Below are 142,842 nucleotides of genomic sequence, written 5' to 3'. Positions count from 1 at the left end.
GCACTAAAATGAGTATATGCAGCTGCAGCCCACAAGAGGTCGTCCTTTATGCCAGATTTACCTATAAGCAGGAAGTTGGTGCAGTCTATGTTTCCTGTGAATCAACGTTTATAGTCAGCCTATGTTCAAAAATGTGCTTTGCTTATTGTTTCTTCTCTCAAGTGTTTGAGCTGCACTGTGCAGAATTATGCACGTGCAGTGATTGACATTAGGAGGTCAAATTCATCTGCTCTGAGTTTACCTTCATTTTTGTGACAGATTTTGTGGGGTTGTGAAGTTTGGAGGTTGAAGTGGTCCAATATGCAATTTGAGCAGGTGTAATCTTCAAGCCTTCAGCTAACAAACACTCTGGGTGGACTTTCCGATGAAGTAGGAGGAATATTCATATAATCTTGATTTTTTCTTTCAAAGAAGAAGAATGAGTATAAGTCAATTGTTTGAGTTTATAGGTTAATTTACTTAAAAAAGTTAAAAAAAAACAAACAGTTACTTTATACTTTAAACTTGCAGTTCTTGATAATACCATCAGTCAATAAATGAAAGAAATATCCCAGAACCATTTTGCCGATCTTAATTAAAACATTATTAGGTATCACTTAAAAAAATTGCCCCAGGATTTTCCACACCCAGGAATGTGGTGAGAGTGCAGCGCCCAAGATCAACAGGTTCACTATATGGCAACTGTTTTGTAGTATTTGGTTTCCACTTAAGTATGCACTGGCGTTAGATTGGGCCCTGCCCCGATCTTGAGGCTGTCTTGAGGAAGAGGGTCCCACCTGCGTGTGATTATTGGGATTTCTCACAAGATAAGTGTCATGACACTTATGACACACTGACAGGTTTTGATGCCAACTGATATTACAGCTGTGCATAACTACTCTGAGGCAGTGACAGACGGAGACAGAGACACTTAGAGTCAAGACATGTCATTCTGGACTCTGGAGGGCATAAATCTGCCTCAAACTCCTTGTGATTTGTAGATTTTGGAGCTTCTGATGATATCACATCTTCAGCAGAGGCAATTTCCATTTTTCATGCACAATTTTCTAAGCCAACACGAACAAAATGGACATTTTAAAGACTTCATAACAACTGAGCAAACTCCATCTGCTGATGAATCTCATGCAAAAAGTCCTCTTTACACAACATTTGCCAGATTCTCTTGAACATAAAGTAGGCTACATATCCATGGAGAATAAAAAAAAGTGACATTTTTCCTATATGAATCTCCATCAGAGGGCAGTGTTGCTCTTTCCAAACAGTGGTGTTTGACAGAGCTGCATGCAGACTTAAATGTCTTTGACCCACATTGGCTAAAATTGGACAGAATATTAATAACCATCTATGTATGACCTTTACAACTTTCCCTGCCCCATTTATCTTAAAATCTGATGTTAGTTTTGGCCTCTCCTCCCCAACATACCTATTGTATCCAGTGTGTAGACCAAGTGTGTAATGTGCAGTGTGTAGACAAAGGGCTGTCACTCTTGTTGCTGGAGTGGACATGAACAATACCTCAAGCCCCTTGGGCCACATTACACCGCAGAGACTCACATAAAGGGACGAGAGAGGGAGCACCGACAGCCTCTGACTAATGGAGAGAGAAATGAAAGGGACACGCAGGAGCTCATATCTACTGTTTGATCTCATATAAAATTATAAAAGCTTTCTTGTGGCTATGTGCAGAGCCAGGGCAGTGTATCATAACACTGAGAAAGATCTTAAATGTCTAATTTAAACTGAGTAAAATTACAAAAAAAAAGTCAATTGTGCTGCTTTCCAGACATGCTGATGTAGGCAAACATTGAACAGCGTGAGAAAATGTGGTGGTGGGATTGTTTTTATCAAAATGACTGTTCAAAATCTAGATCAAATCATGTAGACATTGATCCCAAATCACTTAGACAAAACGTATAACTTATTACTTTCTTTTAAAAAAGAAATTCTATTCTATCTATAAACATAGCTAGCATAGCATAAACAGTGTTGGAAAATATTCTAAATTGTGTATTTGCCCCACTCTTACTGCCACTTTCTCCTACAGTGTAAGTTAATCACTGCTTAATAGACTGGCTGTTAGTACTATCTGTTTTTTGGGGATATGTCTTGTATGCAATCACATAACTGTCTCATTTATATGGATAAACATTTGTGTGTGTCCCCAGAGAAGAAGCAGACGGATGGCTGTAATATGGTTGTTTTGCTTCATCTGGAGAAACACCTGCTCCATCAAGACGGAGAGAAACCCCAAGACCCCATCATGTGGTAGAGGAGCAGCTTGTGTTCTAGCTTCCCTACATGAAGTCTCAAATACGTGTGAAAACTTTCAGATAAGACCCATTTTAAGATATGGACTATATAAATGAACCAACATGGATGGTTTACTTAAGAGGCCTACTGGGCACAGGCCCAGGGGCCCAAAGGGCCAGGGGCCCTTAGTCACAAAATGTTGCTGAAAAAAAACACAAAACAATCACAAATAGATTCTAAATGACTACAAACACACCTAAAACAACTACAAACAACCCCACATCACTACAGAGTGATTGATACAATGCAAATGGACCAGAAGCATGAAAAATGACTGAAATAGATGCAAAACAATCACAGAGATGCAAAAACAACTATAAAAAAAACACACAAAATAACCACAAAAAGGTGACAAAAAGACAAAAACAGAAAATGACCATAAGGAGGCGCAAAAGGACTAAAAGTAGACTTTGAGTTTGGGTTTCTAGTTCAGGATGGGGGCCCTCTTATGCATCTGTGCCCAGGGGCCCATTATCTCACAATCTGCCCATGTATATCAATGTCTTACAAATTTCACCTTCAGAAATATATTATATAACTGGGATCAAAACAAGCAAACATGTATTAGCTTCCACTGTTTATTTCCAACATATGGATTTCCTTTTTAGCTGCAACACATCCCAAATAGTGAAAGCACACAAAAGTCCAGCAGACTATTTTTTGTGAAATTGAATTAAATATATTTACAAATTGGTGCAAAGGGGAAGTCAAAACTAAAGACAAAGCAGCAAATTTAAAGTCAAGTGTAGCAATGTTTGCAAAGTGTAACTCCGGCGCAAAATCATCCCATTGTCTTTTTCGGCACATACATCAAATAAGCCATTGAGACAGTTTTTTTTTCGTGTAACAACTATTAATGGAGAAATCCGGGAGAGTCGCTAACAGATGTGGCTAACAATGATTAGCTTGGGGCAGTACGGTGAAGGCATTTAAACGGCTTTCATAACCACTAATACTACTCAAAATAACACCAAACCTCTACAGCAGCATTATAAGAGTCCATACATAACGAAGCACCAATTGGCTCCTTCCTTTTGGATTGACTTTGGTAATGACTTGAATGGACTTTACTATGAGAGGAGCTGGTACCAGGGCCAGTTGGTAAGTCTTTCAAAACACTCTTTTAATAAACTCTGGGTTCGCTAACTACGTTGTTGGTGCTTCGTTTTATGTGTAGGGACTCTTATCATGCTGCTGCAGAGGTTTGGTGTTATTTTGATCAGTATTAGTGGGTTAAATAATCCCTTTCAATGCCTTCACCATAATGACTCAAGCTAATCAGTGTTAGCCACGTCCAGCTGTTAGCGACTCTACTGGATTTCTCTGTTAATAGTTTATGGAAAGAATTAAAAAAAACTCTCTCGATGGCTTATGTGATTTATTTGCCGAAAAAGACCGTGGGGTGATTTTGTGCCAGAATTTTCCTTTAATCTAATTTACAGCAGCTTTCAGCATATTTCCACTCTGTTCACCCTTTTGATGACAGGGAGCCTGTAGTCCTGCAACTGTTGTTGAAAAACCAATCAGTCATCAATTTAACACAACCCCACACATACATGGGCATACTTCAAACCCTCTGGTATCCATATCCAGAAATCATTCAGCTGTCGTGGCTGCAAACAGTCCAGCCTCTGTCCATCCTCCTCCTGCTCCTCACAGCCTACACATCCAGCACGTGGTTGAGGTAGGAGATGTAACAAATCGCGAGTCGCAGTATCTCAATCTTGGACAACTTCTTGTCTGGTGGGAGTGTTGGAAGCAGTTTTCTCAGCTCTGCAAAGGCAAAGTTGAAGGCCACCACGCGAACACGCTCCCTGGTGGCGTGCGCGGATCGATATTTAGATGTGGCGCGCCTCCGCCGCCTCTTCTCCTCCCTGCTGAGGGATGGCACGTGCACGTAGCGCGTCTTGCCCTGTCCATCCTCGGGTCCATCTGGTACGGACCCACACTGCGCGTTGAAAGTGTCGAGAAGGGTGCCCGAGTCCGTTTGTCCCCAGGGCAGGTCGGACTCGGCCTGGTCTGGACTGAGCATCATGCTTGTCTCCTCAGATTGGAAAGATCTGGAAGAAAATAGTAGAAATCAGTGAAAGGATTCTGTTTTAACTGTATGGCTGTGTGACAGGCATCGGGGCGAAGGCAATAACTTCATTTTAGGCAAGGGGATTTCATGCACGAAAACTGCATGTGTATATTCAATTCAATTCAATTTATTTACAGCCAATTCACAAGTACAGTTATCCCAGGACACTTTAGATAAAGAGTAGGTAAAGACAGTACTCTATGACTTAGTTGTGGTTTACATATGTATATGAAAAGCATCCAGTGGTGCAGAGTAAAGTATATTTACTACAGTTCTACATGCAACTTGAGGATCTCAAACTTGAAACAGATTTTGAACTAAGAAAGTTGCTTTACTTTTAAATATGGCACAATCTTAAATGTTTGGTCTACAGTTTATTATTGTAGGATTAAGTCACTTATTGATGTGATGGGTTATTTCTAAAAAATACAGTTTTAGGGTTAGGGTTAGTTTTAGTTGTTGTATGCCGTTATAACAGGCGGACTGTGTGCTTGGCTTCATTACATCTCTGGTTGTCGCTCTTTTGACTGTCACATTGAGTTTTGTTTTGTGGTCAAATTGTAAACCTGCGGGACAAAGGATCGTGGAATAAGAGGGACTCGTGCTGCCCCACAGTGGCGGAACTGCACACTTGCTGCTCGCAGAGATCGATGCTGTCCGAGGTGCTGAAATAATATCAAGACTACAACGAAATGCTAATTATTACATTTAGTAAACATAACGAATAATTAAAGCCCATTCTTGTCATCTTGAAATAATTGAATTAACAAGCATAGGTGAGTGGAACATCATATTGTGCCACGTGCAGTCTACTTGTCCTTTAGGAATGGTTGGGATTGTAACACTTTTTTCTTTTTAAGAAAATGCATTTTTTTCATTACACATCGTCATAATATATTTCTTTTTCTCGCCGAACTTCTTATTTAGCAGAAGATGTTTCGAACGAGTTGCTTGACGGTTAGGATTCATTTTCTATTCATTATTTTGTCATCATTTCATTATGTTTTAAGTTTTAATAACTTGCTCGTTTAAGTTGTGAACAGTGGCGTGCAGGATCAGTAAAACGTAACATCTCGACTTACCTTGCACATTCAAAACAAAAGAGCCAGCGGATTCAAGGGTCGCACATACTAAAGCTGCATCCCGTCTTCAATAAACAGCCAGTGCAGGTACACGCGGAGTTACCTCCGCCTCAGCCTCCACGCTGTCTTGGTTTTTATGTAGTTTAGTGGAATTAAAGTGCTGAAAACAGGAAGTGGGTGAAAAATCTCTGCAGCCCTTCTCGTCCTTCTCCATGTCCGGACGCATCACATCCTTCAGTATGTGTCTTGTTGCTCTGCCTCTTTCTTCTATCCAACCTCGCCTGTTTGTGCGCAAGGTAACACCCCGTCCGTCCATAAACTGGAGAGAAGTGACGACACGGCGGGATAATGAGCGTCTGTTGTCCAAATCTCTTTCACTCTCCCAGCAGGTGAAACGTGAGCGCAGAGCTTTATTGGTTAGATCTGTCTGAGGTGCAGACGCTTCATTCTAAAGGTTACAAACCCAGTGAACTTATTGCCAGCCTTGTTGTCGATGAGTGTACATTGATTATAGTCTGCTAGACGTGAAACTACTTCCAATGATTTCCTTGGATCCTGTTAGTTTAAGGTCAAGTGAGCACCTGTGTCTAAAGAACATCGAGGGAAATGTGTCTTATGGTCTCAAATTGCCTCCACCTGTTCTACCCATTAAAATGTACAAAATGAAAAAAAGAAAAACAGCTCATTGCATCCTTTGTCTGAAGAAATATTTGTTTCTGTAAAGCCTGAGCTGGAGATGAGAGTTTTATAGATAGCTGTAAACCACAGTGCACAACAATTCAGTTTGGTCATAAGCTGTTAATTTCAGCAGAGCACATGCTTTAACATTTGGAGCATTTTAATGGACCCAGTGCTGATGAAGGTATAGTGTTAGGAGAAGGGGGGTGAGGGAATGAGGTCTTTGCATCAAAACAGTTCGTTTATCCAAGCAAGAATAAAGACATGGACACCTTAATAAAGGCAACTCATAGTGCCTTCCATTACAGCATATGTGTTGTATCTATCTACAGCATAAACACTTTATGATCTACAGGAGAATAAAGCTTGTCATTCTGTTTGTGTTACTAGGCTGTTGTGGTACTTGTGATATGGGGGTTCTGGCATTCTATTAAAGATGTGCTCATCTCTTAGAGGGAAATGTCAAGTCTAATCATTACCAGCATAATCATTGTGAGTGAATCACCAAAGGGGCCTTCACCTCTGTGCCAGTGGTGAAAAAATGTTTCCTCTGACACTGTCAGGAATGGCACTGTAAATGCTCAGTGGGGAGCATGCAGGGTTTATTGAGAGGGCCTTGGCATATGGCTAACATCATTATCACTCTCTCCAAGATGTGGCAGTTGTCGCAATGTCACCCTGGAAACGCCGCCCATCACAGGAAGAGAGACACGTCATGCGGTGAAGATGATTGCTTAGAATTGTTGTTAGTAAACACAAGTGTTAATACACACCCTTCTCACTGAGGACCTGAGTGATTTGAGAGCGTTAAGTGCATGCTTTAATTTATTTCATCAGTCAGGTTAGAATTCATTTGGCTGCTTCATTGATTTGGGTATGTGTCCTATATTAAGGTATTGGGGATGGAAATGGCCTCAAAAACTGAATGTAACATCAGACCAGGCTCTTAAACTACGAACATCATATGTGTGTACATTTAAATTAAGCAAAAGTGAAAGAAGCAATGGTGATAAATGGACACTTACTTATTTAGAGATGTACGATATTCAGGGGAGTGCCATTTTGGGAAGATTGGTTTTAAAATCATACAATATCTGTTGATGCAGTATGTCATACTCAGTAAGTTTACATGATGTCGAAGAAATTTAATTCAACAATGTTAAGATAAACGGTATCATTTCATGGGTTTGAACGGATACATTTTATTTGTTGTAATCGATGATCAATTCTCCCTCTTTTCTTCTGTATTTTGGCAAACTGCTACAAGTGCTATTAGGACTGAATATGTTCCTTTCTGTTGATCAAAACAGTTAACAGCCAAACCATATTTCTCTCTCTCTCTCTCTCTCTCTCTCTCGTTCCCTCTCTCACATTATAAAGAAAACGGCCATTTATTACCACTCTAACATCAGTAGTGTAGAGGATGGTGGACAGCTCCTGGTGCTGAAATGAAGACCAAATGTATAGATTATCAATGAAAGCAAACAACCACACCAATAAACCTTTATTCAAAGCAGCAAACAATGCTATTAGTCTTTCATTTAAACACATTTTTGTCTCATTAGTCCTAATCTTTTCATTCGATTAGTCCTGACATTAACATTTTGTGGATGTAAACAAGCCAATCTTGGCTCACTCTGGCATTTCCGTTTTATTCCATATTGATTAATGTGTACTGTTTCTAATGAATGCAAATACAAAAAATAATTAATATCATGGTTTATTTGAGAAAAACATCTTTCATCTTAAGGCTCCAGCTTTGAATGCAGCTGCTCACACTTTTTATATTCATTAGACTCAAATGAATATATAAAGCAAGATCCCTCCACATCTGTCAGAACTTGAACTCTTGCAGATTCAGGATGAAAACAGACACCTGGCCAAGACTAATGATGCAGTTCCATGAAGTATCAAAACCCCACGCAGAATTTGAAATTATCTATTTTATTAACAAATGCACTATGGATATTCAAGTCAAACAACAAAAATGTCTTGTGTCTGTACTGCACTTGGACCTCGAATGAACAACACTCAAAAAGCAACAGTTTATTTCAGTTGAATCACCTGTGTACATATATTATAGCTGTGCCCTTTGCTACACTCCACCTCTCTTGTGTCCTCTCCTCCCCCTTCCCAACACCAGTTCTCCTGGGCTTATCTCCTCGTCTGTCTCAGTCTGGACACCATCTGTTTAAAGGCCAGAGTTACTTTTTCATCTCCTCCTCCTCATCTGCTCATGCATGCACGTGTGTTAATTGAGATGCATGTGCAAAACTCTTTGCTCACACCCAAAGTAAAGCCAATTAGCATGTTACCTAACTTAATATCAAGACATTTGCAATATTTTTATATCAGTGGTGAAAACGTTGGTGTTGATTGTCAATGTTTGCATATATTACTGCAAGTTTCAGTCCAACTTTATGTTCCTTCTTACTTTTTCTTACTTACTATCACTTTTCTGTAATTCTCATGTGTAACCAACAAATCACAAACTCAGTGCAAATGAGCAGAAGTAGTTTAATCCATATTTGGTCCCTATTTTTCCTCTCTCTCTCCCTCCCTCCCTCAGCTCTTCTCTTTCTGGTTACCATCTGTTGTCATATATTGTTTCTTCTGATGTAGAATCAGTTTACTGCTAACCAAACAGCTTTGTTACCATGGCCAAATCAATAAGGAAGAGGAGGTGAGACATTACAACTCTGCTGTAGGTATCAAAGTTTTCGGCACACCTTCCCAAAAGCACTTTATCTTTTATAAGTGGTAGGAGGAAACACAATCAACAATAATGTCAATGAGTAAAAGCTCTCATTACAAATTACACAGACACAATTAACCGATAAATAAAAATGGAAAAGAAGTATTTTCATTGCTGATTATTGTGGTGATCAAATAATAAATCAAAGATTTATGTATTTGTATTTTGAGTCTTTGGCATAAAAGAAAAATACAAAAAAAAAAAAGGACCCTAAGGCAATGTCCTTCAAATAATTTGTTCCAATCAAGGACAAAAAGGCACTCAAGGAACTGAGAAGCTGAAAACAGGAAATCATAATCACATTTGCTTTATGTACCACATCAATGATTAATCGGCTATCAAAATAAATAGTGATTCATTTCTGTTCATCGACAAATCAACTTATTTAGCAATTACAGCCCTAGACTGTGTCACCTTGGAAGATGGGATTAATTTAAAGGCATCTGATCTGAATAAGTAAATAACAACGTAAAACAGAATTACTGGGGCATCAGTTGGATGGGAGAGTCATGGTCTTTGCCATAAAACTAACCTTTCATAACCTGAGTTGTTTCCATAAACAGCACAACAGCATCCTGTTAAAACCTTCCATTTGCATCAGTTTGTATAAAGGGAAATAGATATAGGATCCTGTTACACATTTAGACATTTCCTCAAAATACTGTATTCTATTCAACTCAACTTCAAGTGGAAACACTTATTTTATGGGTCCATAATTACGTTTTCAGCTGTTAATTATTAGCAAAGGTGAATTTATTTCTAAGCTAAGGTAACCCATGTTCTCATTAGGTCAACTATGCAAATATGCAATTTGTTGAAATGAAGTTAACTAATGATTCAGTTAATAATACACAGTTATTGGTTTAAATGAAGCTGTTATTTCAAGGGACATAAAATGGAGTGGTAGCAAGTTTGTGCCACACACTTTGAAAAAGTAAAGTGAAGAGTTCTGCTGTAATATAATTCGGTGTTATTGTCTTATGGTCTTTTGTTTATTGGCAAAACAAAAATATTTGTCAGTCTGGTACTTAGTTTTGTTTTGCTTCAGTTCTTGCCATACAATTCCCAAACTGTGAAGAAGGAGAAAGAGCATCCCAGAAGAGCAGAATGAGGCAGTAAACTAGACAACTTACGAAATATAATTGAAGAGAAGCTTAAATGGAAAAGCAAAGTAGATGGCTTTGCTGCACACCTGAGAACAACGCTGGGGAATTACCTGTACACGGTTTTATGCAAGTTAAAATTCAAGTGTTTTCTCCACCAGCCAATTCAGACAGACATTATAGAGGACACCTGTTTCTACCTCCTTAGGGGCAGTTAATGGACAGTGGAGCCGCACAGGACAGAGAAGAGAAAGATTCACTTCAGTCAGAGAATTTACTCAGGAAGCAATAACTCTTGCATGCCTGTGCTGCAACATTAAATAAATATGCACATGGTTTGTCTGTAATCCACTCTCTTAACAATGTAAGCACAGCGTTTTGCTGCTAGATGCTGTCACAGTTCAGTGAACATCACTTCACCACGTTGCCTTCAGGGGCTTTGACTCAGGAAAACCCTTCTTGGCTGATAAAATATAATAAGTGACCTATTATCCCAGTGAGGACAGAAGAGAAGAAAAGAAGCGTAGACTGAGATTATTATATGATGCATTTACTGGTCCATTCAAATACAGCAATTAGCATATAGTATATTAAATGCTGACCTTGACAAAACAAGAAAACTAATATGGCAGGGAAGATTTCAAATTACATTTCCATTAAAAGGCAAAAAAAAAAAAGAAAGCCGTGCATCTCCTTATTTTGTGACCGTCCGTTGACAGGAAACTCTGTATCAGAACTTTATTGCCCCTTTATAGCTGAACTGAGGACAGTTTATCGGCCTGGTTTAAGATTATCCAAGTCACGTCAAAAGCAATATATACAGTCACGTCAAAAGCAATATATACAGTAATAGCATTTTGCAGCTGGCCTGGAAGAGTCCACATGAATAAGGAAAATATTGTGAGATGTTAACATGGGTCAAGGACAGGTGTGTGAGGAACTGAAGGTGACAGAAAGATAAGAATGCAGTTAGCACTGGGTTATGAAGTGTCATGAAGTGCCTCGTTAGCAAATATTTTGAAGATATTTTAGAGGCCTCTGCATGACCTTTATGTCCTTCAGCTGAATCTACTTGAAGGATTTTTTTATTTGTAACCCCTGATAGGCAGCAGTGCTAAAAATGTTCCGAAAGTATCACAGTAAATCCTGGAGCTCTGTTTACTTATGGTCATTTGAGTGATTAGATTGGTGACATTAACCCACTAAAGGTTGCAGTTTGCATGCTTTAATGATTCTGTTCTGCCAATATACAGACACAATTCATGACTCACCATCTGGATGGCTGTTACTCACTTTGGCTTTAAGCTCCTCAAGCTCTGGCAGTTTTTCACAATCTGTAATCAAACCATGAATGGCATCAAATAAATCTCTTTACTGGAAGAGAATCTGGGCACTGTCACCATCTAGGTTAAAAGTAGGAGTTACACGTCTGCATGGACTACTGGGGCACAGACGCAGGAAAAGGCAGTCAGCACCCAACCCATCACCACCTTGCCTCTGTTTAGTGACATTTTGCAGATTAACCGAACACTGCACCGCAATTCTTAGATGAATATAAAGAGATGAAGATAAAGAGTCCAAAGCCACAGTGACATTCATTCCCACCATTATTTTACAACTAACTATAGGATACAAACTTTTGGAATCATCAAAGGAATATTTGCTTCCAAATATATTAAATGTCTTTACTAATATTAATGTAGGTCTTCTGCAGCTGTAGGGAAAAAATAAATATATTGATTATACGTAAAATAAAAACTGGAGCGTATGGGGAGATTGGTTGACTTTGCTATGTCTCTAGGACACACACACACACACACACACACACACACACACACACACACACACACACATACACACACACACACACACACACACACACACACACACACACACACACACACACACACACACACACACACACACACACACACACACACACACACACACACACACACTTTTAGCCTTGAAGAAAATATATATTCTTGTTTCATTTTTGTAGGATATGAATATTGTAAAAAAAGTTCCCTTAGATGCAGTAAGTATAAGCATTTTATTTCACATAAAAATAACCAAAAGGCTGTGTTTTCCCACGTTGGCCATATGATGGCACTGTGGGTTACATTTTCACATTATTATCCATTATCTATCATGATGTCAAACAAGCGAAAAGCCTCTGCACTATGCACCTTTTAAGCCCCTTATGTAGTCTGTATAACAGCATACCATACCTGGTTGGGATTTTGTTTAAAGGAGCTCCTAAAGGTGGGCTGCAGATGTTCTGTCCAGCCTTGAGCAGGAGCACACAAGCAACACCAAACACCTGATTCAAGTAAAAGTGTAAAACACTTGTGAGACCTTCATGCATCAATCTGGGATCGAGCAGCTCAGTACATCACAAATCATGAAAATGTAGCCTACCTCCCGGCAAAACACATGATCCCTACCCATCACAACAAAGGAAATGCAGGAGAGGCTGAATATGAAAGACTGAGGGCTAATATACTAGCCACGGTGTACAAAAAAACAGAAAAACCGCAGAGATAAAAAGATTTGGCCTCATAAACACCAGAATGTCATAGTTTGAAATTTGAACAATGCATGGAGAGATTTGACAAATACCTACCAACCCTTGAAACTCAAATCAATTTTAATCAGTGAGAAAAAGGAGACAATGTGGAGAAAAGATGCTGACAAAGTGTATCCATATGTTGCACTGATGCGGCATTCTTGCATGCTTGCACGCCTATGTGCTAATATGTAGCAGTTGCTTATTAACCCCTCCTCACAGTGGCTCGATAGATGGGACTTAGGGCTGATTTTGGTCCCAGATGTTTGCCAGCTCATGTCTCACGCCTTTGATGTCCATTGCTAGGTCTATATAATTTTTTTTTAAAGGGCAACATTCGTGAGTGGGTTCGACCGCAGGCAACTGTTTCTTTTGAGTGAAGTAATTTAAAGGAAAACAGAGCTGGAGAACCAGGAACAGTAGTGTAAGCGGATCACCAAGCCACATCTGTTTCATGTGGTTCAAAGACATCAGGAGTGGCACACAATTTTTAACCATTTTGTACACAGAAAGACAAAGACAGACACGCATGCTCTCAAATATCCACACGGTTACTGTATAAAAGACAAAAACCCGAGACAAATCTACATCTGTTCCTTTTTGGGCGGGCTATAATAAAAATGGGAACATTGCTGTGAATTAGAAGAGTATTATTGTAGGTTTATCCTGTAATTAACGCTGCTCTACTAGAAATACTGAGTGGGCTGGGAGTGCCTCCTCACGGCTCTCACCCCAATACGTGAAATAACAACCTGTTTTCACAGCCACATGCCGTGCAGCCGGACCGTCTATCAAAACAAACAATAGAGAAACTCGGATTACAACACACAGACGAAGACTGACTTCATTCTCTGCTCATCTTTACATAGAAAATATTATGCTGTTATATTAATGCTTTGAATGTTGAGTATAGTCCCTTTAATACAGCAAAATCTGCAGCTGATTTCACTGATTAAAACATTCATATTCTTGCCTTTTAGAAGTGCATGAATTCCACGCCCCATTTGAAAATGCAGCCCAGGTTCAGTAAGAGATGTACAGATATGCTGGTGAGAGTCCTGAGAGATGCCAGCTGATTGATTGATGACCTTGAGTGCTGATTGACAGCACCTGTGAGAGTGCAAGCCACTGGGTTGTGTGTTGGGTGTGTGGTGTATAAAAACCACACAACTCCAGGTTGAGGAGCACTTTCCATCGACACCAGCTATTTGCATCGCTTGTTATCTTCATTTGTTCCAGAATGGGTGAGTTTTCAGCTCTGATTTATTGTATTTGCTAAGGATTTTGGCAGTATGTTAATCTTGCTCTCGTCTCCTTGTGCCAGTGTTTATTTTTCGAAATGTCTGATATGATGTGGCCTCACACTTATCTTTTGTTTAACAGCACAGAAAGTGTTGATTGTGTATGCCCACCAGAGTGCTAACTCATTCAGTGCGGCAGCCAAAGATGCAGCAGTGGAAGTCTTGGCTGCTCAAGGCTGCACTGTGGAAGTATCTGACCTGTATGCCATGAAGTTTAAAGCCACTGCTACTGCTGAGGATATCACTGGTATATAAACATCTCACTGGCATTTTCTGCTCTTGATTAGTTTTTTCTGGAAACTAAAGGACATGTCTTATCTTTGCAGGAGAAGTTAAGAATGCAGATCACTTCCGTTATGCAGAGGAGACTAAACTTGCATGGGAGGAAGGGAAACTGTGTGCAGACATCACTGAGGAACAACGCAAACTCACTGAGGCAGACCTAATCATATTCCAGGTAGAGCTTGTGACAGTACTGTTGGGATTTTAAGCCCTCTATGTTGAATTAACTTTAAGCCCTACTTCTCAGTTCCCCATGTACTGGTTCACTGTTCCTGCAATCATGAAGGGCTGGATGGACCGGGTGCTCACACTGGGCTATGCCTATTCACAAGAGAAGCGATACAGCCAGGGAATCTTCAAGGTAAAGGATCAAATCTGGATGTTTGCAATGCTAGTCTAAAGGTGTCTCCCACCTTTTATAACTTGTGGCTTTCTACACAGGACAAGAAAGCCATGCTGTCCTTCACCACTGGCTCTCAGGAGTCAATGTTCAGTGCAAATGGCATCAATGGAGACATGAATGTCACGCTGTGGCCACTACAGGTATTGCATCAGGATACACTGACTCAACCAAGCATTAAATGAGCTGTTAATAGTGGGACATAAATTCCATGTGACTAATGGCAACACTGTTTCTTGCTCCAGAATGGCATCCTGCACTACTGTGGCTTCCAGGTTCTGCCTCCTCAGATCTTCTGGGCTCCATCCCATGTTGCCTCTGAGGCACGCAGCACCATGTTGGAGGGTTGGCGTACAAGACTGCAAGGCCTCCTGGGAGAAAAACCAATTTCCTTCACTTCCTTGGACTGCTTTGATCGGGAGAAGGGTTATCAGCTGAAGCCCGAGATCCATGAGAAACATGCCACCAAAGAGTTTGGACTGACTGTGGGGATCCACCTTGGAAAGGCACTGCCACCCAACAACCAGATGAAAGCTGGAGTCTGAAAACAGTGGGACTTGAGTGTCAGGCCTGTCTCTTGAAATGTTTGATGGAAAAATAATAAAAATTCAACTGAAATATTCTGATTTTCTATTTGACTACTTGCTGCATATACAAAATGCTGAACTGCAGGGATGAGGTAGTGGGTTCTGCATGCAAGGGGTAGAGCCAAGAAATCAATGAATGACTCGTATAGTAAAGTGGTCAGACTTTTTCTAAGTGATTCACCACAGGTTGTCTGACTCATTCAGCCTCAATGGTGCTGTACAGTAAATGTTACTATGGTGACCAGGCACCTTTTCTGTCAAAAGTACTGTATTTGACAGCATGGTAGCTGAACTCCTGAGTCTTCAGTTTAGAATACTGCAGTGATGAAACACAAAGTGAAAGCAAAATGTATTCTGAGACTTCAAAGTGTTTTATAATGGTCAACTCTTGTTCAGTGTATCAGTAGGCCTTATTTAGCACATGTTCATGATTTCCCTCCCCAGTCTCGCTGCTCAACCCCATGTGGTTTAGAACAAACTATCACCTTGTGCAAATTCCCCTTTTCACCAAACTATGCCGCAGAGCTTTTAAAGCCTTATTGGTCTAAATTGCATGTAATTCACTTGAATATTTTAGTGCCTTGTAGCTTGCTTGGTGCACTTGCAAGTGCAATAAAGCTTAGTTTCCTGCTGACTCTTGTGAAAGTTTTGATCAACCCAAATGTTTGGGTGAGCCAAATTTTTGCACTTTTTGGACTGCTTATGTGAACAAATCAGTCGCCTCGCATGGCATCTGGTTGAAGCTGAAGTGCTCTGTATCTTGTATACAGACATGCTGACGGCCAAAGAGTCTGCTTGCAAACAGGTTTGGGCTCTACACAGAAACATAAGTGGCTGAGCACTTTTCCCAGAGAAGTAGCTTTTGTTTGGGTATGGAGGAAATGAAATGGGGGCTGGGGGTGGGGGGCACACTTAAGGAAATGGCCTTGCGCTCTGATGTCCAGACTACAGCCTGTGACATGAAGGAACTCAACAGTGAGCACATTTCACAGCTGAGGTTCCACAAGGTCACTGGGTGTTTGTTTGTGTTCAGTCAGGTCCAGTTTCATCATCACCTGTCTCTGCCACCAGAACATGTTCAGTTCATTTCCTTATTTTGCTGTCAAAACAGAAGAAATTCACTGATCCTGAGTTAACCAGTTACCAAAATAAGACATTTTATTTCTGTTTAATTTTGTGCTGTAGCCTCTCAGCCAAACACTCTCCCCCATGAGAAGAGTCGTAGATGAGTGCAGTTAAAAAATGTCTTGAGTGTGAAGTGTTTGAAATGTGTGAATCATTATGGACTAATTAGCTTATAAACAAACCCTGCATCAGATCTGCACAGAGATATGGACAAATCCTACTATTGTCCATTTGAAGATTTGGGAGTTTGCTGTTTCTATCGTATTATTGTCCCAGGCAGAAAACCTTGGAGTTGGTGTTTGAATTGCTGGGTTTGGGTGCATTGAGTGTTTATATATGTAAGGTTTATACCACGGTCTCTGATCTGGTCCATCCGGCTTTCCCATTGTCCATCCCAGTTCTCCCACCCTGGCTACAGGGAAGGTCATTTTTGGCTGGTTGAATGGGAGGAAGTGGGCACCATTTATACCAGATATGGAACAGAGTCACAGGAAAAGCAGTCCCGCTTTACTGAAAGATAAAATACACACAATCATTTAGATTTTTTATTTTTTTAAAAAGAAGCAGTACAATTTTTTTTACAATTAAGTGATACTTATTGAAGCCTGATGATTTAGTGGATCTGAATTTAATGTTGACTTAATCAAACTTCAAAGCTGAGTTTCTCCAAGAAGAAAGATGAAAAGATTAACATTATTCTCATTTCTGTAAGCTTAACACAAATACTGTGTTAAGCTTTTTTAAGTATTTGTTAGAGCAGATTTTGTTAGTCTGCTCTAACAAAATCTAAGCTAACTGCTGCTAGCAGTAACTTAAAGTCCCCTTACACTCAAAAATGTGTCCCCTAGCATGTTGTGTCCTTGACCACACTGACCTATATCTGTTCAAAGTTTTTTCACTAGAGAGGTGTTTTCACATACAGTGAAACTTTGGGCACAGTCCTAAAATTTGAGATGTAAAATATCCACTGGGCAAGCTTGTGTGGAATGGTACTGATCTTCTCATCTAACTTTTTGCAAGTAAACAAATAAGTGATTTTCACTAAATGTCAAACTATTTCTTTAAAGGACTGTAAAAAAAATAAATTCAAAGTGTAAATATGAAAAGCATATACGTAACAACATGATGTCTTAAAACTGCTGTCTGCAGTGCTGAGCCAGATGTGAGTGATTGTTCTTCATTGACTTTTGGGTGTTTTGATTAGGCCGTAAATGGGTCCCTGTGTTTGCACCAGATGTCATAGGGTTAACAACAGGCCAACCGTTAAACACCATGACCCAAAACAGACAGGAGAGAGAGAGAGAGATAGAGAGAGAGAGAGAGAGAGAGAGATAGAGAGAGAGAGAGAGAGAGAGAGAGAGAGAGAGAGAGGGGGGGGGGGTACAGTCCATGAGTAAAAAGGCAAATTATTTATACAAACCACCCTTTGATTCTTTCAGGGGTTACATTAAAATCCAATCAATTATCTCAATGAAAACCACAGCTTTGCCCTGTGTGAGTGTGTGTGAGAGAATGAGAGAGAGAGAGTGTGAGAGAGTGAGACCATGTGTGCATATACATGAGAGAAGTGAGGCACAGTTCAAGGTAGTCATATTAAGATTGGCAGCAGGAAAGGTTTGTAATGAAGAACTCCACCGGTATTTCCCTCTGCTTTAAATGAAGTCCTAACTTCTCCCTTTACCTTTATATCACAGTGTCCATTGTGTGTTCCCCATCATTATAATACTGAGGAATTCACTCTGACATCTGAGCACAATCATCCCCCAAACTACACTAATCACAGTAGCCTCTTAAATCAAGTTATTCTTGCAGCACTAGATCAATTCCCACAGCCCTTGTTACAGAAGAAAATTAAGAGATTGATAGACCAATAAAACACTTCTTTACATTTTTAAAATAGTTTTACTACAGGAAGTAACTTACCATACCTGAGACACTAGACAACATATTTCAGGTTGATCAGCCTTTGGCAGCAGATTAATTATTTTTATGGTTTTCACATAAATTAAAGGTCTAAACTACTTGTGTGAGTATCTAAAATGTGTGTGTATGTGCGTGTTTGCATCAAAGATAAATCTCTCAGGGCTTGATGCTTGTGATAGCAGCCAGAACAGCTGCTGAGATAAAATGATTTTTTTTTAAAAGTAGGTTAAAACAGCTGTGGAGGAACATGACCACAAATAAAGCCTAGGAGCTCTTTATACAAGGTCCAAAAAAGGACCGAAAAACAGGGTTGAAAAAATAATAACAATCACTGCCTCCTTCCTCTTTTCATGAACTTCTGCAGGATGTGTCTTTCATGCCATGCTCTTATCATCCTCTTCTCCATCCTTCTTTTGTGTTAGTCTTCTCCTCTCACCAGTGTGAAAATGCACAGGAAACTTTTACCACAATGGGACTTTTCACACATCTTTTGCTCATTAGGGATTTGAACGCTCACTGGAGGCAAATTCCTCCGAGGGGAACTGACTGTATTTGACCACATATAAGCAAACACTTTCACAAATCAAGCTCCTGACATGCACTTCAGACAGCTCCCCTGGCAGTGACAGGGCCCAGGCAAGCCTGCACTGTGCAACTTTGAAACTCTTCCACGGAAGGCCTGCCATCATGGTTTAGATGAATGCATGGATATCAGGCTATTGGCCTCTGTTCAGGCTCTGATGTATGGAGTGCCTCGTACTGGGAAGCTGACATGATGCAGCAAATCTGTTTCGTATTTACGAGGTTCAAGTGTGGCTGGGAGGTTCGGGGAAGGCTCTTGGTGGTTTGGGGCTTCACAGTGACAGGGTTAAGACTGCAGTCAGCCATTATGCTCTTCTTCAAATCCTTTCCTCTATTGTAATGAGAAGCAGAACTCTGCTATCTCCACCACAGCATACAGATGGATAGTAGGCACATCCACTGGGTGAACACAGTACAGTACACAGTCCCTCAATTCTGTTTGATCCCCTGCTCTGATGTTGACTCCTCTTCCCTTTCATATCTCTCATCCAATCTTCTCCTGGATTTTGTTTCATGCCTCTCCCTTGGATATTTCTCCCACTGTCACACATCAGTATAAACAATGAAAGACTACAAATTAGTAATATATGTAGCTGAAGCCCAGGGTTACAGATGAGACTTTGAGGAAAGACTAGATGAATGGAAGTGCCAGTACCCCTCACTAGGAGCTTGAGGCGCACAGGACTCAACTCCAGATGCTGCCTGGGTTGCCACATCCTGGCCGTAATCCCCCTGCAGTGCCGCGTTCGCTATTGCGTGTATGCGATTGGTGGAGAGACCATGAATGAGAACCACCTGGGACAGAGCAAAATGGCTTGAGGTAATTTTCCAACACATGTTGCTCTGGTGATTTTGATAAGTTTGTGTTCCAGGGTCATTTTTAAAGGACACAATATTTACAGTGTATCACCATTTAGATCTTTCCCCATTAAAATGAGTCAGGCTTCATCCTGCATGCATGTTTGTCTACATTATTTATATCGTCATCTTGTTTGAGTGCTGTGGATTCGTGTTTATATCCAAGAGAGCCCACAGTGTTTGGTTTTCCGTCAGTGCTCACACGCTCTTATAAAACTTGACATTTCTTGTTTGCAAATCTGTCACTTCGGCTATGTTGAAGCGGCTTGTTTACCATTGATGCAAAGTTTCAAACTCAAGTTAAACCATGAACTTGATCCCAGTGACAGTGCGTCAACACTGAAGCTTGCATGCACAGCCATGGGCTAGCAAGGCAACACCTTCTCAGCTTCTCCAAAACACCAACGCATTCCAACATGGTCCATTTTTCATTTAGCGTGACAGGACAATAGGGGTGAAAGTTAGCCACCTTATCGGTGAACTCTGTGTCAGCAGCATGGAAAGGCAGCATGTTGTGAAGCATATATCAGGATTGTCAGGATAGGATTACTAGATTAGAGCTACTGGCCCCAGGGAACACAGTGAGACGGACACCTTGTCGTGCATCCTGTGGACAGATTCTGTCATTCCCTAATCCGTAGTGGGCACTCATTGTCCCCTGGAGCAAGGCTTTTCTTCAGCTTTTACCCATCTTCTCCATGATCCCAATGACCTGGCTCATATCATGGTGTGTGTGTGTGTGTGTGTGTGTGTGTGTGTGTGTGTGAAACCTGCAAGACATGGGGAAAGCCAAATATGCACTGCTTGAGTTACTGCTGCAAACAGAGATGATAGACAAAGTCAGTGGACTGTATGAATCATAGCCGGTAATGATCAACAACTAACCATGAATTTACTGACAGATTGAGTGAGGTCAGAAAAGGAGGAGCAAGAAGGAGGAAAGAAAAGAGCAAAGAGAGAACACCGTGAGGCAGCAAGAGAAAGACTATGTAAAAGGCAAGATTTTAAAGCTGGTGTATTCAGTGTTTTAGCCGTGCTGGGTGCATAGCTCTTGGGTCTGTCCACCATTTTTGGTCCAGCCTGGAATATCTCAACAACTATTGGATGGATTGCAATGTAATTTAATTTAATTCAAGGTCACCAATGAATTATTCCTACTGACTTTGAATATTTACCTATCTGACCATATCTGGACTGCAGGGTGAAATCATGGTACACACAATCTTTGTCCCTAGAGTATAAATGATGAAGTTTGATTCCCTGACTTGTCATCTGGTGCCTGCAAAACTTGCGGAACCAACACATTAGACATGGTAGCATTATATCCAACATCAACATGCTAACATTATAATTGTGAGCATATTAGCATACTGAAATTAGCATTTAGCTCAAGTAGCCTAAAGCGTCACAGAGCTGTTAGCATGGCTCTAGACTCTTATACCTCTTTTTCACCAAAATGTTTTTTTAATCTAAGTGGGGGAAAAAACACTAAAAATAGGCAACTGACATGCTTCAAAAAGCCAGCAGAGTAGCCTGGCGTGTTGGGATCAATGTGGTTACTTTGTTACTTAAAAAAAAGATCCGTCACTTATCGATCTCTCTTTTACAGTGTGTGCTGACTAATTTGGATTCATGCTCGAGCGCAGCTTGGGGCGAAGATGGACAGAATTTGTGGCTGAAATTTGAAAGAGTCACAATAGTTACAGATGTGTGCCACAGCATTGAGACGAAGAAGGGGAGACAGTTAGCCTGTCCACTTGGGTGCCATGTTTCCATCACTGCCGATTGGAGCTGGAGCCAATAAACAACCGTGACTAGTATAGAGTCATTTGTCCTAGGAATGAATGTCAATTGTAACCTTTTCCATTAAAAACAAAAGCCAGATGTTAATGTGTTAGTGTGTTTGTTGTTTTTGTGTGACGTTGCTAAGCTCTAAAAAGCCCACCATGCTACATACCCAGCACCAAATGGCAGACAGACACAGTTAGCAGCAAGCTGATGAACATAGTGCAGCATAGTAGAGTTAGATATTTCCTTCAGGTGTTGGTATAGAACAAACAATGCCGAACCAAAATGAAAGTGAATATTAGACTAATATCCGTTAGCTGGCCAGCAACCCAACTCCAAATTAATGCTAATGTTGGCTCTGTGGCTGCTGGATGTTCACGATCACTATATAAACTTAAAGGGTGATGATATGCCTGCATATCGTGTTTCTGTTATCGACAAGTGGCCAAAAAAAAAAAATCTAGTTTAGGAAATAGTTTATATTACATTTTAAAACAAAGCTTTTTTTTCCTCACTTTTTTTGCAAGTTTGACATTTGAGCATTTCTCAGGTTTCACTGAAATTAATGGGCTGGTGTGAGGGATGCTCTGTCAATGTAAGGAATGCCGTGGTTGCTACATCTCCCGACAGGGACGCACTCTTTCTGCCAAACACGCACCTGTGTGAACATATCCCTGAAAGACACAAAAGATCACCTCATCATAAGCTCGCAGAATATCAGCAGGGACAAAACACTGGCTCGAAAACCCAACACAAAGCCCAACTGAACAAATAGCGGCCAGTCTTTTGTCCTTTGAATTTTGAAAAGCTCCATTGCTTCCTGAACGTATTCACACACTCCTTCACAATGTCCATCCACTCCGTGTGAGCAATGTTTTCAGCTTCACTCACACAGGCTCTTATTCTGATATAAAATTGTTAATGAATAAGTAATTAAGTGAAAGATGAGTGAGGTTCGAAGAGCAGGGGATAAGGAGGAATGTGAGGGAGTAGAGAAATGCAAGAGGGAGCCTCAGAGTGGGAGGGAGGGAAACTGCTGATGGTAGAGATGTGATTGAGAATGAGTTTGAGAGGGACCCTCTGAATGGAGATTTGCACGAAAATAGATGGTGTCTGTCAGACCCCCCACCGTGACGCAGGGCAAGACTACAATAGAAACTTCATTAGGAATAACTCTCTCAATCTTTCTTCCTCTGTTTTTCTCAACTTTTTTTTCTCCCACAACCCCATCCCCCTCTCCTCATTCTTCTACATCATCAGCACTCTTGTTCCCCTCTCGCAGTTGCCGACCCTTTTCCAACTTCTTATCTCTTGATTGTTCTGTTTATCCTGTGTGTGAAAACGTGCACGACGAACTTGGCCTTCTTGAAAATACTGTAGGAATAGCTGAAAGGAACCACACTGTGTGGATGCAGTCTTCAAAAAATTAGGGACTCACACTTGTCTTTCAATAATTAACAAAAAAAACAAAACTGCATGTTGTTTCGAGTATGAACGCATGTATAGCAGAACTGTAAGCAGGGCTTTATTTGTGAACATGATCCTCCTTTGATGATCCTCAAATCTGTAAATACATTTTGTATAATATTTAATGTTCTTTTATTCTTTTATTGCAATTTGAGTTGACCCGCAGTGTGAGTGTGTGAGTTTTTGCATGTGAGCTTACGTTAATTTAAATAAGGATACATGTAGCGTAATATATATACACGTCATTTTTTTGGTGTATTACTGTAATCCCTTCAGCTAGTTGTTTGTTTGTGCTGTGCGTTGAAAATGAATATGGTCAGTTATAATTCCCATCATTTTAGGCATTAAGTGTTTACGAGGCTCCATTGTCATGTCAGAAGATTGGTGTGGTGCTCATAGCGTTGTTAATTATGACATTCTTGTTAAGTTTCAGCACAGAGCCACCCAGGTGTTTCTGTGTTCTCTGTGCACCAGACAGTGTGGTTTTGATACGTTCCATAAGTGTTTTTCTTGCCGGACCTCTTGAGCCAAGAGCTAACTTTGTCTGTCACTTGATACTGTACAGTAATGTCAGAGCTTTTGTCCTGAACACCACTGCCTGTTGCGTCTGGTGAGAGGGAGGGGGTAAAAATGCTGTAAAAACCAAAACAATAAGCTGAAAGAGGCCAAATCAAATTCTTTGTGGTTTGTTATTAGAAGCTTTAATAAAAAAAATAAAATAAAAATAAATAAGGAATGTAAGTAAGTATAAACTTTGAACAGATTCAGGCAAAGTGTGAAAGTGAATAATCAACTAGTAATTTTTATTAAATTTCACTTCTCTTAATTTAATTTTGCCTAAAGCATTACATGCTGTTTTCTTATTATTTCATGTTCATGTCCCATCCTATTCTAAATATACTGTACGGTTTTTCTAACAGAAGGTATAAGTCAGCCGGATGGCCTTTCCTCAAACAACACACACACACACACACACACACACACACACACACACACACACACACACACACACACACACACACACACACACACACACACACACACACACACACACACAACCACACACACACACACACACACACACACACACACAAACACACACACACACAAACACACACACACACACATCCCTACTGTTCCCAGTCTGACTTCCCTGTGAATGAGGACTGCAGAACAGAGGTTGGAAGCAGTCTGCAGGGCTACGGATGCTTATCAGAAAGGCTTACAAATCCCCCCTGATGCTCCTGATATGGAGGACAATGGGTATGCGTGTGTAGTGGGAGCCCTCTTTAAAGCCTCATTGAAACTGACTTCGCAACACTGCTCTTTAGTGAGTTCAGAGTCGCCTGCTGGAGGCTTTTCAGTACTGAATACACGCCATACAGTCATAATAAACTCCAGTGGGGTGACCTGTATAAGTCAACAATATCTTTTTCCTAAGAAAACACGCTGGATATAATGTACCTGGTTAACTCAATACTTCAATCACTGGACTTGACATCAAAGTAATTACTTTCACTTATGAGCTCCGTCAAATGATCATGATTTGACAGTTCAAAAGCATAATTCACGTGTATATATTTATAAATTCCTCAGTTTCTTCCTTCTTTTTGTGTCTGTCTTTGTGTTGAACTTGGGGTTAATTGCCCTGGTGGGAGCAGCTGTGAGGCCACCAGAGTTGCAGGTGAGCTTTCAACGGCTCTCAGTAAACACATGAGCCGCCCTCCCACAATGCTTTGTGCTGCTTCCAGAGGATGTGCCTGAAATGAGACTGAATCAACGACAATGAAACAACAAGGCTTCCGCAGCTGATGTTGTTGCTTAGATTCAAGACAATTATTTAATCGATTAAATAAATAAATAAAAAAATAAAAAAATCTGGTCTAAATTATTTTAAATGACAGACCCTTGTATTATTTTGAAATATGAACTAAATCATCGTTTTTGGTGTAGTTTGTTATTCATAGGGTGTTTGCAGTTACCTCAGTGGGACTGGGTGTTGGGTTTAACCCGTTGTTTTGGTTTTGGGTGGAAGCAGTAGACAGATGTGGTTTACTGACTGTCAACTCTGGTTTCATATTTAGGTCTCTGGGGTGGGGCACAAGGAGGTGCCCTTGTAATACGGTTTAATGTGGTTAATGTGTATTGTGCACTTTGTTTATTATACTGTATATGTGGTTAAAAGGTTGAAATTATTTTATAGCAGTCACTAAATCCTGTCACAATATATCATACTGTTTTTTTTTCTTACATGATTACAGCCCTCGATCATTGATGTCATACCTTAGGCTGTATGCTGGTAATGGTAATATAGAATATCATATGAACAATATAACTGAGGTCTATATCTATCTATCTATCTATCTATCTATCTATCTATCTATCTATCTATCTATCTATCTATCTATCTATCTATCTATCTATCTATCTATCTATCTATCTATCTATCTATCTATCCATCTATCTATCCATCTATCTATCTATCTATCTATCTATCTATCTATCTATCTATCTATCTATCTATCTATCTAGTCTATATATATAGACCATGCCATATAAAAAAATATAAAATAATGTTAAATGATGTATGAATGTATAATTAGTCTATGTATCATGTATTAGAATAAGCCTGTATATAGCAGTCATAAATCATATTTTAAAAAATCACTGTTGCATGTACTATGCTATGGTACTGCATGTCAGACAAAAGACAATACAGTTTAATGCTGTATGAAATCGTTTATTATGCATTTTGCAACAGCCAGTAAATCATAAAAAAATAATTTTAAAAGATCACTGTTGCAGAACGTATTCGCAGAATCTGAATTAGTAAGACATTTTAAAAGCTGGGAGAAATGTGAGTAAAATCCCTAATTTGCATTTGTTACACAATATTGGGCTATTATATTTTCCTACATGATAAATGTTCATCATTAAAAGATCCGTGTGATTAATGTTCCCTATACTTGCAGTCGATGCAACCTGCACAAAGTAACTCATATTATGTTCAGCAAAGTGAAAATGATGTCTTATGTATAATATACAGTATGTTGCGTCGTAAGCAGGAAATTCCACGTGCTCATTTTTTTTTTCCTTCTTGGCCGAAACCCGCCGAGCTGCTTGCTGTTTGAGGCGATGCCATGTCAATGCGCATAGCTGTTAGGACCAGCCTTGGAGGCGTAGCTCCTCTGAGTATCAGCAAGTGCAGAACAAGGAACAGGCTCAGATTCATTGAAGGAGGCGGAGAGTAAAGAGCACACAAGTTTACCGCAGTGGAGTTGAGAGTTCTCCTTCAGCACCAAAACTAAGCAAAAACAAATCTGTTCTTTGAAAGAGGAAACTTCAGCGAGGACGCAGGAATCAAAAACAGGTAAGCCGCTTTAAGCCGACTTTGGACACTAAGTGAACAGGTAGTTTATAGGCTTTCTAACTCTTAGTAACCACCAGAGATGCTCAATACCCATGTGGAAATATAAGATTCAAGGATGTATTATTGTCATTATACAATACAGGATTGCACTATGAAATGTAAATGCTACACACAGATAATGTAAAACAGATATTAATAACTTAATTTATTAACATTTAACTACATAAACTCGTACTATCCCAAACCTGGATAAAATAATATGCTATGTATTTTAACTGAAACAGAACCAGAGTTATTGTAGGACTATAAGGAACAGTAGTAGGTCTTCAGCTTCCCAGTCTCTGTTTATCTGCCTCCCCTCGCACGGATTGAGGCTACTGTATACCAAACTGACATCCGATAAGAGAAGTTTGTTTCAAGCCTGATACAAATCAACAATGACAACAATGACATTGTATGTGTTTGCCGTCAGCAGCAGTCTAGGCTCTCACCTCGGAACTTGTGCGTAATGACGCACAAGGCAACACTACTTAACAGTACTGGTAATTGCGCGGAAACCTGCTGTCCTGTCTTATAAATGGCAAAGATTGTATCCTCCTAAAGTGAATCCTGTAAATGGAGTCCGACAGGAGAAACTTCTGACAAACACACTGCACCTGCACCATTCTTGCCGGCAGCATTAGCACATGAAAATCGCCTTCAATCGCTTTTATTGTCTGTGTATTGAGTAACAAAAGACGGTTCCAGCTAATTTGTAACTGGATGCTGAAAGAGGGCTAACACACACACACAGGGAGGGAGAGAGGGAGGGAGAGAGAGAGAGAGAGAGAGAGAGAGAGAGAGAGAGAGATGGGCTACATGTGCAGCCAGTCTCTGTTATCTGATGGTGTGGGTGTAAAGAGGTTAATTAGCTTGAAACCTGTGGGGCTACCTGGCACCTAGAGGTATTTTCCATATAATATAAGGGAATTAGACAGAGACCATTGTGAGGGATTATCTCAGTGAAATCCCTCTATTAGGAGGAATAGCACTCTCCATTGTTTCAAGATAGTCGAAAGTAAAATGAAATGTCAGGTTTCTGACAGGTTTCTTGAAACTGCTTCAGTGGTGGAGGATTCATAGTAGAGGCAGCAATACTTATTCAGGTATGCAAAAATGTAGCATTATTAGCAAAATAATATATTACAAACAAAAGTCCTGCATTGAAAATTATTTATCAAATAGATGTTTTCAAAGTAAAGTTCCTCAGTGGCCCAAGTTGGGAGTAGGTGATAACTTAATCTTCTATCATTGTGTATGTCATTTTATATTGCAGTTAACGGTTAAAAGAAAGATTAATATTAATATAATGTGCTTTATGGAATCTAATATTTCCATAAAGCACATTTACATCCAGCTTATTAACATGTAAACAGCATTTTGATGTTACATCAGTTTAAGGTTGAGCTTATTTTAACAACTTTGCATACTTTTTGGGCAATTTAATGTGTGTGAAAATGTATCATATTTAAAAGCGGATCATATGTTTTGTTTTCATAAAATATAAACTTGTAAAGTAACCAATAAATGTAGCCGTCAAATAAATGATGTGGATTAAAAAGTACAATATTTGCCCCTGAAATGTGGTGGAAAAGTAGTATAAAATGGAAATGTGAAAGTAATTACAGACAGCAAATGCAGACATAACACACACTAGACTGCTGCACATCTTAACACATTCCAGGTGTCCTTATTTTCACTTTCCCTCCTCTGTGACTTTGTGCCAATTATCCTGTGTACAGCGCAAGTCTCCTTCTCAGACAGATGTCTGACACGGTCACATTTCACTGCTCTCCGGCGTGCTGTGTCACCCAGTGGTCGGTGACCCTCGTTTTAACCTTGGTCGGACCATTTTGCAGGCGTCAAGCTTCCTGCTGATCTCTGCACACAATTCACTCTGTGGGCGTACGAGTCAGCCAGGGGCAACAGCGGGGTTAAGCCACTTGTGTTCTGGTTTTGATCTATTACCTTTCACCTCTGATCTTTCACACTGTGGCTGGGTGCCAGTTAGGGGAGCTAAGAAAGACATCACTGCGAAATTAAGGGGGTGGGCTATTTAGGGTTTTAGTGGTGAAAAACAAATCATGCCAGGTTATTGGCGTGCCAATCTGCTTCGGACTACTATCTCTTTGATCTTGTATATTGCTTCAGTCGCCTTAATCATAGTGTTAATACACCCTGGATTTGAAATTGTGTATATGTTTTCCTGTGTTATTAGATGCAGATGTTGTAAAATGACGTATTTGAGGTTATGAGAAGCCTTTTCTTTGATCGTGTGCATGGTGACAGCTCCTCTTTCACCTTCTCCTTCAAGAGTTGAAGAACCACATGGGTTTTTTTTTTACTATAACAAGCATGTTAAAGGAAAATATTCTTCAAAATGGCATCAGGTTTCCTACCCTGACCAACACTTTATCTTGGAATGCCCAGAATGCTCCGGAAATACACCCTGTTTGGCTTTCTCCATCCCATTTCCTTATGTCTAATCTGCACTCTGGTGCTGGTGGAGCTAATGTAAACATTTATTGTACTGCCCCCTGACTGCACATCAATCACAGAGAACTCCTCCATTTGTGACACTGCAACAGAGAGCCTCTATTAACTCATGAAAGTATTGTTTTAACAAGTTAACCGCATTAAGATTCTTCAGGATCTGGTGGCATACCACAAATGGCTTCATGTTTTATTAGCTCATGCACTTTGAGTCCATATGGGTAAAATAAGCCATGCTTTATGTACAGAAAAAATTGCTTATTAAATATGATACCACAAGGTAGCATGTAGCTGTTTGATCTTTATCCAGATAAATATGCTACAAGGAATGATGAGTTGATGTCTTGTTTTTACAGGATTGATCCCAGTCAGAAGTGGTGCGTGTTACCTCCCAGTGGTCTGTGGTCCTTTCCCAGGGCTGAAAAATGAGTCTAAGCACCAGTGAGCTGGAGGACCTGTGGGAGTCGTTTGGGGACCTCAACTTCTCTGAAACATTTAGCAACATATCCAGTGTGGATGCAATGGTGTGCGTCACAGCTTTCAACCGCAACGCTCTGCTCTACTCGATGTGTGTCCTCTACACTTTTATCTTCATCGTCGGCCTTGCTGCTAACGCTCTGGTCCTCTGGGTAAACATCCGTGCTCCACGAGACTCCACCCCTCGCCATGAGACGCACATGTACATCGCCCATCTGGCAGTTGCAGACCTATGTGTGTGCGCCACCCTGCCTGTGTGGGTGAGCTCGCTCGCCCAGCATGGCCACTGGCCCTTAGGTGAGGTGGCGTGTAAACTCACGCACCTGATGTTCTCTGTCAACCTCTTCGGCAGCATCTACTTCCTGGCCTGCATGAGCGTCGACCGCTACCTGAGTGTGACAAAACACGGAGAAAATGAGGGAGGAAAGCGCAGGAAGCTAATCCGCCGCGGAGTGTGTGTAGGGGTGTGGCTTCTGGCTCTGGTCGCCTCCCTCCCAGACACCTACTTCCTGCGTACTGTGAAGTCAACACATGGGGACTCCATGCTGTGCAGGCCTGTGTATCCAGAGGGAAACCCCAGGGAGTGGATGGTGGGCGTGCAGCTGAGCTTCATCCTACTGGGCTTTGTTCTCCCCTTCCCTGTGATTGCAGTGTTTTACGCCCTGATAGCCAGGGCTTTCACCCGCTCATCTTCTTCTCCATCGTCCTCCACAGTGGAGCAGGAGCGTCGTGTGAGCCGCAGGGTGATCCTGGCATACATCGTAGTGTTTCTGGGCTGCTGGGGCCCCTACCATGGCGTTCTCCTGGTCGATGCCCTTTCCCAGCTGGGCCTGGTGAATCTGACCTGCGGCCTGGAGAATGTGATCTACGTGGCCTTGCACCTAACCCAGTGCCTGTCCTTGCTCCACTGCTGTTTCAACCCCATCCTTTATAACTTCATCAACAGAAACTACCGCTATGACCTCATGAAGGCCTTCATCTTTAAGTATTCAACGAGGACAGGCTTGGCTCGCCTCATCGAGGCTTCCAACATGTCTGAGGCTGAGTACTCGCCTGTAGATGTAGACAACCCGCCACAGATCTGAAATGAAAACGCTGTTTCTAGATCTGAATGACTATAATGCAATACAAGCATATGTTACAACTGATTTGTTCTTATCAGAATCTGTCGACACACAGCATCCTTTGTACAGAAATCAGCTTGAGTCATAGTAAAAAAAGCTTGAAGACAGGTTAATATCAACATTGATGGACTCATTTAAAGGCACTTAGAAAGCATTTTTTATTATAACAGCTGATACTGAAATCATATGAATATTGTTACTCATTTTGTAAAGCCAAAACAAAACAGTGGCCATAAATGTGTAAAAGCATTGCTTTTACTGTGTATGTAGGATTGTACTTTGTGTGTGTGTGTGTGTGTGTGTCTGTGTGTGTGTGTGTGTGTGTGTGTATGTATGTTTTTATGTGATGTGCATAATCTGACAGGCATTTAATATCGCTAGTATCAGCAAAGTAATAATTGCTAATCTTTTTTTATCAAGTTGTATTTATATACTGTACATTTGAACTGTTTTGCCTCGTTCGTGCTGTAAATCAGAGTCTGCTCAGTGCTCCACTTCATACAATGCTGCTTCATTGACGGGGTCAGTGTTTCAGTCCTGCTGTTTCATTGCTATTCATAGCCTCATGTCACATCAGTTGAATCCTTCAGACAAATAATTTAAACCAAATTTGAGTCTTTCTTGCAATTAAGGTTTGTAAACTATCTAAAAGGTGTGTTCTGTGTTGCATAGTTAAATTTAATGGAACATTTTACACAGAGATTTAAATACCGCTTTCATGCCTGTACACTCAATATGAAGCTACAGCCAGCTGTTGACTTTGTATAACACTGGAAACAAAGGCAAAACAATTCCAAAACTCATTAATGAACACATTATATTTGTTTGTTTAACATGTACAAACAACAGCTTTTAGGGAGGATTATGTGCTTGACTATTTCTTGGCTGCACTTTTGACTTTATGTCATCTTCCACTCTAGCACCAAGGTAAGATAAGATAATAGCATGCTGACTGAGGCATCAAATTTGGCGTACGGACATGACAATGTCACTGTGATTCTCTGCAAGAAAGAACAGAAGCGTATTTCCAAAAATGTCGAACTGTTCCTTTAAAGAAAGCCGAGGTTTGTGCTTACAAATGATTAACATTGTACAAATGGCTAATAATTAAATTCCCAGCTTTTTCATTGGTTCTAAATATTTCCAAACATTGTCTGGAGGCCTAAACTGGGACTACTGAGCATAAAGAGCCAATGGATGTAGCTCCTATTACGTAATATACTGTACTGTTGCTATATTTGTTATTAGTTCTAATAGTGAAAAGGGTGTCCATGTGGTATTAATCCAGCTGTGTCAGCCACAGATGGCTAAAACTTTTATGACCAAATCACATGAATGAATGAATGGCTTCACTACTTCAATGTAAGCAGCAGCTGTGGTGTGTAACGACAAAGTGTTTATAGGGACCAAATAACAAAAATGGCATTACTTCAAAGCTGTGTGTAAGTGAGTGTGAGTGTTTTTTCGTTTTGTGTGTGTGTGTGTGTGTGTGTGTGTGTGTGCCAAAGCTTGACACCAAGAGATGACATTTTTACGTGTCATAAACATTGAGTTGTACAGTTCACTCACTGTCTGTTGTAAGAAGCAACATATTCTTTTGATACTCTGACACAGATCACATTGTGTAAAGTGAGTGGTTACACATGTATGCTTTTACACTGAAAAGATTTCATGTTGCGATCAGAAAAGACTGGAGACACGGACATGTGTCTACAAGAACAGAGGCATTCCTTTGGTATTGTAATGTATAACATGTGTTTTATTATATGTATATTAAATACAGAGAAAATGCTTTGCCTCCTTTCCTCAGTTTCTTTGGCTCTTGTCAAAAATAATCTCACAACTTACTGTCCTCCGTGCCCCGAGATGCCTAAATAATGATGTGTTTTAACCGAGAAGCTGCAATGGAATGTGTTTTGGAAATGCTTTTACTGCTCCACTTGACGCATTGAATTCATACATAAAAAAACAGTCATCCAGCTGAAACATAACATCACTTTGTGTGGTTTGTCCCAGCTGCCATGTGATTTACTGTATGCACTGCACTCCAGGCAATTGTGGCTCACCTACGCTTTTGTTTTGACAGAAGATTCACATATTTCATTTATTGTCACTCCAACTTTTTTTCAGACGGCAGGAGAAGAAACAAATGTTCCTCCTGACAATTTCAAGGCCCAGTCATGTAAACATGTTCTAGTAGAAACCCAAAATAAAAATATGAACCTGAAAGAGCATAATATGAGACTTTGGCTCCATCAAAAGTGCTAAGATGCCCCCCAAGTCCCAGAGGGATATATAGGTGCTTGTTATACTCCAACTGTGCTTTTACTCTTTGCTCTTTTGTGGGAGGGGCAGCACTGTGCCACTGTTATCCTCAGGGTAAGTGACAACCCTCCAATCTGCCTCCTTCTGCAACAACTGCAATTTGTGAGTACTTCAGCCCCTTCAGGCAGCCTCTTCCCCCCCTCCTCTTATGGAAGGGTAAACTCAATGAGCAAGACTATCTTGGTGGCCAAGGACCACACCGCTATGTCTGGGCTGTATTAGGGATGTGGTGATCTCCCTGGGAGATCTCCCTGCGGAAGGTAAACCATCATTTTTGCCTGAAGAGAAGAGTGTTGATGCAGCTTCTTTGAGTGTCTTTTCTATCCTGAGGAAATGGATATCTTTTTTATTGTTTTTTTTTTTTTTTTTACTGAATAGTCACTGTTGTTTGTGTCCTCGCAATCAAAACTAGAAATACATTTGAGTCAGTGACACCTTTTTCTTGTATGAATAACTCTTTCTTACATCCGAAAATAGTTTGGGGCATGCACATCTCTTTCTAGTTTTTCACCTCTTGCCTGCATACATGAGTTTCCTGTGTTTTAGCCCCCCTTTTCAGTATCTGCACTCATTACCAGCTGTAGTGCCCTTGAGATACAGTAGTACGTCTGTCTTGCTGGCAAGACATGTTGAAGGTTTGCATTAGCCAGAGAAAGGCAGCTCACTGCTTCTCTTCACTGAATCACTGGTGCAGGCAGGCTGTGCGAAGGCTGTCCAGGGATTTTCAGAGGTCAACCAAGTGTTGGATCTTCTGATAAAACATTTGTTCTTCCCTGTGACACTGCCTTGATCTTGTGGTGCTCGTGGTTTCCAGCCTGGTTGTGGCAGAGGTGACCACCAGGCTCTCCCTCTCTTTTCTTGTTTAAATGATTTTCCCTGCACAAGACCGACTGACCTGAACCCTGTCAATCTCGTCCTGATGTTGCAGCATGCTGATGATGGCTTGCTCCAGGTCAGTGAACTTAGACCGGCAAACTCATGAAACAAGATGACATATAAACTAAACAGTTTTGTAGACAGTGGAACACAGATGGCTTTTGACAAAGTGAGGGCCAAATTAACTTAGCCCCAGACAAAAAGTGAGCTGTGCTTACCTCTGAGATACATTTAAGCCTAGCCCATGTTCCCAATTTAGTATGGTTATAAACTGATAAAATTGAAATGTAAGAATATTTGAGAATATGCATCATGTAAGCATAATATTAACCTAAATAGTTATGTTATTAAATGCTGAGATGGGCAAAATGAAGCCTGCTGTTGAAGCTTGCCACCTCTGACAACTCCCACATGTCATTTAAAGGTGCTAGGCCTTAATTATGGACAACTTTAGGCCTTAATCTTATTTAAACAGGTAAATTATATAAAGAAAATCACCCCCTGTATAGTAATCATGAATGTGTAAATTAGAGACCAAGACTGTTTTTTGTTCCAGGTTGTAAACATGTTTATTTCTGCTGTAAAGTTTAGGGCATTTTAACATGGGGGTCTATTAGGATTGACTCGCTCGGCAACCTAAAGTGTCCATTCGAGGAACTGCAGTTTTTGGCAATTCCATGTTGGCTTCTTTTTTCAGTCCAGGAGGTCGCAACTTGGTCAAAACCATGTTACATCCATTGCAACTCCGGCTAAGACTCGGTTGTGTTATGCTAGTAGCGGCTAATGTAGCCTTGGGTCGCTACTTTCAGGCAGAGATTAGTAGCAGGCTACAGTTAAGATCACTTCTACACCACCCGATTATTCTATTTTTTTGTTTTCAGACCCAACCACCGACTTCAATTCCTCATCTTTTGTTCATCTCTCTGGAGCCACAAAAGGCTTGATCTAAATATTCTCACATATGCAGTGGTACTCCAGAAGCCCTGAAAACAGACTTTTATGTGTAAAATCAATGAAGGTTCCCTTTAAAACCAACTCAATTCCATTTTATATTGATCAGTACATCTAAGCACCACAAACTCAGTGACCTGAAGGCTTTGGGGCCCTTGAGAGTCTGGGGCCCCGGGCAGTTGGTAATCCAGCCTCAGACAGAGCTTGTTTAATGTTTTATTCTCAAAGCTACAAGCTAAAAACTCTCTACAGCACTATTTATATACAGTAGCTGACTCTGAGTATGCCTGCCTGCAAGCAAACATGTTTCTCCAACTGTCTGATACACACACACACACACACACACACACACACACACACACACACACACACACACACACACACACACACACACACACACACACACACACACACACACACACACACACACACACACACACACTGAAGATAGACGTGTACATGGAAGTCAAGAGCAGTTTTAATTATAATTTTAGATCAGTCCAAATCTCATATCAGTATTAAAAACTATTCCACCCATAGAGCAGATGTTCAGGTGCTGCCGTCATGTCTGAATAGACGCAGGGTGAACAGAGTGTAACACAAACTTCTACTGCTCCACGACTGAACGATCTGTGTTTTATTTGGCAAGCACCTATGCTGTGAAGTGCTTTGCTTCCTTTTACAGTTTGTCAGTTATGATTCTCTTCTGTTACCATTGTAAGTTGCTTATACAGACGTGTCAAACATACTGTAATACTGAGCCAGTGTTCAATGCGAACCCAAACACTTTACTGTGTATGAAACATAAAACACACGCAACACAGGAGCTGTTTGCAGTTCTCTGTTGCCCCTATCTGGAAGAAATACAGTAAATCTGTCCTCTCCAAACCAAAGGAAAGATTTACAGTATAAATTTGCATAGACTAATTGTTATGAACATTTTGAAGTATTACTTTAGAAAAGCTGAATGGAAATTGATCTGATAAAAGTATTAAAACTCGCTTTGGTTTTTGACTTTCTCAAAAAATTGATGCACTGTGTAAGTGTCTTTGCCTAATAGGTTCTGACGAAACGCACATAATAACAAACATGACTGATCAGCTGTTCATGCTGTCAGCGTCTTCCCAGTTATTGCAGTAACATGTCTTCATCTCCAGACAGCATGAAACATGGCCAATACGTACGGCCATGAAGGCCAATAGAAACTTGCTCAATTCAACCAAATTACTGACATCTCTATTTTTCTCTCATTTGATTCTGGTTAGCAACAATGCGTAGCTTATAGTGCACATTTCTAACCAAACTACGCTATAGCCCAGATTAATTTCTCCAAAGCAGTTGATGGAAACACCTTTCAAAAGTTTGTTTAAAATTCGATTGATATATGATTGGAAACAGGGATAGTGATGTGTGTGAGATTTGAAAAGCTCAGTGGTCCAAAACGGGATACTAAAATCACCTGATATCCAGCTCAGAGCTGGATTTTCTGAGAGCTGGTTTGTGTATGAGTACACACTTAGTTTTTGCCAGTTGCCTGAACACGTTTGGCAAAACTTTGCTCATTGTGTCAAAACTTTACACACAAGCAAATAAGACACAACACTGGGAAATAAACCATTCACATCCATGTCAAATGAAAACTCTGCTATGAAAACAAAATCCTTTGTCAAAACGTCGCTCTGATGACGAAATGATACACACTTGCATCATATGAAAACACTTTCAGATCAGCAGCAACACATTAGTCTACTTTATATAAAACACTGCAGTCTTTAATTTTCACTGTGTTTATTCAGTTCCACAGAAGGCACATTTTCACAACAATGAAAAAAATCAAGTACTCAATGCAGTACATTGCAGTACTGTACTTCACAGTAGTGTAAATAAAGTTAAAACAAAAAATAAAACCCAAAATACACTTTACTGTAAACACAGAAAAGCACAGCTATTATTTGTCAGTGGGCTTATCGATCCTGCCGTCTCTTGGGGTCTGGCCACAGGATCTCATCCACATCGCAAGTAATGTCTTCTACCTTACACCTGTTTTCCAGTCGGAAAGTCCTTACTATGGATGAAAGTGTGAAACGGCTTAGATTAGGGTGGATTGTCTGTCCAGCTTCCCTCATAGCCAGGCCATGGTTTATCACATGGTCCATCAAAGTTGCTCTTACGTCATCAGACACATTCTCCTCTTCCTCTTCCTCTACCTCTGCCTCTTGCTCCCCCTGCATCCATGCTTGCAAAGATCTCAAAATGGCTAACTGAGGCTGGCTCAGTGTCGTTCAGTGATGTAAGTAAGTCTTTTCAGGTGTGTATCTTAGTGTGTTCAATTACTCGATGTGTTTTGTATTTTGAACCGATGTGTCTTCCCAATGGTACTCAGAGATTTCATTTTTGAACAAAGTGTCTTATGTATGAAATAGTGTGTAGTGTGCAGGAGCAAGTGTGTTACAGAATTTCAACTAAAGTGCAAAGCAGCACTTTTGTTTAAGGTATGGTCACATGTGTTTAAGGTATAGTTACAAAAACTTCAAGGTATGTTACTTTGGTCTAAGCATGGGTCTAAAGGGTTCAAGCAATGGGCAGAAACTGTAAAGGGGGTATCTGTTTAAATTTGATTTAAAAAGGAAAGGAAATGGGCTAGAGATTACGTTGATTAAAGGTTGCTTTACAGCACCATGATAATCCATACCTTATGCTGAGGAGAGATAACATTAATGAATGATCAGCGAGGAGGTGCAGAGGTGGAGAGTAATTTAAAACGACTAGACTTTTTTATGTTCTCCACTGGAGGAACACACTTTGAAAATGTAAGAAGCATAGTAGGCTATATTTACACATACTCATGCATGTGTGGTTGTAATTGTAACTTACATTAGTTCTGGCCCATTTCCAAGCGTTTTGAATAAGTTAAATTCCCAATCAAGTCTGTGCTTGCTTCGCTCAGGCTGGAATTTTGCATGAGGAATTATGGTGAATAACGGGTCTTGAATTATTAATGAAGGAGAAGGGGAAAGCAGCAGCTGCTTTTGCTCACAGAGAGTTTTTGGTGCGAATATTAAAAAAAATGTCAGAGGATAGGGTTAGTTTAGCACTCCATGACTCCACTCCCGTCAGGAGAGGAGGACAGGCACTTTGGCCAGATGTCGGACAGATGTTCAGTCAAAGGGAAAGAGAAATGGAAAATTAGAGTAAAAAGACCATCCTGAATTTGGATCAAACAACACCAATGGCCCACTTCAATTTACAAAGTCATGGCTTTTTTAACCTTTCAAGCTCAGACTTGATAACTTTAAATTGAGGGCAGATTCTTTCTGTGTGCTGGAATACATCAATAGAAAATGAGATCTAACCAACGCTGGGATTTATGTTGCTGTGTTCAGGGCTAATGATGGTATTGTAAGGGTCTTTGAGCGCAAATGGACCATGCACACTATATTTTCTGTTTTACACAAGGAGAAACAGAACAAAAAGTACAGTGGAAAGTCTCAAAAGGGGATTTAAAAAATGTTTTTAAAGGAGTAAAAAAGTAGATATTTGGGAGAATGACCCTTTATTGCTCAACATAGGTATTAGAAGAATCATATAGAAGAGAGCACTAGCACAGATAATCCCAATATAGAATATCTTTAAACCCGTAGTCATTAATTTATTGAAACTGTAAACACAACCCTGATATTATCACTTCATAAAGTTTATATGGCAAATGAGCTAGCAAACAGTTATAAAGAGCATCAATACTGTAGCACACACTCTCTTTTCAGCTCTATTTGTGGTCTCCACCGATTATCGAAGGAAATATCTGGCTCTTTAGCTGCTAAGTGTTCCACTGTGTTCATCAGCTTGTCGCTAACTTTGTCTTTCTGCTGTTTGGTGCTGGGAACAGCTTGATGGGAGCATTGAGACAATGAAACCGTGTGCTGTAAAACCAAAACAATTAGTTGAAATTCACTAAAAAGGAACTGCTAAGTTTGGTGATAATTGTTTGGCAGTTTTTATAGCCATTTCTATTAGATTGGACAGACAGGGAATGGAGTAAGAGAGAAAGAGGGGGAGACATGCAGCAAAGGGCCGCAGGTCAGAGTCAAACCCGCTGCCTCGTGGACCTTCAGCCTCTTTACATGGGGCAACTGCTCTAAACACTGTGCCAGCAGCCACCCCGATTAGTGCAGCTTTAAAGATATTATGGCTTTTATACAATGATCCCAAAAAACGTACAAGAGCAATTTCTCTTGTATAAGTGGCTAAAAAAACTATGGCTAAAAAAAACCCATAAAGACTTACTCCATGGTTATGGTTCTGCACCTCTTACTCTTATTTATGTTCTAAACACAGATTAGACACAGAGTTCTCCAAAATAAGCTTCACATGTACCATGAATAATGGGTTGTGATATTCTCTCCCGTTACCTACCACTCCATGCCTGATAAGGCTCAACCCCTCATAAAGCATCCCGCGGCTTATTGTTAGTGTGAAAGCTCTAATCTCTTCCAGATCCCCAAATGTAACTGTATAGGCAGACACACATGGCTGTGAAGGCTTGATATTTGGGGGGCCTGATTTATACCGCACTTCGTGCCCAAGCTACGGATCCAGTGTTTAGACATCACCTAATTCATCCACCATCTCCTCGGCTTTAAGAGCTCAGCCTGATGTGCAACTTTAAGTTCACCCTCCACTCCATCAGCTCAGCGGCACGCTCGTGTCAGAGCCGCTGAGGAAACTTCAGAGGCGTGTCAGAGAAGAGAAGGCTGCTGCTTAAGGCTTATGGAGGAGCACACATCTATACAGACTATTTGCCTGTGGTATTATTCAAGTATCTGTCATGCATTTTATAAGCAGCAAGTAATGTATTTGGAGCTAAGAGGAGATTATAACTGTCATAACAATGTATAGTTACAACACTTTACTAAAATTCAACTATTGTTTATTTAAATAATCAATCTTCTTATCTTTTCATATTAAGTATTTTATGTCTCTGGTATGTGGATAATAAGAATGGATTGAATGATGATAATAAGAATAGACATGACACCATTGCACAATGAACTTGTGCTACTATCCACCCAAAAAACTACAATATGCTTGGTCAAAAATGTTGCTTTGGTACCCTGTTAACATAATGTTTCACTCTGTTAAATCACGCCTTTCTCCTAGATGGATAATGAATGACCTACCCATAGCACTTTGAGACTGACTGCAGGTAATGAGAACTTATTTTGGCTCCTGGAAAAGAATGATAGAATGAAGGTGTTGACACACTTTTATCTCAGCTGACAGGGTGTCTGAACAGTGACTAAAATAAAAAGTAGATTTAGTGACAAAAAAAATACCAAGTTTTGGCAGCCTCTGATGTTTTGTCTGTGGTGGTGTTTGAGCAGATGAATGTCCTCCTTTGGTTCCTGTCTGGGGTCAAACTCTGGCATTTGGCTGAAAAAACACGCCTGTTTATTCCAACAAAAGCAGGGCGTCCAAGTCAAGTCAACATGACATCACTGCACCAGAACCCAGTTTAATAAGCTTCATAAACTTGCAGTTGCCTCCTTAGTCTTTTGTTCTTCTTCTGAAAAACAGGTTTTGTGAGACATAATACACCAACTATATAGAGATGAAAGTCTGTATTATATGCTGTTCTAAACTCAAATGATTTGAGTTTATATTGTCTTTGAAAAGTATATAAAACTAAGATCCAAGTTTTTTTCTTAAACAATATAAAACTCTACTAACTTCTAAAGCAAAAACTTGGAAATCCCCAAAAGTCACAAATGAATGCAGCACACACAATAGCAATTGTGTTTTTCTGCATTCTGATATTCTCATTATAATCACTGATCGTTTCTTACGCAAGATGAAATGAACTATTTGAACACTTGCCAACATGTACTTATTCACCAAAGAATACAAAACTACACTGAACATACTGCGTGTTGCCAAATATGTAATTCGTCTTATTTGAGTTTTGTCTGGAAATTATTAAATGTCATTAAAAGATCTGAATTCCTAAACATACTCCATGTAAAGCAATATCCCCCAGTCACAGGGGTAACAAAGGAAAAGAGATGGCATAAATTAGTAATTGTAATTTGACTGCATATGTTCATTCTCTTCACCTCGCTCCATTACAGGGTCATGTGGGTGAGTTAATACACTATTCTTGTATAATGCTTTGTGAAAGCCATTGAATGAGCTTTTCAGTTCATAGAAGAATAACAATGATTCAGACTGAAACCCTGGTCCAATGTTATATTTATATACTAATTATTTGTTTTTGCGATTTGCCGCTTTGTAAGGAAACTTCTGTCTGGACTATGTTTACAAGTTATATTTAGTGTGGGAAGTTGCAAGTACGATAGAATCACTTATCTTATGGCAAGGAAAAGACTGAGGTTAGTAGAGAAGGCTACACGTCGTGTCTCATCCTTCAGCCTACTTTTAACTATTCAAATATTTAACATTATCATTCCAGAACCTTAACCACAAGCTGAGTGTGCATATCCTCACTAAGGTTGTTTCATGCTTCACTTGCCTGGAATGGATTTTGCCTCGCAACACCAGATATTTTATTACTTTGCACGGCAGCTGGATTCTCGCAATGTCACAAGATCACTCGAGAATTGCGACATCACAAGATTGACCAAAAATCCATCTTGTCAGGCTTTGAGAAAAGGGTTTGCATCCTAACAGTTAGGTGAAACTTTCACTGCTTCACCTGAACTCACTCAACTCCTTCTCCATTATGTTATCGTGCTTGCAAGTTCACTTTAGCTCAACGAATCCACAATGCACGTCATGCACGCTTCTGCGGTTTGAAGGCATCAGCGTCCTGTGAGGAGCTATTGTCAGCTTTAGGTGTGGTTTAGGTGTGTGTGACAACAAGGAGAGGTGACTATCCATGCGCTGAAGGTGTCTCAGAAGTACTGAGCCAAACCACAACCATTTCTCTTTTCTTAACCAAGTTGTTTTATTGCCTAAATTTAATCGTCACCTTTTGTTGCCTAAAATGAATCGGTCATGCATTGGTTATTCTGATGTCTCGTTTTGTAAGATATCACACAAACCTGTTGATGAAAATAATAATCGAATCACTTTTTTTATAAGATCTTTTTCAAACTCCTTCCAACAATGGATTTTCCCAAGGTTCAGGCTTGTCAGGTTAGATATTATTGTGAAAACAAATTAAATTTGCCTTCACTAAACCACTACGATGCCTTCAGCTTTTCATGTTTCGACATTATTGTTGCAGGTCTGGTTACATTGCCTTTCTCCATCATTAGCCATCAACAATTCACCTTGTTTATCTCAGACCCTATTGCATACTTTGAATGTTAGTTCAATAATGATTGTCACCGATGATGTGTCAGTGTTTATATCTGTCTGTCAGTGAGAAGAAAAGAAAAACATATCTGTCTCTCTCCTCCTCTGCCTCCTTTCTCTTCTTTTCTGGATAGCAGGACAGATAGATCTTTGCATGGTATCGGTTTACAGGGAGTTTCTCTCATCGTGACACACACACAATTCACACCCTGAGGTGAAAATGAATGTCTGTATGTCATTCAGCAACCACCTCAGAGGTCCTCATCATTCGTTATATCACCCCAGTTACTCCCCCCGCAGGAATGAAACTTTCACTGCTCCCCTGGATCTCGCTCAACTCCTTCTCTATTATGTTATTGTGTTCGCAGGTTCACTGTAGCTCAAGCAACCCACGATGCACGCCATGCACCCTGCTGCGATTAAAAGGAACTCATAATGAGCTTGCATAATCCCACTCACGCAAACAAAGATGAACTACATTTCTTGTTTCCAATATAAACCAACTTTGATCCTGAAAGGGAAATTGCTGTGTTTCATCTTGGATGAGGTTTGCTAAAGTTGACTTCGATACAACAACCACCGAAACTGATCAAGGTTTCTGTAATCCTTCAGAAAGGAGAGAGTTTCCTTGCCACTGTTTTCCTAGGCTTGGTTTCACAGGGCTCAATAAACTTTTGTGTGGCTTGACAAATGAGTTTGTAAAACAGCTCCTGAGAAATAAAACAAAATCACAGTGAGATGAATGGGGGAGGAAGTTAGTTTCCGGGCGTGTATGAGGGTGTTTTGGGTGGGGAAACCGACAGCTGACACGCCCAATGTCTGTGTCTCTCTCTCTCTCTGTGTGTGTGTGTGTCTCTCTCTCTCTCTCTGTGTGTGTGTGTGTGTGTGTGTGTGTGTGTGTGTGTGTGTGTGTGTGTGTGTGTGACACCAAATCTCAGCATTCACCCACACAATTGACCAAATGAAAACATGTCAAGGATTGTATTTCCCTTCTGGCCTTTAGTTATGAATAGAAGACTTTCTGAGGGTTTTGTCGTCTTCTTTCCCCCCTTTCACCCGTGCAGTAGTTTTGAGTCACCCTCATGTATCAGTTTTATTTCAAGTCATCATCGTTACAGCTGGAGCTATTCCATTGTTCAAATATTTTGAAACACTGCGACATCAAATGCAGCAAATAGACATCAACTGGCACCAAGAAGGCCATTTATCAAAAATTATTGATTTTACAGTATGATTTTATTTTTCATCATGTCAGTTGAAGTTATTGAATTGTCCATAATTGAGGTGCAGTGGCTCAACAAATTGAATTTATATTTTAGTCGAAGAAGAAGAACGAAACCACTGTCGTCAGCAGTTGAGTACAGTATAGAGATTTATTTAACATGAAAACAACCCTGCAGCAGAGATGATATTGCAGAATCATTGAATTTTTTTTTAACTTGATCATTTGCAGCACTGTCCAATTAAGTTACCATAGTAACCTGGAACATTGAAGGGCTTTCAGCCAAAAAATACCAGAAAGATAACAGGAGAGATGAAGGGAGTGAGGAATAGATGAAATGAAGGTCTTTTGTGTCAGATTTTCTCATTTAAGTGGAAACTCCCTTAATTAAAATGAAGACCCTTTGAAAAAAAGATAAAAAGCAGAAACGTAATTTATTATGTTGCACTTTCATTTTGATTTCCTTTGATTTTCTTCCCAACACAGGCAGGGGGAATGGCAATCTTACTCTGGACCAAACTCCAAACTAGAAAGGCACTGCAAGGACAAGGCCATGCCCTATCCCTCAGTGTTAACAAAAGTGCAAAATAAAAGTCCAAGATTGAACGGGTTCTTCCATGCTAAACACATCCACCAAGTTTAATGGAAGTCGAGCTAGTAGTTTTTCTGTAAATCTGCTGATAAACAAACAAACCGAACCTCTTAGGTGGAGGTAATAAGGATCTACACTACAACTATTTACCATATTATATTATACCATATTATTTTCTTCATCTCATACTCACGTATCTGTTGTGTTCAAAATCAGTCTTAGCAGCATAATGTTAGCATTGTTATTGTGTGCATGTAAGCTTGCTGATGTTAGCATTTAGCTCAGAGCATCACTGTGCATCAGAGAGCTACAACCCCCACCACAGCGACTTCCTGGTTGATCCAATAAGGAAGTGCCAAGAACTGCAGTTTTCTGAGTGACCACTAGGGTAGTTTGCACAACAGAGCATTTTCTCATTGACCCCAATGTTAAACAGGCTGTTTTCTCAGCATAATTTAACCTACAGTATTTAAAGGAATGGTACAAAAAACATTCTAGTCTGTATATTTCGGTCATATCTCCATGAAAACACTGAAGGGGGCAGGATTTTTTTTGTACCTCTTGAGTGACAGCTAGCCGCTGGCCCTCACTTCTCCTCAGAGGTATACGTCAGCCAGATGGACGTATCTCCCTCCCCCCAACGTCACATACATGCCCTATTTTGGTAATAGGAAAGGAGGCAGAGTCAAAGTCTGACAAGATGGCGGCTCCCGTAGGCGAGTACGAATGGATCCAGTTGAGAGAACAGACCCCGACAGAGAGGCTACACCCATTTTTTATACAGTCTATGGCTACAACGCTAACAAGGCTGTAGACAGTGGCTTTTAACATCGATCTCTGGAGCCTTTACAGCTGAATACTTCTTAAAAGTTACCAAATAACAAAAAATCCTCATCCAGATGAAGCTGACAGAAGAAGAAAACAAAAAGAAAAAGAAGAAGAAGAAGAAGAAGAAGAAGAAGAAGAAGAAGAAGAAGAAGAAGAAGAAGAAGAAGAAGAAGAAGAAGTAGAAGAAGAAGAAGAAGAAGAAGAGGAATGATGAAGTCAAGATGCATGTTACAGCACCTATAATTACATAGAACAAAGGCTCATTGTAGAGCTTAATGCTGTGCTGTGTTCTCAATAGACATACTGGTTTTGTCAGGAATCACCTTCCTGCTGAGTTTTTTTTTTTTTTTTTTTTTTTTTTTAGTCCGGTCTGAAACCTCCTTGTAGATTGATGGATGAACATTTTCATTGAGGTTGATATGTCAAAAGTAAAGGCTGCAACCCAAACTGGGCTTTCCATCCTGGCCTTACACTTGGTATATGCGTTGTAATTCTATAGGAGAAGTGGGGGGTTTGAACAAACACAAGATTTAGGGAGGAGGCGTGCGTAGGTGTGTGTTTCACCACTCTCCGCTACAGTATTAAATGGCTGTCCTTCACATACCTGTCACCTTGCAATCAATAATGCTAGAATAACACCCGAAACACAACAGCCATCAGTGACCTGTCACTCATCCACACCCAAACTTATCCACACACGCACACAAACTCAAAAGCATATATCATCCATAACTGTCTGGTAGCTGGTACTCTCTCTCTCTCTCTCTCTCTCTCTCTCTCTCTCTCTCTCTCTCTCTCTCTCTCTCTCTCTCTCTCTCTCTCCCTCTCTCTGCAGCTCCAGAGCTTCCAGGCATCATCCATCACCACAGCCTACCAGAGGGGGGTCCATAGCAGGGACACACACAGGCAGCGAACCTGATCCACACCAGGCCACAGAATGGTCACACACAGACCTTCTCTTCTCCGAGGGGTGGACAAATACAAACACACATAAAACACAGGTCACCTACAAGCGCACACACAGGTGCCTTTTTCCACTGCTCCAAGCTTTAAAAACACTTCACCTACCCCCCTCTCTCATTACACTGTGTAATTATTTTCAGGCCTTAATCCTCATTATTAATTAGATCCTCATACATTTTTTCCACTACTTTCGACCCAGCCCCCCCCCTCTCTCACTTCTCCTGCTATGCGGATTATGTTTGCAATACGGTGTATAAATAGTCCTGAGTAGGTGGCCTCGTAATGGAAACACAGATATACAGATATCAAAGGCTCAGCCCCCCTTCTTTCAAATTCTACACACATTAATCAAGACTTGTGTTCCACAGATGCGTCTGTGCACATGTGTGCGCTGCCTTTTGCGTGTGAGCGGCTGCAAATGTGCATCCGTGCATGCCCGTCTGGAAATGTGTGTGTTCATGTCATGCCAGCGGGTGAGAACATATGGCAGCACAGTTTACACTTTCTCACGGGGGCAGGCTCAGTAAAAGTTTCAGGTAGGCTTTAAATGAATAGCTCAGCCAATTGGCAGATTTCTGCTTCTGTGCAACATTTTAAGCCTGCTTCATTCACATTGAAAGAAATGAGAATGTAACTCAGTACGGAGGTAAAGGTGTCCATGACATTCAGTCCTGGGAAACATTATCAACTCTGCTTTTCCATTAGCATCAGTCATGAGACGCTTAGTGTACTTTAGTGTACATTTGGGCACCCTTCCCTGATCTTATTCCCATGACCTGGTTCTTCTCAAATGGCAGAGTGCATGGTCTTATCTCGCTGCTAGAACAGACTTATTTACTCTCAGGATTGTCATAAAGTTTTTGCTTTAAGAATCAGGTTTGAACAGAAGCACAAACAGGAGTGTCTAGAATGCCTTATAGTTTTTATTCTCCCCAAATGTATTTAGTTTATGTACGTTTCTTTTGATTTTCTGTTTGTTTCATCAGCTTTAATAAATTATTTAATGTCTTTTCTTGTGAGTTCCTCGTGTTCTGTGTTCTGCTGTAAAGTAGTTATAGAGCATCCAAGGCTCTATTATTGCCCATAAAGCCCAAAGAGTCAGTCAATCAAATGCACCTTTGCTCACTTACCAACCAAGTCTTTTATACCACTGTGTTGTAGTGTCGTGTCTCCTACCTTACCTGGGTATATGCTCTTGTATTTTAGTGTATCCCTGTTGAGGAGAAACACTTAAATACAAGAACTAACTGATCAAGATTGGGTTGAAGGTTTGGCTTCAGGAATAAGGCACTGTTGTGGTAACAGTGATCTTCAGCATTACCTTTATTCATTCACCATCAGGGAGTGAGGAGGGTCCTGACACATCTCCCATACAGCCTGAAGAAAAACTCACTCCTCTGAGCAGGAGTATCACAATTCTACAAATAAGAAGTCATCCCATAAATGTCACTGTGATGTGTACATATTTGCCTGGTAACATCATGTTTTGTGATTTACTGTGTAACTTTCCAGCATGAGTCAGAGGTGAGCCAGGAAGTGACAGTTACAGCTATGAATGTCTTTTCTTGAACACTATGGTGATGGAGGAGCTGTCAGAGAGTTGAGGTACTGCAGATGGCTGGTCTGCTGGAACACAATACTGACTTGTGAAGTGTGGAAATAACCCAAATTGGCCTCTGGATGGAGCATGATAAAGTCAAAACGTTGGAAGCAAAAGGGCAACACTACAGTCCAAAAAGTTGAGAGTTGTTCACACACAGGTCTTACAGAGGATTTCATATATGACCGTATATTGATTGACTTGTGATATCTGACAGTACCTGGATGGCTGTATTAATATGTATTAAATCAAATATATAATATAATTTTGGCCGTTTGGGGGCAGCAGAAACAAGCTGTAAATCGACATTTTATCACCTTTAGGCTTACAAACAGTTGCCTATTTACAGAGTTGTGTTTCTGGACACCTAATGAATCTAAGTCTAATGGGACAAGTGGGGCTCAGTCGAAGAGCGTTGTCCTCCATCCTGAAGATCGGTTGGTCTCCACTGGTCTGCATGTCAAAGAGTCTTTGGGTAAGACTCTGAACCCCAAATAGCTCCCGGGGCTGTGCATGGGTGTGTTAATGTGGTTTGAATGATTAGATGATGGGCAGGTCGCCTCTGCCATGAATTATTGTTTCTGTGAATGGGTGAAGTGTGAAAGCGCCTTCAGGGGCCAGAAGACTAATGCCACTATTTACACACAGTGAGCACAGTGAACAGAAAAAGTAAAGTTGCAGGCAGGAGCTGGGGAGCTCAGACCGTTCACATTACACAATAAATCACATTTTATCTAAACAATATTAACTATAGCAGCTGAAATCTTTGTAAGCAGAATAAATCTTTGTTATAAAATTGGTCAATTTGTCTCCTCCAAGTTGTCGAGCACAGATAGCAGGACAGCTGTGGGGAATAAAGGGAGATATCACAGTGTCCACTTTAACCTGCAACAACATCTGGACATGATATTTACTGCTGCTGCTCAGGAATGACGCAGAAAGAAAACCAAGAGTCCCACCCTTGCAACCCAAGTCTCTATTCCCCTGATCTTTGCCATCAGAGAATATTTCAACCCCTTATGGAAAATTTCACACAACCTTATGCAGTGAGGGTGATATCGATTATAGTCTATGTTTACCCATAAATCACTCAGGGAACACAGCTTGGAGGCAGCTCTGGACAGAAAGATGAAAATTGGGCCCTGATGGTAATGAGCTGCGGCTAAAAAAAACTTCCAGCACAGAACAGTGAGATGTTGCCAAGGCAATGACATGAATCACTTCTTGTTTTTCTGGTATTATTTGAAAATGCTATTCATGGGTTTCTCTTATCCTTTGTCTGTGAGTAATGTGATTCTCCCGCCGGTCACTATCGTAATCATTGCAACAGTTACACTATTCCTTTATGCATTCATGGGTTTGTTGAAGATTATATTCCGCCTTTGTATGACACAAAGGATTCGATATGGATCTGAGTACAATGTAAAACAAACCCACACTAGCAGGCACACGCAAAAGCACACACATATTGTTTTTTACTTTCATTATGAATTCAGGATCCTGCCAAAAGTATGTGAATGTCATAGCGAAGTGGAATTTTTGCCCAGAACTGTGCAGAGAAACACTAAAAATAAAGATAAAGATGCTCTTTCAGATTCCAGATTTGGTGTGGTTGAACTTTCCCTCACCTCCCGAGGCAGGGCAGGGACACAGCAGAAAAAACAGACATTGGGCCAGGGGAAATTCCTGCCAGGGATCCATGAGTGCCTTAATACCACAGGAATGCACAAGTGAAATTTACATGACTGTCATGTCAACTAGATACGCAGCGAGATAACCCCAGGCCGTCTCAAGCAGCATTGTGGTCGTTATTCCTGCTGTTACTGTTTGTTCTTGTTTGCTGGTGAAAAGTTACAGAAAATGTTTTCAGCTGTATTACAATGTTGGACAAAGACTTGTAAAAGTTGTTTTTGTTTTTGTGTGTGGTCTTGGAACAAGATTTGTAATTACGTTGAGCATCAAAACAAAATTAAAATTATATCAATCGCATCATCTATTTTCTCATAAGACAGCAAACATGATATTTTTCTCCAAAACAAATGAAGATTTCTTTAGAAAACAAACTCCATTACATAAGGAATATTCCAGTAATTTAAATTGAACCAATTAGTTTAATTTAAAATGTTGGCCGATGTCCACCTTCAGATTTTTTTTAAAGCAAAGCAATTCTTCAACAGTTTGGAAAATATGATTATTCTTGCTGACAGCAATTTAGAAAAAAACAGAACATAATGTGCTAATTAGCGAGCTTGTTTAAAGTTATGCTAAGCTAAGTCAACAGGCTGCTGGCTGTAGCTTCATGTTTACATTTGATAACATTGTCTCAAGGGAGCAAAAAGACACATTTCCCTAAAATGTCAAACTATTCCTTTAAATAACAGTATCCATCTCATAAGGGAGATTCCAATCATTTCAGTTCAATCAAAGATACAATGTAATAATATTGAAGTGCAGCCTTTATGCATTTACGGTTTTAACAAATGCCGTAAACTAATTTTATGCAATATAATAAGGGTACATTGTTATCTTTATGACAATGTTATCATCTTTTTTTGCAGCTCACAAATTAAGACACTGCGTAGAAGAGCAGCTGGGAACATAAGCTGTCATTACAAATATAAAACTTAATCTTAGCGTAACATGGTTTGGTTACTGCCATTAATGAGTTACCCACAGGACTGGTTATGTACTCAAGGGAAACCACCCTGATGAACCACCAACAGTTTTTCAGTCGTCCCATGCGAGACCTTACATAACCCAATGAGGGAACACCCTGTCACAGCAAGCAAAACAACACTGATTTGTACAGTGCTGAACTGCTCTGCTGGGTGGATCTCCTCTGAACTTGCCAGTGTTTTTATTTGTCTCTCGGTTAGTTTCTGGGTTTGCGAGAGAAAGATTTGCCAAGACTCGTGTGGATTTGTGGTTCACTTTGTGCTGCGAAACTCCCTATCGTGCCTCCACTCCTGTTGATGGAATAGCTCGTGAAATCTGTTGGCAGACGGCCCATTGATCCTTGCTCCTCAATTGTGATACATATTTTCTTCTAGTATTATCTTCTCTCTCAATGCTGTGGGATGCTTCCTGGCAAAGAAGATAAAACATAAGTACCTTCCTCTATAGCGCTGCTCAGGCTTCAGGAATCTAACAGAGGCCAGGTTAAATGCTCTATTAATCTCTGAAATCTATTAAACCCTTTTATTTGCCTTCCATGGGTATCACTATGGATAATACCACAATTCCAATACATTTTAATGCAATGCTTTGCATATGCACTAACCTAAATCACAGCGGCTTGTACCAATATAGCTTCTTTCCACACACCCCCTACAGTCATCTGATGAGCAGAGCAGTACTATATAGCCATAGTCCATTATTAGCTGCTATACATGCTGGCTATCTTCCAGGCCCCTCTGGTAAGCCACTCAAAGAGGCCAGTGCCAGCCAAAGCCTGAAGCGTTCCCATGCCAAACAAAAACACATCACTAAAGTCAATATTAGTCTTTTATGCAGCCAACCAGCAGCAGGAAAAGCAGAATACCAGAAGCAAGAAATACCTCAAAGGATATCCAAAGGCTGAATGAAAACACTCAAATAATAGGAACGCTATCACCATAAAACCTGGAGTTTGGTGAAGTGCTCTCATAGGCCTGTGTCTCCGGGGGGCTGTATCCCATCACACTCCCGCTCTGCTTCCGTCCATTCTCTGTGTGAGGTTAATTGGACAGTGGGTAAACATTTTGTTGTTAGGATGTGTGTGTAATACTTTGGAGTTGTTCACACAGGCCTTTTGTTTTAATGGAATGAGCAATTTCCCCTGATAACGCACTCACATGTTCCACTGCCAAGACTGAAGTCTCAGATGGAGCGTAAAGTTAACTTAAATCCAAGCTGACACTCATAAAAGTTATTTTCTGACATTTAGAATTATTTCCCCTCTGTGCGCTAAAGGTAGAGAGAGCAATGGTGGTAATGGATTGGTCATTTTCACTTTACTTTACTTCACACAATACCTTGATGTGACATGTCACATGCAAGCTGTGGCTTTATTGCATAACATCAGATTGGGGCTTGAGTATTTCTGGAAAGATGTGCTTCTTTGCTTCATTTCAACCTGTGGGGCTCTCTTGCAAAATATGTCTTGATCTCAGTGAGATTAGCCGACTAAATTAAGATTAAATAAAAAGAACAGTCTAGTCTGGAGAGAAAACCACTACCCTTTTATTTTGAAAACCTGAAATTTGGTGTTGTAGACTAAAGTGCCTGAGCATTAGCTCCAACAGAAATACCCTGATATTAAATGACATTATCCTTGTTTGATGAATCCTTTGCTCGTCTAAGATAAGCAAATAAAACAATAAGATTAAGAAGAGTAAGGTACATTATCAGCTACTTTAACAGCTGATTTTCAGGGGATTTTTGTAGTTTCCTTTATAGTTTTGCCTTTTGGTTGAACTACCAATACATCTGCACTCACTCACATACTCAATCATTCACTCACTCCAATGAGCACCTTGTGTATATTCATGTCCTCTCCTAAAACTTTTCTAAAACAGTGTGATTTATTTAACTGCTTTGGATTATTTTCCCTTTAGTTAATTAGTTATTTGGTTTGTCACTTGTTTACACTCAGTCAGTCAGTCAGTCAGTCAGTCAGTCAGTGCTGTTCACTGAGAGTCATCCTGGTCAAATAGGGACTCTAGAGAGAGAGAGAGAGAGAGAGAGAGAGAGCAAGTTAATGTGTGTGTAACTCCTACATTGCTGCATCTGTGTGCATCCCAAATACCAGTTTCCTGCATTTAAAATCCCTGAATGACTTCACTGAGGACAAGAATTCCTTGATACCGCTGGATTCTTAAGCACTCACCACGGTTGGTCCCACAGCTGTTGGAATCACCAGCTGGGGTCAGGATTCATACTCCCACTTGGATCGTGTGATAGTGAAATTTCTCACTTTTTTTCACAATAAAGTTACATATTCCAAAGGCGGTGGATGCTCAATGCCAAAATAGTTGGGTTTTTTTCCACAGCTGAGTGATGCTCTGTAACGGATGCGTGTAGTCTTAGTCTTACCAATACGTTAAACTTTTCCCAGCAGAAAAAAAAATCCTCATGATTCACAGTTTAGACTGCACAAACTAGAAACAGACCAGGCTGCTCTCCGCAGAGATTGGACAAATGCTTTCAATTGTTCCCAGATTTGCTCAAGCTTCGCAAGACTTTAAGTCTGCATCTATATCACGTGTACGTGTTTTTGAATATATCAATGCAATATAGCATCAGAGATATTGGTTGATAGCTATTTAAAACATATCTGAAAGCACGAGATACCAAATACAGGATTACTCTATAAAATATAAGATCAATAAAAAGCTCTCTCTTATCCCAGAAAGCCATTTCATTAGAACTGGATTTTCTGTTTTCATAAACCAATCCCCTGCATTCTAAGAGCACATGTTGTGAGAAAATATTAAACCCTATATTCAGCAGCCTCCTTGCAGCCACAATCTTCAAATATTAAAGATTAAATCAAGTGGATTAGATTTTTTATGAAGTCGGGAGGTAAGCTTTGCTCACATAAACCTACTCTGTGGGCTACCGGTATTAAATCACGGAAAAATATTCAGAATAAATCTGTGTTTTTATTCTTTCCTCACCTCATACTGTCATTTTGAAATGTCACCAGTGCCCCTGTGGTCACATTTCTGGCCCTTTGAAGTGACACTAAATTATGACTGGTGGAAGGTTCATTTTACCCTAGAGAGGGAATTACTGTTATATGCTGGCCACTAGGACTCTGAAGTGTGCCGTGGTCAGGGCTCATAAAGTTGAGGTCATGACAGAAAATACACATCATCATGACATAAATTGATTTAATGCTGTTTAAATAATTGGAATAAAGCTTATTATTCTTATGACAAGTAGTGAGCCAATATGTAACCACATACACATGTTAATGTTAAAGGACGACTTCATTGATTTCAAATACTTAAGCAAAAAATATAGACACATTCCATTTTACAACAAAATAAGCACTCCTGGGCGGCCTGCTTGCACATAAACTAACACATAAATGTGTAAAGTAGCAGCTGGCATTCACCAAAGTGACACAATATCACAAACTAACCGATCAAAGCAGCAGGAGACCAGCAGCTCACGTGTTCTGTGTGGTAAATTTATAGAATTTTTAAAAAGAAGTCTGGTGGCTTTGAAGGGAGTAGATATCGGCTTCAGTTCCCTGTCGGAAAGGGCCGTCTTGTGCCAAGGGAAAGCAGTGAAAATATCTAAATTTAGCATACTGATTTATAATGTGTGATATACAACATATAAAAATACCCCAAATCCCGCAATTAGAGGCCAAGCAGCACAAATAAAGTTCCAAAAGTCTCAATTTAATGTAGTTAATGATTACAGGTTTGGGGGCCACAATGTGTCTTTGCAGCTGCGTTACCCGTGAGTGCATCATCCTAATGAAAAGCCCTTTGACAGCATCCAGTGAGCATTGTCTATAAATTGCAAGAATTACATACACGCCTGATTTGATCACCACTTTGTCAACCTATAAAATAGCAGCTTACAGGATGTACAGTCAGTCCTGCTGCGCTTGTTCCTTCTAATCAAACCGACATCATACGCATCCAATCAAAGTTTGGCAGGAAACAAACTTGATTTGGACCATTTATAGCGGAGGGAGGTAGCACCTTCTCCACCCTTCCTGTTCTACATATAAGAGAAGTCGAAGTCATATGGACCCCGACCACAACGACATAAAGCCCAGGAAGGGAGCGACTGTGAGGATGTTTCACACTCTCCTTCAGACCATCAATAGAAACTAGTTTATCGCTATCTGTTTGCTCAGGAGGCTAGAGTCAACTGCTGGCAGGAAGTGGGAGGAAGGTTTCAATCAAGATAATACATGAAAAGTTTGGAGTTGTACCAAGTCCTTAATAATCAAACACTACAGAGGAAAAAGGAAAAAAATAGCTGCACTGTCTCCATTCCTGCCTTCTAAAGCAGAGGTTAAAGGTCACATAAACCCAATTTATCTAAGGTTACAGCTCACGTACTGCTCAATGCAAATGTGTACATCTTGAAGAGCACTTAAAGCATGCATATAGGAATTCTTTGCTTTATGGAAATAACACAGCATTTCCCCTGCAAATTAGCGGTTGTCATTTTTTTTTCTAAATCTAAGCAGGGACACCTTTGAAAGTGCTGATGGAGCTATAAAGAAGGTGCTAATGCCTTGTGGGAACACACATATTAATTTAAAAGAATACTTTGACTGAAAAATAAAGAAAATAACATTAATTAGCAGTTCCACTACCAGAAACTCACAGAAAAAAGGGCAACATGAAAATCAACACGCACTAATTTAGTAGACCGGGACTGGGATTGATTAATCTTCAACTTTTCAACAAAATACATTTTTTAATTGTCTTCACAGATGACTGAGATGGAAGAACGCATGTGACAAGAAATCCTTCATCCACAAGCTCATTAGGACTGCAGACCATACTCACCGCATAGAAGAAGGATATGTGAAGTGCATAGACATACTTAAGGATTTGGTTCATCAGAATAAATTCTGAAAGTCTTAGCTGTTAAATCTGAAGGAGCCCACCCTATACCTCTAGTAAGATCGGATGGTATTACAGAGAGGAGAGACGAAGCTCAATCCACCAATTAAGGCTGGTGAATCAGCTTTACACCAGTAATGACTTCACGTATGTTATAAGTAATGAGCCTGTATATAAAAGGGATTCATACAATGCAGAACATTCAAGGTTTTGTTAACAATTCATATTTTCTTTAAAGAAATATTTTAAAATAAATGCAAATAAAACATTACCAAAGCTTTTCTAAAATGTTTTCTGATATTGCGTGCACATATTGTACATGCATTATGCTTTGTTCTTCTCTCTTTTTCTTTTCTTTTCTTCTTTTTTTAAATTGTTATTTGTATTGCCTTTTCACATCATGGCCAGGGGACTGTTTTATGAAATTGCACTGTCCCCTTTTAAATAAACTAATAAGAAAAATAAGAGAAGTGATAGTTCAATGCTGGTACAGTATCCTACTGGTTATTGTGGATGGTTTTCAAGATGAGAATAGGTCAACAATGAGGAATAGAGGACAGCTTGACAGCATCCTGAGAATGAGTGCACATTCCTGAGCTGCACTAAACCAAAAAAAGGTATCTTTAAAGGGCACCTCCAGTTAGCAGGGGCCTATGGTTGACTGAAATGATGTGCTTTGTGTTAGAGCTGTTTACAGTAAAGGTGAAGAATGTGTCTTTGTGTCAGCTGCCGGAGAAAGAATGACCCCTCTTAAAGACAAAACACTTATTCATCAACCAGGTTTGTTCAATGCATCAACCTCGAGTGCAACCTCTGTAAAAAATACTCTTTTTTTCCATTTTGCTCAAAATATTGTTTCAACAACCTTAGTTGCTAAGATAATTGTCGCTTAATGAGCTGTGATGAATCTTTCTTGGACACTCCTATCATCTCTGAAGGATCAGTGAGACACCATGAAGGACTTTTATATGGACAGACTTATAAAACTCTGCTTATTGCAGCTATGTCTGGTCCATTAAATGACTGTCAAAGCCTGAACCATTTTAACTACCTTCCTTTAGAGACCCTTGAGGCCGCAGTTCTTTGCAAAGCCAACTTACTTTGCCTCAACCCACACTCAGAAATCACATATATCATCTTCCTGTCTGCCGGAGTAGACCGTGTCACCAGCGCTTCCATCATTGCTGCAGTAAATGCAAAATGTGGGTAAACTCGTAAATGTCAGATTCTGTTTATCCAATCTGGGTATATGAGTGGGGCTCCTTGTGGGCTGGGCCTCAGCAGAGTGCTGCAGAGGCTTTTTAAACACCAGGGCCATCTGCTTCTTATAATTCACAACAACTTACAAACTCCTCTGAAAAATATTCATACCATCATACCATACCAATAACTATAAATAATGTGCAGTAAAGCAAACTTTATCTCTGAAGAGTTTTAACAACACCAAACAGAAGGCGATAAAATGCCATAAAGTATAGGATAATGTAGATATTATGAGACATCTGGGACTAATTAGAACTTGCATATTTGGTTATCTGAAAGCGGAACACACTCACACACACAATCATACCTTACACATCACATCATCAAACTGGTATAACGTCACAGTTACAACATCATTGAATGGATTGCAGGCGAGCAATGACTGGTGAAATAATAAATGTGGCAAGTTATATGGGGTTAAATTTTAAGTAATTGGATTATTTAGGACTAAAGTATTTTGTTGATAAGCATCACCATCATAAGGATTTTGATTTACTGGAAACGTACTTGCTTGTTTGTCTGCTTTGTCTTTTGTTCATTTCTCAGTTGCAGCATGTAACATGGCACATTAAAGGCTTTTCCAATAACAAGAGTCCTATTGATCTTTTTTTTTTCATTCCCGCAAGAGATTTTCATTCTTTTGAAAAAAATATTCATCACAGGTCTTTGGCAGACAATAGTAACCCTGCAGGCTAACCTGCTCTCCATCCAGCCAACTGCTTCAGTCCATAAAATCCATTTTTTTTAAAGTCTAGACAACTTTATATCATTAAATGTCTGTGTACACGTAGCACAAGTGGGGAAAAGATCTGCTTCTATGCAGCCATTATCTATCTGGTCATGCTGACACATTGCTTGTGGCCTATTTTCGGTGATGGCACAGAATGAGAGAGACAGATGGGGTACTGACCATAGACTGTATAATGGGGCTGACACGAAGTCTGTGAAATCTTAAAACATGAAGCCAGTGGACAAATACAGAGAGAAAATAGAAGCAGGGTTTGCTGGATCATATGAATTAAGAAAGGATTCAAAAGGTTTGGCAATTTCATACACTTTACACCATTTAGTAAACTGTGTCCCACATTACTTAACATGCCCTACATAACACAACACACTGATTACAAAACGGTGTCCCATTTTATCCAACAAAGTGTCCTATCACTAAAAACCGCCCAAAGAAAATATGTTTTGTTGTGTTTAAAGATTTGTTTTTGTTATGACTTATCTGACATTATGCCATTTAATGGTAAAGAAACACTATTTTAATTGCAGTCTTGCAGGAATTCAGATTCAGAAACAGAATGAGAAATACTTGAATAATCCCCAGGGGAAATTGTTTCCGTTGCAAACTCCAGCTAAACAAACAACGAATTTAAGTCCAATAACAAGTGTTGCCACTGTTTTTGCACCATGGAGAGGCAAGCTGAAATTAGCTTTTATAAGGCTACTTTAATATTTTCTTCAATCAACAGACAGTTTATTACCCACGAGTTTTGCGCCATCTAGTGTCTAGAAGTACGCAATGTCTCACAAGTTGGAGGCGGAAGTTTGAGGCCAGAGTTACAGCCATGGTTGTAACAAGTTACAAACTGAGGGTGAGACCGGATGTAAAGGAAGCTTGTCGTTTTAAGTTTAGCCTATTTGTTTGCAGAAAAACGAAGACATTTTGCTTGAAGTGTTTTCAAATGGTCTTATCAACAAATATTCAATGAAATTAGTAGTTTGACCTGGAAGATCGTAGATACTAATGTATAGACAAATTGACAAAGACAGCAGGAATAGACTTTTTTAAAATTTGATCTTTACATACTTGTTTTTATATAACTGTCAATAATAACAAAAATAATAATAATAATTATATCAATGTCAATAATGTATAGACAAATTGACAAAGAAATCAGGAATTGACTTTTTTCTTTTTATTGTTACATACTTTTATCGATTATGGATATTGTTTTACTATAACCGTCAATAATAATAATAATAATACTAATAATAATAATATAGGAATTAAAAAAATAAAGAAAGTCACATGTTTTTTTTAAATCTATTTATACTACAATATATGATCCCAATCATAACTAACCTTGCAAATAATACAAATGCCTTTAAAAAATATAAATATATTGTTTTATCCTAGATATTGTTTAAACTGCCACATGTAAACCTGTATGCATTATTCTTAATTGACTGCACATTTTGAGATATTCTGAGCCGTTTATGCCGCCTTTTATTTTGAAGGTTATCAGCTGAAAATGTGCTTCCTGTTGTGGTTAACTGGTGTTGACTGCAGTCACAGCAGGAGCAGTTGACAGCATGGCTTACAGTGCGAAGATCGGTCCGTCCATCCTGAGCAGCGACCTGTCCTGTCTGGGCAGCGAGTGCGTGCGGATGATGGAGTGCGGGGCGGACTACCTGCACCTCGACGTCATGGACGGGTCAGTTTATACGTACTAAATACTTAGTAAATACTTAAGGTAAGCTAGCATGCTAACAACTAGCAAGCCCATTGGAAGTTCAGTGCGTGAGAGCTAAACTTAAAGCTAAGCTAGCATGTTGCAAGCAAGGAGGCCAATGTGTTTGTTATTTGATTTATCTATTTAGACTTTGTCCATGAAGAGGCTTTCAAAACCGCAGGGTGTCAAACATTATAATGTTTCCAAAGTCAAAGGAAACTTCCTTCTTCTGCCTGCTAGTTCAGCCATTGTTTACCTTCCTCTAACGTTACACAAGGCGTTTGTTTGCAATGTTCATGCAAGACGACATCATTTCATCACAGCTGTTAAGTTGTTAAAATGTCTGTTTTTGTGTCTCTTTTAAGGCACTTTGTCCCCAACCTCACATTTGGACACCCCATGGTGAAGTGCCTAAGGGAGTCAGTAGGCCAAGACCCTTTCTTTGGTGAGAGAATACCCCAAACATATGCTACACATATGCCATCGTAATCCAATTATTCAATTGAATTGAATGTGACAGTGTTAATGTTGCAGACATGCACATGATGGTGTCCCGGCCGGAGCAATGGGTGAAGTCCATGGCTGCAGCAGGAGCCAACCAGTATACATTCCACATTGAGTCCACCACCAACCCTGGTAACCTCATTAAGGAAATAAAAGAAAGTGGCATGAAGGTGAGAAAATAGAATAGGATGAGGGCTTTAGTGTGCAACATATGAATCATTGGCACCAGCTAGAAGCATAGGAGCTGAGGCGATTGTGTTTTGTATGTCTTTATACTTACACTGTGAGTTTTGTAGGTGGGTTTGGCCATAAAGCCTGGTACGACTGTTGAAGAGCTAGCACCCTGGGCTAACCAGATCGACATGGCTCTGGTCATGACTGTTGAGCCTGGCTTTGGAGGGCAGAAGTTCATGGAGGACATGATGCCCAAGGTAAGGGCACACATCACAGGTAGAGGAACAAAAGAAAGGAAGAAAAAATAGGGACCTTAAACACAAACTGAGCCTCAAAGATTACCATACGTTATGTCAGCAACTCTTTGATATAGTGTTAAAGTTAGATAAATCACCAGTATGGCAATATATATAACCGTTTGCATATTGTGCTCCATCTTAGTTCCCCATGTAAACTGGGAACACAACAAGTATGCTATCACATCATGGAGAAAACATTAACAAGTTGACTTAAGTGCAAAATAAATTACTGGCCACTTCTCTTTAGGCCCCTGCAATTACAGATCCTGCTCCATGCACTGCATCTTAAACAGTCGTTGTTTAGTTATGGAGACTGAATAAGTGTTCAGTAGAAGTTCCATACAAGTTTTGCTAAACCACAGATGTACAAAACATTATATTACATAAGTACCAAATAAAGATGAGTTTCAGTTTCAGTGCTCTCTCTAAACAACCCAAATACTACTGTAGAGTTCAAATTTGTAACAGAGGAGGTTTTGGATTTAACCTGCAGCACTGTGTTTCTTTTTGCTGTCCTACTAATAACTGAAAAATGTGTTTATAGATATGAAGTTATGCAGATTTCAAGGTCTTTGTTTTATGTCTGCATGTGTCCAGGTGAGCTGGTTACGGAGTCAGTTCCCATCATTAGACATTGAAGTAGACGGAGGAGTCGGCCCTGACAGCATTCACAAGTGTGCCGAGGTAAGGAAGACAAACGCACGCATCATTCTAATAAAATAAACAGCTAAAAATTCAAATCCAGTTTTTTTACAGTAAGTGTATTAATGTTTGCTCCAGGCAGGAGCCAACATGATCGTGTCAGGCAGCGCTGTGATAAGCAGCGACGACCCTCGTTCCGTCATCTCTCTCCTGCGCACCGTGGTGGCCGAGGCAATCCAGAAACGTTCGCTGGACCGCTGAGATGTCTCCCTTTGTGACACCCTACCTGCAACAAAACACAGCAGCCAGTGGATCAGACTCAGTATGGACATTTCTGGGGTTGAGGTCAGGGGTCACGGTCAGAGCAGGGGGCTGACGGCCAAATCCAAATCACTTTGATGTGAGAGAAGCTGCACCGTGCCTCTACAAAACTTTTTCGAACTTCATCCTGTCCTTTCCACAATCTCCTCTCTGAACAGTTAAGTCAGAGTGAGTCTCACTTCAGCATGGGGACAACCATTTCAAGACTGCAGCTGAGCTTATGCTTATTTCACATCTGTAACATTCCTGAATATTGTTTGAAACTGTTTTATGTATAAATTAACCATGAAAATAAAATCACCCAGGAACATTGTGTTTGATATATCTTTGGTTTTGCAAGTCATTTTCTGTAATTCATCCAAAACCATAACCTCAAACAGTTTTGTCTCTCTTTGCTGTAAAAAAAAAAAAGAATCATTCACTACACTACCGAGCATAAATAATGTATATTTCTAATTCCATGAGATTTGTTTTTGCAGATGAAAAAGACTCCATTGAAGTGACATGTGGATTCTTTGCAGCTTTCCCTCAGTGCTTCACCCCCCCCCCCAAAAAAAAGAAGTGTTGGCAGACTTATTAAACTTACTGAATTAAGCCCATTGATCTTTTACATTTAACTATGCAGATACAGTACATGCCTCTGCAAATTCTCACTGATGCCGTGGTACCTACTGTGAAACATATCAGCATATGTTTCTTGTAATGATGTATTTAATAAGCAAGCCATGCGATATTTTGTGATGATGAAAGACAAGTCTGCATGATTTTTGGCAATTCAACGTTATCGAAAAGAAAAAAATCATCATTCAATTTCAAGACAGCACCTCAGGTGAAACCATGAGATATGTAAGAAAACAGTAAACATAAAATACAAGTGTATTGTAAAATGTTGCGGTGGAATGTAACTTAATATAGATACTCAAGTACACAACCTAAATATGTTGGCATACTTAGTATTTATGTTTTATAAAACGTTTCAAAGAGAATGTAATAGTTATTCTCCACTATATTTATTTGACAGTTATAATTACAAGCTACTTAGCAGATTAAGATTTAACATGGTAAATTAGTTTTTAGAAAAATATGCAGAGTTGTAGATTAAATTACCCAACAGGTGTTAAAACTATCTCCACTTTGAATACATCAGTAAAATGCATTTTTTTATTTGAATTTTAATGCTAAATACATTATGCTCTGAAGTCTTGAGACTGTGAACGTTGGACATGGAAAATATATATAACCCAAGCTGTGTTGCTGACTTTTTACGCCGTTTCCACACAGCAGATAGATAATCAGAACAAAAACCCTTTATAGTAAGGATTCCATGTCGTAAGAAATATAATTAAATTGTATGCATAAATTAATTTGTGAGCATGAACAAATGTGTTACACAGCTCTAGAAATACTGTGCTATGATCTATAATGCATTCAATCATGTGGTGTGAACAGCACCACTAACAGTGCAGCAGATAACTGACTACAGAATGAGTACTGTAGAGTGGTTTAGATAAATAACTTGAAATTTAGGTCTACTCTCCGTACACAGTGGGAGCCCAAGTTTGCGAGCAGGACGTGTTGAAATTGTTATGTAGTATTGCCCTTGTTGAGCCAGACTGAACCCTTTCCCAGAGGACACCCGAAAAGTCTGGAGACATGTCCACAGCATCTCTCATCTCTTTGTGTGCTGAAAGAATCCCTCCTGTCAACGAGAATCACCCATGACATACTTCCAACTGCAAGCAGCTCGCGCTTAATAATGCAGCATATGTCTCGGAGGCAATTCACAGACCAGTTGAAATATTGATGCCTGAAATCTGTATTTTCATTTAAACGTCACATATAATGGAAGATAATGTCATAATTTCTGTTCATCCGATCATTGCATGTGTTTGAGAGGTTCATGCAGGGCTTGTGCGTGTGACGAGGGAGTTTGCCTATAAAAAATACACAAGTTTGTACATCATGAGGGAATCTCCTGTAACCGATTTGTGCTCTAATAGATGATGACAGCCGTTTTGTATGCCAGTGTCACTGTCGACGGGGGGGCATGATTCAGTGTGAAGGAGCACCTACACATGCTCAGCACTACTTAAGCCATGTTGCGGTCTCATTATCAGTTAATTGACAGGCTTTTCTCTCCAGATTACCTTGCGCTGCGCACGCCATTTGGTGATGTATTATGCTACCATTAATGCAGAGAGGATATGAGCCCCAGTGATGGTGACGATAAAAGAGTCAGCGTATAGAGGATGATCACACAGTGAAGACACTGGGAAGACATGTATCTCAGATGCTGGGCACTAACTTATACATCAAAGTCACTTATGAGAGACATCCTGCTCTGGTGCCATGACAACCATAACCACAGGTACTGTCATCTGTGGTTAAAAGCAGTAATAGATGGTCGATCATGGCAGGAACAGAGAGTATGGTCAGATAACCATCAGCACTTGGCCTTTTCTCCTGATCACGTGTGAATAGCCTACATCTTTCACAGCATGTGCTGAGGAAAACTGAGAATGCACGCACACACACACACACACACACACACACACACACACACACACAGGGAAATATAGAAAGACAGAGAGAGAACTAGAGAGCGAGCAGATATTGAAAGTCCAGAAAAGATTTTACACAAAAATATGAGTCAGACACCCCTCATGTGGAGCTTGTGATCTTCAGAGCACAGCCGTGGGGGAATGTCTCAGTCTCTGGCAGAGGTTTGTGCCGACTTCAACAAAGTGCCACGGGTTGTACAACCATGCAGCGAAGGCAGTCAGATCACCTGAAAAAAGGTCCCTCCAGAAGTCTCTATCGACGCAGGGGTTAACCATTCAGTCACCACAGCAACACAAACACAATCCTGTTTAGGGAGATATACAATTTTACACCAGGTTCCACCAGTACTCTGACCACCAGTATCATTGCTCATGATCATGAGAGTTAAATCACTGAAGGAGGTATTATATAATTATTATTTCATATATCTGCAACATTATATTATTAATTTATTCATTGAAGTAGCTGTTTGTCCCAGGGGAACAGGGTTTTGACATGTCCTCCTGTTTTTTCTTTCTTCTCTTGCACTCTCTGCTGCCATACATTTTGTTCCATCTATTCCCTTCTGCATTTTCTCTGCCTCCCTGACCCCCCACCCCCCTCCCTTTCCTGAGATCATTATACAGTAGAATTATATATTTCCTCTTCTCTTCTCTTCTCATCTTCGGCACTAAAGGCACATTAGTGAACTCGCTTCTCCTGCTCATTCATAATTACTCGGCTTCCCACAGGAGAGCGAGATGCACATTGCTGATTAGCTCCGTGTTGTTCCCAACTTTACTTATGCATAAAGGCCTCATCTGATTGAGTGTGCAAAGTCTTATTAACAATTAAAACACAACTTGCTTAGAATAATATTACAAAAGATCTCTTTGCTTTGCCCTGCAGCAAGGCAGGCTACTGTACAGTATATATTGTATATGCGATGGGAAACTGAGCTCTGTTTCACAGAAGAGGGTACCGTGTCAAAGGGGCAGCTATCTGCCCTGCTACTTCTCAGCATCGGTTTACTATACTGCTGTGTGAAATGCCTAAAGGCAGTTAGGTTACTGTGGAGCCTATATTACAGATGGTACTTAATAATTTGCTTGTATGGACATGAAAGTCAGTATTGCGTCTTCTTAGATGAATGCAATTTGTACCAGGTTGTGCCAGGTTTTTAACAACGTGGCTGCAGGGATGGAAATGTTGGTCAGCCCGATACTTTAGTCCAGGCTGAAGTATCTCGACAACTATTGGGTGAATTGCAATAAATGTGTTTATTGCAATTTTATTGCAAGACATTAATGGTTTCCAGAGCATGGATATAATTTTAATGACTGTGATTCTCTGAAGCCTTATCTAGTGCCACCATGACTCAACAACTGTTGGATTGGATATGTCATTTTGAGCATGTAACCATACTAATTTTAACATTCAGTTTTAAGCACTGCTGTGCCCAAGTACAACCTCACAAAGTCTGTAGCATGGCTGTTGACTCAGTCTTGTCTAAAAATGCCTCAGGACTGGCATTTTCCATCCATCTGTGTCATCATATGTCCAGTGAAGCTACTTGTTAAACTACCTCTGGTAAACCAGCCTTGGATAGTGAAAAGTCTTACATGCATTAATCAGATGAGCTTTAGCAGAAAAGGTCAGGACAAAATGGCCCCAAAAATGAAATAAATTATACGTCATAGGTTATCCCACCTATTGGGTGTTTAAATGTTCATTTAATTTCTCACGAAAAACAAATAATACAACGAATGACTGGACTAGACTAAAGTTAATTAGCTCTACATCTGAATCTCCAGGCTTTCACAGGGCCTCAGAGAATAGAGAGACTAAATGCAGAGGTCCCAGGGGAGCGTTGCTGTAGAAGATGCTGTTGGAGTAAAGTATCAGTTTACTCCATCGTAGGCAGAGCCAGCGGAAGTACACACACAATTTTAGTGTCATCAATTTTAGATGAAGTGAGAATATTCCAATGTTTGTGTTTGTACATTTGTGCATGTTTTTATCCATAATGAATGATATGGGACCATAAGCGTTTTAGTTGTTTTTATGTCAGTAGGTGTCTTGTGTGTTTTGTTCTCCTCCTCCTCCTCATGTGATTCAGTTTCCTTGATCATCAACTGCAAACCCTTAACATTTTTTCCAACGAACATCCTTAACTTATAGGTCCATAATACATATCGATCCTTTGTCCTCTGCATAATTTACACAAATCGCATTGCCCTTGAGATTACCGACTGCTGCTAATACATCAAGAGGAAATTGCAGTGACATTTTCAGCAGTGCAGGTAGTACATCTGTTCTCCTACTCCTACTTCAATTTCTCCTTTCATTAAAGCATGTAGAAGCAAACCAGTACACTTTTTCGAAATGTGAATGTTAACAAGATTTCTCACTGTTCTTATTGACTCACACTTCCATCGCAGTGAGTCATACCACACAAAGCAATGTGGAATCATACAAAGGTGAGTGCAACAAGCTGTGCACAAGCCTCAAAAGACCAGTCACACTCTACAAGCTGTTAATTTTGTAGCTCTGCCTTCCCTATGTCTTCATCTCCGAGAACAGAACATGCTCATACAAAGATGCTGAGGATTGTGTGTTGGGAAGACAACGTGTTTTTGTACCAGTCTTCATGCATTTTTCTCTCAGTCCTCGTTACCAAGCACACTGTGAGAGCAGGAGAAGACATCCTGTCCTTGCATTTTCTTCAGCGCTTCCTCTCCTCACTGGCAATAAATCATAATCTATTTGCCTGACTGCTGCCCTGCTGCTCTGGATCGTTAAGTACTGTCTGCCCATGTGTGCCCTCTGGTGTCTGCATCTGCGTCAGCGGGACTATAGATTTGTGGCGTTCCTTACTTTTATGCAAAACAGATTTTTCCTCATCGGGTGTACGCTTGAGAAAAGGGAGGCAGAGAACAAAAAAATCAGGGGGAAAGTGGGACAGGAAGATAGTACTCAAATGGGGAAGAACTCAATGTTTTTGCATTCTGTGAAGTTGTGACAAATCTGGCTGACAATAACATCTGCAGTATCAGTGTGCCTGCTATCAGCGCGAGAAGCATCAATAGATCTTTAACGTGGGGGCTCTTTCAGTCACGACAGGTTGTTTTGTCAAGTCGACCAAAAGCTCTTTCATGGAGAAACGACATGCATCACAACCCAGAAAACATTCCAGCAACTCCAGAAGCAAACACCAAACTATGATTTTTCTTCCAGTGAATGCTGTTTTCACTTTGTGGCACCATGATTTATGGAACAGGGTGGCAGCATTCATTCTTGGCTTCATTGGTTATGCAGGCATCGATATGAGTTAATACGAATTCATATGAGTAGGAGTCGGAGAAAAGGTTATGAATGCTATGGAGTGGTGGAAGACTGCAGTTTACTCCTGGGGAGTTGTGTGTGGTATGTGTGTGTTTAAGAGAGAGTGAGTAAGAGTAAGCAAGTCCATCTGCATTGGATGAGTTATGAATGGCGAGATGGAATTTGCTGAGGCTGTCAAAAAACGCGTGGTTAACCAGGAGGCGCTGTTAGCATCATTTATCCTCTGACCCAATCCTTCTCTCTCCCCGTCTCAAAAAAACATACATACACACACACACACACACACACACACAGACCCAACTAAACAGGCAGAGTAAATAAACCCTGATATTGTTGAGGGGCCCAGAGGTCCATATCGAACGCCGGCTCAACCAGACCCTGCGGCCTGCAGGGCATTAACCTTGTGTTTACGGTTAGAGCAGAACTAGGTGCTTAGAAAGGGTGCTGGTCGTTTTTTTTAGTACATCATGGTTGTTGGGAGAAAATTGGATCGATATGTTGTTTCAATAACCTCTTCAAGTACTGCAAAATTTATAAAGTTGGAAGGAAAAAAAGGAAGATGCACTGCATGTATTTTATTGCAATAAACTGACAATAGCAAAGTGCCTTTTTAATGGTCACGATGGCAACGATTTCATAGAATGACAAATGAAAAAATAAACAAACCATTGTCATATAAAAATACATCACTGAAAATAAAGCAATCACTGGCTGAACTGAAAACATCACCACAAACTATCTTACACCTAAATCTGGAGCCAGCAAACAGCCAATACATGCAGCCCTCAAAACACAGCTACAACACTGTCAGAACATTTGTAGGACGCCTGGGAGTCAGCTATGGATGGAATTTAAAATTAATACTATGGAAAAAACACCATTCAGTGTTTGACCGTACAGTCCCAATGATGGCAAAAGCGCTGTGATGTCACACACCACACCCTGCGCTTTCTGACTTAAGTCTAGAAAGATGAATTCATTTGCATTGATTTAAGTGTAAGATTATGAGATTTACACACACAAGCTGAAGCAGCTGCTCGGTATTTACATAACCTGCATCACTGGGAATGTTCAAGAGTTATAAAAAGGCAATCATTCACCCAAAAGCACGCTTTTTTTCCTGCTTATGAAAAACTGAAATCAGCGTCCTATTAGCATTTACTGCCGATGCAAATGAAAGCCAATCAGATATGCAGCCATTACTGTCAAATCATACAGACCTTTCCAACGGCTCCATCAATTTCTCCTGATGTTACTCGAGTGGGAAAATGCACATAATGGCGTTCCTGCAGTTTGGATTTATATACTTTGTCTTGCACTAGCATCAAATCAAATAGCAACAGGAGGCTAAAGACTGTTTCTAATGGGAAAAGAGAGGTAGTCCACACACTGCAATCTACAGTAAGAAGGCAACATTTCGGTCACAAAGGTCTTTGTTAGGCAAACACCCATGTGTGGTGATATCTACAGTGAAAATGACAACTCCACCTCCAATGAGGAGATCACAAAACACAATCACAAACCAATTTTTCTCATGCACAATCACAATATTGTACATATTTGTGTTAACGTGTGTTGTATTGTGTATATACATGGGTTGTTAGCCAGGTTTAGCATAGTTGCCACGCCGGTTTCCGTTGCAGTGAATACTTTTGGACTTTTGGATGTTTGCCTTAAAAAAAGACTGGTGGTCTTAATGTTGCCTTATTAACAACGTGAGAGCCTGTAATATTCAGTTTGTGTCGTGTACTATTGGTCTTTTTCCACTGTGTGCCGCTTTAGCCCGACACCTTGTAGCTGACCCTTGGAAACACTTGTAAACACATGGTTAATGAGTCGACTGGCAGTTAATCGATGGGTCTCTCCTCATCAATGTAGAAATTTTGCTGCACATGCATCACATTTCTATGTCCCCTGATTAAATATCACCTTACTTACTCCATGTAAAACAGTGTGGGCGACTTGAATTGGACTGGTTACCTTGAAAAACAGTAAAGGAAGTTGGAAACCAAGAACTCGGTGGCTTGTGTCAGTATCAGCTGCATACTTTCGGCTTTTTGACATAAATCTGTTTAATGAAGTGCTGCATAAAAGCAAAGCATTAAAAAGACAAATATGAGCAATAATATCAAACACAATCTCCACAACATCCATCCTTGAAATAGATTACTCCCAAAGATTGTATTAAAGAAATGGACGAAGCCTCCGGGTCTGAAAAGTGAAGCAGATGCTTTAAACCTGCATTCTCTCTAAATAGCGGGGACTGACTCCACTGGTTGCATGAGAAGCCTGTGTCTATGAGAAAATAACCCTACTTTTAACTTGATTTATAAAGCAATCAAGTCAAAAATTCTTGCCTAAACATTTTCCTAATACATTTATCGTCTCAACTGCTAGTTTTAATACAACCTTTAATACAACACAATGTTCATTTAGTGAATCATGGTCACATTTAACGTAAAATAGATAATAAAAAAAGGTATGCATTATGACTAGTCACTACCACAACAACCTGCCTATCAGAATAGAGGCCTAGTAATGTGTATCCATGAAACGGGGTACATTTCAATAGCCGTGAACTTGGTTTTTGGTGTCGTCGTCTTAGAACTTTGTTCCCTTAACATGTGTTCTCACTTCATGAAAGTTAATTGTAACATTTTGGTCACTTTAAAATGTCCTTCTCAGTGTTAATATCACAGTTAACATTGATTACCAAGATAGTGCTAGCATTAGCTGATCTTAGCTACACCTTGTCATCCAAAAATTTTAACTATCTGGTTGAAATGCCAAACTCGAACGGTAGTCAACAAACCAGTGGGTGATGTCACAGTTAGCGGCTACGTCCACTTCTTTTATACAATCCATGATTACTCCACATTTTTCAAAGGGCATCAGGAATTGGCAGTCAAATATTGTAGATGATGAGAGACTGGGTTTTGTGTTGACTGTTGGCTCAGGAAGTCGTTGGCGGGTAGGGGTTGGGGGCACTGCTCTGTCACACAAACACAATGCTTAAAGATTTCAAAGTTTACAAAACATCAAAATTCCTCCTGCAGTATTGTCATGCAATATACATGTTGACACGATTGAGACAACAATGTCAAGTTTTTCAAGAGTTTTTTTTATGTCCAGTCTGGCAGTGAAAGGGTTAGGGCCCAGGTTGGGTAGAGGATTTCATGACTCTCCTGACTGTTGCACACCAGGGAAGGTGACACAGATTTTCAACCCTTCTGCCTTGCATCAGGGGGAGCTGAGGATGACGCCTTCAGCTAGAATCCATGATTAGAAGACGTTTTAACAGTTCGGTTTCAGCCGTCTTGATCAAACATCCTACCTAGGTGTTACATCACATTTCACTAAATAAACGCGACTCAAGCAAAAAGCATTAAGTGAATTCATTTTTGTGACTCGTCTGTTCAACTATTGTACATGGAAAGCCACAGTAATTTTCATTATAGGTATAGATATACAGTGTTTTGACACTGACTAAACGTGACAATCTGGTATGAAATGCTACAGACTGCAATGCGCAGGACAAATCTAGCATTTCTACATCTACCACATTGCCAACACACAGGCTATTGACATAATCTGCTTGGTGCAGTTGCCTGGCAACACAAGCAGCACAGTTCTTAGAGAATTCCAAAGCAAAAAGAAAATCTTACAAAGCTATGCAAAGTAGTAAAAAACAATAAATAGAAAAATCTTTAAAATAAACACAAAAGTCAAACATTTGCCCTCGCCCATCAACTTTTCTCATAATGTGCAGATAACATTTGTGTGAGTGTTTTACTACACATCGACACATTAGTAGCCCAAACTTTTTCGTGTGGCTCTCAACATTCAGTCTTTTTAAAATGAATATGCATCTTTTTATGTCTATTGAATTATGGAAAGAGTGGTCATAAAGGGCAACTCAAAGAAATGTGCTAGAATTTAATTTCAGTCAATAACCCCCACTGTGTAATTTAAGCAGCGCAATTCAACTGATTTTACATGAATGTAAAACTTGACCTTTTGCCCTCCATGCTCATAAAACCGACAGCAGGAGGTAAGCAGACATATTTACAATCTGCTCCAAAAACCAATCAGCTTTCCAACTCTCTTTAAAACTTCAAACATTAGCTGCGGAGTACAGCGTGGAAATAAGGAGGTCTTGGCACTGAAAAAAAAAAAACCCTTATGTCAAAATACGTAAATCCTCAGTAGGAGAGCGCTGTTCATTAACTCTCCATTTCCAACGTTCCTCCCTCTCTTTCTCTCGTTGTCTGTCTGAGGATCGGGGGAAGAGCGAGGCAGTCTCTCACTAAGGCCAGAGTGTCTGGCAGTGTTTAAGTGGTGCACGAGGATCTGTGTCTGTCTGCCAAGGCAAATTCATTGTGGAGGCAGGTGGGCCAACACACATACACACATCCTCACTTTAAGGACACAGACTTATGTGTCTTTGCCTTTGTCTCTATGCAGGCTGGCAACCAAGTCATCAGCAACGGAGTCAGTGGGCACAGAGAATCACTATGGCAACCAACATAGTGGGCCAGGCTGTGGCTGCTCTTGGATCAGTGCGGAGACTTTTTTTTGGCATCCGCTCAGTGCCGGAGTCGATTATAGAGTTCCATCTCTTAAATGTCCTTCCTGGATTGGCCAACGATCTCATGTGCACAGTTTTTCTTCTTTTTTGAAAAATAGACAGATATTCGCAGTAATAAAAAAACAAAAATGCAGCTATGAATTTTACAGGAAACAAAAATGCAGAGAGGCTCATGATACTCTCTTTTCCTTCAATTGAATCTCACACTATTAATCGTGCACACACACACACACACACACACACACACACACACACACACACACACACACACACACACACACACACACACACACACACACACACACACACACACACACACACACACACACACACACACACACACACACACACACACACACACACACACACACACACACACACACACACACACACACACACACACACACACACACACACACACACACACACACACACACACACATGTAAAACAGGCAGCCACCAGGGTAGGGATTTTAAAACTGACTAATTGATTGACTAATTCAACACAGCAGTGAACGACAGTAAGGTCTGAAAGTGGAGTCAGGATCTGCTCCCTGGCATTGTGTTGGCTGGATCCTCGATGGGTGCGAGGCAGGGCAAGGGGGGGACCCTCGCTTAGTCGACAGAACCAGGGTGCAGGCTGAGTGCAGGCGGGTCCAGACAGGTGGGAGAGTAACTGAGGTGGGGTTCTTTAATCCACAGGAGGGGGGCGCCGTTCTTTCCTTCTTGGCTCTTGCTGTTGTTGCGGCTCTTGTAGCGCACAAACAGCACGGCGATGAGGAGGATGCCAAAGATTGGGAAGGGGTAAAAGAAGACGAAGTAGAAGAGGGAGTCGTTGGAGCACACCACTGACTGGAGGGTGGACACTGTTGACAGAGAAATCAAGAAGTTTTTCACAGATGCAAAGGCGGTCCTAAGTAAAGTCCTGGAGAAACTAGTCACTGAAAATCAGACAAAACTACAGACTGAAATGAACATGATTCAGTGTGAAGTAACGCTTTATATGAAGGTCCTTGTAATAAGTGTTAGTTAATACGTAATAATTCCTTATAAGATAATGACCAACATTATTTTGTATTAATAAGAATATATAAGTGTTAAAAATAGCATCAATGACATGCTTATTGTTACATTATAAGACATTTCTAAGCATTATTATTATATCTCATCAATTTCTCAGGTAAACTTGTGTATACATGTATCAACATTGATAAAATGTGAATAAAATGACACAGATACAATATTTTAGTGGTGAAGCACAAACTTTTTTAACCCAGCACTTTTTAATGCCCAGTTAATTGCATATTAAATTATTTATTAACCCTAACAGGACATTGTTCTCACTCTCGATCTGGTAGTTGCAAAAAGCATAGTTAGGCTTATCACAAGGATCATAAAACAAAGCGTTACTGCATGGGGATTGCACTACTTACAGTGAAATTGAACTATTCTATAGCTGTTGACACTGGTGAAAGAACATCTCTGATATCTTTAGACTGTAATGCTGCTTTTGATATCATTATACACTGAGCTCTGATGCTCAACAGTGGGCTGTCTCTGGTGCTGCTTTTAACTGAGCCTGTTCTTCAAAATAAATGCTGCAAGAGCTTGGAAGGCCAGATCATCCATGGATGACATATAGAGTAGACTTAATTGGCCCATAATATTCTTTAGTCACACAAACTATAAACACACAGGATCTATTAGGATTGGGCAATATGACAATATGTAATGTGAGATGAAACGCAGCAGTTAATTACATCTTGTGCTATCTGTGAAGGAGCTCCCTGGTCTAAAATTGCCGGTATAATATAAGAAGACAGCCAATGATACAAGTAGTTTTTTCACAGTGTTCATTTTCACCTGCATTCAGAGAAGCTTAAAGGATTTAGTTTTTAATTAAGGACTTACCTTGTTGTATTACATTGACAATAGTGAACCCAGAGTTGTTGGTGGCCAGGCGGTACCACGCATTGCGAGGGTTGAGTAGCCACTCCTCTACATGGCAGAAGTACCGGCCTGCGTCGGATGGTCGCGATCCTTGAATGGTCAGGCTGTACTGGTCAGAGGCCATTCTCTCAAACTGCAGGCGCGAATTTGGCCCTGGCTCCTCTCTGGGACTGCAGTTTCCATTTCCGAAAACTGCATCGTGGCCGATGGAGAACACGCACTCTCTGTCTTCCTCTTCTGGCTGTTCCTCATCATCCTCGTCTTCGGGGTGCTCCACATACCAGGACACAGAGAAGCGGGAGTCCCGGGATGACTGGGAGGGAATGCTACAGCCCAGTCGAATGGAGGCAGACTCTTCGACTGTTATGTTGGACTCCGATTCCTCCACCTGCAGTCGAATGTCTGTGGAGATCCAAGAAAGAGAAAGGAAAACACACGAGGAAGGAAAAAGTGTAAATTTATTGAAATGAGTATTTATTTGGAGCCCCAGCAATAGTGCACCAAATCAAAGTGTTTAATCAAATGCACGTTAACTGTTTGAGAATCCTTTTGAACTGAACCACAGCTGAGATTATTAGTCGAATAATGGAAAAGGTGATCGGTGACAAATTATTTGGCATTTATTTCGATAATCGTTTCGTCATTTGAGTCATTTTTCAAGCAACAATGCCAAACATTTGCTCGTTTAAACTTCTAAAATGTGAAGATTTCCTGATTTTCATTTCATTTTTGGTTCAAAACAATTGATTTAAAGATGTCAACTTGTCACTTCCAACTTCTGACTTCAAATTAACATGACAAAACTGCGAATGGTTATGCAAACAGGGACACCAAACTTTCACAATAAGCAGACAAAAATAAATGAATCCCACAGTGCTGCCTGCAGCTATCACCGGTCTTTCAGCTTTCCAGCAAGGATAGATCCTACCCAAAGGCTAACGTGTCTGTCTGTCTGTATGGGTATGCTACAACCCTTCAGGGGTGGTACAATGACCTAGTTTCACTGCAGTTAAAAAAAAATGATGGCAGTGAAGACCTGGCTTGTTTGGGCTCCTCTCTCACAGTTTGGAATGGTCATGTTAAAGCAAAATGAAAAGCAGAAAGGACAGCGGGGGGCTGGGGGCATTTTTTTGGCACACATCTCCCCTCATCTTCCCTCCTGACAGGCAGTTTGGCTTCCTTGGTAAATGTATTTTTTAGCACCTTAATGAATATCCATGTTTATACAGGATATTCTATTAATCATATGTCGATCGTTATGCATCATTAAAAGTAAAAACCTATATGTATAATATACTTGAGCTCCCTCAGTAACTGTTAAATATTAACCAAGGCCCCTGATAAGCTCCCACATACAATCATGTGTTAGTTTGAGGGGAAACTAAAGTAAAGCATGAAAGAAACCAGTGCCTTACAAGAAGGAGAAGAGAACATCCCAATGTAAAAGGTGCACATATTTCCAGATCTGTGCATTCTGTATGGGTGCCGTAGCTCAATTAATTGTCTTAGAAAGTGTGAGCTTTTCCTCGCCCTACTGGCTTGTGACCGGACGGTTTCATCCTCACGTTCCAGTTGGACAGATGCCATATCAGGGATTTCACTCTGCATTATAAACAGGACACCTGGCAGATGAACAGCGCTCTCAGACACGTCTGAGAAAAGTCACCTTCAGGTGGTGTGTGGGATAGATTCATACAAAAAAACGTCAAGGATGGGCTGTAATTTATTTTCATTTCATGGGGAAGTTCGATTGCAAAAGAGGGGAAACAAGTTTGTGGTAAAAGACTAGGGGCTATGAGGAAATTCAGTCAAGGACAGAAAAACATATGTGTGTACCTAAAGGAGCTGTACTTGAAATACTGAAAAGACAGTGGTCTCCACATGGCTCCCACTGATATATTGTTCCCTGATATATGAATTACCAATGTTTTTTTTTCAGTACAGCTCCATTAAGATCACTGTCATGAGGTGAGATGTCAGGGGTTTGGGGGGCAGTAGGTACACCGTGGCTGTAAGCACACTGGAAGTTCTTTGAGTACTGGACTAGAGGATAAGGTTCTCCGTCTGAGCCAGGCTCTGCATTCTGGCACATGTCAGCTGGCATGACCGTGTCCCATGACCCGTGACCCATTTTTTGCCACCTGAGCTCTACCCAGGGCAGGTGTAAGGTCATCTGAGCTAGACGGCCTTGAACATGAGCATGCGGGAGATGGAGTTTAGGTTGGGGCAAAGCAATTTGGTCTGGGAGGATTTGTTTAGCAATGTTCAAAAGCAGGAGAGCATGTGGGGCTAAAGTGGCAGCAGCTGCTTCCCTGCAGTGGAAAAAAACAAGCAATTCGTTTAAGACAACAGCAGTTCTGACCAATTGCTCACCTGGCTGTCTGACCAGAACCTGCGTGAGCCCCGAGGACTCCCGGGAGAGTCGATACCAGGCTCCATCTGGGTCACTCAGCCACTCTTCTACCAGGCAGTAGTATGTCCCAGAATCACTGTTCTCCGCCCTGTTCAGTGTCAGCACATAGAGACGGGGTGATAGCCTCTCTGCCTGCACTCTGCGTCGTAGTCTCTCCTCGTCTGCATAGGCGCCATACTCAAAGGCCCCCGAGCGTTCAATTCTCAGCAGGAGCTCATCAGCTTCTGAACCGGTAGCACGCCTCACATACCACAGCACGGCATGCTGGGAGTCCTGGCTGGTCTGGGAGCTGATGGAGCAATTGATCCTGACGCGGCTGTCCTCCAGGTACACCTGAGACTGGTTGGTCTTTTGCACTCGCAGCTTGCTCTCTGCAAAGAATAGGTAGAGAGGGAGGGTTCAGAAGGGAAGGAAAAAGAGCAGACAGTCATTCCTTTGGGTGCAGGAGAATGTGCGAACCGGTGACAGGTACACAATGCAATTTCTGTTTTGTGACAGACGACCTGTAGCTGGGTATATTTCTGGTGGCAGCAGGGCAGGGAAAAAAAGGGTAGCGCGTGGGTAGGTGAAGCGGGTGACAAAGAAAAATAAAGAAATATGAGGGAAAGGAAGAGGAAACGTCAGGGTTATCAAAGCTGACAGGATTGAAGGTCTGTTGGTATCAAAGTCGAAATGTAAGATAAGAAGTAGAACAGCAGATAAAACAAGGGTGAAGGAAAGGGAGGTGGATCGCAAAGTTGAGCTACGGAAATTATTGGATAAGATACAAGACAAAAAGCAGGGCAAGGGGGGGTCTGATGGTCTGCCGAAAAGGAGAAGAAAAGAGAAGGAAGAAGGAACACATTTATATGAAGTCAGGGCAAGGATGGAAGAGAGCAGATATAGGGAGGAGAGGATAGAGAGGTGTGACTGAGATGTCAGGAAGGAACGGAGGCTGCCCTGCATGCTGTGAAGGGATTGGTTACAGTGACATCGGTTGTGGGATAGGATTAGCTGTAGGTACATCAGGTGTAACCGTGACCAGGGACCCGCTGTCAAACGCTTGGGGGGGAGGATTAGTTCAGCACAGAGTATGTAGAAAACACATAGTCACACACGCACGCACACAGCCCCAACATTATATGTATAAAAGCATAGGATCACAAAGCCAAAAGGAATTCACGCCACACAATTCTCAAGCATGAGATTAATATCTTATTAATGTCATAGTAAAGATTTGTCTCAAACAAGCATAATCTCATGGGTATTTACCTACATTCAGACTTGCTTGAATGAATTCCACACGTACGTTCAAGTCTAAAGTGCAACTCTATCAGCAGCTTTCTTTTGGTTGCACTTTCTAGTGTTGCCATACTGACAGCGAGCTAAGAGTTGTTTGTTGTCTGAGCCCAATTTGGGGAAACAAATTCCCCTAATTGATCTCATCTTTGCACAAGAAGCCCACCACATGCAGCTTTTAATACAATTAAATATAGCTGTAAGTGGTAAAAACAAACTTAATGTAGCAGTAAGTAATACGCTTTCAGTGTGCTTACTCAGGTTCATACTCTCATTCACATATCCTTTTTTTTATCAGATTGAATCAATTTTTACCAATTTGGAGATGTGATTGCATTGTATTTAGCAAGTGTCTTGTCCTGCTTGTGTTTAGACAGCGTTGGCTACTTTTGCCAAAAGAAAAGAGAGTTTTGTAGAAACGTGTTTATATTTTTCAAAGTAAGGTCTCATCTCATCTCATCTTCAACTGCTTATCCGGGGTCGGGTCGCGGGGGCAGTGCTTCAGCAGGGGACCCCAAACTTCCCTTTCCCGGGCCACATTAACCAGCTCTAACTGGGGGATCCCGATGCGTTCCCAGGCCAGTGTGGAGATATAATCTCTCCACCTAGTCCTGGGTCTTCCCCGAGGCCTCCTCCCAGCTGGATGTGCCTGGAACACCTCCCTAGGGAGGCGCTAGCCACCCTGTTAAGAAAAACTCATTTCGGCCGCTTGTACCTGCGACCTCGTTCTTTCAGTCATGACCCAGCTTTCATGACCAAAGGGTAGGAACGAAGATCGAGAGCTTTGCCTTCTGGCTCAGCTCTCTTTTCGTCACAACTGTGCGGTAGAGCGACTGCAACACCGCCTCCGCTGCTCCGATTCTCCGGCCAAACTCACGCTCCATCGTCCCCTCACTCGTGAACAAGATCAAAGTAAGGTATGAAATCTTTTTTTGTGAAAGGTAGAGAAACTCGGGTACTTTATTGGTGTGACAAACAATATCCAGCCTTGATGAGGAATATTCATTTGTAAAAAAAAATGTTTTCTGACTGATACTTACAGATATCTGACCCAATATAAAACATTTCGTTTTTCTCTCTACAGTTCTTCTGCATTCTTAAACAAGCCCCTGCATTTCCAATATCATGTCCCCCCCTATCTCACGTAAGCTTTGCTTTGACTCACTGACTTTTGACTGCCTAGGGTCATAGCCATATGCCCTGAAAGCCTCGACCTTACCCACAGATTGCTGTGCATGCTCAAATTATAGCTGTTTGTGATTTTGCATATTTATAGCCTACTATACATACAGTATAATATAGCAGCACACATTTGGTTGTATTGAAAAAATAAATGCATGGCTGCAAGGCATTGCCAGACCACCCTGTTGTGCAACGGTATTTGGAGCTATAGCATCTGAAATTATCATTGCGTCTGTACTCACTGGAGACTTGTTAGGAAGCCTGACAATCTCCCCATCCGGAATTACTGCCGAGCCCTACGGAATCCTGGCAATCCTTTTATTTTATTTATTTAGTGTTTTCCTTTTTTTTTTGAGGGAGAATTACCTCTGAACCTTCTGAAGTGGAACCATGCAGGATTGGATTGGCACAGGACAAAGCATTTCTCTTCCGTTCCCATTTGAAGTTCGAATCCGCAGCCAGGAGAAAAACTGGGGGCTGAAAGCCTGTTGCCATACATCAGTGTTTACAGAAATGCCTTTTCAAAGCCAAAATAGGCTAATTATTCAAGCCCTATTAGGCAGTATCATGAGTTACTACAAGTTATCATAACTTAGCACTCACCCAAGCAGAGACGGAGGGACAAATAAAACCGAAGAAAGGCAGAAGAGAAATAAAAGTAAGAGAAATACGGTCTTTTTATGTCCCAAAACAACATTAAAGTCTCCAGTCCCTCCTGGATCCTCTTACTGTGAAATGTCTCAGTAAGAGAAGAGTGACTTCACAAACCAGCCTGTCAAATCGTTTGACATGTGTTCATTCCCACTGAGAGCGAGGTTTCTTCCTTCAGCTACAGCACAACCATCGTCCACAGTTACATCAATGCATCTGCTGACGCAAGTAGCAGAAAACAGACTAAAGATTCTATATGATGTAATTTTGTATATGTGGCACTGATGAGTGCAGATGCACTATGATATGGAAAGAGTTGAAAGCCAAAGTTGAGGGCCAATTCAATCAAACATCACTCACAAGGCTGCTCATCATGTATGTGCATTCAATCAACAGCAAGTGTGTTCTTGTGCGTCCGCAAGGCTGTCAATACTTATTTTATGTGTGATCACATGTTCTTTGCTCCTCTGTTTATTTAATGAGCCTCAAGGGTGCATCATCAAAGTAAGATGAATCCGTAATTGGAAACACTTGTTCTCAGTGCTTTGCATTAGTTCATGTGCCAGTCAAACCTGGCCTCGGTGAGGATGAAATTGCACGCCGGTTTTATATGCAGCAGCCTTTGACTCCTCTTTTCAGTTTCGTTCAGTTTAAAACCATAGTCCCTGTATAATCATGTAGAAGACAAAACCTCATAATTTTGAAGTTAACCTTGAGCATAAATGTTGACAGCCTTTCATACACGGCACCTGGCTCTATGGTCTCCAGGGCAACCTTGTCTCTATGAATAACGTGGCATGGCTAAGGACCTCACTGATCTTATTTACCAGTAATAAAGGGCAGACTCAATTAAACAAGGCCAGAGCCGTTTGTTTACACCACCAGGCATGATTAAATGAATTGAATTAAAAGTCTGATTCTTGCACTGCAAAATGTGTGAAAATGTGTGTACCCAGACAGAGTGCCTCTTGCACTTGACTATCTCAGCTCCACTGGAGGTTTTTGTGTTTTTGCAGTTTGCTGGGCATGCAGTGTCATTACAGTACACACAAACACACAGATCCACACAGTACAGTCACTAATTGGCTCACGGAACCCTTGTCTCACCCGTTTCCCATGTGTGCCCAATTTGTCTCGTTTAATAGCTACAGAAATCTGCGGAGTTGAGGCAAAGCTGTCTATATTCATTTTATTTGTCAGTGGAGGTATGTACACAAAGGCTACAAACAGCAGCCCAGTTTTTGATAAAGAAGACAAATAAAGTGTTCCCCAAACCCCAAAACAGAAGCACACAACTGGTGTTCAAGAAGATGGCCAGATGAAAACAAGTTTGAGTCCGGGGGGAGAAGGAGTGTACAGCTAAGGATGCTACTGTAGCCTGTCAGCACAAACTAACCACAGCTACATGCACACACGCACACATGCACACACACATGCTTGTATTGGGATGACTTCATGGGAGCGGCAAACTGCTTGGCGGGGTGTTTAGGAGAATACAGGAGAATACAGCCCGAGATTGTAAATCAACGATTCTTATACTTTATTCTTTGTATAGAGAGGGAATTCAATTCATTTTAAATTTCTGTTTCATGCTGCCGCTCCAGGTGAAGTCTTTTAATACAAGACTGTCTTGAAACCTTAGGGTTGAAATGTCCACTATAGGCCTTCTCACTTTCCCTTCATCACTGTCTTTGTTTTGACCAATAATGACCTCTTTCCTCCCTTCTGCATTAGCATGATCTATGTCTCGCCTCTCCACATTCTGTCTAATTGCCTAACACTGACATGAATATTCAGCAGCCTCACCTGTGGGTTCATGAATATTGATGAGGCATCAATAAAGTGCAAACACAAGAGGTGCTGGTGGGGTCTCCGTCTAACATTTTGGCTCTTTTTAAATATGCTCTAATATGTACTTAATGACCACTGAGCTGACATTACATCCACTGCGCCACAGATGTAATGCTTCCACTTAGTTAAGGAGGCCAGAGTGGACAAGCGGCAGGGAGAAGGAGGCATAAAGAGATGAGAGGGATGAATAAAAGTAGACACAGAGAGAGGGATGGGATTTTTAAAGGAAGACGAGATGAGGGAAAATGTAGGAGAGTTAAGGGATATATCACCAAACTGAACGGATATTCACAAGTGCCTGCCGACAGAGAACTGGGGAGTGAGAGAGAGATAGAGATAGAGAGACAGAGACAGACAGAGAGAGAGAGTGTGAGAGAGGGAGAGAGAGAGAGAGAGTGCAGAGGGAGGGAAAGAGCGTGTAAAAGATGAGAGAGATGTAAAAGACAGAAAGTGAGAACATGCTCCTGGGGGGATTTCGGAAAGCAGCAGGAAGTCTCTCCAGCTCCACTCTAGAGGACTTATAGTCTTAATGGCTGCCTGCTCCGCCTTTAGCGTTAGCATTAGCACAGCCATGGGCTAATCCACGGCCAGGACCCCAAGCTTGTCAGGACTGAGGGCTTTAGACACGCCTTGATCCCCTGCAGAACAGCTTACTTTGGCTTGCTGCTCCTTGCAAAACCTCTGCAACTACACGCACAAACACAAAAACACACACACACACACACATGCACATACACAAAATGCTGAACACTCCGGCCTGTCTCGAATTCGGTCACAGGGGGCCTTGGATCAGAGCGGGCTGCTTGTGAAAGGCAATGAGGAATGGGGTTCCCCTGACTGAAAAGTGGCTACTCTGCCGAACTGGGAGCCTAATTTCTAGGCTAATGACTACAATATATCTATGATCCCATTGTGTCAGAGGGATATTACCAGTCCTCATTCCCCCCCTTTCCAACTTCCACTACAATATCATTAAGACTGGACTAATTATGGGGATCTGTGCACGTAATGGCAGCCTTGCCACACACACACACAAACGCAACCTCCAACCATACAATTCCTATTCTCTACCATCAGTGCGCACACACTGATACACTCACTGATGCACTCACTGCACTTTCCCTCTTCCTGCCTGCCTGTCTAAAAAAGTGATTGCTGGACGCAAGCTGGCCCAATGGGAAAACAGATGCACAAGAGAGGGGTGAGACAGGGGGTCATGGCAGGGGAACTCTGGGAGATTAATGGCCAAAAAGAAGCTGGCACGGAGGGGGAGAGCATAAAGACACATCAGATCGAGCCCTGTGCCTGTGTGTTTGAAAGCGGGGGTCTGCCAATAAGCATAAAACACATTATGCTCATTAAACCACAGAGAACAGTGGTCATTCAGTGCAGGCTAGAGGCAGCTGTGTGTGTGTATGTATTTAGGAGGCGGCACTGCTGAGCCTCTTCCTCTGCTCCTACTATTAGCCACTGATTTACATGGGGAGCAGCAGCACTGTAGCTAGCTCTGAGTTACGATTTCAATTACAGCAGCAGGACATACAAGTGAATGTGGACGGACACACACACACACACACACACACACACACACACACACACACACACACACACACACACACACACACACACACACACACACACACACACACACACACACACACACACACACACACACACACACACACACACACACACACACACACACACACACACACACACACACACACACACACACACACACACACACACACACACACACACACACACACACACACACACACACACTAGAATCTCACTGCATCTTCAGATTGGGCTGAAAAAGGAAACGAGGCCTAGATTGGATTGGATGTGACACAAATATGTGCCTGTGTTTTTGCACAAGAGATAATGTGAGGGTTTGCCCTTGTGAGGAAGAGGACACAGGGAAGAAGCCTGACCTTGACAGGCGTGATTAATCAAAAGTACTATGAAATGATTTTCTGTTTCAGTGCACCGCTCAAAGGCTCTTCAATTATCGCCCATAACAACCCTGCGCGTTCATGTGTGTGCGCAACAGAAAAACACAGCAAGTGCACTCTGATTATTTGTATATGCATGTACAAACTGTTCATAGGAGAGGTGAGTGCACTGCAAACGTACAGGCAGCCTGGGATTGCTGCCTCAGGTGCGCTTGTCTCCAAACCCAAACTATATCCGCTGCAGCTGAAAAACAGGGCGCAGAAAACATTTACAACCCTGACACAACCAATAACACTGTGATCAAGCTGCTATTGTGTGCAAACAAGCACAGCTGCCATGTCCTTATTATTTATGAAATACTGACAATGGCGAAGAAACTATTTGAAGAAAAATGTAAACATAATGGAGAGAATTATGAGGAGGGGGAAGATGGAAGTAGGGAATTATAAAATATTGAAAAATCTCAGGAGTGAGAAAGAAGCTGGGGGCGTGCGTGGAGGGAAACATGCAGCTAAGTGAGATTGAAGGGGAAAGAAGACATTAAAAGAGACTTATGGGGAGAGTGAGAATAAAATGTAGAAAGACAGAGATGAAGCGGGAGCGAGAAAGGAGGACATGAGGGTGATAGGAGACTTTAATGAAGACAGACAGCTCCCATGCCTTGATAAGCTGGAATCTCGAATCACTGCAGCAACGCCAATGCTATCAATAACGTCTGGGTGGCAAGTAGTTCACTGGCATAAAAAGGAGAGCGGCATCTGCTTGTGCCAGCCAATATTAAATGGGAAGATACCCTCAAGAACTATCAGAGCAAGAGAGACAAAGTTAGCATATGAGGCAGGACAGGATAAAGAAGTGAATTGCAGGGAATGAATGCATGTAATTCAAAGTGCAACTGTGAGAGAGCAAAACAAGAGAGGAGGATAATAATAAGCAAAAAAAAAAAAAAAAAAGCATCCGTCCCTGCATTGTGATGTTTGCTCATGTGAGTAAAAGGTAGCCAGGCAGGCGTAGGTGTGTGAGGAGGAGAGATGAGGACAAACTTTTAAGTGGGGCACCCCCTCCCACCACCATCATCATTCTAGCTCAACCAATAACCAGGCGGTCTTAATATCCCACTCCTCCTGCCAGACACACACGCACAAATGTGCACATGCACACACTCAAATGATGAGAAAAATGTCTTGAACTCCCCAAACCACCATTAATCTAAACTCCGGTTTCATTAGGGAAGATTCAGCATAATTAGTTTTGCGTGTTTTCTGTGCATGTTCCTGTGTGTGTGTGTGTGCGTGTGTGTGTGTCGGAGAAATGAAGAATGTGTTTTTCTGTGTGTGTGTGTGTGTGTGTGTGTGTGTGTAGTTTGAGTTATGAGTAGATGATATTAGATTGCGTCGTAGAGACTGAGGCTTCCCTGGTGATGCGCCATGCTGAACATGTGTTTGCCATTATTGCATTTCAGACAGAGACAAAGAGAAAACTCAATCAGGTGGAATCTAATATTACTGCCACTGTATGTGAAACTGTATACCACATGTTTTTGTGAATGTGTGTGTGTGTGTGTGTGTGTGTGTGTGTGTGTGTGTGTGTGTGTGCGCATTTGTGGAAATCCTCTGCTGTGAGGGCTAATATTGAATTGTGTTCTACCATAAGATAGTTATATTTTTGCTCTGGGAGGTATCCCCCCCAGTGTGTATGTACTGCATGTTTACGTGTACATGAGCATGATGGTGTTTGTTCTCCTGTGTATGCGGTGATTCTCTGCATTAAGACTGTGGTGGATGATTCGAGCACAAGGTTGCCCTCAAAATGAACATAAAAATAGTGTATATGTATGTGGGGGTGCAGATATGGTGGTGAACCCCTCCAATATGACTCATGGGATTTGGACACAGGCAGGTAGTGTGGTACTAATGCAATCTGGAACAGGAAGTTAGTGCAGTAAATAAGCCAGGCCCCTCACTAACTGACCTCCTGGCTGCTTCTGTGTGGTGTATGGTCCTGCTTTTATCTGCATCCAACAACTTTGCTTCTGCTAATCTAAGATGCATGGATGTTGGATCAAGGGCTCCTTTTCCTGATGCTAGTTTTCACTCTCCCCGCTTTTGAAGTTCTCCAATAATTTAATGAGGGGCGCCATTACGCATTAGGCGCACGCACACGCCTTTCTTCTGAATACAAGATGATGGTGTGATGGACCAACACACAAAAGCTGAGAGAAACAGTTCTATTCTTGTATCGCTGGGCATCAGGGGTGAAGGGTGGGCTTCTGTATATATGCAGGGTAAGCATACGGAGGCTCTCAGAAGAACATCAGAAGAAACACGGTTGCAGGGGCACTCATGCAAAAACTTAAGACGTGCACACAAGTATGTACAGTATGTGCACACATAATGCTGTAGAGGCAGCTCATACATATTGAGCAGGTACCTCTGGAAGCATGATTTAAAGTCTCTCAATTATGAATCTGGTCGGATGCCGTGTTTGCTCACACCTCATTACACACACTCCCCTTTATCCCACTTCTTTGAGGGAGGAACTGAAAAAGCCAGCCTCTTCGTTTGCCAGGAGTGGTTAACATTTAGGAAAACAAGAGAGGAAAAGCAGATGGGGAGGAGAGGCGTGAGGCAGAGAGAGACGTCCTACATGCTGACGAATGAATCATCAGTCTAAATGAAGGTCTGACTGTAGGACTAAAAAAAACACTACAGGAGGTTGAGGAGACGAACCCAGCATGACCAGGACTGAGCTGGCTCTCTGCAACCAATGAAATGAAGGCATTACTCACTCACCCTTCCCCTGTGAGATAGTGCCCTTACACACAGAATGATAGCACCGTTACGACTACTGAATGGCTTTCAGCTGGAAACTGATCACATCGCCACGGTTACTGATGGCATTACCAAGGTAACTGATCACTTTGTCATGGAGATGCTGGTAGAAAAGGGAGTGGGAGGGGGGACCTAGAATTTATTCCCCTTCAAAATGTGTGTGGCTTTTTTTTTTTTCGGGTTAGGATAAAGGATAAACAGTGTAAACTCAACGTGTGTGTGTGTGTGTGTGTGTGTGTGTGTGTGTGTGTGTGTGTGTGTGTGTGTGTGTGTATATGTGTGTGTGTGAGCGTGTGTGGGAGAAGGGCGGGAGGTGGGGGTAAATGAGCATTCAGGATGATAAGTTGATCTCCAAATTACTCCTGAAGGGCCCGGGGACACTGTGTGTTCTGCGTGAATGGTTTAAGGTCATGGCACAGTCAGTAAAAGCACCGTCTCTGAACTGAGGTGCTTCTGTACGAGTATGTGTTTACATCAGCTTGTGTTTGAGTTCTGAATCAATAGCCACAGAGGATGAGAGACTGTCTATACTGTACATGTGACTATATTCCACTGCCTCAATTTGAAAGTGTTATTGATTACTGCAGTCTGCATCTGAACTCAATACAGCCTCTTACTTATCCTCACCTGAACATGCGGCAGGCAAAAAGACACAAGCTGCATTGCTCATGGCCACAAATATAACATGATAGGAAAAAAAAAAACATTTGGCATCTCAGAAGTTGAAGACCTTCTTCTCATCCAGCCCACACACCATGCTCATATTGCTCCCACCATATCCAACAAATCTTGACCCCATTGGTACCATAATGCTTTGCTGGACTGCTTTGAACGCCAGAGTACAATGGTGTTTTTTGTTTTTTTAATCAGCAGGATGAGTATTTGCCTCAGGCCCATTCACCTGAATAAATTAAGTATCATACTGTTGAGGCACACCAGACTGGGCTAAATTGGGCCAGTGTGTGCTTGTGTGTCTGTGTTTGTTGTTTGTGTTCAGCCACTAATTGGGCTGTGTCTGAATGGGTTTCTCGCTCTGTATGTGTGGAGCACTGAAGGCCAGTGAGGTCGGCGTAGACAGTTTAATGCCTCCGAGGAAAAAGGTTCAAGGACAGATTACTCATTCTCTTTATCACACTTTCTCACTTTCTCTGTTGCCATCTTTTGCTTCCCTCTCTTCTAAACAACTGTCATGCAGTTTCCCCTCTCTTCCTGTGGGATATTTAGCAATCCATTCACTATGCTCCATTAGGAGACTCCACCCTGCCCTGCACAAACACACACACACACACACACACACGTACACACACTCCAATTAGAGGCTAAACCAGAGACTAAGAGCAATTAAAGCAGACAGACATCCTCCAAGCTCTGCTGAATTCACTTGCTGTGTGTGTGTGTGTGTGTGTGTGTGTGTGTGTGTGTGTGTGTGTGTGTGTGTGTGTGTGTGTGTGTGTGTGTGTGTGTGTGTGTGTGTGTGTATGTGTGTATGTGTGTGTTTGAATCTGTGTTTATCCCTGTTTGTGTGCTGGTCTGTGTCTATTCCAATTAGGTGTGTCTGTCTGGCAAGCAGCCATAGAGCTTTACCTGGCTGAAGGACACTGATGCCAAGCAGGTTGGAAGTGCGGTTGGCTACTCTGCTCCAGCTGTTGTTGTAGTTCCTCCTCCACAGGACGGCGGTGCACTGGTACTTGCCCGCCTCGCGACGCCCTGCCCGGGTCACCGACAACCGGAAGTTGGTGTTGGAGTGCGAGCGGTCCACTGTGGTGCGGGTACCCAGCCCTAGCAGTTGCTCCCCCCATTGCAGCGTGCCCTCGCGGGTGAATGTCACCAGGTCTTTGAACTCCCCCTGATCCTCTTCTCCGGCTTCTGCGCTGGCCGGCATGAAGCGCCAGGTGACGGAGGTGGGGACACGAGGGTTGTGACGAGGCTTCACCAGGCACAGGAGGTCAAAGGAGTCTCCAAAGGTGACGGACGGCGTCCGTGATGAGGCAGAAACCATAAAGGAGGACTCTATATGGTGGAAGAAGTGGAGGGAGAATGTTATAAAGTGTAAAAAAAATGTCCCTTTTATTTGACTAATGATAAACCCCTCAAACATAGATTACTGCTGATTGCATGTAATGGCACAACACAGCCTGGGTGAGTGATTGAGTCTGCTCGCTAAAAGCTTAAAGCTCAGTAAATGATGTGGGGGTTCATAATCGTTTGCAGAAAGGAACTTTGCTTTTAAGCATGGCTACCAAGAGGAACAAAGCTCCCTGCTGGAAGAAATACAGAGAGTGTTTACTTTAACTGACTTACTGGTAAAGCAGTTCCAAATCTCCACAAGCATTTTACTTTGTCATTAAGCGTCTAAAGCCATTTAGCTTATGGATGTGTATGTATGGTATGTATGTTTGAGTTGGAGTGCTTGATTGTGTGAGTGCGTCTCAAAATGAATGGGTGATGCAACAAAGAAAACCCAGGGGACGGATTTCTACTAAGCGCCGATGTTCGATCTACATCCTACACTTCTTGCCAAGTCTAAACTATCCTCATTAAACTAAAAACGTTCACCTAACTCCATATGATATTGCCAAGAATACATCTACACTGGAGAGCAAAGAGAGAGCGCTATAGCCTCTATGGTCCTTTAAAAACCAGGCCCCGCTGTGCCTATTTCAAGTCATTTGAATGAATTTGAATAAGCTCAAATATATTTAAAAAAAAAAAAGACAGGGAGGTGGAAAGAAGAGATGTTAATAAAGTCTGATTTTTCCACATCTGATCCTTCATTTCCTCTAGACTTTTCAGATTTTTCCATTATGCTCTTGTCAACAGCCACGTCCCTTTCTCTCCCTGTCCCTCACCCTCTCTCCCTGTCCCTCACCCTCTCTCCTCCTCCGACAGCCATCACCCCCGTTGTCCTTCAGGGTGTGTAATCAATGGCTTTCTGTCCAGACTTGGCTACTGCTGGGACAGCTGCCTGGGGACATAATTCTCTAATAGACAATAACTCTCCCCTCTCACTCTATCTCTCAACTCCCCGCACCCCTCTTCCATCCATCCATCCATTTCCCTCACTGTGTGCATGCCTCTGTAACAGAAAAGAGGATTTCACGCAGATCCATTTTTCCCATACAACTCTGTCTTTATGTTTGTGTGAATAAACATGAATGTGTCGTTCACTGTACAAAGTGCTTGTGGTTGAGTGGGAGACCCTATTCACAGGATTGTGCAAATGTATAAACGTTTCTGACTTGCACACATTTGTCCCCCCAGACACCCTGAATGTCCCTTACGCCAATCAGCAAGAAACAAGAGTCTCTCGAACAAGCATCATTGTCTTCACTGTGGCAACAAAAACACAAGACTCCCAGAAGACATCCCTCTCCAATAACCTCCAGGTCCGATCATCGAGCACAGAGAGTCAATAAAGGATGAGGCTATGATTTAAATTAAGGTATATCCCATATATAATATCTCGAGCTGCAGTGTGTAGAACAATGCACTGAGAGACAGGTCAGTGACAGGTCAGTGACAGGTCAGAGTGAAGCATAGTCTGAGCTCAGAAATTAACTGGAGCACAAGTTTTCCCTTTTTTTAATCATTATATGCAAGAACTAAAGAAGTAAGGAAAAATTTTTAGAGGAGAAGAGAGCCAAAACACATGAAAAAAAAGTTCTCTATCTGCATGGCAGGTTTAGGTCCAATAAAACTTGGAAGTTGGAAGCTAAAGTGAGAAAAACGAGGACCAAAATCTGAGATGAAGTAAAACACACACACACACACACACACTGACCGTCACACAACACATTTAGAAAATCCTTTGATCAACGAGCGTGGAGGAGAGGGGGAAGAGGAGTGTAACTGAAGAGAGACAAGCAGCTTCGGACTTCTATTCCCTGATTTGCATAATGCGTCCCTTGTTTCGCAGACTAATGTTTCTGTTGTTGCCCGGACTTAACAAATGGCCACTTAAAAACTGACATCTCTTCTCTGCAGCACCGCTGTGTGCTGCTGCAGGGAGCTAATCCGTCGGTTGTGAGTGTGCGTGTGCGTATGTGTGTATGTGTTTGTGTGTGTGTGAGTGAGTGTGTGTATTGAGCCTAGTGCTCCTGGTTTGCCAGCTCCTCCCTGCTCCGGTCCAGTGGCTTCCTCAGCCTGTACCGAGGATGTTCAGCTTAACTCTGCATTGACAGAGCAGACCCACAGACTGTGAAACACATTGCTGCTGCATTTCCATTCTAATAATTCTGGCTAATCCATATGGGTGTGTGTGAGTGAGTGTGAGCATCCATGATGGGTGTCAGGGAAGCACTGCTCTTGTGTGTGGCAGGTGTGAGTGTGTGTGTGTGTGTGTGTGTGTGTGTGTGTGTGTGTGTGTGTGTGTGTGTGTGTGTGTGTGTGTGTTATTATAGCTCTAACCCCTGAGAGGTGCATGAATAAACAATTGTGTATTCTATGTGGAATGCATGTTCTCCCTGCACCATTCATCAGCCTTCAGAAAATCACAAATCATATATCTTTGATTTGGAATCTATGCTAGACTGAAGTGCGGGACCCTACCAAACTTATTACCTGACTATACTATGCTTCAAGTCCTGCACGTTTATTCTGAACTTGGAAAATCTGCCCCTACCCCTGGACAATTCAAGACATTGATCTCGAACCACTTCTCCTCAGCATGAGTATTGTGCTCCTTTGTAACCGTTCTCGATGGCCTCATTGATTTAAGGTTTAAATAAACGACTGACTATTAATGTGGAGAACAATCAGCTGACAGATTAAGCAAGTTATCTGTGGTCAAATCTGAACTATGGGTGGAAAAAATATTAAAGCAGGATAAAGAGGATGGTCCGTGTGATCAAGGATATTTAAACCTGTAACAAGCTCAGCTGCTGCTCATCTTAAACATACAGGCTTAGCATGTACAAGCTGATTACCACTTAGTTGCGCAGCGTGCAAACTGGTGTGCCTGGGGATGTACAGATAACATATGCACCCTGATCACTGATGGATAATGTCTCCATTTTATCCTTATAGCCCATTTCTTTTTCTCAGTTTTGGACTAGCTCCTCTCAACTTTTAGCTGAGGGGAAGGCTCTGTGTCAGGATACTGTATATACTTTAAATATACCAGAATTATTCAGTATAATGAATCCACTAGAGCCTGAACTTTTATGTAAAAAGATAAGATGATTCACTCACTGGAATATACCGTATATTATATTGACGTTAGATTAGGTTGCAGTAACTTACCAACAGTCTTGACGGTGACTGTCTTGAAGGCTGACTTCTCTCCTATCTTCTCCCAGTTTAGCTCTGGTTCAGTACCGGTCTGAAGCCATTCAGTGGCCGTGCAGGTGTACTGGCCCTCGTCTCCGGGTAAGGCATTATACAAAGACAGAGAGGATGCGTCGGCTCGCCCCTTCTCAACACGTATCTCCCCGTAGCTGGAGCGCTCTCTGTACGATGAGCCGTGCCATACGGTGCCGTCCCGATCAACAGAGGCCACCTCCAGGGCCAGTCCGGATGCCTGCTTGTCTGTCCACTGCCAGACAACAGAAATGGGGCCTGTAGTGGAGTGGACCGAGCAGGTCAACTGGATCACATCTCCCTCTAAGACCTCTGAAGAGTTGACGGACAATGACACTGTTATGTTGCTCTCTGAGAAGGAACACAAAAGAAAGAGAAAGAGAGAGAGAGACAGAGAGAGAGAGAGACAGAGAGAGACGTGGAGGTCAGCATGAGTCACACAAAAGGAAAAAAATCCTCAAAATCTTAACTCCTTCTCACGCTCAATCCCAGAGACAACAAGAATCACACTTTCTGTGTTTCAAGATTCAGAGAGTACAGAAGGCCAGGGGCAGTAAAACAAATCACTGAGCCTGTTCCTGGGAGTACGGTATCACACGGGCCTGTGCGAGTCCTGTGCATGTGTGTTCGGATGTGTGTGTGTGTGTGTGTGGACCATAGTGCAGTTTTGTAACTGGCCTCGGGCACATTAGAGTGACAACCAGAGTGGAGGCCCTGGTGAGTTTGAGTTGTGATTCCCTCTCTGAACCCTGTATTACTTGTTGACCGAGTCCACCCGGGCACAGCAGAGAAGTCTCACATCACAGGGCTCAGCAGCACTTCAGAGGAGGTGGAGGAGGATAAAAGTCTTTACTGGCTGCTCTCCTCTGTTTTTGTGCTTTATCTTGACTCTCATCACTTCAACGTCTATCAAACATCACGGACTTCTGGCTGACCCAAAATCTCTCTTAGCCTACGGGGCCAGTGCTGCTGTCACTTGGGGATATTGCTTAAGGTTTCTCACTTCTTCTTTTTTTCTCCCCCCAGGCCAAACTCTGCTGCTGCTGCCCTCTCAGCTCGCCAGCCCTCCTAATAAGCATGAGCTCTCTGGGAATATGGAATAAACTGTCTTCTTACTTCTATCACGCTCAAATGAACAAAGGGAAAAGACTTCCTCGTTTTCCCTCTTCCTCTCTGTCTGTCATTGAAACAGCTTGCTAGCTTTTTTTCCACAGCTAAGAACATATTGTATTCTATCACTTTTTTTTACGCTGAGGCGTGAAGAGAGGATTGTTTGACAGTTATGCTAGTAGATACATACATCCTCGTTAATATAAAATTGGACAGCTTTGTCTTTCTCTAACTTTCCCCTTTCCATCTCTTTGAATTCTATTCTTTTAATTTGCACGTTTCCAACTCTTTCTTCTCTGTCTTTTGAACTGCAGAATGCATTTCCTCTCGATGACAGTACACCCCCTCTCTTTTTCCCTACCGTTGCCCTTGTCCTTCCTATCTGTACCGCAGAGATTCAGTGTAAGCGAAAGGTAAACTCATCCATCAACACTGATTTGTCAGAAGAGTTTACCTGTTTTTCTTTCGCTGTCACCTCTGCCTGCCTCTGACTCATCGGCTTTAACCCTTATCGCACCCTATTACCAACTGTCACCCGATTCCCCCAATTAAAGGGATTTAACGCATCTTGAAAGTGTGTCTGTGAGAAAGCAGGCACGAGAGGATGTCTGTGCATTAAATACATGCCTGCCTGACCACTTCTGCTGTATTTCACGGAAGTTCTCCTCCAATAACCGTGGCCATTATCCCGTGTAAACCCTATAAACATCCTTTATGGCGCATTAGGGTCTTTTGTTGGAAAAACAAAACCTCCCATACAGAGAGGTTCCCTGGAGACTGCTGCAGGCTCGGGGCCATTGTTTTGGGCTGATTTAGCAGGGGGTGCAGAGCGGCCAGGATAAGTTAGTGCTGGCTGCTTGAGAGGAGATACTACTCTGTGGTTGTTATGTTTTATTATGCTGGGAGCAGCTGACTCCACACACGTCCCAGTCCTATGAGACAGAGGGTATAGAGAGAAGAGGGGACAAAGCAAATGACCCAAACTGGTGGAGAGTTTGTCTTACCTCTTACCAACCTTACTTTCGTACTTTCTAAGTGGCGGGATTGTGAGAAGGATTTTGAAGGTTGGACTGTAAATTTGCTTTAATTCACTGCAAGCCTGAAACAACCCAACCGGCCAGCCCTTCTTAACCCTGCTGAAGAGGTCTGCCCCAGTAGAACACATTAATTTAGCCCGGGGAACCACTTAGAGGGCCCTGGAGAGCTGGGCGCCTTTCTCTGCTTCTTTTCTTTCTCCACGCTCTAATTTCATGGCTGTAAGCTCAGCCTCCTTGAGCCCAGACTCTTCTGCTTCCCATTATCCTACTATAGTGTTACCCCCCCACCCCCAGCCACCACCACCCCAACAACCCCCACCACCACCTCCCAGCTAAGCCAAGGAAATGAGAAGGACCATAATGTTGCATTATCATCCCTTAGCAATTCACTCAAACAGAAAATACACCAGGAATAAGAGTAGCATTATTCCTTCCCCTCTTACTCTCAGTTAACAATAGAGGCTGAGCTGCTATCTGTTATAGGCCACCTTGGAGAAAGGGAGAGGGGAAAACAGAGAGAGAAATATGTAGAGAGAGAGAGGCTGGAGAGGAGCACAGCATGACATGCCATATTGCCTACATGAAGATAAAACTGTTATTATGAGAAGCTCATCGTTCTTCCTGTAACTGACAACTAAGGACAGGACAACTAAGCCAGTGGCCTTGAGAACAGATTATTACTCACTGAGCGACTGGACTGTGATCTGGACATTGCGGGACCTCTTGCTGCGGTCAATGAAGTCTCCCGTGGGCGTCTTTTCCCGCTCTGTCACGCGGCATATGTATTTCCCAGCATCCTCAGGGCGCAGGTGCTGCAGCTTGAGCAAGTGCACATTGGCACTCTCTTTACGCACCGTCATGTGGCCAGCTGCCTCGCGGTCGACATAATCGGGACCCAGGACTGGTACGGCACTGGGGCCCACCACGGCCACCGGTGAGCTGCTGAAGACCCACGACACCGAGAAGAAGCGCTCTGGGACATTCTGGGCCTCAATGGTGCAGCGGAGCTCCAGCGGCTCACCGGCCGTGAAGGACCGTCGCTCCGTGTTCACCTGGATGCTGAAGTCCCGATCTGAATGACGAAGATGAGGGAAAAAAGGGGGAAACATCAAGGTTAAAGGGATGTTTAGTAAAACAATGAGAAATGTGGTGAGGTGGCTACAAAAAAGTCAAAACTCAGTAATAAATGAAACAAAAAAAGAAAACCTGTTTTGAATGTTGCACATCTTTGTAACAAATTATATCAAATACCAGTAAATGTACAGCCTTGAATACAGCACTAGATTTTAAATAAAGCAGCAGAATGGAAAAGGCGTAGGTGTGGTGGAAATCTCTTCAAGAAGGTGATAGTTATTACATTCCCAAACAACTTTTTTGTCTAAATGTTGGCTACACAACACCGCTGCTGCCTTTTCTTAATATGCAGTGTGCTGAACCTGCATGCTGAAAGAGAAAGTAAGAAGATGGATGGCGTGGGTGGTAGAGGTGGTCAGAGAAAGGTGGGTGCAATAAAATAACATCAGCTGGAGAGAGAGAGAGGGAACTAGAGAAGCTTGAGGTCACACAGTGCATCACTCTGGTAAAACGCTGATCTTTAAGAGAGCTCTGCCCCCCCCCCCCCGGTTTCATCCCAGCTATAAAAAAACACATCTAATTAAAATTCTCTTCAGCAGTCTAAAAAAGAGTCAGATGCTTCCCCTCCTCCTGCAAGACAGTAGACGTAGTAAAAGTGCACGCTGCTGGTAGGCTACAAGCTCTTCCACTTGGCCACATTGTGCGTGCGTGGCTGTAAATTCAGTTTTATTTGCTGTATTAATATCCCGATGATGAGTACGGCGTGTATCCGACTGCTGCTTTGCCTCAGCTATATACCTCAGTGAGGTGGCAGCCCCGAGCTGTAATTACAAAGACTTTAAACAGACTTCCTGAGAAACACACTCGTTTGGAAAAGGTGGAAAGGTTCAAAGCCTACCGTGGGTATAGAGCTTGTTATGCAGAAAAACAGTATAGTGGGAGGGAGATACTGTTTGCAAAAATGCATGAATGCACGCACAGACTAATTATTAACATACGTACAGATATAGCAACATACAGACTTGCAAACTGGAAAGCTCACTATTATTTATAAGCAAACAGCATAAATCACAGTAGTTTAGCTACAAATGTGTACCTTGCGCTGAAACAATCAATTAATAAACAATAAAGTAATGAATGTATTATCTTTTTTATATTATCATTATCACATTTACATCACTGTACATTATGTGAATCATTACTCGCAGCAGTAAAGCACAAATACATGCATACGATGGCATAGGAGTGAAGAAAGAAGCCCCCAGAGACATTGTATTATGATATTTGAATGGGATTCATTGGGAAGGAATGGGAGCAGAGCTAAAAAGGGTCGTGACATGCGTTTGACAAGAATCGGTCACCACTCAGCATGCAGCTCTATTAAGACCATTTTAACACGTGAGGGGATGCAGAGGGATCAAATAAAAAGCCCCACAGGTCAAGCATGTGTTAGTGTTTAGAGTTCATTAGGAAAAAAAACGAGAGTAGCAGAGGGAGGAAGTGGGTGATGAAGAAAGTGCAGTGATGAGACCTGACTGCAGAAAATGAGAGGTGATCTGAGAGTGCGGAGCAAGGGAGGAGGTGAGGGGAAAAAGAGAAAGATGGTGTAAACCAGAGAGCAAGAGGTACATTAGGATTCTGTCCGTTGCTCCTCTCGCTGATGCTGCTGGCTGTGGGTGATTAGCTAGGGACGGGGCTGTCTTGAGATCCACTCCATCTTTTATAATAGTAGCCTAATGGAGGAGCTGCTCACTTCTCCTTTCTATATTTCCCACTCTGTCTGTCAAATATGCACACGGACAGGTGGGATATCAAATACACAAGTTCGGCCAAAAGCTATGCAACTTGTGTCCGCATCGTGCAATAAGTGAGTGAACAAGAATAAATCAAAATGAATAGGCATACACACAAGTTGGAGCACTTACGCTCAGAGCGGCACAACTCTGCTGTATTCTCTTTGTCACGTAACAACACCTCCATCCATTATAGATCACAGAGATGACAGAGAGTGATGAAGGGTTCTGAGAGGGGAGCTCTTTGTGCCTTTTGTCTCCTCCCTGAAGTAGCAGGAACTCAAACCTGCTTTACATCTGAGTTTCCACTCTCTCTTTGTCATCCACCCGGCACTATCTGGGGCACCATCAAGTTGTATTGGTCCAGAGCGGATCTGATGCTTAATGGAGAAAGGCAAAACGATTCCACTTTGAAGTGATTTACTGGCATGAGACACTCGCCACTGCGTGCTGCCTTGGTAATTGAGCAAATGTCAAAGCGGTTTATCACCCTTCTCCTTGGTCCTTTCTTGGAAGCACACAAAGAGATTCTTTATGTACTGTATGCGGAATACAGAGCAGTGGGTGTGATGGGGTCAAGTCAGGCAGGATGTTATAAGTACATGTGAGGAGTCGTAAAGCCGTCTTTGTTTCTGGTCCATCAAGTCTTGAGGTTGACAGCTCAGTAGATCATTATCATATGAGGCCTACTCCTCCATCCGCCACCCCAACAACCCCTTTCTTTTCTCCCACTTACTTTCATCGTGCATCCCTTGTTACTTACTCAACCCCATGACTTCCCACCACCCCTCCCTCTCCCTTCCACTCTCGGTTGGTAATTCCCTTCCTCCCTTCCATTAAACAATCTCCTCCTTCAGAGTTGGCAACCGCAGTAAACCAGCACGGTTTCTCCCACTAATGCACTCGAGCACAAAACTAGAATGGTGTAATTGTTGGCGATGAGGAGTGATGGAAAAAAAACATCTCTGGCTTTTGATCTCTAGGCCTCTCGTTGCCTGAGAAATTTGATATGTGGAAGCCATAGGTCTCCCTCTGTCAAACACCCACGCTGTTTGGAGCTGGTTAAATTATGCTTGGATGTGCTTGTAATGTTGCCCATCAAGCAGACACAAATACAACAGTGGGGAGTCTGTGGAGGTTTAGTTAAGCCCTTTTTAGTAAGCTAATGAGCTTAGTGTGAGATACTGATCAGCAATCAGAGGAAGCCGGCCCACATGCTTGCGTATGCGTCTGTCATTAGGACAGGGGGGACCTAAGAGTAGAGCAGCATCTTTACCCTCTCTCCCCCCTCCCTCCTATTTTCCACAGAATTTCTTCCCTTTACTCACCAGTGGGCTGAATGCGGAGCTGCGTCTTGTCGCTCTGCTTGCGGGTCATGGCGAACCAGCCGCCGTCTGCGTCCTGAATCCACTCAGCAGCCTGGCAGTAGAGCAGGCCCTGGTCAACTGGCTGCAGCTTGTGAATGGTCAGCCTGTAGGCCGTGGCACTGGTTTTATCCAGCCTGAGGTCCCCTGCCGCCATCCTCTGCCGATAAGGTCCCCCAGAGCGCAGGACAAAATCCCTCGACAAGGTGACCAGCTCCTGAGGCGCCGCAGCTGCATCCTCTGGGGACCGCAGATACCAACCCACTGATAAGTGAGTGTGCTGCAGTGTGGTCCGAGACACCTCGCAGGTAAGCTGCAGTGTGTCGCCTTCAACCTTGGACAGAGTCTGGGCTGGAGCCATTACTGTCAACGAGTCAGGGATGACTGCAAAAATAAAGAAAAAAGGAGGGAGAGAATTAGCATTTATAGGAAGTCAGGGCATTTGATAAAAGTGTTAACTGCTCCCTTAAATACCATATGAACTCTCTACCTATCTATAAAAGCATCTTAAATACCAAATGTTGTTGGGAGGACTGGCCATAACAAAGAAGACTATTTTTGTTTAACCCCCCAATTATGGGAGTTAAAATAAACTGGTATTCTGCTGTAAATGGTTCCAACTTTCATTCACTCTATAGTGTGAAGAAAAAGGTATTAATGCAACCACGCTTTTGTTGTGAGATCACTGCCCTCCATTTCCTCGTCCATACATGACTTTCACATGTCATCGAGCATTGATGGCATTTTTTCTATCTTACAAAGGCAGATACCTCCCGAGACCCTTCCGGCACTTCATTCATTATATCCCATTTGGTTTTGCTATAGCAAACATAACAGCTCCACACTGGCATCACACAGACGCATTCCCTCTCATAAAACTTTTCAAACATCTTTCTTTTTTGATCACACATACTAGATATAGAAGCAGCGAGTTAAAATTGTTGTAATATATTCATCCCAGCCCTTCTATCTACAATGCAGCCGAGAACAGAGGACGGACTTCAAGCCAGATGGTTAGGAACAGAAGAGATGAGAGAGGGGGACAGTCAAGTGCAGGGAAGCAACAAAGACATCATGATGTGATAATTTCAGAAAAAAGCAGGCTGGAAATGCTCCACACATCGCCGGAAATAAACACGTATAGCTTTTAAAAAGGAGCTAAGGGAGTATTTTTGGATATGTACTAGAGTGTGCAGAAGAGAGAAACTGATAAATAGCACTGGACTTCTAAAACTTCATGCATTCATTTTGACAACCAAAAGGAAGAAGGCCGTAATGTTGTAATAAAATAAAAAAATAAAAAAGGGATCCATGTTGAGCGTTAGCTCTCTCAGCTGTGTGTGGTTGTATTTATGCAATGTGTGACCTCTCTGGCTGAGGGTGTATTTACTTGCTTACAATTCAATTCAGTTCAATTTTATTTATAGTTCCAAATCAAAACAAAAGTTATCTCAGGTCACTTTACAGACTAGGTATAGACCACACTCTATGACTTATTTATGATGTACATAGACCCAACAATTCCCCTGTAGAGTACGATGGCAACGAAAACCTTCCACATAACAGGCAGAAAGTCAGACAGACCCAGCTCTGTGCAGGACGAACATCTGTCTGCACCGGTTAGGGAGGAAGAAAAGGAGAGAGAAAGACAGAAAAGACGGACAGATGGACAGAGAGAGACAAAGACAGACACAAAGACAGAGACAGACACACTTTCACTAACTACAATAATATCAATAGTAATGTGAATATGACTTATATGTTATGGCGGTTAATACAGCAGAATAGTAGAAACAAGCAGGGTACACACAAACACGAGTACGTGCTAGGGATGAACAATTGTATATTGGTACCAATAAATGATCGTCTGATAATGGGAAATTTATATTATCATATATTATTCCGATAATACAATTATATATAATTAATTAAATGATAATACAAAGCCAAATTGTTTTCACTGACTTAACAAGTGCAGCATAAACACCCTCCAGTACAGCGGGTGGCATACTGAGAATATATATGTCTGATTTGACAGGTTATGACAAAGCCTTTAAGCAAAATGCCCTATAAAAGCCAAAGTTTGTTTTTTGATGTACTTTATTACAGAACAAACAAATAAATTAACATTGAAGTGTTAGAACAGATTTATTGAATATTAAATCATTCATCTTTGCTTACTACATCCTAACCTTTCTTAATAAAAGCTATTAAGTGTATTTTTTTTCAGATGCTTCACACACACATATCTTAAACCCAGCAGCACAGAAGATCTATACAGTCACCACAGTTTCAAGAACATTGTGATGTCACAGTCACATCGTCATTTATCCTATTAGACATTTACGTGAAATGATCAATAAAGTTGGCGGTGGACTTCTACAGGTGCAAACACTCTCCGTCTGCACTTACATCCAGGGGACGACATTGAGATGGTGAAATCTTACAAGTACCTGGATGTTCACCTTAAAAATAAACTGGATTGGACAGACAAGCCCTCTTGTGGACCCTTTTTTAACTCTGTGGTGGCATCAGCCATCCTCTATGGTCTGCTGTGGCAGCCGCATCTTGACTGCTGACAGGCAGAGACTAAACAGACTGGTTAAGAAGGCCAGCTCTGTCCTGTGATGCCACCTCTGTCCGGTCAAGGTGGTGTGAGAAAGGAGAATGATGGCTGAGCTCTGGTCCCTGATGAACAGCCTGTCTCACTGCATGCAGGACCGGTTGCCGCATCCACTTTGTGTGTAGGAGAGATACCACAGGTTCTTGCTCCCTGCTGCAGTCAGACTTTCTAATCAACACTGCTCAAACTAGACTGTCATACCACAACTGACAATTCACTCATGCAATACCATTGTAGACCCAACTGTGCAATACCAAAATATCTTCTGTGCAATACCAAAATATCTTCTGTGCAATACTGTGTGTTTAAGCTGTCAGTCTATGTTTTATATTTAGTTTTTACAGTTTTTACTGTAGTGTCTTTTTAGTGGTTTGCTTCTTACTGTTTTCATATTAATTATATCTTGCTGTTTTACTGATGCTTTTATTTGCATTATACTCATTGCTGCTGTAAAACTGAAAATGTCCTCAATATGAGACCGATAAAGGATGATCTTATCTTATCTTAATCAGTATAGGAATTCTTGAGCTATGCACCAAATTTTGTTTTATCAGGTCACAGTGACCTTGGCATTGGACAGTTCATCCTTGAGTTCGAGAAAAGTGCTAGTGGTTGTGCCACATTTCAAGAAATTCCCTTCAGGAGTTCCTGAGATATCACAATCACAAGAATGGGACAGACAACTAAAAAAAACTTGATAGTTTCACATTTTTATGCCTCGCAGCGGTCAGGAGAACCTGGTAAGTAGCGGCTATCAGCTGGGGAAAAAAACCCTATATTGTGAATCCCTAGTACATGCACATATATACAATACCTAAGAATCAGAGAATATAATGTCAGTGTTTACAATGGACTGTAGTCAACTGTTTAAGCTGAGCTGGGATAAAATGAAGTGAGTGAATAATGCCGAGAGAAGCTTTCTTGCTTTGCAATGTGGAGACTGTGAGCCCTTCCTAGAAGCCAGAAAATGGAAGTGCATTGTGTGGGTTTATGCTACTGGAGTGCTTTGTCAAGATTGGCTATTCAAGCTCTTAAGGGATTGTCATTGTGAGGACTACAAATCAGAATGTTTGAGGTTTTTGCTTCTCCTCAAGACACCTGCTATGACTTAGCGTAGATGCAGGAAAGAAGCTTTATTACTGCAATCATTTGACGCAAGTACATACAGTACTACATACATCTATGTGTGTTTGAGTGCATGTGTGGATGTGTGAAAAGAAAAACTGAGATATGGGGATTGCAAGAACATAAAAACAGATACCACTAATGAAACAAACAGGGGAGAACAAAGACAGAAAGATCAGAGAAAAAAAGATAGAGGAGGCGGAGAGAAGAGGCTTGACATTTGGTTATTGGAGTTTAACAAGACACTCAAAGAAAGAAACAACAATAAAACAGAAGTGGCAGGAAAAAGAAAGTGAGTAATCAGGGTGGGTCAGACACAGCGGCGCTCTAATGAGATGCTGCTTTGTGGAAGTACATACAGTAAGTTCAGACACAATAAACAGTTTCTTGCAATAGTTTGAAGCAATCTTGAAAATACTGACAAGGTCTAACTGAATGTGCCCTCTAATCCACCATTACCTTGAGAGCTTGATAAACAGTCTAGCGGCAAGGGAGGCAAAAACGGTAGTCAGGGGAAGCAATAAAACTATCCGGCTGCTTTTTTTTTGTTTGTTGGTTGTATGATAAAATGACTAACATGGGAGTCTTAGTAGGCCTGTGTACAGGTGCTTTATTTATTTCAGGTTTAGGCTGAGCAGTTAGCCCCTGCTAATGGTTGTAACTGCTGGGTGATGATTCCTCAATGTTATAATACACTAACTGTCAGTGGAATCATATTTCGAGGATATGATTATTATTATTATCGTTTCACAAGCTGTAAAAACGAACCTGCCCACCAGCAGATTAGAAGTAACGGTAGACCAAAAACCTTTTTTTAGCCAAAGTGTTTAACAGAAGAACTGTAAGGCCAAAATATATGTATGAGGCTTCATCTGACGGATAACATCTTCTATTTTTCTGAAAATGTGCATGTTAAGCATATGACTGAAACAAAATCAAACTGAACCCATCCAAACACGGCACAGAAAGCTTAAGTTTGACCCTAAATACCCCAACCCGGGCGGTGGGTTATAAAAGGGGAAATAAATGTTTCTAATCACTTTAAACAAGATAAGTGAGTGAAGATTTAAAGATATAAAGAGGTAGGAGTATTTTTATGATTTATTGTCACTGAAATCAAGGTAATTAATCAGTTTGACCATTCTGCCATGTTGTGATATACAGTATATCCATATCAGAAAATATCCTTATTAATTGTATCTCAATAAAGATGTTAACCATACTTCCAAGCCCTTTGTCGAAGGGTCAATATCTCTAATAATAATAATAAGAATAAAGTTCAAATAAATTATCATTTTCATTACAAAAACATCACAAAAGTCTGATGCTCTTGAAAGACCTGGTGTTGCCAAGTTATCTCACTCTGAGTGAACAGCAGCCTCGCGTTGACATACTGTTACCACAACAACACACCTACGCTATGACCTGCCATTGCCATAGCAACAATCTCACATGATTCTGGGGGCCTCTGAGAACAGCCGGGAGTTACTAAAACAACTACACCCCCCCCCCCCCCCCCGACACTTCATCTTAAGTCCTTTGGGCCAATCAGATCCCTTCACATGGAGATATATCTGGGTGACAGGACCAATGAGATAGCACCAGCAAATGCAATCTCATCTCTCTTCCAAGGGTCAGACTGAGGTTGTAAACACACTGAGATCCTCCAATAGCATGACTGACCTCAATCTGGGAAGGATTAAGAACGGGATGAGATGGCATTCTCTGGCACACACACAAACACACACTCATATTTGTCGCTTGTAAGACATTGTATTGGCTTATTCTTTCCTTAAATATAACTGCTGTGGGCCTAATTAAAACCATTATGATACCCTTACAAGATGCATCTGGGGAAATTCTGCATTTTTCTTGCAGTAAATAAATCGTACAAAAAGACCATCCTGCTGCAGTAAATACTTACAAGCACATCAAATGTGTATCAACCCTCACTGAAAATAGCACTAACAAAAGCTCTTGTTTTAGTAGAATACACAAAAAAAACAGACACCAGTCAGCTGTTTAAGAGAAATAACTTAGCCTTTATAAATGACATAAAAGTACACATTTGTGATGATTTAAAAAATATATAGTTCCGGCTAAAGTAAGAATGAATAAAGTTGGGCTCTGTAGTTGTGCATAGCCACATTGTTGTGTGAACCCATGTCATTGTGGCATAGGGGAACCTAGAATTACCCTCTTGTGGTTATATGCCTGCGCCAACCAGTCAAGTTCCACCATCCACCATCCAAACTGTCCAGACATACATAATTTACAGTATGTCGTGAATACTTTGAAGGAATATAATAAAACCATATTAAGTGTATCTTTTGGAAGAACATAAGATTCTTTCAATCCCCACAGTTTCAAGATTAGTGTCACCAACTCAGTACCCAACCAAATGTCTCCCCTTCTGTTCCTCACTTATGGTGATGATTAATGGCCAGAAAAGCATTTTTGCTGAACATTATGATGGCACAGTGAAGTTAATCTTTGACCTGTGGGATATAAAATGTCAGACAGATAGGGGACAGCATTTCTGAGAGCAAATACCTGATATATTGTATATCTTTCGAGATGTATGTGTTCAATTTCCCTTACTAAACCCAGAAAACTGCCAGAGAAAGTGTATTGACATTGATGGGAATGCCTCCTCAGTGCAAATATATTCAAAACATTTAGCAGTGCATTTTAAAATATTTAAAACATTTAGCTCGGCCATTTTAATCAATTCCCATTGCAAAAAGCTGTGCATGTGTTTAATTCGAGTCAATGAACCAATCTTTATTACCATGACATAAATAAATGCATTTGATTTAAGGACTTTGAGGAACTTAAAGTAATTTTCCTCACTTGTATCAATTCATAGAGATTGAAACCTTGAAAATAGTAGTGATTAAAACATTTCTCACTGGTGAATAAGGTAATTTTTTGCATTTTGAAATGGAGGTTCTCGTTTGTGGTTGTGAAGAAAACATGTCTGTGTTATTCTGCTTCTTTGACTGACACAGAAGCTGTCTATCCTTTATAAATCTTTAAAACTACTCTCTTCCCGCTCTACCTCATCTGCAATTTTCACTTTCATCTCCCTCCATTCCTGATCTTCCACTACTCTCTCAGCCCTCTGAAATGAGCGACGGTTGTCATCCCTCAAGCTGGCCTTTTAAGTCCGGCCACACAGGGATAGAAGTACGGGGGACACAAGAACACAAAAAAACGAAGGAAAAGACATTTCGCAAAGACGACACAAGGAGAAAAATATGATAATTTATTAAGCCTGATCTGTACATTTTGCATGCGCCCAAACCTTACATCTCTCTGAAGTGTGTCCAATCCCTATTGAAGTTTCAGAAGCACAAACGATTCCTTACAGAGAAAAGGGAACAGCTATTCAACAACAACAACAACAGACAATCAAACAGCAGCGTTTGTTTGGTCATACTGTTTTCCACGTATGAGTGTTTGTGGGAACATGTCTTTCAAAGATGGAACAAAAAAACAGCAGATAGTGACGATCCATCCACCCTACACCTTGCGCTCTAATCATGGGAGAAGATGATGACAGGAGTAACAGGACAGATTCGCACTGCCCACCTAGATTGTACCACTGCTGCAAATGTTATGCTTGAAATAAGCACACGCTCTCTCCTTTGAGCAACACAAACAACACATGTATGCACCCACACAGATGTAATTCCATTGTGCTTGCGCATGTGAGCATTTATGTGCCTGTTTGGAAGCCTAAGTGTTAAATGCAAGGGTAAAAGCAGCAAGGTTCTGGCTTTGTTGTTTATTTTAACTGAGAGACTGATAGCTTAGCATCAGCTGGAAAAGTCAGTTTTTATGCCACTGGCATCTGGCCAATCAGAGTGAAGGACTAGATATTAAAAGATCTGTAATAATGGCAATATCCCCGAGGGAGCTTTCCTCTGACTTATATTCAAATTTGTTCATGCCTGCTTGCAAATACCGCAGAAAACTCTATGTTGAGGCAGTCAACAAAAACTCCTTTTAGTTCTGGTTGGCTGACCCCTACTAGCTACTCTACATGGTCAAAAGTATGTGGACACCCATACTGTATCTGATTCTTATACATCCTATTCCACACAGGCGTTAGTGTGCTTCCATAACATCCTCTGTTCTGCTGGGAAGAATTTCCACAAGATTTTGTGCTGTAGGGATTTGCTCCAATTTATCCACAAAAAGCATTGAGGTTGGGCACGGGTGTTGTGAGATAAGGCACAGCTTACAGTCAACGTTACTTCCCAAAGATATTTTATGGGGTTGAGGTTAGGGGGTTAGTGCGGACCAGTCAAGCTCTTTCACACCAAAGCCAAAAACCCTTGGGCTGCATTCAGATTGACTTTGTTAAGTCACAGCTGCTCACACTGCTCACACTGCTGGACTGGGAGCATGCATAGGTGCCAACATAGCTCTGGCAAACAAATGCAGGGTCATCCAGCAAAAAGAAGAAGAAGAAGAATTCCTTTATTGATCCCGCAAGGGGAAATTACATTTTTTCACTTATTATTCAGGTTACACACACACGAGCCCGAAATACACACATGCACACAAACAGGACCTATATACATGCAATTAATGGAGAGATGTCAGAGCAAGGGGGCTGCCAATGGATCGGCACCCTGAGCAGTTGGGGGTTCGGTGCCTTGCTCAACAGCACCTGGGCAGTCCCCAGGAGATAAACTGGCACCTCTCTAGCCACCAGTCAACACTCCATTCATGGTCCACTCAGGGACTTGAACCGGCGACCCTACCGGTTCCGAGCTGAGTCACCTGTGGACTGAGCTACTGCCACCCCAAAGGTAGGACTACGCTCAACTTCTCCGGCAACCATCCGACAATGCGATGCATTGGCTAGTCATGTACATGCACGCTCAATTATTCCCAATGAGTAACTGTTGTGCCAACTTTCCAGAGTTGTAAAATCATGTCTGTTAGTTTGACAGATCCTTGTGCAGTGTTTTGGTGTCCTTTAGACACATGCATCTATTATCCAACTGGACTTCCTGAAGCATATTTGATTGTCTCCATGGTAGCTTGAACAACATATCCCAACCATCGCAGCCCCCTCTATTGTTTAAATATGGGTCTGCTTTCTGTCTAAATTACTGCTTCCTTTTGGGCCTTGCTTTCTACACGAGGGCATTGTCAAGTTGCCTTAACTGTTTTCAAAAACTTGAAAAAGCACATTATTACATCCTGTAATTATTATGGCATAATTTAAAAAAAAGAGCCTCTGGTCCAAATCCATGAATAAGTATATGGGCGGGGTGACCACATACTTTTGGCCATGATATATTCACAGTCCTATTGCCTAGCACTGCAGATGTTCAGCCACAACTGACATGGTTACTGTTTGTCAGTGTGTAATGGCCCTGTGTTTGTGTGTGTGTTGCTGCAAAGCAAATGGCCATTTGGCAAAAGCCAGCAGGGTAATTATTGTTAATTACTTGTGAAACTGAGAGCACTGCTGAGAGGAAAACAGAGCGAGTGGGCGATCTTCAGCTCCACTTCATGTGAGTTCAGCCTCATCACTAAGCAGCCGTCACTTACTGACCCAGGATGCCTGGAACACATGCGGGTATGTTGGGTCAGGAAGTAATAGAAAGAGAGATAAATAAAGAAACTGTGCCTACACCTGTCTTTTTTCATACTTATTATACATTATCCTGCCCATTCACATCCTCCACTCCTTTGTTCTTGTCTGTGAGAGCTGTTGATGAGTCAGAATGAGGGGTGAAGTGCTTCAAACTGGGAAACGGGGAGAGAGGAAAGTGAAGTAGGAGGAAGAACAACAAGGTGAGGATGAAGACGCAAAGGAAAGGGAGCCAAAAAACAGAGCTGAAGAACAAAAAAAACAGTGCTCTTTTGCTTGATGTATCCCACGACCCAACACATGCACACTAACTCTTCACGATTTATCGGCAGGAAGTGCAAAAACTACATCCTATAGATTATAATGACTCAGTTAGTAGCCTGTACTAGTCACTCTTACTTCAATACCCTAAATGTATTTTACACACTAACACAAATCTGCCAAACAACACAGCGCAAGCACTTTCTCAGGGGACTGAAAAATCAACCAGGTCTTCAAACAGAACACCACAAACAACCAGAAAAGCAAACTCTTATGAACTGAGGTCTACACACCATCCCCAAGAGCCTGAACTGATAATAAGGACAGGATATGGTGTAAAAACTAGAAAAAAAGGGCAGAGTAAGGATCACACCCTGGAGCCTGAAAGGAGACATGTGGGAGCCCTCTTAAACAGAGAAGAAAAGGGTGAGTGGAAAAAGATGAGAGTTGATGTCTGCGGTGAGGGATCTAGCTCCACAGCGGGGAGTGCATCCATAATAGAACACACACACACACACACACACGCACACCGCACGCACACGCACGCACGCACGCACATACACACGATCAGATGAGCCCGGCACCTCATTGAGTCTCAGATACAGAACACCGCTCTTTTCATCTGTCTCCTGTGTTTTTGCATATTTATGTGTTATGTAATACAGGCTGTTGTGTGTTGTATGGACCCAAGGAAACAGTTACGCGTTTACTAAGTTCTGATGTCAAAATATTGCTCATTAAAACAACATTCTCTTTTTTACCACAATGTACAGTTTCCATTGACTCAAAACATTGTCTCAGGAAAGCTCTGGCCACATAATAAACTAGTGACGATCATAGAAAATTATCCAGTAAAGAAAAAAAGCATTAAACTAAACTACTGAAACTGTACTTTTAGAATCCTCATGAAATATTAACCGTTTAAACCTCGCAGCCCCTTAGTTTATTTTGCTACTCCTGTCACGATTTTTTAGCCTGGAAACCGGACAAATCTGCTCATTTAATTTTCTCTACACGTACGTTTGACCCCCCCCCCCCTCTCCAGTTCGGACAGATTTCCAGCCAATCAGAACCTTTTATCTCCTGTGGGGCGGGTTTGGGATGAAGACTAACAGAGTAGCGTCCAGCTTGAACGTAGTTGATCAAATATTAATCTAGATTCTGTTACAGTATTGCTCATTTCTAGCCAAAAAACTTTTAAGAAACCCATTTCAGTGTACTTCTTAGCCGTAATTTGACATAGTTTGTGAGCCTGGTACCAATGCCTGGCTAAAAACTTTTATTCCTGCATGGCACAGCCTACAGTGAGAACGGTGGTTGATACACCTCCCAAAATGCTTGATTATTAAAACAATGGGTCCTTAATTTCATAAGGACGAAGACTAAAGCATCCTTCTCATGTCACCTTTCTCTAATGGTTTTGGTTTAGGGAGTGCTACAAAAAAAACAAAAAAACACCATTGTTTCAAACTCTTTAAATGCAGTGCATCGCTCCGGACAAAAAATCCAAAGCTTGAGAGGCCTGCCGTGCCTTGTGATGGTTGCTAAGCTATGACTCGACAAGAAGAGCTTAAGCAAAATGCTGGTTATGGTAACAACAAAAAAAATAGCCATTTATGAAAAAAAAACAACGTAATTACTTAACATTTTAATTGTATTCCATATATTAGTTTTCATGGTAAGAGTGTTGATAGTTCCTTTGGACGTGACTATTTAATGAGCAAAGAAACAGCATATTCATCGGTCTGTATGTGAATGGAAGTGTGGACTCCCTTGCAATTATTATTCGCTAAAAGCTTTCAGTTTGTACAGTTGGCCGATATTTGTCTTTGACACAGCTAAGGTCTTGGTCAGAGGCAACATTTATTTTCACATTGCTGTTAGGCAAGTAAATATTTTATTCAACACATCACATTCATCTACTTTGCAACAAGAGATTTTCAGCATCACAGCATCATCTCTGCATCTGCACTGCAGAATGTAGGACTTGGATGACGTAAATTCTTCAGTCATAAATAGACAGAATTCCTTCGAATAATCAGTTCGGTAAGACTAAGTTTAGTCTTAGATATTGCTTTGATTTTTCTCGAATGTTAGGTTTCCTCTGCAGATGAATGCAGACATCCACATGTTGAAATTGTGTGCTTATTAAAGGGCTGTAGCAGTTTTTATTTCAGCTTGTGCCTCTTTTTCTCTTTCCCCTCACATTTCCTGTGCGTGTTCACTGCCATATGAAGGTAAGCACACAAAAAAGACCAAAGCACGTCTGTGAATAATGAGAGTCATGACAGAGATGTAACTTTCTTCTCACAATAATTACTAAGTAGCTCAATCATTGTAGAAACAATCACCACACAAACAGGAAAAATAGAGTTTTCTACATTTGCTGTAATCTGTAAGCATATGATTGGGTCAAAAGCTGAAGTTTTCCTCTCTGAGTTGAGTGTGTGCAGTAAAAATGGGCTCCTTATACATAATGGATGCTTTATTATCTGGATCACAGACTGGGGTTAATCATATAACCCCATAGCGTAAACTGCTTGATTTTTAAACAAATTTAAACAACATTTTCTATTATTTGCTTTTTAAATGAGGCACTATGAGTGGAATATCTCATACTATCCGGTCTGATCATAGAGACTTCCTCACAGTCCTATCATAACACACCACATCCAATCTTCTAAAAATGTGATGGGAGATAAAACAGAAAAGGTGGTGGGGGGTATAGGATATTGGTGATCTTCCAGATGCTGTTATGAGATTTTCAGTTAGGAACTGTGAGGTCCCCTGCTAATGGAACATCACTCTGAGTGGGTGTGGGTGTGCTATAACACAGAGGTCACAATAGCTGAAAGGAAAAGGCCTCTCCATTTAATAAAGGGGTCTCTGAAGCATTCTTCCCTTTCTCCTTACATTCTTCTTCAGGCTCTGTGTCATATTTCTTCTGACAATTTTCTTCTCACTCGAGCTACCATCTATGCAATCCTGTCTTTATCCACACCGCCCCCACCCCTCTCCACCACATTATCTGGTGAGCTTCTTCTTCGTTAGACAAGTTGCTTGTCAGCACCCAATTATCGCTTTTTCTCAGCATCCTTCCTCCTCCAGCTCATCCTCTTCATGACTGTCTTAGAACACAGGCTGGCATGTTTTATCAAGTGCTGATCACACTCCAGCCATCTACATGTCAGTCAGACAATTACCCTATTGAAAGGTCGTTTCTTTATCCTAGGGGGTCATGAAACTAGTAAAGGGAGCAACATCTGCTATGAGTGTGAGAGGGAGAGTGAAACAGAACTTGGCCCCTGTGGCTATTACAGCTCATTATACCTAAAGGGAAGAGAGGCACATCAAATCCGGGTAGTCTCTCTCTAGCATCCAAACACAGTCAGTCAAGCCTGGGGGAGGGCGCGCACACACACACACACACACACACAGACACACACACAGACACACACACACACAGACACAGACACAGACACAGACACAGACACAGACACACACACACACACACACACACACACACACACACACACACACACACACACACACACACACACACACACACACACACACACACACACACACACACACACACACACACACACACACACACACACACACACACACACACACACACACACACACACACACACACACACACACACACACACACACACACACACACACACACACACACACACACACACACACACACACACACACACACACACACACACACAGTGACTGAGGTGCTCCCCTGTGCTAACCCAAACATTTCCTCTAGACCTGTGACTTAGCTGTACTGGGTCACTGAATCACACACAGTCCTCAGGGGTGCGCTGCTTATTAACATTATTTTTGTGAAGGAACGTATAGTACATTGGGTTAATATTAACAACAGATAACATAACAGAATTTTGGTGCAGGGCCATATTAAGATTAGAGGAGAGATTATTATATATTTCTGTGTAAACATATTATTTTGTTTGCCAACAGCAGACCTACTATGCTGCATAACTTGTTTAGAGACCAACAGAGGTGAAGGTTTGGTAGATAGACTTGGTAGATAGATTCTGTATGGTTTTGAAAGTCGGATACAATTGGGCTGTGAAATCTGATGTTACACTCTTTCAAAATACGTTTTCCCAGTCCAAGTGCTCCGTCGGACAAAAAAGACAGCAACGGCCGAACCTGTGAACCAATAAGATGACTTCTTTCTTCAGTAAAAAGATAGGAAAGTGGTAAAATGACAATTACGCTGTTATTTTACTCAGATGTATTCAAACGGGGCACACAGCAATGTGCCATTGTAGAAGCACGAGGCTTGGGCCCAGAAATAGTACTTTGGAAGGGCGTTACATCATGACTTAGGAAAGGGTGAGTAGATAATGCATTGTTCTGCAATTTGGAGCTTTTAAGCTAACATGAAGATTCACATTTAGAAACACTTGGATTTGTTTTTTTGTCTTTCTCTTTTGGTCTGAATATACCTGTATTCACAGCAAAAACTCAAGTTTAGCACGTCTCTTTAAGCCCGCCTCCAGAAAAAGCCAAGTCTGCCCTGATTGATCAGTGTTTCCCAGTCTTCCGCATCCGTGCTCTCTGCATCTCTGCACCGTCTGCACCATCACTGTAGCTGGGAAAAGACTGTAGTGACATTTTCCACCTATATATAGTATAGTTGTGACATCACAACTGTAAAGAAGTTCTGCCATCTCGTTTAAAAAGCACAGTTTCTGAATACTGGCTGTGTGAATTTGGAATGAGTGTTTGATACTTCCAGAGGATTTATATAGCATCTTGGCCTGCTTTATAATGAAAAAAGATGAAAATATCACATTTCATTATAAGCAACCTTCAAAAGAAAATAAAAATACAAATAAATAGACAACATCTTAAGCACTTCTCGGTTATATTTAGTTTTAATGGACTTGTATGAATGCTTCCAGGTTTTCTCACTGGGCGGCACAAGCACAAGAGGCAGAGGTATAACAAAAGGAGAAAGTGGGAGAAGAAAAGAAAGGTGGGCAGCGAGTGAAGGAGGGGGCTCTGTTATTCTAGCAGGAGAATGGTGACGTAGAGTTAAAAGGCTGAATGTTGCGATAAGAGGAGGGATCCGTGGTGAGAAGAAGCTTTCAAATATGAGACGATGTTTACACAAAGGCAGAAGCGGAGGATTTAACACTAACTAAGGCGCACGCAAACATACGCAGACGCACGCCCGTAAACACAATATGACACAACCTCTCACTGAGGCCCAGCCAAGAAATGAGCCTGAGTGAGTGTGTTGGGAAGATGGAGAGTAAGCGGGAGATTATAAGGCAAGGCGTGAGAGGAGGGGTAGTCTGAAGAGAGGTGGGAGTATGAAAGACAAATCTTCCTAAGAGCATTTGAGAAGAGCTGTGTGCAAAGCTATCGTTGACTGAAATCCTTTAGAGCATCAAAGATTTACTCATCATGCCTAAACACATGGAATATTCCTTATACCCCCCCCCCCATTCCACTCTCTTTTCTTTTCCTACATTTCTCATCTCCACCAGCTTCACACAATTTTTCTATCGTTTCATCTGTCATACGCCTTTTTCAGCGTTTTACGTCTTCCGTCTGCTGCTCGTGTATCCAAATAACATGAATAACAGCAAAAACCCAAGAAGAGAGGAATACATATAGACGCCACCCCTGTGAATGTCTGTTTGTCTTCTCCAATCACTGCTGTCCGGGAGGTGGTTCGCACATGTGTGGGCTTTTGCTCTGTCTGCAAACATCAGCACAAACATACACCCCAGAGACATTACCCCACACACACTATAACCTGTCAACCTACTGTACAGGCACACATGAATGCACACAGGCGCACACAAACACACCACATGCAATCATTTGCACGCACACACACGCGCGCACGCACAAACACACCTTCCCACTTGTACACCATAAACAGCATTTATCAAATATATTATGAATCTAATATCACTGGAGGTGCTAGTATTAAAACTAATAAGCTGCATCCCTGTGCTGCACTTACAGTCCCTCCGCCTCTTTTTCCTCTTCTATACCCCTTACAGGAGCTCACACCATCTCCCTTCATATCTCCATCCGTCGCCCCAGCCCCAGATGGTAAAGCACTGTGACCAATTAAAGACTTCCCTGAGGATAGAACCAGTTATAGCCCAAGCCATCTGACCATTTCTGTGTGTGTGTGTGTGTGTGTGTGTGTGTGTGTGTGTGTGTGTGTGTGTGTGTGTGTGCAAACCTTACAAAACATATCACTATGTTTTAATCACTGTACAAAGACTTGTCTTCTGGCCAATGCCACACAACTTCTTTGCTAAAAAAAGGTACATTGGCATACGATTCCAGGACTACTGTCATATCTAAAGCCTTTTGTCGTATACATAAACACACAATGACAAGATCTAGAGTACCACTTTGGTAGGGCACATTGCATCACGGCTGGGGTTGAGTGGAGCAGAGTGTGGAAGCTGGCCAGAGGTGCAGAGTATTAGCAGGTGTGCGTGTGCTGTGTCGGTAAATGCAAAACAGTGTCTTTGAGGGAGAGAGACACAAACAAATGGAGTGTAGCTAAGGGAGGTGGGCAGCACTCAATCGCCAGGCACCCATCCAGCAGGGCAGCAGATGAGGGAGCAACTGTCTGTCTGAGCTGCCAGCACTGAGGGGAATTAGGCATATGCCCACCACACACACACACACACACACACACACGCACGCACGCACGCACGCACGCACGCACGCACGCACGCACGCACGCACGCACGCACGCACGCACGCACGCACGCACGCACGCACGCACGCACGCACGCACGCACGCACGCACGCACGCACGCACGCACACACACACGCACGCGCGTACGGGGTCACATGTGGCAACATATGTCTGCTTTCTACCCCTCCGTTAAGCGAGGGACTGGTTATGCCTCTGTTTGTTTGTGTGTGCACAATGTGTGTGTCTATACACAAAGTTAAAAGTCCTTTCTAAAGCTTTTAGATATTTGCGAGTGTGTGTTTGTGTGTATTACCATACTTCTGATTTTAGATAGTGTGTCCCTGAGACAGAACTTGAGGGCCATCAGCTTGCTTGCCTTGTTTCTGCTGCAGGCTTCTCCACTTTTCATTTTCACTTCGACACCACCTGAAGACAGCCTGCGGCCAGCTCTGCAGCCCACGACTCAAATCCATCATACGTCTTTGACTAAAGCTCTGTTTCTCATTGCAACTACTGAGACGATTATAAGCATGCTAGTGAGGTGGGTGTGATGCTAATCTTTGAACTGGTATCAGCAGTCCTAACTGACAGGCCCATGCTAAGAAAGGGAAGAGGAGGTGACTTCTCTAAAGTAACTCTGCCGGATTACAACAAGCAACCTTGGGGCCCAAAAACTGCAGTTGCCTGAATGGCCACTTGAGGCTAGCTCAAAAAGTGGGTCAATCCCCATAGACTCCCATGACTCCCAAAAATGTCCAACTTTAAAAGGTAGATATAAACATGCCCACCTCGGCTCCACCATCATTCCACCTCTTTGTCTCTTTTTGGATTAGCTAGGGAGAGTCATGCACTGCCAAGATGATGGCTGGAGCCGTCCACATTGAGCTTCACTATGGCTCTTCAGAAACCTATGGGTGACATCAGGGAGACTACATCTATGTTTAATACAGTCTATGGATAAAACGTATAGCTGTTGAACCTCTGACCACATCCATCAGGTTTGTTTTACTGTAAGGGTGCGTTCCATAACCCCACCTGCACATTGTTAGTTTGAGATGAATGGCTGTGGTTTTCCACTTCATTTTAATGTGGCACACAAAGCTGTCACTGCAAGTAACCAAAATACCAACAGCATCATAAACAACACAAACTAATAGACACATAACTTTGCCTAGTTGTGGCTAAATCCAAATAAAGAAAGGAAGTGAAATGTCCCTTCCAACTCAAAGAAGCTGTAAAGAGATAATATTCAGGTTTACTGCAGCATTTTCATGGTATACTGTTGTTTGATTATCATTCGGTAGAAATTCAGCATCATACCTGCTGCCTTAAACATACCCACTCCTTGTTTAATAGGGTTTCCCTGCCCTTGCTGCTATGCAACAATCAGCATGCTGGCACGGTCAAATGGAGTGCAGCTTATGTGCTTGTGACCACAGCTGCGCTGCACAAACAGATACAACTCTGCCAACCACTAGTTGGCATTGCGAAAAAATTATTTGCCTGGGTGCACTCTTTTACAATGCCAATTCTCTCTGCGCACAAAATACAGCACTGAAAAGAGTGTAGGTGTCAGAAACCTGCCTTGAGTGAGGGTATGAGTGCCAATTTCTGTGCATGTTCTTGTACAAATTAATGTGAATTAATTGATTCTGATGCCTACATGTAGTTGTGTCTGTGTCAAAAGGGGTTATCAGATGTACAGCTTGAACCAGGAAAAACCTCCTGTCCCCTTTGTGCTCAGATAAGGCTTCAAAGCAGCCGCCAACATCAAACAACACAGCAGCGCAAGTGTCCTGGACCACACTCATAACCATAAGTCCTGGAGGCTATTATTCTGCAAGCTCCACTCTTTACTAGCACACATTTTAACGACACGAACACAAACACTCTTTAGCACATTCATTCACATCCATATTCATGCTGAATTCATATTCAAACACTGGCTGTGTTCTCTTAATCTCACAGAGAAGAGGAAGCAGGCCCCTGAGGGTTAGCGCTTAGCTAAGCTAATCAAATCAACTACAGGAACAGTTGCACAGCTTTAGCCCATTATATAAACATTAATAAACATATACACCCAACACATGCAGGCACACACGCACACACATAGTTGTTAGCACATTAAATTCGTTCTCATTAGCCTAGCTCTGTAGCGTGGGCGATGAGCTAAATACAGAGCATCTCTGACATCATTTATATTTTCATAAGGGTAACCACCAAAATTTGCAAGGCAGTGTATGCTTGAAAGTGTGTCTGTGGGCTACGAGAACATTTAGATTCATGTTTAATAGAAGCAGCTTCCTAATTACCCGGCCATACTCCTTAGCAGCAATATTTTGGGCAAGAGGCAGGGGTAAAAAACAATGCAGCCTCATCAATAGGTCTTTACTACGTTCCTTGTATCCAAGACCTGATCCAAATCCTGAGTTGGGCCAGGTCCAAATTCTATCCGGTCTTTTTTGAAATGTATTTAATGAGGTCAGGTACGTTGGCAGATAGTCCGCCAGTTCTGTGAAAACTCATCACTTAGGTCCTTTTTGACTTTGGCAATGTACACACAGTTAATCTGTTCAATATCCAAATCGCCTTCTACTTGAATGTGTTTGTTCAGTGTTTCTAAGTCACTGCAAGTGACAGGCAGATGGCAAGACCGGAGAGCCCCCCCTATAGAGTATCAGTGTATCTAGTGTGAGGGAGCCAGATGTGATTTTGACAGTCTTTGTTGAGATTAAACATCGGAGGACGAATTAAAAATGTAGCTGCTCCTCCAAAACGCATCAGTTTTAATTTGATTACAATTTCTTGTTTGATTTACTGCCCCAAACTTTGAATACAGCCTATATGAGGCCCTATGAGGATTCCTACTCATATTTAAGCCAAAACCCACTACGGTTGTCCCCAAACTACACATGTACAGTGTAGTATGGCATGTCCTATGAGACTACAAAGTATCAAGGTCTCTGGCTGTTCAACAGCACTGTTTTATTCACAGTGATGCATGTTCTGTTCAGCAGTTGTATTGTCTACCACGGTGATCCGCTGGGTTTTTAAAGCCCTTTTCAGTGATATTCAGTAGAAAGGATGCCTTCCAATGGGAGCACAACAGCACTGTCTCTCTCCGACTCAATTATGGACGCGACATCTGTCTTGACTGACAGCTCGCTACACTGCGTGACTGCGACTGTGTTTGTGTTTCTGTGAGTGTGAATGTGTGTGTGTTTCTATGGTTGGTCCGATTGGCAGTAATATTGTTGAGCAGGAGGCCCTCTGCGCTAAAGTAGATGAGATGTGTAGAAGGAAATGGCAAACCAGACATAGTGATAAAAATCTCTTTCCATTTGGAGTCCTGCCTGGCCTGCAGCTTAGAACACACACACACACACACACACACACACACACACACACACACACACACACACACACACACACACACACACACACACACACACACACACACACACACACACACACACACACACACACACACACACACACACACACACACACACACACACACACACACACACACACACACACACACACACACACACACACACACACACACACACACACACACACACACACACACACACACACACACACACACACACACACACACACACACACACACACACACACACACACACACACACACACACACACACACACACACACACACACACGAATGTGATAGTAAATGAAACTGAGAGGTGATGGTAAGGGCAGAGAGGAGGAGCGGAGAGCGCTGGAATGCTAAAATGCAACAATCACATACAGGCTTCTGCTCTCAATCAATAGACTACAAACAGACATTGAAATTCAACTCCCCTTGTCTAATTCATCTACATTTCTCTCCTTTATATTCCTTTAGACTATAAACTTTCTTTGTCAACACAAGGCTTCACCCATATTTTTGCCTGCTCTAAAAAGAGAGTTTCATCTTTGTCCTTCCCATCCTCCCTCCTCTATCATCCACAATCGTATGCTATGCACTTCAATCACCCTCGTGCCTTTCACCTGTGATAAAGCTCAAAGAGTGGCCGTATTGACAAACCCATATACCTGCATGACCAACGCCAGCTGGGGGCCGAGGCGAGGGATCAGCCTGAATCGACTCTGTGGCTTTGGATTGATGGAGCGAGCAGGATTGAGATGATGAGAGAGAGTGGAGGGGAAGGACGTAGGGGGGGGTGGGGTCCCGGTGACAACCGGTGTAAAAGACGGACTCTGAGATTACATCTCCACATTCGGTCTATCTCATTAAGTGAAGTAGAGGAGCGCTACTTGGCAGTGCCAGCTCCCTTGTGAATAGAAAGGCAGGGGAGAGACACAAATTAGACACACACACATACACACACACAAAGCTGAGCTCAGCAAAAGCCTGATTCAGCCACTCTTACTCTAAATGTATGTTTAGCAGTGCACATAAGAAAATTCAACAGTCCTGTCCTTTGCCCCATTTGCAAACACTCACGTACAGAAACAAACACACGCATTTTGACCTTGGGTAGGCACTGCGTCATAGATTACAGTAGGGCCACAGTTTCATCAGGTCAACAAACTGCTTTTCTTCACAGAAATTTTCTTCACAGAAAATTTAGGCAATAAATATAATGACAATGAAAAGTGTGACTAAAGCAATGTGGTATTTTGCTGTGGTATGTTGTGAAAATGATTCCCTGAAACAGTTTCCTTCTTCCTTAATTGAAATTCCTAGGTCTCATCTCTAGCCTCTTCCTTCAGGTTTCCTTCTTTCTCAGTCTCTTCTATTTGTGTTGGCTAATTGCATTTAGAACGTGTATGGCGGTTTGTAACTGCATTAACCTTTGGAGTCACATCAGGCAGAGACTATTTAAAACGCAACCCTATAGCTCCAGTTGTATTGTGGGTAATGCCTCGGGGAGGTGTAACCAATCAGATTGGAGTCGAGAGGAAGAGCTCATCATTTATTGGTCACACACTCTATTCAGCATCGCCCCACTACCCATTTCCAATACTGCCACTTCTGTCCCCATTCCTCTCATTCTCAATTTCCTCATCTCTGCCTTTGCGCACCATCCATCTCACTTCCTTTTTTTCAAATCCGCTCGCTGCCAAACTTGATTTTTTTCTAGTGTCACATATCTGAAGATGAACGTTATCTTCCTTTTTCTTGTCCGGTGGCTGTGAATAACAGAGAGAAGCCAGAATGCTTCAGTTTGAAAATGCACCAAGGCTTTGGTTCTCCAGTCCAATTACTATATTACTACATGACTGGGAATGAATGACTCATGCCAAATGCGGAGGCTAGAATCTGTATATCTGCCAGTATGGTGACTCGTATGGTGCTTTCTAGGACAGTGAGGGTAGATGGGAGCTTCATAAGTAAGAGAAGTGGGATTCTTGTCTCCGGGAGGGCTTGTTGTTCTGCTAGCTGTTGGATTTGCTCTCACACAGGATGGTGCGTAGGATAAGGACAACCATGATGGCCATGTCAGGCTGCTGTCCTTTTCTTCTGCAATCTGATGTGTGGGAAGAAGTCAAGCACAAGCGCACACACACACACACGCAGAAGCACTAGCACACACACACACACGCACACTTGCAAATAAACACTGAAACAGAAAACACTTAAACGCAACCAACTGGACTTAGTCAATGTCCAAGATCAGAGTATGGAGGTGTGCACAGAGAAACTACAATTGACCTTATACTTCAAACAGCAGGTTAAATGCATGTCTTGTGCAACACTTAACCACAGACAGTGGAGCACAACAACAACTTCCAGTAAAAATACACAAAATGTAAGAGTATGGGGAAATAAAGGCTTTAAAAAAAGAAATAAAGCGTTTTCAATTGAGCAAAATAAGTTAACCATGAGAGACACTCTTCTCTTTGGCTGAGTCACAAAGTCAGCCAGACTGTGGTGTCCATAGAATTGAAATTGGATCGAAAATTCATTGAGCTGTTTGCCAAGGTAATGGTAACCAAATGGCGATTGTTGTTAGTTGTCATGGTGACAACGCAGGTCAGTGGGAACAAGTGTGTCGCAGCTTGCTGTGAGTACAGTGAGCTGACGCAGCTCCGGAGACAGCAGAGCGGCAAAGAGTGGGGAGGAGAGACCGTTAGACCCAGTGGCAACAGGTATGCTGATTGTTAGACCCAGTGGCAGCGGGTAAACGTCCAGCTCGCTGTTCGGCATATTTTTTGTAATCATTGCAGCATGATACGCAGCGGAACCAGCAAGCCAGCAGCCAACCAGTGGATGTTTGGCTAGTTAGCTAGCTTTTTAACTCCGCCATACCCCCACGGCAATACAGTCACAGAAAACGAGGCAAACAGAGTTGTCATTCATAGCAGTGTGCTTTCCCACGAATTTGTGGATGAGACATAACTTGTTAATTGTGAATATGTGAAACGTGAGTGGCTGGTTCTCCTAATGTAACTACTCTACTGCTTATTTGACCGCAAAATCTCACCAAGGTTGATGAGACCCATGAGACTAATTCAAAATAATTCAGTTGTGAGCTGTAAAACGATGAACTGAAATATGTGATGAATCTCTTTAGAGCTGCGGGGAAATGCACGTACGTAGGCCAAATTTATTTATCAGCCAGTAAGCCACTCTGCCTTCCCACCATTCAAAATCTTGGAGGAAAATATCAACTTCAAAATCCAACCTTTTCTGTATTAGAAAATGATTATTTTCCTGCATCTCAGTGCCTCTCCCTAATTAAGAAGACATATTCTAGTATTTTTGCCATGATGGCCAATTATTCTTCTCACTTGTGTAAAATCACTACAATGCCTAAGGCAGTATTGGAACTTAGGGGCTGAGCAGAGCTACATTTTTATTTGATTAATCTAAGTTTAGTATCAATGAGGGTAAAACAGACACAGACACTATTTCTGTCTGCTAATTTTCTTTAAAAAGGCACCCATACAAAGAAACAGCAATCATCTTTTCAGGAAATCAACCACATGGACGGCTGAGGTGTCCAATTCTATTTGACAGACAATACACTTCATGAAAACACAGCGTCACAGTATCAGGGAGAACGGCATCCAGGGGCACTGCAGAAACTGTTCTCCTCCTCAGGCAGCAGCTATTAAGTTCCAGGATAATAACCCTCCCCTGCTCTTTGCGCAGAAAGGTGACAATGGACGAAACACATCCCTGTGAGTAAGCCTTAATGCAGCACTCAGGACACAGATTACTGCGTGGCCCTCAATCCCTACAATTAACCCAACCACCACACTCCGACAGACACTTCGGTCTGCCCTTCAATCTCATATCCCTCCTCCCCATATTTCTTCCACAATACTCCCTCTGCTTGTGGTTGTCCTTTAACATCACCCTTGAAACACATTTTCTCTAAAGGAAGCATCAGCAAAGGTTTTCTTTATTACAACAAAGCAAGATCAAATTATAGAAAGACGCCAGGGCTGATAAATGGAGAAACAGCAACAGAGGAATGACAATATTAAAGACAGCAGAACGAGGAACAGAAGAGGGATATGAAGGGGGAGGGGATGGAGGACAAGCTATTGTTTGCCCAAAACGGTCCAAGGAGGCAGCTGCTGGGGAACCACAGAGGGCCTCAAGAGCCCAGCAAAGAAAAGAAGGGAGAGACCCTGCCGTGTGCCCCTGACCTCTGAAACTGGGTTAAGAGGTTAGAGACACAGAAAGGCTCAGATAACAGTCCCTCAACACTTCCACTCACACACAGCTCTCTAGCATGCATTTCTATAAATGGTGTGCGCTATCAGCAGTGCTGTTGTACAGTGCCCTGCACCCATTCAGGTCATATTGCTCATACTAGGAATGGCAACTGCTGAAGTCCTCATAATAACACTCATTAAATGAAAAGCCAAGCATATTGATCCGTTGAGCGCACAGCAACTTTTGTTTCTGTAGCCTGAGCCGACACGAACCCAAGAGGAAAGCATAAGAATATTGCTATTTCTCAGTTGGCAGTGCCCTCACTGAGGAATACACTCGGAGACAAACAACTTGAATTTTCAGCCAAAAAACATTTGGTTCGCACCTTTGACCTTAAGAGAAAGGTCAGCCATGTCAGGGATAAAAGGCATGAAGTTATGAAAGGAATGGAAACTCCATCTATGACAGCTGTGGCCTCAGCACTGCGGGCCCATTAGGTAGATCTGTAGGCCTATATGTCTCCGGGAGAGATACAGAGATCGAGGACGGAGCAGAAGACAGAAACTAATGCGACTGTTTGGAACAGTCACACATCACGCCAACAGACCGGGCGTGTTATTGAAACAGCTCTGGGCAAGGGAAGAATTCAGTAGGTGTTGGGAGGAGGGAAGTGAGGTTGTGTGAGCGTGCGTGTGGGTGTAAGTGAGTGAGATTGAGAGAGATAGGAGAGAGGCTTGGTTTTCCCCAGTCAGAACAGGTGGGACTTGATGTGAAACTGGAGCGAAACAAGTCCTCTCATCACAGAGCTTCCAAAGAGTGCACAGATCACAGCTAGTTTTGGGATGATTATTGATTTCTTATTTGCACCTGTCACTGATCTGATTGTGATTCAACTAATGCCTTGGTTTTACTTGGACTTACAAAACTAACAAGACACAACACTCAAGTTCACAGCACACAGGCCCCAGACCTTCGAGTAGAAAATGTTACTGTAAAATATGGAAGGCATAATGTACTGAAATAACTCAAGGTAGGCTCTGCATTTTTACACATGGGCCCTGTGTCCATATCTAGTGATACTTCTAATTCCATTGACATTATGTTTCTATGGTTCCCCTTAAGTAAATGTATGTTTAATTTCCACAAACTAACTATAATCCAAAATATGATTGCTGTTTTTGGGTGACTCCTAGTAAAATACAATGCAGCTGCCATGTGTAGTCTCACAACTTTTCCCCAGGATACCATAACAGGTTAATAGAAAATGAAAAATGTTTGGCAGTAGTGTAAGTGCGTCTTTTTTTGTATGCATAAAGACTCACCAGTGAGGTTGGTGCGTGCACTGTAGGATCCCAGGTACCGCCCGTCTGTGTTGGGTGTGTAACACTCGAATAGACCCTGGTCTTTGGACTGCACTTTGTTAATGTGGAGCACAGCCGAGTCGCCGCTCAACCTCTCCACGTAGATCTCTTTACTGTTAACCCTCTGGGCGTACACGGCGTAGGCGTAGTTTGGTTGAGCCGTGCTCACGATGCGGATCTCCCTGTCCGGTGCTGATGGCAGGTACATGGACCACTCAAAGTCCTGCTCAACCCCCTCTTTGTAGCCCGTCACGTTGCACAGGATGGTCACGTGAGAGCCCTCCGTCCGTACCAGTGGTCCACTTTGCACCGTTACCACTCTCTGAGCCACAGCAACACCGGCTACAAGAGAAAGAGATGGGAGAGAAAAAAAAAGTGGGCAGGGAGAGAAGAAAGAGAGAACGTGGGTTACAAAACTGCAGTTTAAATATTTAGCATTTAGCAGGGTTTATGCACCCACATCTCAGAGGAAATACAGAAAAAAGCGTGACATGTGCAGCTAAGCATTCCGGAGAGTGCTTACTGAGGTGGAGGTGTGCACATACACACATTTTGGAACAACACTAACCACCTGAAACATTCACAGCTACTCTTTCTAACAGCTGTCATCCAATCACGTTCACTGCTATTACACGCACGCACATGTTAACCCTTCAGCACACAGATAACACTGCAGCTATATCACACACGAGGGGAGAGGCATGCATCTGGGAGTTAGGGGAGAGGTCAGTGTGAGCTGCTTAAACACAGTGAGCAGGGTATGTTAAGTCTTTTAAAGTGTAAAGGTATTTGTGAAGTGGATGATAAACACTGTTCTGCATGATGCATCCATAATTATTGATTACATGGACATCAATTTCAGGATCTAAGTATACGGTCAGGTGGCTGAAATGTATTAAGAAACTTCAGTACAGAAATGAAAAAACTTTGTGTATGTTTGAGATCATTTAGATGGGGTGATGCCATTCCATTCAACGGTTGGTTTACCGGTAAGCACCGACTATTTTATTTTCCATCGGTCGTCTCACTCAGTACATAATCATATCTTGGATGCAGGGCTTTTTAAATCCATGTCCATGGGCCTCTTCTCAGACAAAGTTTGGAAAAATTCCCCCCCCCCCCAATGATTGAACACTTGATCCAAGAAAGCATGTTACTGTTTGACATGATGTCAGACTATGGCATTTATTAGTTTGATTCTGGGAAAGTGGAAAACGATTAAAATTCCCAGAACTCTCTCTTCAACCAAATCACAAGCAGCTAGGCTATACTTGTATTCATTTGATAACTAATTCAATATTTAATGTAATATTTTTTCACTTCCATTCGCAGAGCCTCCCCTGAAACCGTTTGGAGCCCCCCTGGAGAGGCCCGCCTCACACTTTGAAAACCTCTGCTTTAAGGGATTGTAATCAAAAATGTTTATTTATAAAAATGAAAATTGTCATTATTCAGTTCACCCAATGGAAGCATTTTCTACTCTTCAGATTATTTTTATGAGGATCTTCCTTTTTTTTGTTTGGACCATAGGTGACTATAAAAAATATAAGAAAGATAAACTTCAAAACATTGTTTTTGCAGATTTTATGTTTAAGGGGAATGAATAAGAAATCTCCTATTCACACGTTGCTCTTAATTTTAACAAAGCCTTTAATTAGTAGTAGTAAATCATGAGCCATGTACTGAGCATTAATTTAAACCTAGCAGACTTAACCGTTGAATGTCTAGTGAAGACTGATTATTATTATTCTGTACGCTGCTTTGTAGCCTATATTTAGGTTGACAGCATATGTGAAACACACACACACATACACACACACACACACACACAGACACACACGGGCACACACGGGCACACACTGGCACACACACACACACACAGACAAACACGCGCGCACACACACACACACACACAACCATTCATGTAACAACTACAAACATCCCTCTCATCGGGGCTGGAGACAACAGAGCACTTACACATACATCCCCACCCCCACCCCCACCCCCTCCTTCCCAAATCGAGACAGAGCGACAAGTACGCTGTTTCCTGTCTGCACAAGCAACTGGGGATTGCAGCTGTGTTCGTGTGTGTGTGTGTGTGTGTGTGTGTGTGTGTGTGTGTGCGTGTGTGTGTGTGTGAGGGAGTCTGTGGACACAATACTTGGCATTAATAATTTACCAGAACTGCTTTTTAACTTCAACATCCTCTTTCCTCTCATAGTAACTTTCCCTTACACTTACACCCTAAACTTTCTTTCACTGCGCAAGTCCATTTACACAAATGTGTGTGTGTGTGTGTGCGTTTGTGTGCATGTGTGTACGCGTCCATGCATGAACATGCAGGACTGTGTGTGTTCGTGCACCATCGTGGATGTCTTATTTAACTTCCTGCGCTTGGAGCATTGGGTCTTTTTTGTATAAATTGCAAGTCCACTCATAGGCTGATCTTTACAATTCTATGATTTCTTACCTCCCGGGTGCAGCCTCGTCCGAATGGGACTTGAATTAAGTCACAGTCAAAACGTGTAAACTTATTAAAGCAATTATTTCTTATGGCTCCATTTCTCCTAAAGGATCAGGATAAAAATCAGGAGATCTACTCATACATTCCAAAACTTTAAAATGTATACGTTTAAAGAAAAAGAAAAAAAATGTTTTATTTGGCTTGAAATAATAAACCCGATCCAACTCGCGCTCCAAATTAATTCTTTAATAATCCTGTTTTTGTTCATCTAATTTCCCACCTGCACCGCTTACATTTTTCATGCAGTTCTGCTAAATAACACAAGGCACCTCCTGATGTTTTATTTACTCAAATATAATAGACATAAACAAGAACAAACTAATTATATAGGGTTATTGGAATTGTGCAAACAAGACATACTGCTGTACCACGCCGCTGTAACATTCAAAACATTTAGCCACTTAAAAAAATAATTTAACAAGAATATAAATGCTTCCACAGTGAGCAAACACTAAACATTTAAAAACTGAGATCGACAGAAAGACAAGAGTGAAGTGTTCCTTACTGAATCTGGCTGAGCACATTATGGGATGCATTAGGTAAGAGGCAGCCATCTATTCTGACTCAGACTTTGGTTCTCCGTTTTTCTTCCCTGTGATGTCAGTGAGCTAATCCTGTAGTGCCCAGTCTACCTGCCTTTAGCTGAGATCAGGTCAGAGCAGTACCGCTGCATCACTGCTTCTCATGTTGCAGCTACTCATCTAGAACTGCTGGAAATATATTACTCATTTACCCTCCCACCCAAAAAAAACATTCTCCCCATACTGTGTTGGTGCACTTAAAGCTTTCCTCCGCTCGCCTGTCTCCTGTCATCCTCCTGAAACAAGCTGCCTCCTTACTTCTGATTACTCTCACTCCCATCATCAATCTTTCCCTTCGTCCTGCTCCTCCACACCCTCTCTCTCTCTCTGTATAGTCTCTCTGCCTCGCGGTTCCCTGCATCTTTTCAGGCAGGATTTAAGCAGCTCTGTGAAACTTCAAAGTGCCCATCGCTTGGCAGGCTGTTTAGAAAGGCTGACAATGACATACCAAACCCTGCAGACCTTCAACTGATCGCTCAATTCCACTACTCTTCCATAATAATCCAGTACCCACAACCTCCCCCACTACTCCACGTCTGGCTGCATTGCCGTGATCGCCGAGTGCCCATATTTGCTCAACAAGGCCTCGGATTTTCTATTATTAACGCTCATCTCCATTTCTGCATACCGCAAACCCTTCTACCCTTCTTCTCCTCCCACCCTCATGCTATCTGTCTGTGGTTTCCCATCTTTACTGTCACCCGCTTCCCAGGCAGCTTGTTGACTGGAAGCAGGAAACCTGTGTCAGATAAATGTTGAATGACCACGCACAAGCTCTCTAACTGACCTTGCTGTTTTTCACACACACACACACACACACACACACACACACACACACACACACACACACACACACACACACACACACACACACACACACACACACACACACACACACACACACACACACACACACACACACACACACACACACACACACACACACACACACACACACACACACACACACACACACACACACACACACACACACACACACACACACACACACACACACACACACACACACACACACACACAAGAGAGGATTATGCTAAGTGGAAAGGGGGTTAAATACTAATCCAATCATTTGTGGCCAGTTTCTTATTCTCCGTGGAAACAACGGGTAGGCCACTAGTATTCATGCCTACTACTCACACCATCATTCTTCTATGACACATAATAATTATACACCAAGAGAGGTGTATAATAAAAACACTGCAGGGTGCAAGTAATATAGGGGACATTCACAGCGGTGTGGAGATGTGCTAATGTGGAGAGCTGTCCATCACCTCTTCTCACTTTACTTTGATTCCTAATTACGCGCGCACACACACGTACGTAAATACATATACGGGCAAAACAGAAGACACCCAGGGATGACATGCCAGCAAAGGGTGGGCAGACAACTTCCACTATCCACTTTTATTTAGCCTAGAAAAAACAGGTCAGGTGTTTCTTCCTTCTAACTGCTGGATTTGCAAAGGCAAGGTCGCGGCATTCAGAGCTTAGTGCCGCCCAAGACGATTGTGATTGGTTTAAAGAAAGGCAAACACGCGTGTTGTGTGTTTTTTCCCCCCTATCCCAGAATGATAAGCAGTATAGCCAGAGCATACTCCAGTGCTGACGCAGCAGTCTGGCTGTGCAAGACTAGTGCATGGGTCACTTCATTAGTTTTGGGAAGACAAACACATAATTGAATAAAAGAGAATCATTACCTGGAGCTATTTAACATTCATGTGATTAAGTAATTAAAAATGAGGGGTAAAAAATGGCTTATGTTAAGCAAATTCTTGGGAGAATAGACATATACAGGTGGCCAATTAATGAGGCATTCCACTCATAAAACACAACACACTGCTCTGCCTCATGTGATAGCAGATAAGTCTCTTTTGAAGGTCCTGAAAAAATCCTCTGCTTGAGCAAATGGGCCAACAGAACAACATTTTCTGCTAAAGTTTAAACAGTTTTGATTATTTCACATGGCAGATTTCTGTATATGTGATTTTCTCTGGATTCTTCCCACTTGTTTGAAGTGTGTGGTGCTCATTTGGAAAAAGAGGATGTCGCGCATTTCCATGCACCAGGCTGGAATTTACCAACAGTTCAAAATCTGATGGCAGTTGTGGGGCTGTTTGCTTGTGTTGCCAGACTAAATAAAATCTGAATAAACCACACCAAGGCAGTCAACGACAGCGTGAAGCAAAGAAGTTTTGCTGTTTAAAGCTCTAAATTAATACTAACCAATAATGGTTTTTTTGTTGTTGTTTCTATATCAATACTGTTTATTTGGACCTTGGCATTACTTGATTTTAGATCAAAATTATATTCTGTGGTATTGCCTCCTGAGGGTGCAAAGCAAGTCTTCATCCTTAAACTTTTCTGCAAAAACTTTCCGGGAAAGTTGAAGTGAGGGTGAACTTTAGCAGCTCCAGTCAGTGAACTATGAATGAATTATGAACATGCTTTCTAGATGTAAAAAAATAAATAAATAAATAAAGAGGACCAATTCATGTCCTATAACTCCCTAAGGAAGGTTTTAACTAATTCCACAGATCTGAAATTTTATGAAGATTCTTAGAGAGGTAACGATGAGCAAAGGAAGGGATAGGGATCACATAGTGAGGAGTGCAAAAAGAGGAACAAGGAGGAAGCTAAAGAGAAAATGACAGCAGCCTCCAGGGTGCTGAACACCACATAAATGCACGGAACTAAGTGAATATACAAGCGCCGCACTGACTTGTGTGCTTCACATACATGTGTGACAGAGAGAACCAAATGCTGGAGAAAGATGAATAGCATAAAAGTGTTTTCCTCTCTACATTTCTCAGCTCTGGGTAACCATTCTCAAAAAAAATCACTCAGCATTTTCTCCCTGTAGGCCCCCGAAAGCATTTGACCCTGTTAACATCATTACCAGAGAGAGCACAAGTGCAAGGGAGACAGAGAGATGCCAAGATGAGGTAAAACCAGAGGGAGACAGATGAAGGTGGTAGAAAGAGGAAACATTTTCCTGTAAGAGGAACGTTAACATTTACAGAGGATATGGGCATGTTGCAATACAAATAGTGCCTTCAGTCATGTAACAAAATAAACCTGCTTGTGCTTCCTCATATTTCACCCTGCATGATTATAATTGCCTTTTCTTTCATTCTCTCTCATCTTCTTCTAAATTCAACTTTAGACAATTTGTGCCTCTGCTGATGCAGTGTAAAAACTCACTTTGTCCTCTAGCAAGAATATCTGGCTGCTAACTCATTGTACATTGCACTGGGTGTAAGCATGGCATCCTAGTGTAACCATGTAATGGCGGGATGAGAATCCAACGCCCCCTTCCTCAGATTCTTGGATCTTTGATTGATGGGCTCTAGGCAGTATCAAATATTATAATTCAGGCTTCATTCTCACTCTTTTTCACTCCTTGTCCTTCCCATGGTGATTATCATCGCCTGCGTCAGTCAGAATGTGGAAATCAGTGTAGCAGGAGCTGTCATTAACAACCTCTGACCCTTTTTCCCAGCTTCAAAAACTTTGACAAATCCCCCATCCACTGCTGAGTTATTAAATGGGATAGTTTAACGACAAGTGAGGGGGACTGCAGTTCTTTTTTCTGTGCTGAAGAGAAAGCTAAATGATTTTCAGAAAACATTCTAGCTGCAGGAAGCCTGTCAGCTGTGAAACAGGAGTGACACTGAGTGTGAATGTCAGACATGGAGAAATACAGCAAGAAAGGGGGGACGCAGTGTTCTAACTTCCATTAGAGGGCCAGTTAGACAGGCCGGCAGGCCGCTCTAAAAGCTGACAAACCGCTACAACAACTGCCCATTAGATCCACGCTGCTTCAATCGAAGCGAGAACAAGAGAGTGTGGGAGTGTTCACAGAGTGGGAAGATGAAGTGGATATACTGTACGTCACAATATCATCTTGTTATGGCCAGGCGATATAGGATTACAAGATGCAAACAGTTACATGGGAGGGAAAAATCCGATAAAGGAGTTTTCAGGAGGACATCCTGTCATACTTTTCACAGCCTTGGAAAGCGTGAGACAGAGCAAGATGGAAGAGAGCCTAACATGAAAAAACACAGACGTATACATACATGTATAGTGTATGAATGTACCTCTGAGACTCCTACTATCTCTAGCTGGAAGGCAAGGAGTTACACGCAAAAGCTATCTTGCAGAGTTCCCTCCCTCCCTCACTTCTCCAACAGGGTGCTTTTTAAAAGAGATTTTAGAGAATACACTTTCTTGTTGAGTTCAATGAAAAGACTGAGACCACTCTCTTTGTGAGCTAAATATGTAGTGTTTAAACCAGTTATCTTAACTTAGCAAAAAGACTGGAGAGAAGGGGAAACTGCTCGCTTGGCTCTGTCCAAAAGCTAACAAATTCCACCTTCAAGCACCTCTAAAGCTTAGTTAATTAACATAGCTCTTACAGGGTTATGTACTGGACTATTTCTTGGCTGCGAGCAGTAACTCTATGAAGACTCCACTGCTTGCCTGGCAACCTCACACTGACAAGACATCAGGAAGTTGGTGCTTGTGTCCAAAAAAATGGTTGTGCTACCTTTGGAAAAAACCAGGTTAGCAGTGTTCCTCTGTTTCCATTCACTTATGCTATATACAAGCTAGGTCTCCATTGTAGTGACTCAAATAAGTGTCTGCAGCTTTGTGTTACACCTGTGTCATGTTGTCCTCTGCTCTTACTATACTAACAAGCCCTGATCTATGGACCCCCTGGGCTACAACAGTCATGACCCCACCTGTGCTGTTGCTCATAACAGCTGTTAAGACCAGGATGGAAGCAGTGAGGGGTTTTAGGCTAATTTGTACGTCTTTGTCAGTGTACACTGTAAGTGTAATTGTAAGAAGTAAGCAAAGGGGCGATGCTAGCTTAGCCGATCATATTTTTTTTCCTTTTTTTTTTTTTAGCATTTGTCGATAGTGTCAACAACAAGGAGCAGATGATAATCCATCCTTCTCTGTTGAACAGCTGCCTCTGCATCCTCCCTCCTACACCCTCAGCTGCTTCGCCTTCCTGTTTGACCATGATGAAAAATACCTTGGAACTATATTAGAGAATGATTACATGACTCTGCTACTAGCTTTGCAGTAACAGTCAACATTAAAAGCCTTAACAGCTATAACTCAGTTTCTACACCTTAGTGACATATGGCGAAGCTACAGCTACATGTCAACATATAAATATAATTAAAGTCTAAAAGTTGTATGTGTACATGAAGACAGATTCTTTCCAAACCTATTAAGGATAAATCATTCATAAACAGTGAGGCAGAAAAAACACTGAAGCTGGGTATCGCAGTCTCACAACACTTATTTTGCCTCAGTCAAAAAATAATGTGTTTAAGATGAGATCAACTCATCTGACTGTGATCAACTCATCTGACTGTAACACACACACACACACACACACACACACACACACACACACACACACACACACACACACACACACACACACACACACACACACACACACACACACACACACACACACACACACACACACACACACACACACACACACACACACACACACACACACACACACACACACACACACACACACACACACACACACACACACACACACACACACACACACACACACACACACACACACACACACACACACACACACACACACACACACACACACACACACACACACAATTAGTGCATCAATCTACTCCCCTTGCCAAATCCATTAACTCTATAAGGACACCTGCTACCCCACTAACCTCATCTCCCCAACCCCCATGTCCGACCCCTAACCATTCTCTCACCAGCTCTACACACACATCTCCCATCCTGTCTGCATGAAAAGGCACTGTGGTCTCAAACAAAACTTTCACACAGATTATGCAAAAAAAGAAAAAAACTCAACTCATAATATCCTGTAAACTGTTACAGCAGATTCGACTGAGTGTTTGCGTTAATTGTTGTAAAAGAATGTGAAGCAATAAAGACACTCCACTATCTTCGGTCATTATCCATCTTGCGCTTGTGCACAATTAAGCCTGACAGCTGTATCTGCTTTATGTACAGTGGTTAGTTTTTGTGTGACTGGCAGCTTGCTATCAGTTCCCACGTTTGCGCATTAAGCTGCAGATTGGAAAGGAAACTAATTAACTATTAATTAGTCTACTTCAAACAGACTTTTTTCTGCCATTGTCAGTCATTTTGCCTTCCAGGCAGTAAACTACATGCACTTGTAAATTCATGCATTTATGCATAAGCAATTAGACACAAACACACACACGCATCTTCTTGGTCTTAGGTGTTAAGCAGAGAAGAAGCACATCACCAAAACATAATAGCAAAGTAAGTTAAGTACTTTTAAGCATTATGTAATAGGATTTTTTAAAAGGGGGGGGGGGGGGTCATAAAATGTGTATGTAGACATGTATACATGTAGAGCTCAGTAAGTGCCACTGAATATGGATCAGCGGTGTGCAGGTGGGGAGCAGTCGCCATAGTTACACTGTCTGGTGTGTTTCCCACCAGTGTGGGCTTTGCACTGGTGGAGTATCAAGCATGGAGCAAGAGAGTGTAGCTGCATCGCAGGACAGCAGCTCAGAGCGCTGTGGGTGCTTTTGTGTATGTGTGTGTGTGGAGGAGTAAAGTGGAATCCTCTCTCAGGCCGGTCATCATTCCTCCCAACAGAGAACAGCAGAGGGGGGGAGGAGCAGTCCAAATCCCAAGAGGAAGGGGGCTGGGGTGGTCTTTTAACTGGGCAATGAAGGTGCTCGTAAACAGTCCGAGGTAGATGTGGCTGTTAAAAGCAGATTCTTCCTCTGGTAAGGACGATGAAAATATCTGGTTTGGATCACCCTTGAGGGCAGTATCTAATTAGTGCTCTCTGAAGAAGAGGTGGGCTGGGCATAGTATTGTTTAGAAAAGAGTGGGGGAGGGAGGTCAGGGGCTATTCCCTGGAGGAGCAGGAGGCAGCTGGAGTACCTCTGAGCGAGGAGAGGCAGAGATACATGCAAATCAGCTCAAAAGAACACTTAAAAACAGTTTACAAACTGAATGGCTAAAGGGTTGTTGTTGGGTTGTTATCACAAAACATTAGATATGATCTCAGGCGTGACAGGGTGTGCAGGCACAGTCATGCGATCCCGGCAGGCAGTTGTGATGTGGGACAACAGAGGTGCTGCTGCAGAGTCATAATCAGACACAAAGCAGACGCTGCCTCTGCTCTGGCTCAGGCTCTAGCCACTTTCCTTATTCACTGTGGCAGGCAGGAAGTCTCCCTCAAGAACTTTACTTCACTTCACACAGTCCCTCATCTCCCCATTTGAGAGAGACTACGGCTCAGATCTGGGTCACGGGGGAGGATCATCATTAAAAAAACAAGACCGCATGAGAAGACTAGCTATGATTATTCACCACCAGATTCACTTTTTGATTTTTTTGAAGTCATTTCAACCTGAAACGTGCCTTGATCTCTTCTGAAAGCTCCTTTGAAGGAAAATAGGGGCTGCAGCAGAGAATTTCTCAATTAATTGATTAGTTATTTATTTCATAAAATGTCAGAAAATTGTGAAAAAATATTGATCAGTGTCACCCAAAGCCCAAGATGATGTTTGCCTCCAACTCAAATATATCCAGTTAACTGTCATAGAGCTGAAATCAGAGAATTTGGACATTTTTTCATTAAAAAAAGACTCAAAATGATTAATTGAACATCAGACTAGTTGGCAATTAATTAAATAGTTTAGTGAGTTAGTCAATTAGTTTAACTAATTGATTCATCAACTAATGATGGGTTAAGAGGAAAAATCCCTTTCTTCGTTCACATCAACTTTTTCACCTTTGAGAGGCCAGAAGGAGGAGGACGCTTTAACAGAGGACAGTGGGGCTGTAGCAAAACTGCAGTGGTAGTTGGGTGTGAGTTTCTGTAGCAGACTGTGAAGTCTGTATAACAAGGCAATTACTTGCCCCTGTGGGTAGTAGACAATTGTCTTTGGATGAACCTGATGTAACAGGGACACAAGCACAATTAGACACCTGTCACCCACCATTCATCTTTATTGATCCATGATTAATAGAACATATCAGTCCCGGTACCGACCTACGAGTGGCCCCTGTTTTCATTACCCATCCCTTTAATGAATATTTACTGAAACCTACCACACAGTTGATGGATGATAGCCAAGCTGACAGTCTTGTTTCTGCTTTTCTATTGTTTGTTTTTTTGTCAGTTGAGTCAACAATGTTATGATATGAAAAAAACAATAGCACAAAAGGCATCTTGTCATGGGTATACACAAAGACGTGGGTCGAGTGCTTATGATGCAAACAAGCGTGCAACTACAGAATGTAGCAGGCACAGAAAATAACAAGGGGAGCAAGCAGCACTGCAATCAGACAGCTGCACAAGCCTGCATTTCCCCTAACAGAGAGAGAGAAGTAGGTCCTCTGTTTCTGGTAGCAACAACAGGCGAGAATAATGAGTGACAAAACTCGGGACGATCACATGAACATATGCCAAACTTTTCCGTGGCATATACATAGAACTACATCAGTTATACAAACAGCTAGACAGTGAGTTATTGGATTTTCATCTCACTGTCTAGACGACAGTCTGTCGTGTCAGCTGAGGCTTACAAACACATGGAAAGCGTTCCCAATGTGGCGACAGCTGACTCAAGATGCACATCAAGAAGATGCATTGGTTTGACCACACACCAGCTAAAATCCCTGTTATTTTGGGGTGGGAGGCTCCAGCTGCCATTCTTATTTGGAACAGAGGGGACGCTGGGTTTGGCATCAGGGTGTGGCAATGCAAACTTTGAATCCTGACAAAGTTTGAAATGCCTGTGAGCTGATCCCAACATTCCCATGACCATAAAACCAAAAAGTCCACAGAAATAATTATGACATGAGTATGAAAGACCACCTGCGCTCCTCTTAGCATCTAGTTCAAATGCTATACCTACTTATTTTCAAGTAGGATTATGGCTTCCACAATTATGAAAACAAGATAAAACAAGTATTGTGCCGCATTTCATTTCACAGTGATGCTCTTGCTTTATATTTATAAGCAAACTCCTTGTTGAATATAGTTATAATCAGGAGGACATATAGTATAGTCTAGTTTATTTTAATATATTGAATTCGTAGTAGTTCCGGGTAAGTTGTGGAAATACACTAATGTTACGACATAGTTGATTTTTTAAAAGTGTATGTATATATTAGAAAATACTATAAAATAAAATTATTATTTTTACTTTAAGAGTTTTTCAGTTGAAACATATCTAAAATTCAGAAAGATGTTTAAAAACTTAAATATACATGTTCCAAATGTAATGTGTAATAACGAATAGTTAAATAACCATGATCTCAATATTGACCAAAATAATCATGATTATGATGTTTGCCATAATCAAGCATAAATCTAGTATTTCTATCTTTATGCAAATAATGAAGCTTCCTAACTTTAAACTTACATTAGAACATCAAAAAACTAAATGGTTCACACAGTTTCATGTCCCAGATTTCTTTCACTGTTAATTGTAGACTCAGCACACATTATAATGAGTATGTCAGAAATAGAAAATTACATTCTTCAATCTCTAACCACTTTCAAACATTTGTGACAATCACCACAGCACCACATGGACAATCAAATCTATACTTAAGTGGCTATATGTGCAGCCCTTCTTCCACTGCACAAAAGTTTTTTGGGGAGAAAAAAAGGCACAAGCGTAGAGCCTAAAATGGAAATGAGCTTTGAAGTACCTTCATGTTGTTTGATTGGGCCAATTATGCAAGGCCAGCTTTATACGTTCAGTTTGATAATGTTTCTTCAAGTACTTAAAAAATGCTTTACTCTCTTCAATCAATAGCAATGTAATGAGCCAAGATAACAGGCTATTGTCTCAGCACCTCTTCTGACTCTTCTGAGCCACCGATCAAAAATAACATCCAAAATCTCTCTGAAAGACCCGGGTGACTGAGAGGAAAAAGAGAAACATAGGGAGATAGGAAAGAAATGGAGGCGGATGAAGGGGAAACAAGATGCTTTTAAAAAGGATCATACCATTCCATTTCTGACATTCTACCTTCTGAAAAGACATGTATACATTATATTACTACTGCTTCCCAAAGTGTTTGAACTATTTGAATTTTTTTTTTTCTTCGTGTGCAGGAAGTCACTAGTTTTCATCTATTTCTGTATGGAGTCTCGAATTGTGTATTCAGTAAACGTTTATTCTGCAGTCATTCCATTGTTGTTGTGTGGTAATGCAACTAAAGATTGATTTGAAAAGTCTGCACTGACTTTCCATTATCCACAATAATAATAATAACAACAACAACAACAACAAAACAAAATGCAGACGATGATTAGAGTCTGCCAATATATTTTTATATCATGCTCTAGAAATAAAACCAATGGATGGAAGGAAAATTAAAAGTACAACAACAAAAATACAACAGCAGGGTTCAATAAGCAAAAAAACAGTAAAATAAATAATAAAACAATAAGCTGAATTATGACAATGATCTAGCTTTCAGCGTGATTCTTTGTAGGTATATTGGTTGTGTTATGTTCTTTTGAATAAGAGGCCACACCCACTGCCACACCCCACTTTTATCCAACTTGCATGAATTATTTATAACGTTTCCTTTCCCTATGACCAACCATCTGGCAAAGGTTTGTGCAAATGCATTCATAACAAGTTCAGATATTCTGTGAAAAGGGTGAACGCAGCACCTGCTTCACCGAGGTTGGCAGAGAAAATCAAGGCGTATATAAAACGTCACATCATGACAAATGTGTGAATAACAGCAGGCGGCAGAATGTGCATCTTGTCAGACATAAGCTTAAAGATTTTCCTCTCTATACAACAATGTGAAGCAGCTCTGAGACCAGCATATAAACAGGACCAGTGGCAGCAGCTCATCTGAACCTGGGCAACCGGAGACCACTCTCCTGTCAGCCCAGTAAATGGAAACCACTCGGGCATTTCACAGTTAAACCAGCCAGCCTCAAACGTATTACATTTCAATTTAGTTAGAAAAACTGGGACATCATGGGTACTTTAGGTTGGCTCCTCTGCTTCAAACACTCTCTTACACAAACAGAAGCACAGCCCAAAAAAAAATTAAAGCACACAAAAAGTATGACATCTTTCTCAGTCTATGGGGGGGGGGGGGGGGGTGGGGGAGAGACATCCTTTTTGTAAAACTAATAAAGATTCATTCCTTCAGGCAACTCTTTTTATATGCCTTATATCACATACCCCGTCGCCACAAATAAGCATGCGTGCACACCCACTCACACCTGGTTGCAAGCTCGGCAGCAGATATAACCCTGATATAAGATTTGTCTTCAAAGCGGCACCTCTGGGTTTGACAATGACTGTCTCCATCTAACACAGCTGTCATCAAACCTTTAGTTCATTTCTTCTTTCCAAACAAATTCAATTGCAAACACGTGTGCCAGCTGTCACATGGGGCAAAATCAGACAACTGATCCCATACAGAAAGACAGGCACAAGCACATCTCATTTAACACAGATGCTTACACATACACTTAGCCTATAGAGAAAGATAAACAATAGATATTGCAATATAATAACTTGGAACTGCTCTGCTCTCTTGTCAGATCAGCCTTTTTTACCACAGTGATTTGGTGGTTTTGGTGTGACATGATGGCGCATGGGAACATGTTGCCGTTAGTTACCCATAACAAGGTCCCTGAGCTTAGTGTGATGTCTTCCAATGTCTTGTTTTGTCTGACCAACATCCCCAAAGATAGCCACTGCACTATCATGAAAGACTTGATTTTGAGCCAGAACATGTTCTGCCATATTTGCTTCCAAAAACAACTTAAAAATCACAATTGTTGCCAAATATATTTTCTGTCAATCAACCAATTTTTCAGCTCTGGAGGATTTCTTGTCAGGCTAATATCACAAATAATGCTGGCGACGGTGTCATAACAGCACTGGAAGGTATCCAGAGACTTATTGTGAGATGAGCCAGTGATCCACAGATGCACCACATAAAACAACGCTTTTTTAACACCTGAAATGTTCTCCACCACCTCAAACCACTTCCTGTTCCAACCATATGATTCATGACTATTATGTAATATGAAAAACCCTCCGCTATCCAGCCTACACTGTAGACCAGATCTGTATTGCGAGTGTGTGCAGGCTCCTTGACTGTACACTGAACAATACATCTCACGTTTTCATTGGGGGAAAGCCATTTGCAGCTCCCCAAAATCCCAGTGAAAGTGACTTCTGATGGGCCGAAAGGGGACGTGAGGCAAGGCGCATAATGGTAATCCTCTTGGCCAAGTGGGGGCCTCCACCGGGCCGACTTCCACTTCCACTCCTACTCCTACCCCCCTTCCTCTGTCCCCCCGGCAGCGCTGACAGGCCTCCCCATCCAGGAACAGAAAAGCCATCTGGTGTTTGTTTGGGACAGCTCACAGGCAGGATGCACTAATGTGTACGAGTGTGTCAGCAATCGTGCCTGTGTGAGTGTCTGTAGGTGTCGCTGAGTGTCATCGGCTGGACATGCTCGAACTTGCAACTGTCTGCGGAATCAGAGTTTTAAACTATGTGAGAAAAAATGAACACACAACACGCTTTACCCGAGGGATGACTTACTGTACAACAGAGCTGGCACTAGGTATCTTCACACCCACTGGATGACTTCATAGCCTGGGATGTTGGTGATGTCTGCTCCAGGTGTGTCTCTACTGTATTTGTGTGTATTTATACAAGTGTTTGGCCAGACAATAGCAGGTTGTCTATATGATCAGCTCAGGAATACAGCAGGTCATACTGTATAGGGTTAATCTGTGACTGGAGGTCTAAATATCACATTAACCTAGTTACACACACACACACACACACACACACACACACACACACACACACACACACACACACACACACACACACACACACACACACACACACACACACACACACACACACACACACACACACACACACACACACACACACACACACACACACACACACACACACACACACACACACACACACACAGCTGTTCAAAGGCATCTGTCATTACTGCAGTGATTATCGATGTAGCCTACTTCCACCTGACTCATCATGACTATTAGTTCAACATAAACGAAGGCTACATGTGTCATACAGGTGCGCCTCTCTCATTAGAACAGAGAGGGGGATCACGGCACAGAACAAATGAAGGCTGGGAGCTTCTTTACATGACTTACCGAGCAGCGCACAGGCAAGAAGAAGGAGCGCACCGGTTGCCATTGTATGTTGCCCCGCAGATTGACTTGTAATATCCCTTCAGATGAGGAGAGGATGTCTGGTCGGGCTTGTCAGTTGTTGGTTAACCACTTGTCCTGAATCAGAAAGAAGATTTACGAATCCCGGGCGACAAAAGAAAAGCAGCCGGGTTCTTGTCTTCTTGGCAGTCAAATCCACAGCCGGTGAGACCGGCGGCTTCACCTCTCCGGTGTCCTCCTGATAATAATAATAATAAAAAAAAGCCTCGGGTGCAGCTTCCCCCCTCGCTTTCACCCTCACCTACCTCGCTTTTATCGCTGACGACGTGTGCGTATGTGCCAGGCGCCTAGGCGACCCAACCCACTCCCGGTTTACTACGCATCCGAGACTGCGGAGGCGATTCACTCTCGCAGCCTCCTCGGTAATAAAAAAAAAAAAAAGTCCAGCGTGACTTGCGCGTATTTGGGAAAACCTGATTACAGACGGGAGGCTTAACGGGGGGGTCTGAGAGTGGTGCCGGTCTGGAGTCGGGCTGAAATAAATAAGTCCTTGTTTTGATTTTTCCTCCCCTTCGCTGTTGAGAGCAGATCGCAGTCCAAGCGGCTCCCTGGCTTCCTCCACGGCAAATCCCGGAGACTATAATCAATCTCCCACTATCGCTCCGCAGAAAGCCCAATGGGCGGGCGCTCTAGATGAAGCAGACAAGGCTTTGTGCTCCGACACAATAAATCAGATTAATCAATGGATGCTGTAACTTCACACTCACTCACACACAGACACACAAGACACACCGGGTTCCAAATTGTACCGCCAACACACCTGAGCTAGTGTGTCCTAATTCATAGCACTAAAAATATGCAAAAATGCCTAAAACACGGCTTAACAGCCACGAAGAAACGGCTTACACAGAGTTCAAACACTTAATTATCTGTCTGACAAATGCTGTGATCGCGTCCCAAACAGTAGCAGTCCACGCGTTTTCTTCTCCCAAGGTTATTCCCCTGCTTCCTGCTTGGCAAATCACTTTTGTTTGCCTGTGCAGTTTGAAAACTTCACAGCGTGCCGTCTGCCCCCACCCCTTATCTGTGGAAGACCACGCCCAGGCTGAGTGGGACACTCCGCCGTGGTGGGAGAGGCACAATTTGCAATTCGGAATTTTTAAATTCTAGGCCAGGGACGTTAGTGGTTGAATAGGTTAAGTGAAGTGGAGGGTAATTAAGGCACTAAGAGCGTGATCACACTGTCCTCCCGGACCGAGACCCGGACTTTAGGGTACTTGTCCCCCCTCCCTCTCCCCCCCGCGCCCCAGCCCCGTTTGTACTCACACTACCAGGGCCTCGGCCAATGCTTCTTGCTGTCCACACGCCATCAAGCCGTAACACGTCACACGCATTGATCGCGTGTGTGGCTTTGTTTACAAATCTTTCCATAGACCTCGGAGTTTTTGTGCGTCTTGTCGACTGTTTTTGAATATTTTCATCCGACCAAATCTGCAGTAAACACAACGTGAACCTTTCACCACCATTGTTGTTGTAGTTAAATGTCCGCGCATGGTCCGTCCTTCTATTTACATGTCAGAACAGGCGGACATAACGCTACTGCCGTATGGCTCGTGCGCGTGCACGTGCGCACGCTCGTGCTCGTACATGTGCAAACGGCTCCGCTAAAGCCCACCTCTTTCAAGCGGGCCGTGGCGGCCCAGCTGGCCCCAGTTGAGCGCGGAGCGGGTGCGCTCACACTACTTAAAGGTACTAGACTTTAGCTGAAAAACCGGTTTTGGCCGCGGCCAAAAGGACAGTGTGAGCACGCTGTAAAGCGACCAATTTTACTCTGCTTTTTTTTCTTTTCTTTTTTTTGCAGGGTAAAGTTTAATCACCTTTTTTTGAGGCTGACAGGAATTAGTATGGCACTAAATCCCATTACACTGCATATTAAAGTGCACAATAATGGGGTCTTTAAAATGAAAAGGAAACAAATGCCTTTCACTACTATTTATTTATGGTGTTTGCTTGTCTTTTGCTGATCACAGAAGTCACCTTCTCATGTGTAATTCAGCCCGCAGTCTGTTCATTGTAGACAGATTTTTTTTTCAACCGCACCCCTCTATTTTTACCCCACACTACTATACACAACTGGTAATTGGCATAATGAGGTGCCCCTCTCCTTGGAAACTGTAGGAAATATCAGACTGACTCCACACACTCACACACACACACACACACACACACACACACACACACACACACACACACACACACACATAAACACACGTACGCAAACACATTAGGCCTACAATTCACCTTTCAGAGATTGCAAGTTGCACATTTCATTGCTCTTTGATGGAGATCATAAGTAGCTTAACCAAGCATTACGTTGACATATGCTGAGGTTTATTGATTTGCACGACTCGGTGCTGCAATATTAGGAGGATCTCAAAATAGACAGGTTGAATGGGACTGGCAGGGAAACAGAAGGTAGCAAAATGAGATAATACTGCTTTTGGGGGAAGAGCTGTGGAAGGAAAGAAATATAGCATCTTAAACTTAGTGGAAACTCAAAAGTCCCCTCCTTTGTAATACATCAAAAAGTCAGCCGGCCTTTGCATATGCATACAAAAAGTAATTGCAACGGACCCATCTGGTGTTCTATGGGAATTCAAAGTTCCGAACGCTGCCTGAATGCAACATGAATGCAATTTTTTTTGGAAGCAGTAAAAATGTTTTTTCTCCCTTTGCTGTGCTCATGGATTTCATCTCAGATAAAACTTCCTGAACAACCGGTGAAATGGGTCTGAGCCCCGAAGCATCAAGAAAGATGTTTACAGAATACGGTAGGTTATTAAATCGTTACCTCACATCTGAATAACAGTTAATCAAACTGGGGTGTAAATAATCTTTTTCTCCCTCATTCTGTCTGAAAGTGTGTGGTATCAACAGAAAAGAGAGACAGCTTTTAGCGTGTTTATATGAAGAAAACAAATGTATTAGCGCACATTGTTGCAAACAGAAAATAAGCCAGAATGGGATTAGACGCCGGTATAAAGCATGCGGGCTGTTGATTTAGCTTCTCCAAAGGTCTATCCAGGTCCAATGCAGCTGAATTAATACAGAGCTGGCTAGGTAGGCCATGCGCAATAGTCTACATATTGCTGCACCTAAATTTAGCTCAGTTCTCCACAGACTCCTTCTTATTGCATGGACGGGTGATGGCACAGTTTGCAAAGGCGGGCATTTAAAAAGGCAACTGTAATTGTGTATGAGCCCAGCGTCACGTTAGCACTAAAGGTGAGAACGCCTCTGACCCCTCACATCAGTTTTGGCCACCATTCACAAATATGTTTGCTTAGTGGAAAAAAGGCTTTAAAGGAATGTTTGCAAGTAAAGTGGATGCTGGGGATCACAATAGGTCTCCATGGAAACAGAGGAGTCGGCATTTTATGCACTTCATAACAGGGTCCATCGCCTAGATGAAGTGTTGATAGCTGCTTTCTTTCTTTCTTTTGTAATTGCTCAGCTCTGTTTCAGGCCCACTTATTTATTTTTTTAAATCAATATTTCAGTACCCTTACAGCACTATCTGTTGAGCTGGTGTCAGCCAGGTTACATGGCATAGCAGAGAGAGGTTCAACTTGGAGAGAGAGAGAGATTTGTTCACTTATTTCATCATACACACATTTTCATAGTAAATCCCCAAAGTGTATGAATGATTTATTAGATTTCTCTGCACATTTCTCTCTTGTCTCACATGAATATGTCAGTTTTACACAGAGTTTAGTGCCACTTAACTCACAGTCACATTCACATACACATTCAGATGCATATAAATGTGCACATACAGATGCCAGTGTCACTTTCAATCGCATCTTAAACCACGCAAAAACATGAAATCACTTTGTTGATGAATCCCAACTGTAAGTTCGGGCACACAGCGGTTACACAAATGATCTAAATCTAAATAAGTAAACAAAAGCTATTTGTTCTGGTAGCATCAAAAAGCAGTGGAAAAAAACCTTTGAAATTCCTTCAGGTTAAATTTATTCTAAGAGGCTTTAAGAGGAGTGATAGAGCAAGGTAGAGAGTGATGGGGAAATAATCATGATGGGTAAAGATAAACAGAGAACAGATAGAGTGAAACATTTCATTGTGGAACAAAAGTTATGGTGCAGTTCGTTTTTTCATCTGAATTATACATGAGTTCAAGTGGGGTAATAAGGTAAAAGGGATTGGGCATTGCTCATGGGGAGAACAACTGTTGTGCAACTTCGCTATTCGTCAACAAGTATGGACACATTTACAATCATATCATTTATCCTAATCCATACACATGTGGCAGGTTATTATGATTCTGTTATAGGGCCATGGGTGCATAACGTCCCAGGTATCAACTTGACTTATTGTATATACAGCAAGGTTTGACAGTTAGCAGCCTGACAGAAAACAGGCAGAAGGCAACACTCCAGCTGGGACCAACCAGATTCAAGAGTGGCACTTTTCTATCTAGGATTTAATGTGAGCTGAGTCACTGCGCAGCAAT

General features: G+C 41.8%; 5 protein-coding genes across 5 annotated transcripts; 3 read left to right on the top strand and 2 right to left on the bottom strand.

The window, feature by feature from the left end:
• Nucleotides 1–3,970: 3,970 nt before the first annotated feature.
• On the bottom strand, nucleotides 3,971–4,345 carry LOC310953162 (helix-loop-helix protein 2-like; the record flags this gene model as incomplete). Its single annotated transcript, XM_083922103.1, has 1 exon — nucleotides 3,971–4,345. The coding sequence occupies one exon, from the start codon at nucleotides 4,343–4,345 to the stop codon at nucleotides 3,971–3,973; it is 375 nt and encodes a 124-aa protein (XP_083778229.1).
• A 9,472-nt stretch (nucleotides 4,346–13,817) lies between these two features.
• Nucleotides 13,818–15,105, top strand: LOC310952441 (NAD(P)H dehydrogenase [quinone] 1-like; the record flags this gene model as incomplete). The annotated part of the gene is made up of 6 exons (XM_083921057.1): nucleotides 13,818–13,821; nucleotides 13,961–14,125; nucleotides 14,205–14,335; nucleotides 14,408–14,521; nucleotides 14,602–14,703; nucleotides 14,806–15,105. 6 exons carry the CDS (start codon nucleotides 13,818–13,820, stop codon nucleotides 15,103–15,105), a joined length of 816 nt encoding a protein of 271 aa, XP_083777183.1.
• An 11,025-nt stretch (nucleotides 15,106–26,130) lies between these two features.
• On the top strand, nucleotides 26,131–32,111 carry ackr3a (atypical chemokine receptor 3a). Its single transcript, XM_083922092.1, has 2 exons — nucleotides 26,131–26,260; nucleotides 29,149–32,111. The coding sequence occupies exon 2, from the start codon at nucleotides 29,218–29,220 to the stop codon at nucleotides 30,352–30,354; it is 1,137 nt and encodes a 378-aa protein (XP_083778218.1). The 5' UTR covers nucleotides 26,131–26,260; nucleotides 29,149–29,217; the 3' UTR covers nucleotides 30,355–32,111.
• A 26,108-nt stretch (nucleotides 32,112–58,219) lies between these two features.
• On the top strand, nucleotides 58,220–60,605 carry rpe (ribulose-5-phosphate-3-epimerase). Its single transcript, XM_083921299.1, has 6 exons — nucleotides 58,220–58,348; nucleotides 58,732–58,811; nucleotides 58,901–59,040; nucleotides 59,167–59,301; nucleotides 59,941–60,027; nucleotides 60,124–60,605. Exons 1-6 carry the CDS (start codon nucleotides 58,227–58,229, stop codon nucleotides 60,244–60,246), a joined length of 687 nt encoding a protein of 228 aa, XP_083777425.1. The 5' UTR covers nucleotides 58,220–58,226; the 3' UTR covers nucleotides 60,247–60,605.
• Nucleotides 60,606–71,187: 10,582 nt separating this feature from the next.
• On the bottom strand, nucleotides 71,188–139,261 carry igsf3 (immunoglobulin superfamily, member 3). Its single transcript, XM_083921719.1, has 9 exons — nucleotides 138,291–139,261; nucleotides 121,892–122,272; nucleotides 96,536–96,955; nucleotides 93,026–93,412; nucleotides 90,137–90,544; nucleotides 86,480–86,905; nucleotides 75,104–75,514; nucleotides 72,692–73,132; nucleotides 71,188–71,646 (listed from the first exon to the last, which is right to left on the bottom strand). Exons 1-9 carry the CDS (start codon nucleotides 138,331–138,333, stop codon nucleotides 71,396–71,398), a joined length of 3,168 nt encoding a protein of 1,055 aa, XP_083777845.1. The 5' UTR covers nucleotides 138,334–139,261; the 3' UTR covers nucleotides 71,188–71,395.
• Nucleotides 139,262–142,842: the final 3,581 nt, after the last annotated feature.

The sequence above is a fragment of the Echiichthys vipera genome (genome assembly GCF_963691815.1).
Source record: "Echiichthys vipera genome assembly, chromosome: 10".
NCBI classification, from domain to species: Eukaryota; Metazoa; Chordata; class Actinopteri; order Perciformes; family Trachinidae; genus Echiichthys; species Echiichthys vipera.
This window is presented reverse-complemented; position numbering and strand designations above follow the sequence as displayed.

What these genes read in the sequence shown, in the direction of transcription:
- ackr3a (XM_083922092.1), top strand. Translation starts at nt 29,218, where the DNA reads ATGAGTCTAAGCACCAGTGAGCTGGAGGACCTGTGGGAGTCGTTTGGG.
- rpe (XM_083921299.1), top strand. Translation starts at nt 58,227, where the DNA reads ATGGCTTACAGTGCGAAGATCGGTCCGTCCATCCTGAGCAGCGACCTG. An exon ending in TAAAAGAAAGTGGCATGAAG is followed by an intron (nt 59,041 to 59,166) that starts GTGAGAAAATAG and finishes TGAGTTTTGTAG; the next exon opens with GTGGGTTTGGCCATAAAGCC. An exon ending in GCATTCACAAGTGTGCCGAG is followed by an intron (nt 60,028 to 60,123) that starts GTAAGGAAGACA and finishes TGTTTGCTCCAG; the next exon opens with GCAGGAGCCAACATGATCGT.
- igsf3 (XM_083921719.1), bottom strand. Translation starts at nt 138,333, where the DNA reads ATGGCAACCGGTGCGCTCCTTCTTCTTGCCTGTGCGCTGCTCG. An exon ending in TCTTGCCTGTGCGCTGCTCG is followed by an intron (nt 122,273 to 138,290) that starts GTAAGTCATGTA and finishes TTTCTCTTGTAG; the next exon opens with CCGGTGTTGCTGTGGCTCAG. An exon ending in AGTCACCGTCAAGACTGTTG is followed by an intron (nt 86,906 to 90,136) that starts GTAAGTTACTGC and finishes TCCACCATATAG; the next exon opens with AGTCCTCCTTTATGGTTTCT.